The following is a 137,655-nucleotide window of genomic DNA, read 5'->3' as shown; positions in this document are numbered from 1 at the left end:
ATCTGCCACCTGCAAATAGCCATGAAAAATCACCTTTCTGGTGCTTCTGAAGTGGGAGTTAAGGCTGTAGGGCCACACTGGAAGTAAATCAAACCCATACAACTATGTGGAGCACAAGGAACTGTAGTGCAGACAAGACACCAGCATCTCTGGAACTGTGTCTTCTGAAGTTGCTTACAGGCAGGCGAAATCCCTGTCCTCCTTTTTTCATCCAAATCTCTCTCCTGCTGTTACTGGGGGTGAATTGGAGCTTGGCTGCTCCTCACCAGCAGCATCCACTGCTGGTCAGTGTGGAGCAGGATTCTGGCTGGGTGGACATCTGCCTGGTGCAGCACAGTCACACTTAGGGCTCCGTGACTGATGCAGTAAGATGTGCTGTATCGTGGCACAATTGTTTACTGAGTTAAGAGAATCAAATAGGGAAGCCCAAATGAAATGGTTTTGCTTCTTCAGAGCAGAAATTCTCAAAATAATTAAAATCAAGCCTTCTGATACAGAAATGCAGTATCATGGTATGATGACTTTGTTTTCCTAAGGATTTGGTTTGCGGGTTTTTTCTGAGATTATTACATTTTCACAGAACATTTAATTTGCTTTAAGCTGTACTTTCCTGTAGAAAATGATGTCATTAGAAAACATAATTTATCTCTTCTGGAGTTTTGCAATAGTAAAATTGCAATTCAGATTGTCTGTAGCTGTAAATCAAGCACACTTATTTTAATGGCCTGGTCTGCAGAGCTGGAGAGGCCAGCTCTACCCATCCAGTTTGTAATGAATTGATGAACATCCCTGCTCCTCACAGGAGTCTCAGACTGCTCATAACACTCAAGCATTGATGTCTCTATATGAGCAGTTTCTTTAATTACCATTGCCAATTCTGATTTTCCAGGTAAAGGCAGCCACCTTGCTCAAACGTTGGAATCATTTATCACCTGTCATGAAGGAGAGTCTCTTGGCATCCCCCTGTGCAGTAAGATATGCTTTCATCTCAAAGCATTCTATCTACGGCGTAGTAAGACAAAGCACCACCTGCTATGAAGCTTGACAGACTATATAAAATATAATTTATGTACATTACCATCTTGTCTGACATAAAAGAATCACATAAGAGAACAAGAAGCAAAAAGATTGTTGTAACTGTAGTCACAGGCACAAATATCTTTAATTTATGACAGACTTAATAAAATAGGTTTTCTTCCAAATACACAACTCTTTCCAGGAGCTGTGCAGTGACTTCATTTATATGGTCTTAAATGAAAAGAATGCCTGTAGTCAATACAGTGCTACCAAATGAAAAATAAAAAGATCCAGAAGATCTGATAAACCTGTCTGGTCAGTCTCATGTGTACAAAGGACCAGAAATCTAAAGATAAGGGCTAAACCCACGAGTCAACATGTAATTAATTTTCAGATCCTCAGGTGGTAGAACTCCATTAGCAGCAACACCCCAGCAGCCTCCCAGATGCACAGGGATGAGCAGGAGCATTTTCAGGAAAGATGAGCTCCAGTTCCCACTAGTGGACATCACCACATCCAGGTCCCTCAGATGATCCAGAGGTGCCATCCAACTCCCAAAGGGAAACCAAAATCCTTCTGTTCATTAGCAGATTCTAGGTGGGCAGGGGCCACCTTAAAAAATGGGCAGAGGAAAAGGAAGTGTTTGCTGCCAGAGGAATCTGGTGGAATGGGCTTGGGGGCTGCAGTGTCAGGATGGGGCAGCCCCAGCAGCACTGCACAGTCACTGCACTGGGAGGGTCCAGGCACATCCCTTCATGACATGCAAGGCATCAGGATCCTGCACTTCCATTCCTTTATAGACATGGCATGTTTGTAGGGCACTGTCTTTCAGACAGACCAAAGAGGTACTACTGCAATTAATGCAATGTTCACTTCTCATTTAGATTCAAGTACAGTGCCAGAAACTGGTAGCAAGGGTTACTCAACTCTGCAAAGTTGAGTTTTTTTCTTGTTTGCTTTCCAAATGAAAAATATTTTTCAGTTATGTTTTTGATGGGGAAAACCAACACATCTATCACCCCTGCCACATTTTTTATTCCCTCAGTAGTAAACATCTGTCTTAATGCAAGAACTTCAAAGAAAGCCAAAGTGATTTTTTCATGTTATGAATTTGCCCAGACACTAAACATGTTTAAATGTCATCTTCCGTTTTCTGTTATGTCCTTATAAATAAGCTTATCCTGCTTCTGTTCTGCAAATTTGTTTACAGGAAAAAGATTCCAAGCCCCATTTCTTGCTTTCTACTAAAGTTTGAAGTTTGTTCTTAAAACTTCCTGGAACCAGAACAAAAATGGTTCAGACTGTCACTTGGATGGAAAGAAAAGTGCTTGGTTGGAAAAGAACAGGGAGATACTAAGAGCGAACAAGGCTAAATAATAGTCTTGTACTTACTGAATCTTTAATTTTTGAGTGTCCAACCTACAACTGCTGCTGCCAGCCAAGCCTGACATTTTTACATTTTCTTTTGACATTTACAGATTAAGTAAATCATGTTTATGTGCGATAGTACCAGCACACACTTGACTCCAGTCTTTCCCCACCTCTGCAGGACCTGTCGCCAAAGGGATGCTATGGAAACAGCATCAGGTGGAGATGGCCAGGAACACACACCCATGCAGGAGACCACCACAAGTAATTAATCTCCTGATTAAAGGGAGCATTGACAAAATCTCCAGCTCTTCCCTTCTGTGCTGAGCAGGTGCTCTTGGTCTATGTTCATGTGCAAATCTACCTGATAGGCATGTGCTTGTTATCTCTAGATTTGTGTTTATTTACCTCTTCAGTTTTTAGCAAGGATGCAATTCAGGATACCAGTTCTTGGCTGCTGTTTGTTTTATAAAGTAAACATGAAGCAATTGACTGTAAGTATCGAGTCTGTAGTGCTTACCTGAGGTCTGATTAGAAAACCACTAAAATCTCCTTAAAGGCACTCCACTTTCTAAAGGTTTCTCAAAGGTATCTGAGATTGCCTTGCAGAAGCAGAGTATTGAGCTTGCCTTTATTGTCATTTACTTCTGATCCTGCCTCACATGGCTGCAAGTTCATTTCAGCAACTTTTGCTGATGGTGAGAACAGACTTGAGGTCTTTTGCCTGAGGATTCCCATTCTGTGTGGAAAACGAAAACAGTTGAGTCAGACATGGATGAAGAGAGGAGTGGGAGGGGGGAGGAAGGAAAGGTTTCCAGGATGGAAGGATTCCAGGAAGGAAGGAAGGGAGGGAGTAAGAGAAAAGAAAAGAAAAGAAAAGAAAAGAAAAGAAAAGAAAAGAAAAGAAAAGAAAAGAAAAGAAAAGAAAAGAAAAGAAAAGAAAAGAAAAGAAAAGAAAAGAAAAGAAAAGAAAAGAAAAGAAAAGAAAAGAAAAGAAAAGAAAAGAAAAAAAGAAAAGAAAAGAAAAGAAAAGAAAAGAAAAGAAAAGAAAAGAAAAGAAAAGAAAAGAAAAGAGAAAGAAAGAAAGAAAGAAAGAAAGAAAGAAAGAAAGAAAGAAAGAAAGAAAGAAAGAAAGAAAGGCAAAGAAGAGAAATGCAGAAAAGAAAGTGCAAACTGGTTTATAACCTTGATTTAACACTCAGTCTGAGCCAGACCTGTTATACAGAATATGTTTCCTTGGGGGTTTATAATGCAACTACTACAGAGAAACCAGCATGATCTGACACAGCATGAACTATTCAGCAGCCTAGTAAAAATATGAATAGCTCATAATGACAGGAGAATCAAACTGTTGCTGTCTGGAATGTGAGACTGTAAAACGTGAGATGATAAAATATCATGATCCAGATTGAAAATCAATACATTTGTTAAAGTTGCCAGCAAAGGAACATGGACTATTGGAAAACAGCCGGTGCATTCCCTACAGTTGCTACCAGCATTCTTTGGATAAGGCGAGAAGTTGCAAGTTTAAAGTAAAAATAAATTAAAGGGTTGTTATATCAATCCAAAGTATTCAAGAATAGAAAATGAACTGGGAAGCAAGTAGTGAAAATTCAGAGTGGAGGGCTGAACAAGGGCAACTGCAGCACTGATATCTCAAAAACAGCAGGTACGTTACCCTTACCTGGAGGGGTTTTCAGAAGGTGCTTCGCTGTAAGGCAATGCCCTTGCAATTTAAAGGGATTTGCTGTTAGAAACTCTTGGATTAGGAAATTTTACATGCACCAAGTCAAATATCAAAGAGAGAACCAGCCAACCTGTCAGGTTAGTCACTGGGGTTGGTGCAAGTAAGAAATAGCAGTGAAGTGTCCCTGCTCAGGTAAGAACTTAAACAAATGTTTAGACTGTGCATAATGCTCAAGTATTTATTTAAGCAATTTAATACAGCCAGGCCACACTAATGAAATTCAGCTGCTATTCATCCCACCACACAAGGGTGTCCTCCATAGCATAGATTTGAAACCAAATAAGATAAAAGGAAAGGTGAAATAAGAAAAGAGGTGCTACTTACTTGTGCTATACATTTTGTCTTTTTTTTTTTTATGCAGCCATTTGTAACCAATCCTTAGCATGGTTTGTATTAAGTCTGGATCACAAATGACACCTACCATGCAGCTGCTTACATCTGACTCACAGCTGTGTGACTGGTGTTTGCCAGGGGCAGATGGATGCTTTAGAGGGACCTTTCAGTGCAGAGACAGAGAGGAGGAAAGGGTGAGGGTCTTTACTGTTCCCTACCTGGGTTCCCTCCCTATTACGCCTCTTGTTATGATATACAAGTCAGTTTGCATGGAAATACTGATTGGAAAAAGCTCCAGATTTTCCTCTAAAGTAGTGAAAAGTGTAGTAGTGAATACATGAAGGAGTACAGGGCAAGCTGACTGGAAAAAACAATATTGTTTAGCAATCCAGGTAAAGCTTCCAGCAACAGGAACTCAGGGTAAAGCTGTGCTGGGATTGCAGCTGTACTGTATTTTGGCTGTGCTGGGATTGCACAATCCATTGTCATTGTCCTGACTGTGTCCTGCCCCAGGGGACAGAAATGGGTGCATTAGATTAAAAATCTGTCAAATGCTCCCAGATGTCTGGCACTGTGGTTTGTACCTACACCAAGGATCCCTCCACACAGGCATTAAAAACCCCTGTATGATGCAGAGCCCAGTGTTCCTGTTCCCCACAGGCTGAGGGGCCAGCCCTGGTTCTGAAAACCTATTCACCATCATCTTCTCGGAAACTATGTGCTGGGTCTGAGAGAGGGCAAACATAGAGGCTGAGGGGAGACCTTAATGTGCTCTACAACTACCTGAAAGGAGGCATCGAGTTGCACTGGGGGAGGTTTTTGTTAGATGCCATGAAAAATTTCTCCACAGAAAGTGTTGTCAGGCATTGGAACAGGCTGCCCAAGGAACATGGTAGAATCACTGGAAGTGATCCAAACACCTGTGGATGTGGCACTTGAGGACATGGTTTAGTGGTGAACAGGGTGGGGGTTCTAGGTTGACAGCTGGACTTACGATCCTAGAGGTCTTTTTCCAACCTTTGTGATTCTGTGGTTCTCTGCAAACCTGACTGGAGTGCAGGACCTTTGCACACTTGATAATGTGGGGCCTGTGTAACACACGGGCTGCAAGGAGGATAAACCACCGTGTCTTGCCTGTATTCTCCCACCCATCGTAGCCTGAGAAAGTAGAAGGATGTAGGAGGCAGGATGGGGTGGATGAGCAGGAGCTCACCCCTTGCATTACCAGCCTGGCACTTTCAGAGCCAAGAGCATCGGGGCTTTGGCAGGGGAGTTTTGTTGGAGAGGAACAATGCCACAGACACGGGTGTAACAAAGAGATCTTTGTGAACACGATTGGCCTGCAGCACAGGATCAGGACTTCTTTTCAGGCTGGCTGCCTGGAATACTGAAGGAGGACAAACAGCTCCCCAAGTCAGAATAACATGACCGAAAATCCCAGTACATCCCCCGAGCTCCCTGCCTGTGCAGCTCCTCAGCCGTGCAGCAACTTCTTCCTGGGTGGGAGGATCTGAATGGAAAAGAGGGGGAGACGTGGGGGCTCAGGCAGTGGGCAGAGCAGGAGCTCTTTGCATGCATGCACACGTAGCTCTGGAGCCTGGCTGCTGGCAAAGCCTGCCTGGCTGCAGAGTTTGGGAAGCTCTGCAGCGCACAAAGGTTGCACTGAGACAGCAATCCTGAATTCAGTGCTTTTGCTCTCCTGAGCCAAAGAAAAAATCCCCCCCCCCACCCCCAACTTTGGCAAATCAACTGCTTCCAGATTTCCTGATGAATTATCACAAGGAAGAGAAATCATCCTCAGCCCTTTCTCACTCAGAACGCCCAGGATTTTTGGATTTTTGCCCGTGGTCTGTGTAAAATGAAGTACCCCAAATTAGCACCATTCATGCTGCCACAGCTAAGAACTGCCTGTGCAACTACATCCCCAGTAAGAGTCATGCAGCTTCTCTTAAGAATCTACAAAATAAAATGTACCCACAGATTCCCAAATTAAACACACCACCAAACTGACCCACTGCATCTCTGCCTCCGCCAATTTTTTTTCTATAAATTGAGGCCATAGAAACCCAGTTTATCCCAAAAGATTCCAACTTCTTTATAAACCAACTTCACTGAAGATTTTTCTTTTTAAATAACTATGTCACCAAGCCTATGTTTTAACCAACATTCAGAAATCACATGCTCACCAGCTGGATTGGAAGCCTGTATTTTATTTTCAGTTCCCATCACAAATTCAGGCATCAACAACGCCATCAAGCTGTCTCTAAGATATTCTTACACCTCTATCAACTCCAGTGGCACTGTCACTGGTGAAGTGAGACCCTAAATCTTCCATACACAAGCATTCCTGCAGATCAGCACAGATATTGCCACTGAACTTGCAACCAAATATATCCAAAAGATATCACACTGCTGTGCCTTAAAGGAGGCTCTCAGGGACCACTGGTCACTTGGAAGAGAGCAATGATGGCACTTGCTTTGCTGGTGTGAGACTGGGCTTTGCCTTATCAGAAGAACTGCCCTTACCTCACAGTGATTCTTTGTGTCTCCAGCATCCTCATGAGGGATGAGGGGCAGGCACTGATCTCTTCTCTCTGGTGACAGGACTCGAGGAAATGGCATGGATCTGAGTCAGGGGAGGTTAAGGTTAGATATCAGGAAAAAGTTTTTTACCCTGAGCGGGGTTGAGCACTGGAACAAGCTCCCCAGGGCAGTGGTCACAGCACCAGCCTGGCAGAGCTCAAGAAGTTTTTGGACAATGCTGTCAGGTACATGGTGTGACTCCTGGGTGTCCTGTGCTGGGCCAGGAGCTGGATTCAATGATTCTGAGGGGTCTCATCCAACTCAGCTTATTCTATGTGGAACCAGAAGCTTGGTTCAGTGCAGAAATCCAAGCCAACCAACTGCCTCTATCCCTCAGGTTTCACATACTAAACTCTAATGGGATCCAAATGGAAAATCATCAAGTAATTAAAACCAGCAATAGAATGCCATGTGTTTCGAAAGAAATTTCCCCCAGCATGTAACTTTCTAACTTTTAAATAACTGCCACCCTCAACAAACTCATAAACAGAAGTAAAACAAACCAAACCTGCCCTCAAAAAACCGAACAGCAACAAGCAGAAAATATATAGTCTGTAAATTCATTTCTGCAGTCACTGTCACCCTGCCCTCCAAGCAACCCCACTGCTATCCAGGGAGGTTCACATGCTCCCCATGAAACCTGACACACATCACACCTGTACACTAAGGACTGATGGAAACCATGCAGTTGGACAATATCTCTGGAGTGAACTCTGCTGGATAATCAATAAAGGGCCAGAGCACCCAGTGACCATTTAGAGGATATTTTTCACTAACTGTTCCCACTGACGTCTCAAAGGACCATACTGAAAAGTGGCTTCTGAGACAACTCCAAAAAAGCAACACTGGAAAGCAAAATGCTCAAATCTACTAGAGCAGAAAATAGAAAGAAATTATGGACTCAACAAAGGCCATGTACTTAAGGCCTACTTTGATCTTCCTTCTGTCTGGCTGAATGAAGCTCGTTCCACGTGGGCTGCCTGCCAACACATTTCCCCCTGCTTTTCTCTGAAGAAATGAACCTGTTATCAACTTCCTCTTGCTAAAGCCTCATCTGGTCACAGACTGTAACCACCCTTTTTCTCTAAAGTTGGCTGGTCATCTGGCACAACTGTGGTGAACAAAGAGTTATTGTCTCTCACCTGTGTTTTGGCTTCCTGTTTGGAAGATGCTGCTACTGGTTTCTGAGTCATGAGGTGAGAGCTGTGTGTCCACCAATATAACCGTCAGTTCTTTGGGATTTTTTTTTTTTTAATTTCAGCTGGTCTAATGAAAGATTTTAAAATGGTCTTGAGCCCTTCACCCCATTATGAGGTGTCCAGGGAATACCGCTGGGGAAAAACATGTCACATGAGTGCCACACACCTTCTTCCTTAGGCACAAAGAACAGAGTTGAGGTGATTCTTGTGCCCACCGGGCTGTGCTGAGTGAGAAATGAAAGGTACACTCAAATCGGGTAGAAGTTGATAGACATCTTAACAAAAAAATTCAGGATGGAAAGCAAATTGTGACTGAGAGCTGGGACAAACTCCCTGCTCCCATCCCTTGTACCATAGGGAACCTCATCCCTCCTCCAGGAGTTTGGCTGCACTGGCTGTGCCTTGTGGCACCCATGGCAGTGGCTGCTCTTCCCACCATGCCCATTCCCATGTCCATGTTTCCCATGCAGTGAGAGGCCAGCTGCAGTCCTGAGGCTGTGTGCCTCTTTGGCACAGTCTGTGCTGCAGAAACAGCTTCCCTGAAATGCACATGAGACCTGGTGCTCCAGTTACTTTCAGGAATGTGCCCCTACCAAGGATTAAGCAAAATAAATATTATCTGGTTCCATATCTGTTTTCATGTTTGCTTATGCATACCTGCCTCCAGCCCTTTCCAATGCTTAGACCTTCCAACAGCTCCTAGTTATTAGAGAGCACCTCAGATTTACAGGGTCAATTTTCACAAGAGCCTTTTCTCTACAGGACACTTACCTGCTTCTGTTCCCTCCCTAAATCCACAGGTATCAAATATAGAATTACAGTTCCCTACAGAGGCACTGCAGAGACTATCCCTGCATTACAAAGAATTTGTCCTAAAAACAAAACCAAAAAAATAGGTGATATCTGAAGAATACTAACACTTCGCAAGACTTCTTTGGGTGTGCTAGTGAGCTAAGAGTGTCCAAATATTTTTTTCCTGGGGGACTTAGGTGAATTGTCCTCTTAGTTACTTAATTCATACTTTTTTTGGAGCATATTTTCTTCTCATTCATAAAGCACAGTTTCATTAGCTATCACTTTTCTTGCTCAATATTCAAGCTTCTGCTTCACAAAGTGCTCCAGATTTTCCATTAATTCTCACTGATGCTGCCAGTGGCATCTGCAAAGTGCTGCCCCATGGCTCTATCTGCCCAACAGTGCTGATTTTTAGCGGACAATGTTCTTCCTCTTCCTGCACCCAAAATTTGCAGCTATGACAACTCCCAGTTTTCTGGAGATGAGAAAACTCCTGTTGGACTTAAGGAAAAAGACCAACTCTCACTTGGAGAGATGAGGACCTGCAATGTCTCTCTTTGCCATCCCACTTTAGCAAGCTGGAAGGGAAGCACAGGGATTGTGGCTGCAAAATGAGGGGAACAGTCAGCAAAAAACACTGAGCAGGTGGTTTCACGCCCAGCAGGTTCCTCCTTACAGTCAAGAGTGATGACACTTGAAGCTTTAAGCTTCAAGGGGACAACAGCATCCAGCAGAGCAAAGCAGAACTGAACTCTGTCCAACTTATGCTGAGTAAGAGAAAAACAACTGTCCTCAGTGGTCTGAGTCCCTTGATGTGCACGACTAGTTTTGGTTAACCGGGACCTCCACGCTCTCTTGTTTTATGCCAACAGAGAGTTTGGCCCATGGAGTTCACATTGTCACAAAAATCACAGGCAGCTCTTAAAAATGGGTGTAGATAGTTTGTGTACCTTGGGCATTTCTGTGGAGGGTTCAGAGACAGCTCCTCTGCAACCACAGAAAGCTTCAGGGTGGATGTATGGTGCAGGCAAGTGGATAAATTTGCACATCACCGCATGTAGCTACAGGAGAACTCCCCAGATGGGTTTTGCAGACAAGGCAGTCAAGAGCACATGGGGCTGAACGTTGCAGGTGATGCTGAATGGAATTATTGGCTATTGCTTCCTGTGGAAAAAGGAGACAGAGAGAGAAATGACCTCAGTTCCAGGCTGGAGTAGCACCTGCTACTGCCAGACAACTTACTTATGCAAAAAAACCCTAGAATTTTGAACTTTTGAGCATTTATTAGCTTTATGCCAGGATCCAGATGAGTGCTGTGTGTGGAGCCCTGCATTTGTGAAAGCTAATGAGTGTACAAGAACATTTGTTGGCCCCATCACTGAGCCAGGGATTTTGCCAGCAGCCCAAGCAGTGCTTCAGGGCAGAATATTTAAAAAGCTGGTCCCAAACCTTAAAGTTGCACCTGAAACGTGGCACTTCACAAATGAGTTGCAGATGCAAATAAGACCATTTGAGTTCTCTTTACCCATTTTGCATGAAATTCAGCTTTGTGGGGAACACCTCAGGGGTCTTTGTGACGAACCCTCAGGGTGAGAGCAGAGAGTTTGCTCCCCTTTCCTTCCACACCCTCATTTCTGGGTCATCCCTGTAAAACCAGTGCACAGGAGGGGAAAAAACCCTTCCTTGTGAAAAATTTGGTTTAATGAGACATGAATAGAAGATTTGTACCTGCCAGGAGGACTGCAAGGAAGAAAAAAAAAAAAAAAAAGAGAAAAGAAAAAAGAAAAATGTCATCCAGTGTAACTCTGGAGCTGTCACCACAGCAGCAGTGAGTCCCCAGAGCCGTGAGAACCTCGCTGCAGCCCTGCCAGGCAGGGCAGTGCCAGGCCAGGCTGGGCTCACTCACCACTCCTGGGCCATGCCCTCTGCAAAGAAAGGAACCCCTTTTCTGACAAAAAAGCTGTAGGCAGGGTGCCAGCTGCCTGTTTCTGAAGAGGGAAAGGCTGCTCCTTGGAGAAAGGCTGGACCCATGCACTGGAAAGATTTAACTCTTCCAGGGTTGGTTGGTTTTGCAGAATGTCACAGGAGGAGCTGGTGTGCCCAGGGTACCAAAACTCACCAGTGACAAATCCTGTCTAGCACAAGCTGATGAAGATCACTTTTACAGGTGTTGGGCATCAAAAGCCCTTAGCAATATCTCCAGAGCAGACAGGTATCTATTTAATAATTTGCAGCATGGTGCCAATTCAAAGGCATAATAGCAATTGTACTATCCCCAGACATTTAGACAGCATATTTCACATGGTGGTGTTGCAGTCTCCATAACTCTAGGCAGCTGTGTGCCCCAGAGTGTGCAACAGGGTTGCTCAGCATTCCTCTTTCCAAAAAATATGCATCCTCTTGCAAAAAAGAAGTCAAGGACAGCTTGTGTAGTGCTGCCAGTTTGCTTTTCCTCTGCAGCCAAATGCAGCTGATCTTCAGTGCTGTTTCCCCTGCACCCCCACCCCCAGTTTATTTGTTTGTCAGATGTGTAAGGGCATGCTTTGATTTTCTTACATTTTTTTATCCATCCACAGACCACCCATCTGCTGCCTCACAGACCAGCACAACATGTTGTATTCCACAGACTGAAAAGCACTTTCCTTTCCCTTCCAGAGCCTTGGCATTACAAAATGCTGAGCTAAACTACAGCTTTATGTTAAGAAAGAGCAACTATAAAATCCTTAGAAACAATCTAGCAGAACACCTCTAACCTATTATAAAGGTAGCAGCTAAAATACAGAGGGGCTAAAGAATATTGCCTACTTCAGAGAAAATGCAAAAGAAGGTTCTTCTCAAATTCCACACATTTTGTAGTAACTTGTATGAGCTGGAGGGGACTGAAGCAGTCTCAGAAGATTCCACTGGGATTTACTATGGGTTTGGGAGGAAAGGCATAAATTAAAAATGTTACTGGTGTTTGTCAGGTCCTGCTATGGGACATGAGCATCACACAGTTGCTACAGCTATGAAGAAGTAACTTGGATAAGAGTTGCTTGATCCCATGTCACATGCTACAATTGATCTGGTCCCTTCAGGCTTGCCCTGGTTCCTGACCTTTGCCTCTGCTGTTCCCTGATGCCCTCACAGCATCTTTTCACACCACAGAAAGGCTGCTGAGGGGCAGCCCATGCATTATGGATGATACATGCCTTCCTGCACTGTGCCTGAGCGCCTCGGCACTTGCTGCTCAGGAAGGCTCACGACACGACCCCTCGCCCTTCTCTGACTACCCAATAAAGCACTTATCCTCCACATGAAATTATAAACTCATGTGGTTCCAAAAATAGACAGTGTCATCTGGTTTGGAGTTGTGAAGCTTAAATCATTGGCTTAAAGACCAGGGAAAAGCCTGCTCTTCTCCATTAATATGAATAAATAATTTCCAGGATGAAAACCTACACAGAGCAATTTGGCCTTCAAATACCCACATCCCACTTTTCTTTTAAATGCAGGTGATTCTGGTTGGAGTGGTACCAGTGCAGCAAATTGTGGAATAATTAAATACTAATGGGTTGTTTCATCCCCTTTTTTATATGGCTCATAGAACAAAATTTCAAATCACTATAGCAACAGGCTGAAACAATACTCTGGAACTTGTCGATATTTATCCCATGATCTAATAGGGGTTTGTTGACTGTGCTACTCTGCAAAGCAAGGGCATTAAGTCAGAGCTTTATTCTTTTACCATATGGTCCCCAGGAAAGAAATTTTCTCTTGCACTTTGTACTCTGCACTCCACTGAAGTGCACCAACAATAAGATTCATAAAGAAAGCCATTAGTTACCTGTGATTAAATCCCATGGCCCAGGTATGGATTTAAAATTTATGGAAATAAAATGATAAACGTAAAACTGAGGTTGCATAGATCCAGATGAGTGTTAACAAGTGTGAAGGGCTGCGAGAGTAATGTGTTATTTTACTGTTATTGTAACATGTGTTTATTTTTAAAGAAGGTGCCTGTGAAAGGTATTGCACAGGGATTTAAGTCATCTGGGTAGGTGCAAGTAGCACAGGATTAGGTGGCTGGGGGACCAGGCTAAGATTAAGGAAGTTACATCATTCCCAAATTCAGAAAACTCAGGAGTGAATCTCAAAGGAATGGGGAGAACTCCAAGAGAAAATTCTTTAAGATAGAGGTGAATGAGAGGATGCTGCACTTTTTTGGTTAGTGGGTTTTTTGTTGTTGTTTTGTGGGGGGGTTTATGGGTATGGCAGGGGCTTTTTCAGCTGTCTTCCTATGAGACTTTCAAAAAATACAGCAAGGCAGACAGAGATTCTGTTGGTCAGCTCAGGGATCACTCTCAGACCTGTACACAGAGCCCCACCTCTTGTGGGACAAATTCAGTTCACAGAATTACACAGAAGTTTTTGACTTGACTAATTTGCAGTAGCGTTTCTTCCTGTGACATCATTTTTGTAGTGTTTTGGAAAGCAGCAAATTGCTTTTTAGGAACACACAGATCATTCAAAGCTGGCTAGTGAGGGCATGTTGATCTTCTTACAGGACTGGTCCTGTACCCCTTGGGTATTGCCAGCACTCCTGGCAATCCCAGGAAGAGTGCTTCCAAAAAATCAGGTATGAATGAGTTTTGAGATGTGGGATTCTCTAACCGAGGGGAAAAGCACTGTACCTGGCTTTAGAAAAGACGAGAAAATCCACATGGACAATGGTAAAACAGTCAGTGGAAACTCAACACCATGAAAAATACTCAGCTGAATTATTGACAATCAGTCAGTGACTCTGAGAGCATAAAGGGAACGAAAACAGCCAGGGTGGATTTGTGATGAGCAAATTGTGTCAAACCAACTGAATTTCCTTCTCTGGCAGGGTCACAGGTGGGTAAGGGTATGCTGTGGAGGTGGTATATCTTGGCTTCAGAAAGATTTCTAAGAACATGAGGCTGGAGAGGTCTGAGCAGCACTTTCACAGATAAAAATGGAATTCAAAGCAGCCCTGATAAAACAAAATAAAATGGATCTAAAATCAGCAGGGTGAAACTGAGTGAGAGGGCAGCATTTATGAAGGAAAACTCAGGTGCCCAGAAGAAGGCCAAGCTGGGCAGATGGACTGGGCTGCTGCACAAACCAGTCTAGGCACTAGAGAAAAGTGGGGATCGAGCATGAATTGACAATGTGATATTGTTGGGAAAAAGGCAAATGTCATTCTGGGACATGCCAGCAAGTGCTGTAAACAATTACTCCACTCTGCTCTGCTTTGAAGAACCCTGAGGAGCAGCCCTGTGCCCAGACCTTGGCACCAGGCTCTGCAGAGGATTTAGGCAGATGGGAACATATAAGGAAGAGGAGCAAGAGGAGCTGTGAGGGACTGAAATGCATTATTTATGGGGAAAGGATGAAGAAGTAATTTGTTTAGCCTGGGAAAAGGATTCTGCCATACATAATACACAGAACAATATTAAATGAGGAAATTCATGGGGTTTCTGGCATGGGGCAGCTACGCTGGTGATCTGTGAGAGACATCAGGCACAGAAGTGGGGAACTGGTCCAAAATGCCTGGGAATAAACAGGCTGCCAGGGACAAGGCAGATACTCGGGGGCTTGCTGACCTCCCAGGCCACTGCTTCATAGTCCCACTCTCTTCCCAAGATCCAAACCCACCAGAGCTACCACCATCAGTGGAAGCCTGGTCTGAGCTGACACCTCTGATGAAAGGAGCAAAGGGAACCGAGTCCCATGGTGTACCTTTCAATGTACAGCTTCCTTGAAATGCTGAGCCTCTGAGGATGCTGTGATGGGCTTTGGGCATGCAGGGTGGGAAGGACAGGACCCTGCTGTCAGTCTGTCTTCTGCCACATGGTACCCTGGGGTGGCTGGGTAGAAGTGCAGCCAGAGCACTGTCCTGCAAAAAAACAAAACAAAAACAAAAACCAAAACCAACCAACAAATCAACAAATCAACAAACAAAACCAAAATCAAAACCAAAACCAACAACAACAACAACAAATGACTAATGAAACAAAAAAAACTCAAAAAAATCCCAAAACTCCCCAAACCCCTAAAAAGCTGAATCAAGCCAAACCACCACCACCAAAAAACCAACAAAGACAACAGCAAATGATTTCTGAATGTGAAGCAAAGGACATCTACAGGTGGGTTATCTCCACAAAAAGAGTGAACCAGTCAGCTGAGAGGGGTTGAGCTGGAGGTTGTTGCTCTTGTCCAGAACTGTCTTCCTATGAACAGACATCAGTCTGGAGGGTGAGGGCAGGGCATCTTCTCCCAGCAATACAGTCTGGTGTTATCTCTGCCAATTACCATTCATTTTGGGGTGGGAGGGTGAGGGGCAGATCACACGTGTCTCTGGCAGTTGCCAAAATCAGGTTTGCTTGCCTTTGGAAAACGAAAATCTCACTCACCTTTCCTGTGCTTCACATGACAGCCCTCTCTGCCTGGGTCTTTTTTGAAAAATCACAAGGTGACCATGAACTTTGTTTGCTTTGCAGACCATGACAACAAGAGCATGCTGTCATTATTTGGCTGGTGCTGCACTGTACAGACCAACATGTCCAGGGATTTTCTTGCTCACAAAGCTGCACCTTGGCTGCTTTTATGCTGCCTTTCAGACTTTCCTCACCCATACACCTCTCCTGGTGAAAGAAGTTTTGTGATAAATGATTCAAAACCAGTTCTGGAACTGAAGATGACTTTTTTTTTATTGATTTCTGGATTTTTCATCAGCTTGCTGTTTTCAGACTAATTTTCTGAGTAGTTGTCCTCTGTAGTCCAGGATTGGATCACATTACAGAGTTCCACTACCCTCTGACAGTGGTCCAGCCCTCGGCAGGTGTAAACCTTCCCCACCTCCTCAGCAAGCTCATACCAGAATACTCAGGGCTTTCCATGAACCCGCCCCAACCGAGCAGTAAATCTGCAGCACTGTGATCTTACCCAGGGTAGAAATGTCTTTCCCATCAAAGGACATGATTTAATGCTTGTCTGCTAAGTTGTGCAAAGCCTTGTATTTTACTGCTAGCACATCTTCTGGGACTGTGCATCCCTTTGGATTCTCTTGGAGGGGTCCCATTCCAACTTGAAAAAGGGCACGGGGAAGTCGTTTCCTCAGGGAACTGAAAGATACCCTCCCTGCCCTCACCCCCATGACTTCTTCCTCAAGCAGTGTATGCAACCAGACTTTCTGAGAAGCGAAGCATGTGACAGTGCTTTTAATGTCTGCTCTTTTCCCCAGCCCTCCCCTAAGTTTGTTTCCTGGGGTTGTACACAGTCTCCAGCAAAGAAAATATTTTTGAGCAACCCTTTGAAAATCGTCCTCCATGTTGTCCCTTCTAATTAACGCAAATGCTGACTCTCCCAAAGTCCTCATTTCCATGGATGGAGGTGCAGCCTTTGACTCACCAGGAATTGTGAGTCTGGACATCTGCTTTGACAGGCCTGGCAACATCCCACTGTGTTCATGTTCTGGGTTATGAAACTCTGCAGTTGCCGCAGGCTCAGTGGGTTTGCTTTGTTGTATTACATTTTGGACTTCACAGTACACTGCACAGAAGAAACACAAAACAAAAAAATTGCTCAATATTAGGGCCCAATATTCAGAAACCGAGGCTCTGTCCCCCCTGATGTGCATTAATATGTCATAAAGAGTTATGAAGTTGGTAGATATCTTCCTTCTCCATTATATGAGCCCTCTGTTCCCAAACTGGCTCTCAAATGCAAGGCAGCTGTCATGGGTAGGGAAGCTCTGGTTCTTCAACATCCATGGACATGGTCTAAGGAAATGTTGCTGAAGTCAGTGAAGTGTTACCACCAGTCTTTGCACAGAAAATAACTTGGAATATGTGCTGCACATAAAACATTAGCATGTAAAATAATATGCATTTTCAAAAACTTTCTGTGTAACCTCAGGACTGGATGGTAAAATCTGTCATATATAGTATTTTAGATAAGAACCCATTGTGCTGGGAAGATTTCCCAGCATTAAAAAATGCTGGTTGATTACAACATTCAAGAACTTGTTCACTTGAGGTCTATAAACTAAATCATGCCAGGCAGCCCTAGCAAATTCCATGATTTACATAACTGCATGGGTGATGGAGTTCAGGAAAAAACCATCTCCCAAGGAGGTAGCAGAGACCAGCGTCATCTATCTTCTCTTCAGTACAATATTACTGTAGGAGGATGAAAAACTAGGGTTCTGCTGTAAGGCTGAGGATTTATGATCATTTCCAAACAGTTGCATGTCATTGGTGAATCATACTTGTCATACAAATTAGAAGCAGGTAACATCTTGGTTTCTGGCTGGACAGAGGAATGTTGTTTACAGCTATAGTTTATTTCCTGGAAAATGCTGGCACAGACTGACAACAATAAGTTCTAATTTATGCCCAATATTGCCTAGGACTGGTCAAATAAATAAGATTCTAAAAAAGTCTCACAAAGTGAAAAAAATAATTAAATGTTCATATTTTAAGGATGAAATCCTATGCTTTCATGCCTGAAAACACAGTTCCAGTTTCAGTTAAGTACTTGTAATGTTTGATTTCAGGCACAAAAAGTAATTTTTTCCAGTCACAATTTGTTGTTTTGGTTTTTTTTTTTTTCACTCTTTGATTAATCTAAAACACTTTGAATATTCTCATTTTGGGGCAACCTGAAAGAAACAGTGGTTTAATTCTTTCAATGCTGTCAATGAATTGAAAAAAACCCTAATTAGCCAATCTTTATTTGCAGGTCCCATGCTCTGTTTTAATCCTTCAAAGCCTCTCTGCTTTCTAGGAATTTTGGGTGTTTCAGACAGAGCGTGTATGTACATTTATGTATAAAATAAATTCTGGCACAAAACTTTAGGAAGATGGGAAAAGCTTTTGGATTTATGAGCTGCTTTGCTTTGTTTTGCCTCAGTACCTGACTGAAAAGTAAAACTAACTTAAAGAGGACTTGAGAAGGACACTTTATTTGAACCTAGGATTACAGCCTCTTTAGCTAATGATGTCTAAGAAGATTAAAGTCTAAAGATGTGTTTTCTTTCTCTGTCTGAAAAACAAACAAACAAACAAATCAGATCTCATCTTTCTTCTAGAAGTTTTGATGCTATTATGGATTTTCTTTTTCATTTACACATGTCTGTGAAGTGTCAGAGGGTTTGTGTCCTTAATGGTTATTTCCATAAAGAAGTAGTCACTGACTTATGTGAGCACTGATAGAAACCAAAATCAGAACTGTCTGTCGCCAGAACAGGAGACAGATTGAAGTGACACTGAGATATCTCTTCTGCTGGGAAGCATTTCTGGCCCAGTGAAGAGCAAACCATCTGACTGAGCATCGCCTCCCTTTGAGCTGCCCTGTGGTCACTCTGGTTTTTGTAATGCCACCACTTTTCCAGCTGTCCCATGAAGGCAACGCCTTCCAGGAATGCAAGATGAAGGCGATTTTTTGATTTGTCAGCTCCAGAAACCACTGGATGAGAACTGAGGCAGTGCCAAGGCTTTGGGCCCCAAGAAGATAAAAAGCCTCAGGCGAGGGCTTTGCTCTCCCAAGGGTTACACACAGATGAGCTAAAACTTGTCCTTGCATCTATGGCTGAGTGAAGCAGCAGCCCCTGTGTGCCCTGTCCTCCCCTGTCCATGGCACTGCCACCCCAGCTTTGCGCTCTTGCCCACTCGTGTCCAAGCTGATGCTCCCAGGAGCAGAGAAGGAATTGCCCAGCATCAGTGCAGGTGCTGTAAAACTCAGCCATACAGAAAAAATAAATTCTTTATAAACCAGAGCAAGGCTGACATTAAAAGCTGAGGCTTGGAGGGTGGTGTCTGTGAGAGGGGAAGGGTTGAAGAGTAATTAGATATGGTTGTGTCTCACCCAACCCTTGATCTCTCCAGAATATGCACTTTTTGCAGGGTATTTTGTAGGCAAAAAAAAAAAAAAAAGAAGCTGAAAGATAAGCAGTTTTAAAGTGCTGTTGTATGTACAAGATGTCCATCCCACCCAGGAAGGTCTGCTGGGAACATAGATTCATGTACTCATCTCTTTCACTAACAGATAAAAATGAATTCTCAACAACATAATGATATCTCCTGGTGGTGATTCTGACATGAAAAATATGTGATGTGTGTGTCAGGTATTCCCAAACAGCTCACATTCCTGGAAATAGCCAGTAGAAGTAGAGAAGCAGATTAAAATGTGATGGCTGAACAAAAGAAAGAAAAAAAAAAAAAAATCTCTTTTCCTTATCTTTTTACAAAGCTGTATTCATAGAAATTATTTCCCCTAACACCCTGCAAATCATGTTGTTTGTATTAACACATATTGTGGACAAGCATTTTCTTTTCTCTCCATCACTGTTTCAATGACTGTATGGGACACAGAAATGTATTTTTTTTTTTTAATCTACTTCTTCCTCCAATTTGAATCCAAGGTTTACAGAGCTAAAACTGCATTTGCCTTCCACGTACTTCTGCCTTGGCAACATCAGCTGTGGTATGAGAGCATTGGCTCCCCAGTGGAACATGGCTGTGGCTCTGAGTTTACTATCTCTCAGACCAAAAATCCCACTTGGACTACTAGTAAATTCAATGAGAAACGTGTCAGATGTGTTGGATGCAAAATTTGCTATATTAGTGTTAAAAGTGGGTGAGTTTAATCCTGGTTTTATGAAAGTCTGCAGCAAAGCTCTTGCTGTCTTCTGGAGGGCCAAGCTTTCACTCACTGTGGTTTTTCCAATTAATAGACAGACAGTGTTTGTCAAACAGGTTTCTTTCTGTCCTTACTCCTCTCGTAGGAAAAGTCCTACATCCCCAAAATGCCACACAGCTGGCCAGAGATAGGAAATTTATGTTCTATTTCTTCGGACAAGGCAAAAAATAAGAAATCATTTATTTTATTGCCTCCAAATTGTGCCAGCTGCCCCGGGGTGGCAGAAGAAAAAGCCATATTGTTACCCAACTCATCAAGCCCTGCTTTGAAATGATGCAGCAAGACATAGTGGCTTCTTGGAGCAGAACTGCACATTGTCATTTAGCTGGATGAATGCATGACACAGAAAAGTTGTTCTTGATTAAAAACAAATATCCAGCATGGCAAGAAAATGAGTAAGGATAAACAGTGATTAAGTGTGATATGTCTGAAGGCTTCCCACAGTATAAAAGCCATATGTGGGAGGCAAGAACCTAAAATTAAACTCCTAACAGTGTGAGTTAAGGTTTTTGAAAGAGGCACCTGACACAATCCAAGGGGGAAAGTTTGAGTAATTGGCTCATCGACGTGGTTCTCACCACTTTCCCATGATCTTCACCTTCTTTCTCCCCCTGTGCTCATCCAAGCAGGGAAACACTATCCAGGGGTCACCTCAGAGAAGCTGACTTACTCATCCCTCCAGCCCTACCCATCCAGAGGAGTTCCCATGTGAAGCAGAGGAGCAGCTATTGGCAGCCCGGGCTGAGCCATTCAGCGCTAACCCAAGCCCTGGAAGGCTGAAGGTGGTACAAATGTTAAAGTCAAGTCATTCTATGGCAGCCCTACCAGCTAAAGCCCTGCACCACAAGCTCCAGTAAGGGAGAAAGAGCCACAGTTTAATTGCAAAAAGCAATTGCTTGGGACAGAAAGTAATTAGCATAGGTCCTTCCTTGCAAACAATGAGCTGGTGGCTGTCTCTGTGGTGGTATTGTCACCTCATTGCCCTCCCAAGCAGAAAGGCAGAGAGGCCTGGTTTCACTTGAAGCTACCACTCTTTATTCCCTTGGTGGTGCTGCAGTTTTGGATTCCACAAAGAGCCTGTGATCCCAACAGGAATCTCATCTGGCTTTTCTGGCTCCTGCTGGTCTAAAGGACAGGCAGAATTCTCAGGGTCTGGCACCGCTCTCCACCCTCTGCCATGGGACTGAATGCCCTTCCAGAGGTTCCTTCCCTAACAGCAGAGGAGAGGGAGCCTCTGGTTATTGGGAATGTGTCTCCCAAGTGTCTCCCGAGGCTGCATGACAAACTGCTTGCACTGGCACTCACAACGTGTTTTGAGGTAGCTGCACAATCAAGGGCTCATTCTCCCAGACCAAACTCAATAACTGTAAGTTGTTTTAGCTCGTTAGACACTCAGTATTCAGGTGTCTTTCCTAATAATCTTCACTGTAATCAACAACATCTTACCCTTTCTCCACTAAAGAAGAAAGAAACCAGATAGAGTCAGGGTGTATCTGTTAGCAACTGGAAAATCCTGAAGTTTTGGTTTCTCCCTGTAATGCTGAAAGCCTGATTTCTGCTGCCCAACACCTTGTCCCAAGGCCTTTGCAGAGGGAGGCCACAAAGCAGCCTGGAGACTTTTCCCCTCCCTCTGGACATGCTCAAGGAGTGAGACTGAAATCAATTCCTTTGCCCACACAAAGACCTGCTGTGACCCTGGAAGGAATTCCAACTCAGGCAGAGCATATGGAGCCTGCACATAAATATGTGTTGCAAAATAAAGGTCTAAATTTACTCTACAGAGAGAAACAGTGAAGATACAAACGCTGAGGGGGCCACTATGACTCCCAAAGTATGAGCAAAATTTGCCACGTTTTCGTTACTGACCCCTGTAGCAGTTAAATAGCTTTCCTCTCTTTGGGTGGAGAGACTGTGCCTAGTCAGGGTCACACACTCAGCACACCCTTGGCTCTGTTTTGGCAGCCCCAGAGCCCAAGCTGTGGTGCCTGGAAGGATCCTGCACAGCCCTGGGAAAGGCAGGCAGCTCCCTGGTCCACTGCCTCAGGATCAGCCTCTGCAGTCTGCTCCCATAAGGAAATGCAGTGACTGGATTTGTTACTTGAAGTTATCACCCATCCCGTGTCAGGAGTGAAATTAATGAATTTAATAAGGAAAGCCTTCCCTCTTCTCTGCCTGTGGAGGAGCTGTCTTCATCCAACTCTACACTGCTCCAAGATGAAGTAATTTTGGCTTCCTGAGTTTTAGCTATTTGAGATAACAAACTCAAATTCCTTAGCCATCCTAAGGCCAAACTGTCTTTATTTTATGGCTTCATTTTCACTCTGAGCTGTGCTCTTGGATTAGCAGGACACAGAAGGTGCTCCCACATGAGGCAAGTTTCCTGAATGAGATGCTGAGGAAGGGCAAGAGGTGAAGTTCAAGCATTATCAGTAAAATTTCCATGCAGTGCCCACACAACTGTTAACAGGATAACTTAATTATTGTAAAGTACAACCAAATAGATAGAAAAGTGTGCTGGGGTTTGCATTGTTGCTCACAGGCTGCCCTTTCTTAGTCATATATGTTTATTGAGGCTGTACACAGCAAAGGGATTAAGGTAAGGAACTTCCAAGCTCCTAACTGTTACTAGAAACCCAGAGGCCCAGCATGCTCCAAAATCCAAAAGGAGCGTGTCTTTTTTACCATCTAAGTTGCACGTAATTTTTTTTTAGACAGGTGAGTACACCTTTCACTGTGTTACATCACAGATATAGCTGGATAAGAGATATGGTCACTAGAAGCCTGATTTTTTGAGCTGCACTTCCTTAGGCAGAGAGCAGAAGTGTGAAGCACAATGAAACACAAAACCAAGGCATTTTAAGTATCTACTACTCAATGTGGCCTGCTCTTCTCCAAGAGAGTAAGAAATATTTTTGAAAAGTCACCCACAAATAATTGTTGATTAATGAATGGTTTCAAAATAATGAGCTCTTGTGGACATGCATTAAAAAGAAAAAAAAAAGATATGAGATTTATCAGATTAATTTTTGCTGGCAAATTATTAAGACAGCTTTTTCAAGTAGCAACAAAGGACTGTAGGAGCTCCTTTCCTTTAATTGTCCTGTAATTGCCTCTCAGCTTCCCAGTTGTATAGAGAACTTTTTCCTCTTCATTTGAGCTTAAAAGAATCTTGCATCAAAAAGAAAAAAATTGGATTTGAGTTGGCTAGCCTGAGGATGATTCATTTCCATCTACTTCACTCATCTTAGTCACAGTGGTCAGCCAAAATTTGGGATCCAGAAGACTGTCAAATTAAATAGATAATAGATCCAGTTGACTTATTGAAGACACCTGTTTATCTAACAAATTAGGCATGAAGAAAAAGACCACCAAAACTGTAAAGACCCGTTCTCCTCAAGGTAGGGATAATCAACATCAGGAATGGAGCTCTTTGCTGGTACCGCTCACAACGTTTCTGGACAGCAGCTGTTCACAAAGTGCTTGGTAAGAGCTGTGTTACCTTATCATCATCATCATCATCATCATCATCATCATCATCATCATCATCATCATCGTCATCATCATGATGTCTCCTTCCATAGTTGTCTCTCTTTCAAACATCAGTTCTGCCCAAAAAGCCCACCTATCCATAAGGTTTAAATTCTTGGGCAATTGTGACTCCTCTGAGTGTCATAATTGATGCATCTGCTGTCTCCTAAAGAAGTTATATCACCCAAAATGTGCTGTCTGTTCCTCAAAAAAAGTTGCCAGGATTAGCTTTATGGAGATATAGTGAAAGATTAACTCAGACAAATTCAATTTGCTCTGATTTGTGTTGGCCATACAAGTGCGTGCCAAACTCTTTGTGTGTGTGTGTGCACACATATATTTATATATTTATGTATATATACACACAAAACCAATACACATACATATTTTTATGATCACATAGGACATATTTCCCTACAGTAAGACCCATATACCCCAAACAGTTGAGTCTGTCACTGTTTTATCTACTATTTTGCCACCAGACAGAAGCTTGCAGATGTTAAAAATCTTCCATCCCTAGAAGAGAGGAAACTGATGAGTTCTGGGCAGATGGTGAGGAAGCTGAAGGTTTGTGGAGTTGCTGCTGCCAACTCAGTGTGTTTGCAAGACAAGGGGAAGAGATCATACACAAAGGTGCTCCAAAACAAGAACATTAACAAAACCTTAAAGAGAAAATTCTGCTTCTTCTTCAGGGTGAGACCATCTCCTATCATGAGGTTTTTAATTAAAACTATCCTCTGGGAATGATCCTTCTATTTCCCAGTCTCCTGCTATGAGCTAGCTCTAAGATTTTATGACCAGCTAATGTACTCTAGGATGGTAAATGCCCATATTCCTCACTTTCCCATCATTTCTTTTCTCTGTCCTAAGGAATCAGAGCATGGACAAATCCTACTGACACAAATGCTGTGGTGTAGGAAGAATGTTTGCCACCAGGCCATGCTTTGGAATGACAAATATGCAAGAATTAGCATCTATAACTCTCTGTAAACATTGGGGTTAATCTCCAGGGTTTACAAGACTCTTTAAATGTGTTTTAATAGGACAATATGTTTCAGAAAAGACCCATCCAACACTTCACATATCAGCGAAGTTTACAAGAAGGTAAACTGAGCCGGGGTAACAGTTCAGATGTACAGCCAGGGCCCTGATGAGAATGCCAAAGTCAAAGCAATAAATTGATTTGCAAGTCTAATACCTTCCCAAATTGCTGAAGAGCATTCCAAGTCTGACAGGACAGTTGGAAGGGAAGAGCTGTGGGAATTCCATTGTTGTCACTCAAACTCTGAAATGTAAGAGGACCAAATCACATTTTCAGCACACCATGATGAGCTGGCTTAGACCTGCTCTCTGCCCACCTCACCCAGCTTGGGCAGGGCTCTACTCCTGGGACCGTCCTGTTGAGGGGACCAGCAGTGCCCCACAGAGCTTGGGGCTGTTGAGAATAAACAATAATGGTTAATTAAAACTGAAGGCTCTGTGGACACCTGTGTGGGCACCTGTTACAGGAAAGGAAAACTGAGACCCCTGATAAATCTGCCATTCTCCACTGATTACATAAAAGTTTCCTTCCAGCTTCCCAAAACCAGGTGAGATAAATCCTGCCCTGGGTTTATTTGAGCCTTGGGTGCCTACTTGCTTCAGGTAGATTCAGGTGGAATCAAACAAGCCATGAACCCCAAGTGGATTTATTCTAGAAAATGATTCATAAGACAACCAGGCTCAGCCTCACCACTACTATCCATCTTTTGTATGTACAAAATGCAGAATAAACATTTGATAATAGATAACCAGTTTGTTTCAAGTTGTATTATTCTTTCTGTGTTTTTCATCCAACATTGAATATCAACAAGAAATTAAAGTTGAGAATTTTAAGTGATACATTCCCATTAAATCAGCATGAAAACCAGCCAGATAATCCTAATAAATAGGACGGATGAGACACTCTAAAAAGGATGACTTCATGATTCCCGTCTTTAGCCTAATTATTGCAGAACATTGGCCTAACCTAGACTATCTTTCCACATCTTTGTAAAGACCTGAGGGGACTTTTTGGAGGGAGTCAGCCAATATTTTAGCTGCGTTTGCTATTGTTTCTGTTTATCACTTGGGTAGACTTGCAGTAAAAGGATGATTGCTTCATTATAATAATTCAATCTGCACTGAGACAGGCTGTCTCCTGTGTTACGTGAGAAACAGCTAGAAACTTCATTTCATAAGCAAAACCATCACTGCCACTTTAAAATACCAAGAGCAGCTGTCATGACATTGTGGTTTGGCTGGTTCTGTTCTCTGGTGCAGGGGCTGTGGTGGGATGGGGAGCCTGTCTCAGGAAGGGACTGGCCTCCCTGACTCACTGGAGCAGAGGGGTGAGAAGCAAGAGAAGATCCAATCATTCATTTAGAGAGAATTGGGAGTGATTTTTACTCTTTTAGATACACAAGTTTGACCTGGTCACCATGACTGAAATCTGGCAAGAAGATTCCCAGGGCTGGAATGTTTCAATCAATCTTTATTTGGGTATTTCAGGAGGATCAGCTGGACACCATCTGAATCTTCACTGTTGGTGAGAAGGGTTTTGGCCTGTTTCCAGATTTCTAGCAACTTGGGAACAAACATTCTGGAGTGTGTTCTCTGATGTATAGTCCACTGAGAACCTGTACTAAAGACCTAAGTCCAGAGAAGTCACTAATCAAAAATATTGAGTAAATTGGTGGTAATGGCTATGAATTACAGGCTGTAAATTATAGCATCATGGTAAGAGAAGGACAAATGTAGACATCTATGGTCAGCAGGAGTTCTAAAAGTATGTTAGCTGCAAATGGGATCACTATAAAGGTATCAGATTGCTTCAAAATGGACAAAGTCTATTGGCTAAAACCTTCAATAATAAACCCAAAGCAGTAAAAATTATGAGTAAATATTTCCCACTTCTGTTTGGGAAAACGCCAGATAATGCACTGCATCTTATGTAAGAAAAACAAGCCTTTTTTTTTTTATAACAATGCTTTCTAAACTTGGAAATTTTTAATTGGCAGTTCCTGAATAATTTGCATCCAAAAGGGAAAGATATTCACTGAACCCCTGCTGCTGATTTTGAATAAGTCTTGGAACACTAGAGAAGTTACAGATGTGAAGCAAAGATAAAGTTGTGCCAGCATTTAAACACAGTAACTAGGATGATGTGGATAAATATAGACTTGTCATCCTGACACCAATCTGAACAAAATAATAGAATGGTTATTTGGGAACTCTCTGAAGAATTACAGGGGGAAAATAGAATTACATTAAATTATCATGAGCTTATCAAAAACAGACCCTATCAAAATAATTTTATAATGCTGGAACATGAACATGTTTAATCAGTAAAGGTGATAGATCTGATATATATACTGTTGGACTATTTTACCAACTGGACTGTTTTACCTCAGATAAAACTGTCTTTGGAGGATTGTCCAGTTTAATGAGCGTGGTTCTTGGCTCATCACTGTTTAACTGTTCCCTGCAAGTAAGAGAGAGACTGAGGGACTGGTGAATGGCAGAGCCCGTTTGCCACTTAACTGTGGCAGAGCACAATCAGGGAGAGCAAAGCAGGCCAGACTTCCCAAGTAAGTAGATTGGTGATTCTGCAGAGATCTCCAGATCCTCGTAGAAATTCAGACAAACTTCAGCTCAGGGTCTGAAGGGGCCAAGACAGCTTTTGGCTGTGCAAAGCAGGGTCCACCATGGAGCAGGTATCTGCTGTGTTTCACAACGGTGTGATGGCTCTTACAGTTGTTTTGGTATTCAGAAAAAAGAAAAAAAAAACAACAAAAAAGGAGGGGATTTAGACAAAAAACACACTAACTTGATTGAGGATAGGAAAACATGCCTTATTCTGAGAGATTCAAGAGCTCAATTTATGTGACATATCCAAAGGAAGGCTCAGGGATTACATGATGCTAATGAGTTACGGCTGCACAGACAGCAGAACTTGCCCAAAGACAAAATCCTTCACTTCTTGGACAAAGGTTTAACAAATCTCATGGCCTGATGATGGATAGATTCATTCTGATGAAAATAAGACATTGTTCTTCAGAGGGGAGAGGATTAACTGTCAGAAGTACTTACAGTACTTGTTAACTTGTTATTAATCAGTTTCTAATAAAGCCTGGAGTATTCCCTAAATAAAAAAAATAAAAAAAAGAAAAGAGGAAAAAAAAAAGAAAGAAAAAATAAGTAATCTAAGACATGGAGAATTTAAAAATGACTTTGGAGAAATTGATGTAGGTTCCATCGGCTGCATTACAATGAAGATCATTCAAGAAGGCCCTAAGGTCTACTCTAACCCCCCAGAAATCTGAGAAAATAGAGTGGCAGAGTGGCAATAGTGGCACATTCTTTCAGTGGGTCTTTCAACCATCAGACTGTCTCACCACTGAGAGAAGTGGGAAGACCCTGTTCTACACCCTAGAGTGCTCAAACATTCCCAAAGTTACTCTTTGCTTTTACCAGAGAGATCCTCTTACAGACAAACAAAATGAGATGTCTTAGCTAGTGCAACCACCATGTTTACTCAATGTTAAGCTTTTCAGCTGTTGTTCTTTTGATTTTGTCCTGACCACACAGAAATTTCCTCAAGGCAGAGGATTTAACAGGTCTTGCAAATCACTGAACATTTAGCAGCAAGGAAAGTAGAGGTTCAAAACCATTCATCCCATTTCTTCATACTCCTCAGTGCCTTTTGTGGCCTTGTAGGACTTCTTGCCCACTGATTTTAGGAAGAAGCTGGACATGTTTTTGTGCTTAAAACTCATGAACTGATCTGAGAGGAAGTACCTCTGTAAGTAGATCTGCTGCACACGGGGAAGTTTCCATTTACAAGACTTGTTCTTTTATTTCACATGGCCTCGTAGCCTGTCAATTTGACCAAGTCTAAAGTTCTAAATCACAACTCAAGCAAAATCACTGTGGTTTTCCCCTTATTCCCATTAAAAATCTGTGTAACTACCAAATTTCCATGGCTTTTGCCCAAAACCACAACCTGATGCAAATTCATTGAAAAATAATTCCAAACTTAACCCAGATTAATAACGCTTCCAATTAGGATAGCCAAGTTTTGCAGTTAAGCAGATTAAAATTTGTCAGGTTTCATGTCTCTTTGGGAACATTGTGTTCCACTCAAACCACAATCTGACAAGAAATTATTACTGTCAAACTAAAGCTATTAAAAAAAAACACCTTTGCATTTTGTAAGCTCCACACTTTGGAGTTCAGTTCTGCAGTTCAATTTTGTCCTGTTGCATAAATATGGGAGGGTCCTACTTCTAGATCCAGAGGGGTTTCCAAGTCATAGCCCTACCCAGATTGGGGTATTTGGACCCATATGCTCTTATTTGGAGCCTTTGCTAATCTTTTCCTTAAAATGGAGGGTGTGATCAGATCATCTGCAAGTGTTTCAAGCTGACACGTTTTCAGCCATTAGCCTCCCTTCAGCTGAAAATCATTGCTCCTTGACTGAAGGGTGATTCCTAGCCCCAGAATCCCACCAGTGCAATGTGAAACAGGTTTGCCGGTCCACCCCAAGGATGAGAAGGAGATGAGAAGGGTGAACACCGACAGATATGCTAATTCAAGTATTTGTGATCATGTTGGATACCCCATACATTTTTTCCAAGGTTGTTTTTTTTCCCCGGCCTCTGCACTCTTCTCCCTAGGTATGATATTTGGAGACAGAAGCAAAGGCTGATGATGACTAAAACCACACTCCCCTGAACAGGATGGCCCTTGCATTTTCTAGACCAAAGCACTCTCTGGCACTGTGCTGAAAAAAAGATTTATGGTTTTTAATCTCCTCATAAGGTATGACTGAAGGATGCTATAATATATAGGACAGGAATTAATCCTGAATTTATTTATTATTTTTTTCATATTTCATCTGTCAGAAGAATGCCATTTTAATTATTTATTAAGAAAATTATGTTTTTCAAGGTGAATGCATTATTTCATTATCTGCTTTCAATTAGCTGGGAATTCACTATGTTCAGCCAAATGTCCATTCATCAACAAATTCCAGATTCCTGGCAGTCTGAGCAAATTCCCAATTTTCTTCTTTTACGGGTACAATAAGTGAAGATATTCATGCCTCACGCTAAATTATGGCTGGGGTTAGACTACCCTGGAGGGAGGAGAAAACAACTGTGGAAGGTCTTGAAATGTATTAATAGATGTTTTTATTGAAGTAGAGCTACAATATTTCATAATATTTTTTCTTCAGGTGCTTTGTTATTGTTAGCTAGATGCCCTCTTGCCCTTCTTTGTGGGCAACAATGATCTGAGCTGGTCACTCTCCAACCTGTGCACAATGGGCTTATGAGGACACTTCTGGCAGCAGGGACAAAACCCATGGAAAATACATCTTGCACCTCTGCAATTCATGCCCAGTTAGTGAATTCCCATTTTTGGTGCAAGGCTGTGCAAAGACTCTCCAGCAGTGTCACAGGCTGCTCCAGGGCCATGTGGACATCCTGGAGCATCAAGGGAGGAGTGACCAGGGAGAAGGACAGCACCCAACCATGTGCCTGGACAGAATAGGGTCTGCCTTGGAAATATTGCAGTGCTGCTCCTCCTTTGTCCTCCTGCAGAACAGGGCCATGGAGCTGGGTGCCAGCTCACTGCTGGCACAGCCCCATGGCCTGTGGGACCCCCTGCCCAGTTCCTCACCCAGCACATACCACGTTGTGGAGCTGCTTCCATTCCAGCCAGCTCCCTCCCCAGGCAGGTGCTTACAGGGAGGAGAGAGCCCCACTCTCCAGCATGGGAGCTGGGCTTCTGGCAGAGGGGCTCTTCCTCTCACGAAGGGAGCATGAGCACTTTTTAAAATGCAGACCTGCTTTTGAAAATGCTTCATGCTTTTACTACCTGCTTGCAATTGACACTTTACCCTGCACTGGGCCAAAGCCCTTTAGAAAGAGTCTCTTGGGCAAAACAGGAGAAAAGCTCTCTCCCTGCCAGCTGTTGGGAGGGAAGGCAACCAGAAATGTTGCTCCAGCCTCTGTGTATGCCCACAACACTCTGAGCTCAGTTCCTCACCAGGCACTGCTTGGAGTGGCACTTCTGTGTACAGTGGGAGTGTACAACTCATGGGGAGAGCGGAGGAGTTGGGTGATGTCACTGTCCCATCTCCCTCTTTCTGTTGTGGAACTGCTGTCTCCTCTGGCTTCTTCAGCTGTTGTCAAAAATCCTGTGTCCTGTCATCTCCTATGGGACATACAAAGGCACCTTGTTTTTCTGCTGCTTTCTGTTTCCCAGCTCAGCCACCACTGACCCTCTAATTATATTGGCTTGGTCGCCTCCTCTTTCCTCCTTTTCACTCAGAATGGATATTTTCTGCTCCTTTTGTTCTCTCTTTCCAATGATTTGGGGTCAGCAATACTTTGCTTACACTGTGGAGCAGGAGTTTCCAGCCTTTCTCATCATATTCAGGTGTTTGTAGGCCTCTCCCTCTCCATGCATGCTCTGAGACAGGGTTCTCTTGTGCACTGTATTTTTCATCATGTGAATGAAGAAACAGAGCCACTGCTCTGCCTCTCATTCCCCAGGTTGTGCAGAACCATCCTTACGTGGGCTGATGCCTTTCCCACCAGATGTAGGAGAGGCAGGAAGACAGGAGTTTTTCCCTTGTGTGATTTGTGTGCACCTCAGGCATTGCTCACAAGCAGGATTGGGCTGAGTTTTGGGGTTAGAGCTGTGCCATCCTCACTTCTCGGGGATGCAGAGTCCTGAGAGCCACCTCACCACACAGCAGCTCTGCCAACAGTGAGGGCTCTCCCAACAGGCAAAACCATCGCCATCCCATCAACATCTGTCTAATGTCCTATAGCCCAGGCAACTGAACCCATGTGTTTATTTTACTGGTGGAATACACCTGCAACTTAAATACTGTATGATAAGCAGATGTTCACTTCTATAAATTGAACAGCACGCAAAGATTTATGGACCCCAGAGGTTCAGATTTAGTGAGTGGGAGCCAAGGTCACAACTGGACCTTCAGATTTAATAAATCTTGACATTACTGGAGCACTGGGGGAGGGGAGAAATGCATCGTTATAGACTTATAACAATTTTTAAAGTATGCCAGTGATGATCTGCAAAGCAGATGTAAGCCAGGCTGATTTCGATACGTTAAACTGACCCTGCCAGGTAAGAGATGAAATACCTCAGGGTCTGATTTGGAGTCACATATGGAATACAGGAGTGGGAACGATGAAAATAAACCCCTGTTCACTTGGGAAGCAGAGGGGGAAAAATGCTCCATTAAAAAGAACAAATGTTTTGTTTTCATGCTCTAAGAAGGACACTGTTGGTAACATTAGCGGTGAATTTATTCTAATTAATGCATTAAATGACATATCTGTGCTGTGTTTTTCTTTCATGCAGTGCACTAAAGCAAACCACTGGTTTAACTCTGATAAAAATGAAGTCCTGAATGAGCAGAGTAGGTACCTCCTGGTGGACCCCCTGATGGTGTCTCCCAGCCCAGGAGGCAGAGTCAGTGCATTCAGAGGGCTGGCAAAGGGAACAGAAGTTATTCAGACTTTAATGTCACTTCAGACTCTGGGAATTGTGAAAGTTAGGGAGAGTGAGAGGCAACGAGGAAGGGTTTAAATGGGCACCAAAATATCCTGACATTGGTGTGTTATAGACACCTTTCTAGGAGCAGCTCAGAAGCCACTCCCTTGTGATAGTTGCAGAAAAATAGTGCTAAGGGTGTAAATAGAAATGGACAAAGACTGAAACACCGGAGGCAGCCTGAACTGACCCCTGCCAGCCCAGAGCCCAGCCTGGGCTGTGAAGCTCTCCACAGGAGTTGTACAGGTTTGTCTACTCCAGACTACACAGCAGACCCAGTGACTCTTAGGTTAGGACACTCAAAGTTAAATTCCATCAGCCAACATGGAACGTGTCACATGTGACACATGTGACCAACTGCAGATGCAAACAAGAGAAAACAAACACCAAGATGTTTTACTCTTTTTTTTTTTCTCACTGTTGTAGCTGTGCATGTGAAAAACTCCCCCAAATTCAAGTATGTGAAAGCAGAGCTGTCTGAAGCAGAAACAGCCAGGAAGGTGTAGCATATGATGGCTTCTGGGACCACTAAAATGAAAATTTTCTAGCCAAAGTGATGTTAGCACTGATGGCCAGGTGAGTGTGGGATATAACCTGTCTGCCAGCTATCATACAGGTAACTCAGAAAGTATGACAAGCTGAGGCAGCTTAAGATTTTCAAAGTGCTTGCACAAGGATGCTCCAGATGTCCATGAACAGGTTCCATTCATGCCCTCCTGAAGGGAAACCCAGTGTGAAAAGTTGGAGTCAGGCAGGGGAGGTCAGGGTCCAGTGCACTGCCCTTTTTAGCTCTCATTCTGGATCAATCCTCTCACTTCTGGGCACAAGGCTCATTTCAGCTCTCACACCCCTGCATGCCAGATATGGGTGTATTTTGCTTCAGAGGGCGTAGTGAAGCTCATGATATGTACAGGCTTGGAAAAGGCTGCTCTCACAACCTGATGTACAACAAACCTTCTGCCAACTGGCCTTGCATGATCAGTGATGTTTTTTTCTGCACCCAACTCGCAGGTGGTGGGATGGAGGCACAGGGAGTGATTTCCTGCTCCAGTGCCACCCTGCAGTCCCCTGCAGTGATCCCAGTCACCACCTCCCCATGCCTGGGGAATTTTTCCCCATGACCACAATATGCAGGGTCATTAACAAAAGGCATTTCTCGGTGTTTTTCCCACAGCTCCTTGTGAAAGTGTCACACAAGCAGGGCAATCAGGTAGTGTTTACATTATCTGGCCTTCGTTCTTGTGTCTTTAAACACTGATTCCAAAATAATTCTGTTTTCCGTACCAAACAAGCACATTGTGGCCTCTTTGCTAGTGAGACACAGACTGTGGATTCCTCTGCCTTGGAAGTGGCAAAAGACAGGTCTGGTAACTGCAACATCTTTTAAATGAGCCCCTGATGTCCTTAATGAAAAATTCACTTAGGTAGGTCAATACTCAGCTTCATTGTTGTCCTATGTCAGACCAGGCTGCAGGTATGGGTTTAGTGGTTACTGTTTATCCCCAGAGGATTCCTAACCCCATTTCCCACTGCTGAAAAAGGCGTTAAAATAAAAGTAATGTCTCACTGAAAGGAAGACTTTCCCAACAGCTGTATCCTTCAAAGGCTTTGGCCTTTTCTTTCCCCTTACCCTCTCCCTAGGTAGCCCTCTGGGACCCATGGTTATGTGGGATGCCAACTGCTCACTATTCATCACAGCCCTGTTCTCCAAGGGCCCATTGACTCTCAATAATTTATCACTCTATGCTTTGTGTGCTCCTGCAGAAATAAATCAGGACTGGGAGCACCAGATGCTCCCTCATCCCATCACACTGTGTTAATTTATTAAAAAGGGGTTTTCTCAGCCCAGCCGAGGGCTGCAGGGATCTCCTCCACAAGGAGCAGCGAGGACGGGGGTTAAGGTCTGCTGAGCCAAGTGCAAAGAGTGTTGAGAGAGAGAGACTTCAGCGTGGAAGCTGAACTTGGAAACCCTGGCAGGGTGAGCAGGCGGTCGGCTTTCCAAGCTGAGCTCGCTGGGACTGCGCTCCAAGAAAAATACATTTAGTCCTTAAGCGTGTATTTTTCGTTCTGGGCTCACGGTCTCTTTTTGTTTCTTGGACTAGGTCTCGCACCCGGATACAGCAAGTAAATATCAAGCCATAAATCACAAATTCAGTGCTTGCTTTTCTTTCTTCAAGGTTGTATAATATAATGGAAAAGATCAAGCAAATGCAAAGCTATTTTATGCTGCACATGCAGAGTGCAAAAGGCCCTGGGTCTCTTCCAATGACCCCGCAAGAATGATAGGCCTCCTGCTAACACAAAGATCTGGTTTTCTGAGGCATCACACAAATCCTCTCATGGATTGAAGAGTTTCTCCTGTTCTTGTTTACTTTAATGTTCTTGCAATACAGTTAATTTAACTTATAATGACCCTTCATTCAAACCTTCTGCACATATATAATATGGCTGTTTCATCAAATGTGTCTCTGGCAGAACAGGAAACACAAATTGCCTACATTCTCTCCCAGAGTCCTGAATGCATGTCAACAGCTTTTTGGTACTTATCACCTTTGGTCATTTCTCATCTCCCCTTCCGAGGGGGAGGACCATCATGTCTGCTAACACACAATCTTGCCTCTGACACTGGAGAACCAGGCCGACCCCACCTGGAAGATGGAAGAGTGCTGGGACTTCTTGAAGTTCTGGGAGCTTGTCCTTGAAATCCAGGCTTGCCAAGGTTGCACATTCTGTTCCAGCACTCCCTCATGCAGCAGGGCCTGAAATCACGGCACTGTTGCTCTTACAAAGTCACCTTCCAGTCACCTGGAAGAGCCAAACCAAGAACTGAGGTTCATCCTACCCCCCAAAATACTGTTTAGGATAATTCCTCTTCTCTAGCACAGTGCCCACCACCCAGGAATGGTATAATGGGATAGGAGCACTGCCAGTTCTGCTGATGCATTGGCAGCCTCTCTGCTCATCTCTGAGCATGTAAAAATAGGATTTTAGAGGATCATGTTTCTAAAATGACAACTAGTTTTTGTGGTGACAGCAAGAAAACTCTTCCCAGGTTTCAAGTCACTGCCACACCTCAACAGGGACTTCATAACTTTTACAGGAACAAGCTGGCAGGTGGGTTGTAAACCCCCATTTCTGCTTCCTTTTTCTCCTGCTCCTCAGAAGTTTCCATTTGCACTGACATTTTCCCAAACTTCTAAGCTAGGGAAAAATATCCAGTGTACATAATACTAGCCTGAAAAGGTAAAGCTTGCCAATGTTATGAGAAAGCATAAGCAAGAGATTATAATGGGAAATGTTGGGCAATCCTGTCTTTACTGAAGGCAAAATCCCCTCCTGGGCCTGCCACCAAGATTAGTTCCAGATTTCCTTAGGTTCTTGTGACATGCACAGGGCCTGTCCCAGCCCTGCTTAAGTGCTATCAGGTCTAATGCTTTCTTTCAAATCTCTCCTCCCTAGCATCAAGAGCATTATTCTGAGATTTCTCCTGAAATCTTCATGAGACAACATTGGGAAATGCTGGTTAGTCAGTAAGACCATTGTTTATCCTCCTGGTAAAACACAGCTTCCGCTAAACCAGAGCCCTTCTCTCCTTGAAGATAAGCAAATGTTAGAGAAATGACTGTAAATCATGAGATTTCTGGTTAAGGTTGCAGCAAAACTCCATTTGCATCTTAACTCTGTTTTCTCTCATTTACGGTCTTCTTCAAATGTCTTCCTTGGCACTGAAAACATTTGTCTCAACCTAAAAGTGAACTTTGGAGAGGGGGAGTCTGAATAAAACCCCTACAGCTGTTTTTGAGTTATCCAGGAAGACAAAAATGCACATTTCCCAGTATAAACATTGTCTTGGTTTTATTTTGGGGCTTTTTGTTGTTTTGTTTTTTAAGTTCAAGGAGAACATTCCGTTTATTTAGAGTTAGACTGTTTTATTTTATTTTATTTTATTTTATTCAGAAATCAGCACAGCACATCTGTACTTCTTGGTGAGACAGAGGGACACAAGAGCTGCTCTGTGAGGTCAGAACAAGGCTTGGTCCAACCCTGGGTCCTGTTTCTGACCATGGCTGGTAGCAGATGCTCAGAGCACAGCAAAGAGGAAACAGGACCGGTGCCATGGGGCCTTTCCTGGTGTCCCTGTTGTGCTCCCACCACTCCATGATCACCAGGATTCCTGAGCTGGAGCTGCAATGCTGTGTTTGACAGTCACCAACAGGCTGGTCCTCTCTGAGCCTGTCTAATTTGGAGCCTCTCTGCCCTCTTGGCCTTTGCAGAATCTTGTGGTGAGGGCACCGGCACGAGGCAGCTACACTGTGAAATCAGCAAATCCTCACCCTCTTTTTAAACCTGGTCGTGTCCTTGGGAAACTCTTTGTTCTTGCCTTACAAAAAGCACTGAATAGGCTTTTTCCCCCTGAACAGGCCTTTTTCATAAGCTGTTCCATCACCCCTCTCATGCAAGGTCACAGCCTCCTTCTTCTTGTTTCAATTCTCTGTCTCTACCTCTGGCTCCCCCATATCCATTTTAGGGGGGTTGAAGCGTGGCATGGCTTGGGCTTATGATTCATATGACAACTTCCTCCTCTGGTAGTATCCAGCATTTATTTGACTATTTTTTCCTTGCATTCCTGAGTATCAGAACTCTGCTTTCAGAGAATTTTCCACCAATATTCCAAATTATTTTCTAAAAGGCAGCAGGGTGCTGACTGCCAGCTGCTGGCTGAGCAGTGGTCATTTTGTCACTTCTCCTCTGTTTCATCACTTTGCTCTTCCCAGTGCTGGCTTTCTACTGGTATTTGATCTCCCAGTCACTCAGCTGGGAGTGAGTGAGATCCTCCTGCAATTCTTGGCTGTTGGCAGTTCTGAAGAGTTCTGCACCTTCCACAAATGTGATTAATTCACTGCTTATCCCCTCTTACAGACATTTAATTAACCCATTGGAGTATACCACACACATCTACACTGTTTTCTAGACTGAAGAAGCTCCATGAGAGAACTTTAGCCCTTTTTCATCCACACTTTGGCTCCTCAATGTGCCTGGGGCAAAGTGCCATTTTTGGAAAGCTGGATGTGCTTTATCAGTGATGCCTTGCTGAGGCACATCCTCACTGACCTCTGCAAAACCTGCCAACAGATTTGAAAAGCCTGGATGTCCCCAATAAAAGCAACATTTCTTTCTTGCCACCATCTCTGTCATGCACACAGGATCCATCCATGCCTACCAGTTCTAATATGTGATAGAATTTTCAATTCCCTGACTGGTATAGAAGGTCAGCACATTAGTTTGCAGTTCTTAGGTTCATTCTTGAATTATTTCTAGTTATAGTTTTTATATATGGAATAAAATGTTCAGATGTGAGGTTTTATTAATAATTAAAAGGACAACAAATATTCCCTGTAGATAAATTTGGTTATCTGTGCTAATTTTCCTGTTAAAATTGCAGTTTCTTCCACAAACAGGGCCAAAGTATGTCCACAATTAAAATACTTAGACGGTTTTCCTTCTTCCTTGAATAAAGCATTGATTTCCACAAAATGCATGGAAAATTTTCCCCTGTAAACTCCAATTTTGTATTGACAATATTCACTCCTATAATCTCTCATGGGTCAAACACAACGTAAGACACCAACTGAACATCCAGACATTGTCACATTGCTTGGCATCTGCAATTAACGCTATGATCTGAGTTCATAATTAGAGCCCTCCCACACTGGGAAATGCACTAGTGTTGTCTTGCCTCTAAAATTTCAGATATATTGGCAGTGGTTGATGCCCCAAGCCTGTCAGTGTCCAAGGGACGTTTGGTCAATGTCCTTAACAGCATGATTTAACTTTTGGTCAGCCCTGAGGTGGTCAGGCAATTGAACTACAGGATCTTTGTAGGTCCCTTCCAAGTGAAATTATTCCAGACTAGTCTAGTCTAAATCAGATCTTTCCCTGTGCACAGTCAATTCCTGGAATAATTGTGCATCTCTATTGATATTTTAGCATATTTTCCTTCAGCCTGATTATTCCCAGTTTTGCAAACCAGAAATTTGCATACTTTCAAAATGTAGTCAGATGTATAACATTGGGTAAAAACATGAAAGCCTAAATTTGATGTGTCTGTGTGTCCTGTACACCCCAGCACATGTGTGAGTATGCAAAATACTCCGTGAGCATTCATGCAGACATTGGAGAGGATAAATGTACAAACAAATGCATATGTACAGGAGTTGTGATTTGGGGTTTTTTTTTCCTGAAAACTACAAAATAAAACCCAAATATGTAGAAGTTACCTATAGCAGAAAAGGCATCAAGTATTTAATCGTGAACACAGCTACGAATACGAGACCACTGCCTGTGCAATTAATACAGCCTATCAGCTGCCTTAAAAATAGGCTCCCACTTAAATATTTTGCCCACCCAGGGCTTCAGTATCACCATGGTACCACCCAGGCAAATAAAAGCAGATTAATGGAGGAAGTGTATGTGCTTTCCCCTCGCTCCCTCAAAATTGGCAGCACCACTGCACTGTGCAATCCCACAAGATAACACATCAGGGCTGTGCAGCTTTGCCTCTAGCCCTGAGTCAGTTCAGGGCTCTGTTTGTCTCTGGGTAATGTTAAATTTAGGGCCTGTGTTTGAGGACTACTCATCTTCACTGCTCAGCTCTCCCAGCTGCAATATATCACTGGCAGGCCAGTACCCCAGCCCATGGGGGGGTGTCCCATGTGGCACACACTAATTTATAAATGAGAATGAGATCTGAATGCATCACATTTCAGTGAAGAAAAACAAACCTTATGGACTCTTTTAAGGCTATGATAAATTAGAATGTGCATGATACAAATATTTCTCTTGCACCCTTATTACAAGTATTTCCTTTTTGCTGGTTAATTTCATTAAGAGGTGTCCCTTCGGATTAAAACTTTGTAAGATGGGTATATTTTTCTCCAAGCCATAATTCATTTTGAATGAAGAGAGGAAAACTCATAGCTCCTGAACTTATTAATAATAATCTGAATTAAAATACATTCCTGGCTTCCTTGAACACTTACGTATGTTACAGGATAGCTGGGAGGAGAAACAAGAAAGATTGTTTTTGTTTTCCTGAGAAGGACCTGATCCCAGAAACACTGTTGAACACGTATGATGAGGAGTTAGTCACAATGATTTCTTTGGCAAGGGAGAAAGAAGCAGAAACAAAAACAACACTGACCCAACTTTCCATCGAAGCGGGGGTGGGGGATGAGAGAGCTGGTATGGCATCATTCTTCTTCTCCCCCAAAGCCCAGGATCCCACCTCACTCCAAAAAAGCCTCCCTGGGCTTGGCAGGCTGTAGCTGTGCAGGATACCAAGGACAGGAGCAGGAGAAATGGTCAAGCCTGGCAGGAGCAGCTCGTGGCCCACAGTTTGTCACTCTCCTGCATGGCCCTGGGAGATGTGGGGGCCTTCCTTGTGTCCCCTCTCTGCACATCATCACCCAGTGCAGGACACTGGGCCCCAGGGAAGACAAAACCCACAGAAGAGCCCAGCTGGGAAGTCCTGGGGCAGCTGAATACATTACCTGAGCTGTAGACCCAAAAGGAAAGAGGTAAAGATGAAGACACTGGAGAAGGAGCTATTTAGGGCTTCAGAGGGTCAGGATTTTGCCTGGGGTTGCTGTGCTGATCTCAGATGTGCCACTTCAGCTCAGAGCTCGGGACCCCTTCCTGACTTTTGCTGGATGTACTTCCAGGGCAGTACCTGTGGATCACAACCAGACCCCTGCTGTGCCTGTGCAGAGACAACGAGGCTCGGGGAGCAGCTTTGCTCACAAACAGGCATTACAGAGGGGTCATACAAAAGGTGTAGCTGCTTTTGCAAAACCTCTGCTATGCCTCTGCTCACAAAGCAATTCCTAGAACTGTCCATCAGAAAATTAGTCCCCAGCTCAATCCTCACAGAGGGCTGAGTGATTTTGTGCCTGATTATCTCTCTCTCTTCGAGGTAGAGTTCAGACATACAAATGTTTGGGAGATGCACCTATTTTGAGAGGCCTCTTCTTCCACAAAGGTTTGTGTTTAGGACATCCATCACCACCTCTGTGGTATCTGAGGAGGGGTGATTTTAATAACACTCAAAGTAGAATAATTGAAAAAGACTTGTCATTTCCTTTCCTCTAGAGAGGAGAATTTTCTGATCAGTTTTGCGTATTGTGTCAATAAATCTTGTCACATTTCCTTTCATTACAGGGCCCACCAATACACTGTTAGCAGACTCATTAACAAGACAAGAGGCATCACTGTCAGAAGAAAAGGCCACTGAAATGTAAATACAAAGTCTAGCCAGACATCTCACTCTTATAAGCTTGAACTTGACTCGTTGCTGCAGGCATAATTGGAGGGGTTTCTCCACACATTATTCAAATTCATGTTAAAGCTGTTTTGCTTCCCACACCCCTCCAGCACCTGCAGAAACCTCTCTGCTGACCCTGAGACCCTTGGTGAGATTCAAGGCAGATTGTTTGGTCAATGCCAGCTCTTACATCAGTGACTGGCACTCCTTCATGGCTCCCACGTCCCACTTTTAAAAGAATAATTACAGCAATGCTGTGAGTTGAATGACAAAACTCAAAGAAAAATGAACTTGAAGATGTTTCCCTAGCAACTGTGTGCAGCAGTGTTTCCACCAGGCCAACATTACAGCATCACGCTCACAAACTGAAAAAAACTAGACTGAAATCTTTACCACTTGAATGGCAAGTGCAGCCTGGCAGAGACCGAGCCCTCCTTGGTCACACCAGCCAGTGCCCAACTCATAATGTGGCTTTCACCCTATGTTGAAAACTACTCTGGATAAGGAACAGCAACAGCCGCGAACAGAGGTTCAGAGAGCATAGAAACCTCATGAAAATTAAAAAAAATAAAACCTTAATTTCAGTATTGTTAAAATAACTGTTGATTGTCCCTTTCACTTCCCATTCCCGGTCCTCCTCACCACTACATCAGTGCAATTCCAGCACATGCTGTCTAATGAGTCACCTTTGGCCATCTGATTTTCTTGAAACAGTGGCTGTGAGTTCCCAGAGGGTGATCCAAGGCTTACTCACCCAACTGTAATCATCTTTGTGCAGCCAGTCCCTCTTGCTCATCATTCCTAAAACCAACTCTTGGAAACAACACATCCTGCTGCAAACCACCCTGGCTTTCCTGGAGGACTCAGGGGTCCCCATTTTCCCTGCATCACTCACAGCAGATACAGTGAGTGATGCAAGCAGGAGGAGGGAAGAGGCAACAATCCCACTGCTATCCTAATAAACTCACCTCTCTTCTGTTTACCACCATCATTTTAACTGATGTTGCCCAGAGCAAGGCAAACCTTTTACGCTGACTCCTGCATTATCACCCTTTACAGTGACCATTTCGCTCAAGGATGGTTTGAATATTTAGGCACACAGATGACATCATTATTTAAATCTATTGGCAATGGTACATTATTTATTAGTTATACTCCTGAGATAAATGCAACTTTATAGTGTATCATCCTGAAAATTATTTTTGCTCACCTGTGCTGAAAACCTCCTGTTCCACAAACATGGGATCCAGCTTTTGAATCCTAAACATTCTGAAAATGTTCCTCAGAGGTAGAAAACTGATTGCTTTCTTTAGTTGATGCATGGTCAGCATCACTAACGTGTATTAAATTAGCAATACTAAATTAAAAAAAAAATGTCTCTGGCACTATGATTTATAGTTTACCTCCTGCAAGAGGAGAGGCCTTTGGCACACTGAGCCAGAGATGCCTCAAATGCCACCAGTGGTACAATTTTATAAAAAGATTACGAGGGCAGGAAAGTGCTCATCAGCATCCACACATCAGTGGTGCAGCTCTTCCCCCTGCTTGCCCGGTGTTAATGCTCATGCCACTCGTGTTTTCCATAACTCTCCATGTGCCACCAGTGCCATGTGCCAGGAAAAGCTCAGCCTGGGGCTTTGCAGGGCAGAGCTCAACAGGACCAGAGTACCTGAAAGCCTCAGCTGATGGAGCAGGAGGAAGACTGTGCACTCACCTTTACTCCCAAGAAAGGCAGTGCTGCCTCTTATCCAGGGAAAGGGGGAGGTTTGTGCCACTGAGAGGAGCAGCCCAGGAGGGAAAAGAATGATCCAAAAGCTGAGGCCTCTCCTTGGTGAGGAGGCAATCCTACAATTGCTGGGCTTGCTTTGGGAAAACAGTCCCCCATCGGCTCCTGAGCTGCACAGAGGGACCTGAGAGCCAGCAAGAACCACAGTCACCTGCAGACTTCAAAGGACAAGCTTCTAACCCTGCTCCTCCGTGGGTTTTCAGAGGACAGGTTGGAACTGCAGACTCCTCCATTCCTCCTGGCCCAGTTATGGCTCAGGCCTTTACCTCCTTTGGAGCCAGCCACTGGTTTGGTTAAGGGGACCAGTGAATCTGTCACAAACCCCACACCTAATACCTGCAATACTGAATTTTGAGGTGTGATCTGCCAGGATCTGACCCAGTCCTGGGACCTGGCTGTTGCAGCTGAAGCATGTGGGCTATCCCGAGAGAAGCCAGGGATTTTGTGTGCAAGGGTAGGAATGCAGAAAAGCAATCACCCTCTCCCAGAAAGTAAAGCCAAACCCTGTTCCCACAGGAAATCCTGTTCCTCTCTTTCACAGAAATCAATGGTGAAACTCTTGGGGCCTCTGGAGTGACAGCTCAGGTCCTTCATGATTGTTTGCCTTCAAAAAGGAATTTTGCTTCATTAGGATGCCGGGTCTTTCTAATTCACATTCTTGATTTGCTTCGGGTCTTGTGTTGTCTTCATTCCGTGCCTGACAACAGGGAGTCCAAAGGGGCCAAAGGGAGTCAAAGGGGCCAAAGGGAGTCAAAGGGGCATCTCTGAACCTGCTGCGATGCTGTGAAACTTCACTGGGGAGTGTTTAAATGGATTCTCGAGAATTGGCTGGGGGGAGAAAGTTCATGCGATGCTACAAGTGTTATGTGTGGGGTGAGAGGAAGCGGCAGGCACATTCCCGATGGAGTGCCCTCTCTGTTTGATACCATTGTTATGGAAACTTGAAACTTCGGGAAAGCCAGTGAAATGGAAATGCCAGGAAGCCTAAGAGAGACCATTTGCTCACTCCTTACCAGGCCTTGCAGAACAAAATGTTTGAGTTTCTGGGGTCCTGAAAGCTCCTGAAAGCCAAACTCCTCGCAGGCATAAAAGGTCAGGATCCAGCAGCAGCGAGGTGATAGACAGGAATCCCAGCAGTCACTCGAGATGCTTACTCTGGAAACAAACTCTCACAACAAAAGTGGCTGGAACAGGAGACCTGACGCAATGGCAAAACAGATGAAAAACGTGTGTTCCATCCCAGGGTGAGTTACCTACTGGGAGAGGGAGTGCAGGAGCAGTGGCTCTGTGTGTTCCTCCAGCTTTTCACAACCACTTCAACCCAGATGGTGAATGAGAAAAATAAAAACTTCCTGCATTTTGATGAACTTGAGCAATGTGATTTGAACAACACAGAAAGAAATGTCCTTCAGCAGCAAAGCAGGACACCAGATAAAGGTGGTGGTTCCTTGCACAAGGATTTGCTAAGCAGAACAGAGCCTTACATGCTGCAAAATTAAGTTCTTTTGGACAAAGAAATGTGGTCATTTTTTATTGAAAATAGTTAAATTACCCACTACCCCCAACCCCAAATGGAAAAAGGCTTGAGCTACAAAAAGTCTGCTTGTGTTAATGTCAAGGCAAGTAGATGCACTTTCCTAAAATTCATTTAGCTGTCAAAAAAAAAAAAAAAAAAAAAAAAGCCAGCAGCAGAGAGGTTCAAAACCTATAGACTCTAGGCACTTCAGTGAGGATTTTCCTTTAAAACAATAACAAATGTAATAACAATAATAATAGAAAAGTACACTGAAACCCAACTCCAGAGAAGATTTTGTTCCTATTTCTCCCAAGAGAGAGAGGCAGGGTGAAGACACCACCAGCCTTTCAAATGCAATCCCTTCATGTAAACGATTTCCAAAGGGAGCTCCTGCCCTTGCCTGCAGACAAAAGCAGAATGCATCACTGTTGCCAGACCACCTGGGACATGGGGAGGAGAGGAAATTTCCAGATGGGTTTTAAGACAATTCATTTATATTTATATAGCCAAAATAAATGTTGGGGTTTTTTTCTGCAATAGCATTTCCCTTTGCTCTATCCAGACCACCAAGAGAAGAGGGAGGCACAGAATTTCTATTGCATTAATAGTCCTGGTGTTTATAGTTTTGGCTTTTATGAACTTGTGGGAGCTGTTTATTGAGTCATAAACTCTACTAATGGGAATATTATCTCTAAATTAGAAGAGTACTATAGTATTTGGGTTAGTTAAAAGAAAGGTTTAAAACAGTTACACACTTACAGTTTATCTCAATTACCAACATGATCCCATAATGGGAATTTAATTGCTAATTGCTGGCTTATATTGTAGAAGAACTGCAATAACAACACACAATATATAGCCTATAAACATGTCCAGACAGTTCTATATCACCTCCTTTCACTGCTACCTTCTTACATGGTTCGGGGGGGAGGGGGGTTATTACAATGATTTAATTCCTAAATGCCTCAAATTAGGGATTTCTCTTTGTTAGGAAAGCATTTCCAGCAGTGCTTTGTGTGACAGATTTTAGCGAGCTGCCTGCACACACTCGGGTGGCTTTGAACAAACAGGACAGCCTTATGCACACGCTTAAATACTTGGCTAAATTAGATTCTCAGAGAGCTCTAACAAAAGAAATTGTAGTTCCATTTAAGTCAACCCAGATATTCCTGTTTACCCAGCTGGGGTGAAGTAAGACCCACCGGGCAGAGTCAAGCCCAAGCACAGTCAGATCCACCTGATAAACACGGTGCTGAATCTGCTCATCCTGAGCTCCAGAATATCCCAGGAGAGGCATCCTGTGCACGCGGAGCGTGGACTCTTGGTCTCATGGACTTGTGCTCCCCTGGTCTCACAGTCTCATGGACTCTGCCCATTCCACCCCGCTCAGCCTAGGCTATCCACAGCTGGCCCATCCTACACATCCATCAGCCACAACCTGTCCACGGGCAGGGAGCAGCCAAGGTCACCCTGCTTGGCCTCAGAGCTCCTCTCGCGATGCCAGTGGACCCCAAGGGTGGCACTCATCTCCCCCAGCAGCAATGCAAACCTCTATGTTTAGCTGGTTGTTTCCAATCCCTTCAGCTGGTGCAGAGGGATGGGCAGGGCTATCAGGCTTCTTCTGAATATTCCTGTGGGCTGGTCACTGCCTAGAGGTGCTGATTTCCCTTCCATCCGCAGTGAGGGATCCAGAGAGCAAGGGCAGGTGCAGACACCTGCACTGCCGACATTTGAGAGCAGCGGACATGAGCGGCACCCAGAGACATTCTAATTTGGAGGTGGCCTTGTCCCTCCTGCTGCATGGCAGCTCTGCAAAGGATCTTCCTCTTGTCCTTCAAGGCAATGCCATCCTGACAGATTTGCTTTGGAAGTGGGAGTTTTTCAAGTGCTGTCAGGTGATACAGTGAATTTTGTGCTGTTACAGATCATCCCACCATGCTGCTTGCCAGGGATCTGCATCAGATTTCGGGCAGGTTTGTGAATCAGCTCCTTTACTTCTCTTTGTTCATAGTTCTAAATATGAAACAATCCTGATGAAAGGGGAGAGCAGAGAGGACAGATGGCTGGGGTGAAGGGCAGATGAGGATAGCTCATTCATTTGTGTGTAATACATACCAGAAGAAACTTCCAGATGATTCAGAAATGACCAGAGAAATGTGCAGAGGAAGAGTTCATTTAATCAATCCATAACCTTAATATATTATAGCTATATTAACTTGCTAATCTTGGTTATGCTTCCTAGTTTTAAACTTTACATTGGAAACTGGCAGGGATATGGACCTTCTCCACACCTCTCTCTGGCTTCTTTGACCATTGCCCAAATCAGGAGTGCTGCTTTTGACTGGTCTGAGTCACTCCCCCAAACAAACAAGAAGAAATTGATTTAGAGCTAAGAGTAACTTTTAAAAAGTCTTTTTTCAAAATAGTTTTCTTCTAAATGTTATCTATACTGCCCTCTAAAACCTAAAAATAATTTTAAAAATCTGACTGAACTCAGATTGTGATACTTTTTTCCTGCTGATATTGTAAATTCTTCACAAACAAGCCACTATTCTGTCTTTCTCATTGTACTGTAGCTTGATGGTTAAATGGCCTTGAAGAGGAATACTGCAAGTAATCATACAGTAGTTCAGTTACTGAGGGTACAGGACATTATTGCTTAAAGAACTGATGTTCCCTCCATGACACTGAACTACAAAATGTTAAAAACTGGAAAATTCTTCTATCAGTTCCATGTCTCAAACCACAGAAACACTTAGAAGGGCCCAGCAAGCACACACCTGATGAATTACTGCTAATGATACATGGACTGCTGTTCTCTGAATGCAGTCAAGTGACTGAAAACATCCAGTATTTTGGCTATTGTGGAATTAAGATCCCTGCAGCTTTCCCACAGCAAGTTTTCCTTTCAGAGGCAGTGATGTCTCCTGGGCTAAAAGGACAAAACAGAGAGAGCAAACACAGGAGCCAACTTATCCCAATTTTTTTCCATGAAGTAGGATGAACTCACACCAGCATGTGGGAACAAATGCAGGACGATTTTCATCCTTTCATTTATGCAGATGAACATCTGCCTGATGTTGGTGCAAGAACCTCTGCCTGGAAAAATACAGTAGCTGGCTGTATGATGAAGAAAATATTTGCCTGGTGAGGAACATCCATGTTTTGCCCACAGCAGATGCCCATGGCTGCCCATGTCCAAGGGGACCCAACTGCAGCTGACAGCCCAGGCACTCTGAGCCAACCTGTTTGCAGCCATTTCCTTGCCAGCAGCAGCAGCTATTCCGGAGAACTTGGAGCCTCTTCTTCCCAAATGCCAGGCTGAGGAAGCAAACATTAACACTGAGCACACAGGGGAGCGGGGCTGTAACGTGAATCCCTGCGCTCCTGCCGGGCCAGCGCAGATACTTGTGGAAAGGAGATACCCTTGGCTGCCCTGCAGAGATCCAGAGCTGAGATTAACGGCAACTGTGGGGGCTGCCTTCCCCTCTGTGCCAGGCGTGCTTTAAAGCCGTGGCCTCCTGCCATCTGGAAACATAACCCTGTGGTATTGTCTTCATTCAGAGCCCTCATCAGCAATGTGAAAAGGGAGAAGAAGCTGGTGGCAGGATTAGAGGAGAGGTTGAAATATTCTGGGCAGCATATGCTGTAAGTCACATTATACAAAGAGGATTATTGGGCTGCTCCTTGGCCAGGGCTTTCCATTCTGGAAGCACTGCTGCTTGTAAGAGAGAAAACCTGGTGAAAAGTGTTTATAGCATGTCGGACACAGCGTATGACACACTGAGCACAGTGACAAGCAATGAAAATATTTTTCAGGCCCTGTCTGCCCTCTCCTAGGAGATTGTTTTGTGTTTGTCAGGGTTATGCAAGATGCATGGGAAAAAGGGAGAACAAGAAGTGAGACTAATAATTCAGAATGGCATCATAAACCTCCTAAAATTACCATCATCAGATGAACCCATCTCAACCTTAAAACTGAGTACATCAGTCTTGGAAGGCAGTTTGAGACCCGTGTTGTTTTAGAAATGAGAAACCACCTTATGTTGTCCAGGTTTAATTTATTCATGGCAAATTATACCCATTTTTTCCTTAAGACTACCAGTGTTCTTACCTGAACCAGATAATTTTCTTCACCTGACAACAGTGTATTTACAGAGAGAAAGGATGTTCATTCAATCTGAGCTTTCATTTTATGACACTAAATAAATTATGCTCCTTCAGTCATCTTTCTTATCTCCATTCTCTTGGTCATCTCTACAGCTCTTCTCTGCGCTGATTCCAGTTTAGTCTTCTTTCTTGACCATGACCAGACAAGACCAAACCATGACTGAATAGACCTATGAACATGGTTCCACATTAAATTATAAAATATTACGTTTCTTGAACTATTTTTTTCTTTTAAAAATGCTCCTTTTGTCTCATACGCAAAGAGAGAAACAAACTAAAGTGAATTTATCTTCTCTAGAAGCTACTTGAGAGGTTCTCCATGTTCAGAGTCCCCTTTTTTTGGAAACCCTCAGCTGTACAAGATTTCTATAACTGAAACAAATCCTTCTGAAGTCTTGGGAACATTAAAAATTTACAAGAAAAGCTGCATTCATTTAGTATCAATCTCAGTCTTGGTGGCATTTTATAAAAATATCCAGCTTTCACCAAACTGGCTTCAAGCACAAATTGTTGTTTTGGATCCTGACACTGTCCCTGTGGTCAGATATTTCTTGTGATATAAGGAACCATTTTCCTCTTTTGGATTAAAAAGCAATTCATAGTCTTTTCTACAGCTTGGAGAACTTTGGTTTTTTTTGCCTTTTTCATTTTGAGCCTCTGGATACAAACACTCCTGGCCCATTTTATTGCTACCCCTCCTCAGCAGCAGCAACATAATTATGCCTTGTCTCAAGACCTTTTTTGCTGCACAAAAAGGCAAAGAGCTTTCAAAAGCTTTATATTTTGCCATATGGTACAAAAATAATAAGATTTCCATTTACATTATCATGCAAAGGTGTAGGAAGGTATTTCTATATACAATCATAATTGTAAAGGGGGATCTCCAAGTTCCCAAAAAATTACTATTTGTCTCTCCCTCAGTTTGGGGATTTAGATACATTGAATTCTCATCTTTCTAAATCAAAGAATTCCTCCCCAAAACTAATTTCAGATTAAAGAAAAAACAGGGTTCTATGTCTTCCCAGGCACCAGAAGAGGTGCACTGGCTTGCTTCTCTTCCTGTCCCCCTTCCCCAGTGGAATCTCGCTATGAATCAGCTCCACCTTCACCTCAGCTCTTCCATTCTTCAGAGTGGGGTAATTACACCTCTCACAAGAGCACAAAGTAAATCCAGATCTAATCATGGCTTTGAGCTGGTATAGGCTTAAAAAGATACAAAAATGCTAACAGGAACTCCATTAAGCCATGGAGAAAGAGAAGGGCATCAGTGAATTTTCAAAGCACAAGTAAATTTCTGCTGCAAGAATGGTGCACACTGAAATTCCACTGAAATTCCTTCCCTTCAGACATGTCCCACCCAAGTAAAGCTGGGTGGGACTAACCTGAGTCACATCTAAAACAAAAAGCAAGAACTAACAGCTTCTGTGCCGTGCCTGCAAAACATTTGCTTCCACTTTCAAAGGCTATAATTATCTCTGATACCAGAATGGCTTTATAGTGTGCAAAAACCTTGCTGGCATTTCCTCCACAAAATAACCAACTTTGACATGAACAGCACTTGAGCATCACCACGGGGATAGAGCAAAACCACAGATAAGAGTTGCAGAGCAAGGGAGGAAACGTGAACGGAATGGCATTATTGTGCTAACACAGTCAAACCCAATTTTAAGAGGTCATCCAACAAGGTTTGTTCTCAGAACAAAGCAGGGTCAGTCACATTTTGCAGTGTTTGTCTCAAAGATTTCTCAATACTCACAAATTCTCCGTGCAACCAGGCAGAGATTAGAGGATCTAGCTTTAATTATGCTTGTATAAGTGTGACAGAGTGCTGTTGATTTAGAAAGAGTTCCAAAAACATGCAAGTATACATCTCTGTTGGAACAAGAAATTAAATGCAATAAGACCTGTATCTGCTTTTTTCTTATTATACAAGAAATGTTTTTGGTGTCTCTCTAAGTAATCTTCAGAGCTCAAGCACCAATCTTAAATCAGTGCCTTGCACAGATGAGATTATTCCTCCTTGCCAAACAGATCATCCAGAAGAGGAGGGTATCTGATCCCAGTCACGGGAGGGGATCGTGGTAGCTGGTTCCAGATATCTTCCCTCTGAAATTAGTAATCCAGAGAATATCTTAGTATAAAATAATGAAAACAGGAATCATTACAAGCTGGTCAACATAAGATTGAATGAGATGCTTCAATCCCATGGACAAATCTGTGAAAAATTGGGTCTTTATATAGGACATCTTCTTAAAAGATTACAACATGCACATTCTTATGAATGTTGCAAAATATTTTCTTAAAAATATTTTCTATCACTAGCCCTTTTGCAGTCATTTTAAAATTAAATAATGCTATATTTTCTTCATTAAAATGCTTATATTTCAAATTCTTAAAAGTAATCTATGTCTCAACACCAAAAATCATACAAAATAATGAGATAAAGAGAAGGAATAAAAAAGAAAGCAAGCTAAGCAAGCACAACTCTGCTGCTGAAATCTATCTGTCAAATCTATCTGTACTGTAACCTCAAAATACTGCTATTCATTCATGGTAAGTCATGCACAGAATGACAATTGAATTCTAAAGCTGAACAAGATTCAAAGCTTTTCCTGTCTCTGATTTTCTTCCATTTTGTAGTTACCTCTCTTAAAATATTAAATACTTCATTATTGCTTAAGCACAGAATTCATCTGTAAAAACAAAGAATACCCCCTCAACAAAGCCTAATCAACACCATGATCCTCAGGACTGCTGTATAAAACATGTGGAAGTATTTTGATTTTATCTGTACAAGACAGAAAAATTCTTCACAAAGACAAAGCAAAAATAATCAACCATGGAAAGCAGAGCAATCCAACAGCCCTGGGCCCTCATTTGACACCATCAACAGTCTGAGCTGCTACAGAAGTCTTGCTAAGGCAGGCAGGAGTGAGGAGTCAGGAGCACAGTGCCTGAGGAATACTGGTTTAAACTATGGCACAAGTGAACTTGAATTTAAAGGAATGCTGTGCTTCTAAATGGTCTGAACACAATCAAACACATTCTGTACAACACATTGGCTAGGCTAGAAGAGCAAAATGATGTGTTGGCAGAAGTCTTTGGATTTATTTGTTACAAAGTATTTAAAATTCAGCATAATTGCCTTATGGACCTTCTATTTTAAAATGTTCCACTCAGCACAAGATGGCAAGATCAGATTACTCTCTGCAGTTTGTTGATACTGCATTTTTGTTACCCTAAGTAGCAGGCTGAAGATGTACAAAGTTGATCCATCAGCTCTTCTCTCTGTACATGCCTACCAGAGATGTGGTGTGCTATGTACAGGTTTCTGAAGAGTTATACAAAATGCAGAGCTATTTTCTGCATATGTGTCAATGCAGCTTAAAGTATTTTCTGTCTACCTCAGCAAGTGAACAGATCATTTGACATGAGACAATGATATTTGTGGGGGAAGGAGTACTCATACCCATTGTCCATGGATAAATACATCTGCTTCCCCTTCTCTTTTTTTCTTCTATAAAATGTCCCAAAGATGTGATACCTACTAGGCACCTCCTCATCCCTGTTTGACTTCTCTGCTTCATCCTAAAGCTCCCTATTAAATCTATTTAAAAATAATTACTTAAAGAAAACAGGCACAAATACACAAATAGGAAAAAATATTGTAGTGTGTGTTGGCTAAGGCAGTCATGTTAAAGTTGGAGAAATTATATTGAGACACTGGTTTTACCTTGGGTGGCTCCTTTTCCTCCACAAAAGCATGGACTTGATTCTCTCTCCAGTTCAGTGCATGAACAAACTTTCTATATTCTACTTGCTTTTGGTTATCTTCAAACCTGAGCAGAATATCCATAAGATAACTTGAGGTTAAAGGAAATTTTTAACAAAGTTATGTCATGTTATCTACAGCATACTAATCATTGCCTTTGGGATAATAATTTTTATGCTACTTTATTCCCAAACACTGGCAGGAGTGAAAATAAAGTACATAATGTCAGGAACACCTATATGATGCATTCTTTTCCATATTCTTACACCTTATTATTGTTTCTTATAGTAGAATTCATCTTTTCCAAGTTTTACTTCATTTCAACTATTTTCATTTTAATTTTGAAGCACTGCCCAACCTTTTCCAACACTGGTCTCACAGCTTTTGACAAACATAGAGTTGGGATGATCAGTGTATGATTCCTTTGTAGAAAAGAAACTGAATTACACAGCAGATCTGTGCTGTAACACAGCTGACCTGCTCTATTATGATTTCTACAATCACCTCCTGAAAATAAGTAATCCTTCAAAAATTCTGCGTGCACACACCTTGGGACCAATTTGCAATTGACAAAGACAGCTCACAAACATAAAATAATAGCCAGATCTTAAAATCATTTGGTAACAGGTTTATGGCATTGTTCTTTATTTCTATGGATAAATAGATACATTTGTATCAGTTGTGGCTGTCCCCTAAATGCATATAGATGCTGCCACCAGATATATATGCCAGAAGATACATATGCTGCCAGCTAAGGTCTACAGGTACATGTGGAAAATACCATTTCCCTCCCTCAGATTTCTAAAATCCTTACCCTGCACTACTAAGCCACATGGGAACAGATTTATAAGTCACTTCATCCTTCTGCCATTGATTTGGATGAAGCAGTTCAGAAATAAGTTCTCAATTCAGCAGAACACTGAGGTGATTCAGGCCTTGGGAATCACTGTTCTTTCAGTGTCACCAGCCAAATGTTGAAAGATCCCTTTTGGGCTGAAGCTTGAAAAGAACAGCTGGAATGCTCTGCTATAAATACAGCACTGGCAGCTTCTGAAGGACCCCTGTCTCATCCAACACCACCCACCTACAAAAGGGACCCAGTCTGGGCACAAACACATAGCCTGGAAGTGTCTGTGCTTCACTGGGGTCCATGGAGAAACACAGACACTCAGCAAGACTCAATACCTCTTACCTGGTGGAAGACACCAGGTTAAACAGTTCTGCCCTGCCATCTGGTGAGACAAAAACTACTGCACAGGAAACAAGTATTTCAGCAAATCACTTTGCCTTGTCCTCAGTGAAATAGCAGTGCACAAAACACAGGCCTCAAAACCCTTCAATCATTGCACAGGGTTCTAACAAAAATTAAGCATGAAGGCACATTAAGGGAGAATTTACAGCACAAACTTGGAAAACAATATCAGAGGAGAAATAGATCTGGTAACAAATATAAACTGCAATAAACTGCAACTCATCCTTTCCTTCTCTCCCCTCCCACACCTTTCATTTAATAGTCAGCAGGAAAGATAATAATAAAATATACTGAGAGCCATAAACAGAGATGGCAGCGATAAACTGGAATGTTAAGTACAGTGAGTTATGCTGAAGATGAAAGCAAAGTCAGAAAAGAATGCTACTGCTACCAGAATTAAATGGATCCTGAAACACTGCCATGAGAAACCCTCCTATCACAGCCTGCCTCTTCACCATAGTTCACACACAAGTTTACATTTCCATAAAGCCTTACTTTTGGGGAATATATCCAATACACAGGAAAATTACCATTCTCACTTCCAGTGGGTTCTTAGTTTCAGGGGTTTTTTTGGGTGTTTTTTTCTTTTTTTTCAGGGGTTTTTTGTTGTTGTTGTTGTTTGTTGTTGTTGTGTTTTTTTAGGTGGCAATAGGGAAGACAGGTTTTGCATGAGATGTAATAAGACATTCAAAAAGCTTATACCTCTTGCAAAAATAATGGCAGACAGATTAGAATTTCAGAACAATCAGGATGAATTATTTTTCCTTCTACTATTATGTAGTTACCTTTTGCTCATTGTGAAAAGTCAAAAGATTAATTCTACCACCAAGATGCTGAGCTGTATAAGCAGGATTTTTGAACAAAGAACAAGTGAAGGTGTGTAACTACTCAAACTTTCTGTTGAGGCACCAAAGTTGAGGAAAGCATTGCTTCTGCTTTTGACAAACATTTACAAGGAGAAAAGTAATTTGGTGTGACAGCACTAGTGAGCTGAGATGACAATATGGGTTTGAAATGATCTATAACCAAGAATTTTAACATGGGCAGAGGAAATGGGATTCCTAAATCCTATAATTAAATAGCTAAAGAAAGCATCTTAAAATACTACTCCAGAATAACCCAGAAAGAAAAAAAATCTACTCTTTAGATGGTTTTACTGCCGTGAGTTATTGTATCAACTAAAAGCACACACTAGAGATTTGGCACAGAGCATTCAGATGGACTAAGGAGATGTTATCAATTTGTGCATTATTAGGACAGAGATGTCATACATTTCAGTGGCTGGAGTTAATAATGCTGAGACAGTGCTCTTCAGAAAAGGAAATTAGATTTGTCTTATCAAGAAGATGCACCAAAGATAGCTTTAAACCACCCTTCTCTTCAGTTTTTCCCCGTTACTTCACCAATGCATGGGATTTTAGACTATGAAAGTCACTCCTCCATCTCTGTCACAGTTTGCAGAGCTTTTTATTTTCTTTGTCATTACAGAAATAATCACACATTTCTGCTTATAAAAATACGTTCATAATTAAATACTCCAGAGAGGTGAAAAATCTGGTCAAATCACAGTATGATAATTCCTGACGATGCTTTGGTGAGTAAAGGTTACTTACTAATAAGTTTTTCTTTCCCATCAAGAAATCTATACCCCAAAGATTTATGTGAAATTTTAATGTACATGCAGAGTTTTTTTTTTAATTTCGTCATTTCAAACAACATTTTTTAACAAGTTATTCTGATAATAACAGAACAGAAGCATCTGCTGCTTTAACCTTAGAGAAAATGTTGGGATTTTTCAGCCTGTTTGATACTCTCTGTTCAACACAGTTCTAAAGGGACTAGATTGCCACAGGTGTACAACTAAATTGTCATAAACTGCTCATATTAAAGGACTTAAACTAGCAAGCAGAACAAGTCACTATTAAATAATAATGGCTACCATCCCCTTTTTTAAATTTATATTTATACTACATTTACTCATGTCTTGAACAACCATGAATTGAACCACCAGCTCCTCAGCAAACTGAGTAACAGGAATAATTTGTCTTAAGAGATTAAAATATGAATTCTAGAGATCCTTTTAATCACAAATGGCACAGGGAGTCACAGGCACCAAAGGTAACAAGAAGGAAGCAGGAGAAAGATCTCATTATCATTTCCACTGCCACTGGACACTTGCTGTAGCAGAAAAAGAGGGTTTCTTCCTGAAAGAAAAAGGTCAGCCCTAAAAAAAACCCATTACAGGTAGGAAACCAGGTAAAAAACTATTAGCCAGCCACAATCCTGGGAAAAACTGAGCAGGCAGGAGTGGCCTGGCCCAGCCTGTAAGTGAATTGAGAACTGGGATCACCATGTGAGAGGCCCTGTGTCATCAGGCACTGCTACCTGACTGGAGATTCACCTTTTCAAAACAACAAGCACCTTTCAAACAGCCCAACCCCAGCAGTGCAGAGAGGTGAAAAACTACTCAGCTACTTTTAATAGAAATTAAAAACCATAATTTAAAAACCTAGTGACCTACAATTAACAGCTGAATTAATACAGAATAATCAACATGTAATGCTTGTAAACTTGTCATCCATTCTTCCTCCTCTCAATTTTTCCCTTCCTTAGCTACCAGCTGTTTATAAATCCTTCAGGGAAAGACTGCTTCTTTTTAAGTCCTTGTTAACATCAATTTAACATTGCAGAAAATAAAAATAACAGAAAAACCCCCTGAACTCATTACTTAAGCACTTCACAAAATTTATTTATTAAACAAATTGTAGTTGTTCATTATGCCTGCATAAATTTAAAGACATGTTTATAATGACTACTGTAGTTTTCTGGCAGAAACAACTGTGTACTGTCTGCATTGCTTACAACAATGTGATTAAATTCTGTATTGTTCTGTGATTAAAAAAGTAAGAGAGAAAATGCTGATGGAGAAAGCAAATACTTTTTAATATGCCAGCTCAGGTAAATTGGAAAAATGTTCACATTGTTGGGTATCTAAGTCCTACTATTTCAACATCCCACAATTAAAAATATAAATTTACACTAGATGGACAATATGAAAAGGTCTTATGAAACCCCAAATTTTTTTGCTAAGTCTCCCTTCACTCCATGGCAACTGAGTGCTCTTTGGGTACAGTAAACAAAGTCTTGGGTCATTTGGAGGTGACCACAAAATTAGACAGTAATTTCTAGTCTCATCCCATGCTTGTAATAAGTGACAGATAATTGCAGTATAATTTACAAATGTAAATAATAAATACTTTAAGAGTACTACCTTTCAAAATGGAAAAATAGAGTCATTAAGTCCTGGAGGAAGTCTTTGCCACCTAATCTCAGATAGCAAAGCTGAATAAACACAGAGCTTCAGCCTTCAACCATTATCTGATCACATTGTCCAGCATCATTTTATAGCTGAATGGGGTCCAGCTAGTGCATTAGCTATATATACTGATTCTGTGGGAATCAGTCCAGCAACTTTTATTGTACCACTTTCTTCCTTCATAAATAAAGATTCCCAGAGTAGGACCACCACCACCACTTGTTTTAGAAATATCAGTGGACACAAAACTACATGGTTCCTCGTTAAAAAAAAAAAAAAAAACCAAAACAAAAAAAATACTGGAATACTGTTGACAAACTCGGCCCACACTGAATTGCAAACTCCCCAGGAATGGGACTGTTCTTCATTAATAATAAACCTGCCTATTTCATGATTCTTCAGTGTTGAAAAAACTACAGAAAGCAGAAATAAAGGAAAAGAAGAGTTTAAATCTCATTAAGGTGACTCAACTCTTTGATTCACACACTACTGGAAATTAGGTGCTATTAAATGAAGTTCAAAAAAATATTTCCCTGGCTCTGCACCCTCATAAAACAAGAAACTTCCCAAGCAGTGCCAAGTGCACACATGAAGAAGAATGTGACAGTTCCTCATTACCTGCAGTGCAGCGACACCACCTAAACTGCCACCTTTGAAGCAGCTGATGCTGTAACTCAGAAGTGCCTTACACAAGGCTCTGTCAAACGAAGCCCTTCCCACACTGATTTCTGAGGCCCAGCTTCACACCATTCTCATTTACCTTCCTCATACAGAAATCTGTAACACAGGCTGACCTCAGCCCCTTCAGAAACTAAGGGAAATGGATGGGAATTTAGAATTGCAGCTCTGATGCAGACTGAGGAGATAACTCTCTCCTCCACCACCTACAGAAAGATCCTACAGCAGCTGAAACCTCATCCAGCTGTCACGGGTACCTTGCTAAAGTTGGGTGAAATCCAGCCCTTGATCTCCTCCCTGTATTCTAAGCTTATCTCTAATTTTTTTTATAGTGTACTGGGCTTTTTCTTTTTAACTGCCTACACCCACTCCTTAGGAAGTAGAGGTTCAGGGCACAGAAGCTTTCCCTGGTATAAATTCACAAACAATAAACATGTCCCTAGAGCCCAGGATGTGTCAGGCTTGTCTGCTTCTTATCAGAACTGAGTTAGTACATAAAGGAAAAATTCCAGTGCCTTGTGCATCTATTCAAGTTCAGCCCTTAAGAAATGGAATCTGTAAGATCCCCTTGTCTAACACAGGATGTCAATTGTCCTTCAACAATTGTGTTGGGCAGCTTGGTGGGAGTTCTGAAATGTCAGTTGTAGATTACTGTTAAAATTCAGACATTTCTGAAGACTAATGCTTATAACTCAGTGTCAGAAGAGATGAACAGCAGCACAAAGAAGCTCTATCAAAATGAATTCCACATTTCTGCCTGACAAGAGTCTCTTCATTATTTACTAAACACAGATATTTACATTTATAGTTATATTTGTATTTATATTTATATTATTTATATTTATATTTATATTTATATTATTTATAGTTATGGTTATGTGTATATTTATAGTTAATTTGCGACTCCTCCTGAAATCAAGAAGAATATTTACCTGAAAGAATCTAAACATGACAGAAGACAAGACCTGTTCCTGTTTTTAACAGACAATGAAAGCACAGACAAAACATGTGATTTAAGGATTTCCCTCAAGGGAAAGAACATCAAGTATGCATTTAAACCTACTACCAGAAGATCTGGGCAGGAAAACCAAACTCAACAAGACATGAGTGTTCAGAACACCACAGCTTACTCTGAACTCTAATCTTTAATACAAGTGCACTAAATAGTAGTTCTTTTCACTTCTATTCCCATTAATACAGCTAGCAAAGCCATTTGTCTCAAAAAAGCTAAATGTGCTATGGAAAAGTACCAAAGCCATGCCAACACTCCTTTTCCTTTTTAAAAATTACAATAAAATATGTCTCAGGTGAGATTAATAGGAGTAGCAAACCAATTGTGTCTACTACTGATGCTGTCAACTTGATAAAGACAGTTCATTGTATTCATGTTAGTGTGTTCCTTGGAACTCACACAATGTGCTTTCATAAGATTATTGTTTTTACCTCACATCTGTACACAGGAACAACTACAGCAAAAAAGTGAATCTTATTGAAAATGATAAGTATCAGTAACTGACTCTGGAAATATTAATTCCATAGAATACTGCCAAAGCCCAGATAATTTACTATGCCAGGCAAAATGAAGAGAAGTTGCTATGATGGATGCATCTCAGTTGATTATAAATATTCTATAAATAGGAAAGTCTGTACGTGTAGGGAGAAAATCTGCATCATGAAATGATTCATACTAGATAAATGATAAATTCTGAAGATTTGTGTCTGCAGTAGATATTTAGTATTGATTTGCACCCATGCATGCAGGTCACCCTACCTGCCCCTAAGTTACCTGGCCAGTAAAGTTTCTAGAAGATCATCAGGAAGCGGCAACTTAAAGGATTTGAAAATAGTCCTGCAGGTCTCATAGGGCAACAATCCACACCTGCACATAAAAAAGAGAGGGGTAGAAATATACATTAGGTATTTTCCAGTCTTACTTCAAGTAAATGTTTCTGTGCGTAGGAAAATGTGTAAGGAATATCAGGATAGAGAAAAAGACAACAAAGTTTTACTAAATTTTGCTATTACAAAGCTAAGAAACTTGAAGGCCACATTGTAGCCTTTCTCATACTGAGATCCTCAGTGATTCTTCTGTGATTCTTTATCTGCAACATCAGAGAACAAAAAGAGCAAATGAGTCACATAAAGAATCCAAATTCTTTCCTTTATTTTCCCCCTTAAATCACTATTTCTCCTCTTTGATTTAAAATCCTGTGTTTTGCCCATGAGCTGGTATCTGATGTCACAGAATGTTCACTACAGCATGTACAATAAAAAAGCCCACATACAAAATGTAAAATAGAGAAAAAGGCTGTCCTCTTCTTGTCTATTGTCAAGTGCTGAGAGAGGCTTAACATTACCCATAATATTCTTTGGCCACAACATACCACTTGCTCAGCAACAAACAGAAAGTAGGTGGGTTTACAAGAAGAACTTCTCAAATAACAGTTTGGGATAAAGAGAGGAAACTTACTTTTCTCGGTCATTGTACAAAAACACTGTAATCAGTTGTTCAAAATATTCAAAGGTATTTTTCTTTAGTTTGTCTTGAGCCACTGAAAGAAGGAAAAGTAGGTCTGTTTGGCTGTCATCTCTGATGCCATAATGACGCCCAAGAGTCATAATTTCATGTTCTGAAAATCCTCCACTAGCGACACTGACTATCCAATTTCTGTGCACAAAAACAACAACCTACATTAGTTTTAAGTAAATAAGTTAAAACCAGTTAATAACCACTAATTTTGGGGGAGGATGTCCAAATTTCCTCGGTAGCTGTCTATACATACAAAAATACATCCTACCCATGACTGAAGTGTTTTACCAGAGATGTCATACAGAGAATTACACCAAATCACAAGTTCCCCTGGCAAGAATGCAAGACAGGAGGCAGGAGCAAAAGCAGCTTACACTTGGATGCTGTAAGTGGAAAATCAGATCCCATGCAAGGATGTGCCTGGGATGTGCTCTCCCAAGCCTGTGTGTGCCGCTCAGACAAATCAGTCCAGCCCATGGAAGAAGAAATTTTCCTGAAATCCATCTGATGGGACAGTGTCAGCTCCCTCAGCTGTTACAAGGCCTCTTGTCAAATCTGGATTAGTGTAACTACATTGGCTCTATGATCCCAAACATTTGTCTCTGGTGCACTCACATTCAACCAGGCTTTTTAACAAGCAAGCATCAGCATAGGCCTATGTGTTTAGTCAAAATTAGATTAATGATATATAATACTTCTGAATAAACTGCACTAAGAATAAACTTCACTGTAATTGCTGGTGCAATTAGTGCTGTACCTTGTGATACCCATGAGGACATTGAATCACTGTGATTAAACTCCAATCCTTGAAAACAAATGGAAGAAATTAGTAGTGATGCACAAAGTTCTGACACAAGAGCTAAATGGCTGCCTGGAGAACACTTGAATTGTTGAATTAATCTGATGAGGGATCTCTTTAATATCCACATGTGAACTGAAAGCACAGAAATTTAGGACCCTTCCAAATTTCCAGAATTTTAACAAGAAACATAGTTCTTCATTTGCTTCCTCTCAGAGGCTTGTGTGGTCCTGTTCAAAGGAAAGGATCACTTCATGTAATATGATAGCACTTACACAACTATTAAAGAAAGGTTAAATACTGTAGAGTGTCTACTTTGATTCAACTGCTTCTTTTGCCATAATAAATAAATCAGAGTGATCTTTTATTTGCAGTGGCAGGAAATAAATACAAGGGAGTGACAAGTTGTTGACAGTAGCAAACCTTATTTGAGATTACACAAACCTAATGACCAAGACCTGGTCCATCTACTAATATTATCATTATCTTGTCAGTATTATTTTTCCACTTACTGGATATTATAATTTATACTGCAGCAGCATTCAGAGATCCAGTCAAAGCTGGAGCCTGCATCCAGCAGCCTTCAATAAACACCACTGCACACACAAAGAGGACAATGCTGCCTGATAAGCCTGGCACTCCAGTGCTAGGGCTGGCAGAGCTGGGGGCTGCAGATAACATCAGCTATTTCCACAGGCTGGATTTCCATACATGGCACAGATTTTTCCACTGTCAGGATTTAAAAAGTCTTTTATTTTCTCAATCCAGTCAGTGACAATCAAATCACCAAAATCCGTAGATAAAATTATTTCACTTGGGAATTAAAGAATATTTTAGTGATTGTGAGGGACTAATGAATAAGACCCAAGACTCACAAACAGAATGACATCTAAACTCCCCCTGACCAAAAAAAAAAAAAAAACAAGCTTCAATAATTGTTGCCACAGCTTAGCTATCTCTTGTTTTACTTCTTGTTTTGTTCTAGAGGAATAAGACAGATTGCAATCTGAATTTATTACAGAGAGAAGAAGTCATAATTAACTGCTCAAGAGAGCTGCTTCTCAGCAGCTCCAATCTGATGAATTGAAGATAGGAATCTTTGTCAGACCCACATGGTTCTTTGTCTCTAACAGCAAACAGTCTTGCCAGTAGCTTATGAGAAAAATCAGCCTGGACAGGGCTGTGTGATGAACAGGCATCTAAGTTTTAAGTATTTTTTAATTCTCTTTTTAACAAAGATTTCAATAGTTCTAATGATAACTTAGGGAATAGCTTCAGTGTACATTACACATTTATTTCCTGGATGAAGTGCTGAAGATTTGGGTTCTGAAAGCAATTAATTATATAATCACAATTCTCTTCATTACATCATACTTACAGATGTAGTTTTACATGCAGATTATATAAAATTACATAGGTAGAAAGAAAGAAATATTAACAGCCAAATTCAGAGCTGAGTAAAACCTCAGCTTTATTTAAGATAAGGAAAGAGGATTGTCATTGAAGCTCTCATACAGATAATTGCCTGCACTAAAAATAATCATTTGTTGCTAGTTATAGTAATCAAATGTCATGGCAGATTAAAAATAATCAGAGATGTACACAATAAGAAAATGAAAGAAAAAATATTCTATTCACATTGAAGCATCTTGGAATTTTTTTAGATGCCAAGAAGTGCTCTTGTTTTTGTCATTAAAAATGCTCCTTTCGTTCTAAAATAAGATTCACAGATAATAATAATGAGGACTTTTAGATTACTGGATGTAATACAAACTAATAGAAGCAAAACCTACTATGGCTATAGAGCACAAATGTTCAAGATTCCTTAGAGGCAAATTCTTCCTCTGGCAGTGTGAACATCCCCTGTTAGACCCCAGGCCTTCCTCCATAGCAGGGATGAGGACCATTAAAGGCTGTTGAGACTGGCCCAGAGGAGCACTGAGGCCCAGAAAACCCTGATTATTTGGGTTCCCCAGATTTCCTGCTCATGGAGACGGCTCCTGCATTTTTTGTGGCTGAAACCAAGTCCTTCCATTCCACGTGACCAGACATATCTCTCTCCATGTCACAGAATAGCACCACCCTAAATTAAACAGTTGAGCTGTTCACAGCTGCACAGATTATGTCTATGATTAAATTTACACCCAACTGAGCCTCTTCTGGATAAAATAAAAACCTTTCTCTGCCATTTAAAAGCACAATCATCCCTTCTGAAAGTTTGCTTCCCTAATTCCATCATACAAATGTTCCAAACCTTTGAGCTGCTCTTAGTGCATGCACAAAGTTTTACAGGAGATTATTTCATAATTTGAACTAAACCAATTTTTTTTTTAATTTTAAGTAGTTACCTTGTACATAAACTAAAAACCTTTTCCAAGTGCCAGGAACTTTCTCCCATTAAACATGAACTTTCAATTTTCTCTCTTATTCAAGTACTTAATGCAATTAGCAATTCAAAATCTCACTTCTGCTGAGTAAAATATCTGAGTTCAGAAATATTTTGACCAAAAGCTGCCAAAACCTGTGGCCTCTTTTAGTTTAAATCCTACCGAGAAATCACTTATTTTTCATTTCTGAATACCAGCTTGTTTTAATTTCTCACTACTTTCACTCTGAATTGCTGAAAGAACCTTCTGTTGATCCATTTCTCTTCTGACATATTTCAGAAGCAATTCCTGCCTTGGTTAGCATTCCTATGGAGATGACATTCTATGCAATATTCATCTACTTACATGCCTTAGTTATTATGACAGTTCCTAAATATACAGTGTATTACTTCTGTGAAAACCAAATGCTTCTAAGCAAAGTTTTCTCCTCTGCTTCACATCATTAACCTTTCCAGAATTGTGCCCAACACACTTCATGAACTCAAGTATTCTGGCTGTGGGATAAACTGAAATCAGTTTGTATTTGAACATGATTTTCTCTTTCAAGTATCTCTACATTTGCCCATTGCCATGTCTGGATCATTGCCAGAATCCAGATTTCTGCTCCCTTTATCTATGCTTAAATTACTATCCAAGTATTAATAATGGTTCTCACCACTGCTTTCCAATCTTTTTTAAACATGCTTAGCACTGCCTTCTATAATTTCAACACACCTTAGTTCTTAGTAAACACTGTCTTCTTTACCAATGGTTCAAAACCCAAACACCATTTTCAGAAGGCAACTTGAACGTTCCTACTTGAATTTCCAAACTACTGTTTGACTCGCAGGATGGACTTTTCTTTATCATTCAGCATATATTTTACTGCTGACTTGCGCCCTTCTTTACAACACTGTGTCAGCTCCATAAAAAGTAGACAGATTTCTTTTGTGCTTTTCAACTTACTTGAAACTATCACTTTTTTTCTTCTGGAACATGGATTTACATTATTTTTTACACATACTCTCCAAGTAAATGCAAAACAAATCTATGCCACTTGTCAGCTACTGGGCAGAAAGCATCAAAACCCAGTCATGCTTTATGCATTTTGGGGGAATGTGCCTTTATTAAATATTAAAACCCCAAACTTTCTTACCTGAAAGTGTCATACCCAATCACATTGGTATGCTCAGGGTCAGTAGTATCAAATGTCTTTCTGATTTCTTTGCCACGAGATTCTGTCATGCTCTTCAGTTTGTTGAGGATGACACAAATGTCAGCCATGGGGAACTTAAAAGAGGAAAGTAAGACAGAGATTATAAAGACCTGAAGGATAGGCTACCATCCAGAGGGACCTGTCCAGGCTGGAAAATGGACCCATGGGAATCTCAGTAAGACTATTAAGAATAGAAACAATTAAACAAAAACCATCAGATCATGCATTTTCAGAAAATTTAGTGCAGCTACTTAAAAGAACATCCACTTTTGTTTGAAACATTGCATTTCTAAAGCAGAAGTAGAAACATTTAAAGTACAGTTATAATAACTTGGTCCTCCTTTTATATTGGTGCACCTCACTGAATTCTCAAGTCATAAATTTCACAATGTTAAAGTTAATTTTTCACCATTGGCTCCAGAAACATTCCAAGAAATAGTCTTATTCATTTTGGACTTCATTGTCTTACATACTCAGAAATAGCACACTGGAAATTTTTTAGGAACCAATTTTACCTGTTGTGTATAAAAATACTTGAATGTTTATTTTTTCCTAAATAGACAATTAAAATAAATTTGAACTCAGATTAAACAGAACTGAAGCACAAAAGCTTTCAATCTATATTCAGATTGTTGTGTTAGTGCTCTACCAAAGATGTATTTGCTGTACTCATTTTTAATAGAAAACATAGAAGTATTTAGTCAATAAATTGGGGGTGACGTCAAGTATGATTATCTGCTATGTCCTTATACCTGTCATGCTCTATCTAGCTTAAAAAGCACAATGAACTGCCTGAAAATACTTTTCTCCCATTTCTTCCAATAGCAATTATTTGAAATTTGGTATAACTACTATTAAGTATCAGGACATAAAAATCAGGCCTCAGCCCCAACTGTGCTGAAGTGTGTCTACAGCTTTGTATCAGTTCAAAGTGATCTAGAAAAGGGTATTTAAAGTTTCTGTGGCACTGGCAGAGCAGTACAAATTGATCCAAGTTTAATCAATACATCAGCTCTTGCAGGTTTTTCTCAGAATTGGAGAAGACAATTTCTGCCTCTGACAAAACCCAAAGGTGCAGCCCTGGCAGGTAATGCCCTGCAAGGCAGTGGTTTGGAGCAGCTGGACCAGCAATCAAAGAGTTTTAGAGGCAGCAGCTTTTCCAGGCCCCTCTCCAAGATATTACTGTTGGGGCATAATCACACAGCCTTCTGCTGCTCAAGCAAGGAACAGGGAGAAAAGACTGAGCAGAAGGGTTCAGAGAGCAGAGTATTTCAGCATGGACAAAGTGTTCTGAATATTTAGGAGCCTGTCTTCTCTACATTATCAAAACAGCTATTTTTACACCTTTTTTTCTAAATTACATATTCCAAACATCTACATAGGTATTGAGTGTCCGAGCAGCATGGCAATAATTTCAGCAGCTTTCCCCCTTCTCATGGAACTCCTGACGTGTTTCTAGCCACAATCTAGTTTGGTTAGATTGCCTTGCTTAACTCAGAGATTATTATGCTAAATTCAATGGAAGTAAAATCCTTTTCCATGTTTGTGCTGCAGCACATAGCAAAGTTAGAACAATTGACACAGTTCAGAAATGCTGAATTCCCTTCCAGTGATGCCTTGTTTGAAACAGTCCTCCCCAAAACTGGATAATACCAGTAGGAATGTACACAACACACCTGCTCTGTTGCAAGCAAATTTACACTTTCTAAATAAATATTTTTTCCCTCAAATTGAAAAAGAAACCTGAAGTGATGAAAAGTTTTAACTAGGTCCTTGAAGTTACTTTCAGTAAAGCTGGCAATCAAAATGACAAGACTCTGTTTTTTCTCTCCCTTTAACAGGAAAACAATACAACAAGTATAATTTTGAAACAGAAAATTAAAGCTTTCCAACTATATTAGATGGTGTCAAAAAATTTTCAATATTCACCTGCATTATGATTACCAATCAAAATTTCATCTAAATCACCATATGCTTATAGAACTGTGGTAAAAATGGCAATTTCCATGAAAAAACATTTCATACAGATTTCTTTTACCAGTTTTAAAAAACATACTGATGTGTTCTCCTGGAAGGAAATTTCTTGTCTATTCAGAAGGAAAATAATTTGTTTTCTATTTTTAGAAACAACTAACAAATAGCCATATTTACATTGTTTCCCCTTTTTCTAAACAATCTTCCAGCTCTGATCTTCTCTAGTAATTGCTGAAGTTGTTGTGATTTGAGAATGTGATCTCCTGATGAACTGAGGCAAACTTCTGGAGCTCTAGTCAAAGGATGTGAGGGAAGCACCTACTTCTAGGACAATCAACCTTTTTTTCCTACCAGCTGCATTAAAACCTTAATTGTGCAAAGAACCTTTCAAAGGTTCACTTTCTTTCAAAATTCACTTTAATGACATATTTTTAATGTTGCCTCTTCCCATTTTGCAGATTTTATTTTGATACTATACAATCATTCAGTCTGGAGAACTAAAGTCTCATCCATTTGATCCAGGACAATCAATGCAAACAACATTCCAAACATGTACAATCTAAAGATGAGGTCTGAATTTTGGAGAAAAGGTTTGGTTTTGATTCTGCCAGGAGGAGAAACCATGCAGCAGGATGGAAACACACTGGATTGCATTTTTGAGGTTTCAGCTTTGTATGTTACTGCTTTAAGCACTTAGCAGCCTTAGCATTTTACATCCACAAGCATTTTGCAGATCTTCCTCATTGTTCCAGGGAAGGCAGATGGTGCTAGTCCACATTAAATTACAAAAAAATTGCACCATTCTGCTAAAATATAAAGCAGCAGAAGCACCCCGGCTCACAATTTATTGCTCTGCCCTCTGAAGGCAACAAGAAAAGACAGTAAAACTCAATAAACACTGTAAGCTTCAATTCTTGACTGGGATATGAATTTCTAATGTTACAAGGGAAATGTTTTGGTAGAAAAATGTGTATGAAGCCAAAAAATCAAATTAGGAAATAAAATAGCCTCATCAGTAAGACTAAATTGAATGTGTCCATGTCTTGAGTACTGAACACTGTTCCAGTCTCCACATCTCACAGTTACTTTGCAAGGACAGACCAAAAAGGGTGAGACTGTTACCTGCACAGGATTAGACTGAGGGGGAAGAATGTCTTAGATTCACAAAAGTATAAAGGTGGTGGATAAGGTGAATAGCATCTTCCCCAAACCTCAGAACAGTATAACTGGCCTTGAAACTAGTGGGAGGCTGGTTTAAAACAGATAATTAAAACAGATATTTCTTTTATCAGATATTTGTTTTTCATAGAAGGCAGTGAACTTTTCAACCTACTGCCACAGAAAGTTGTGGAAGCTGACAGTATCTGTAGGTTCAGCAAGGGCTAGATCAACTCAGGGACAAGAGGTTCCTGAACAGCCTCAAGAAAGAATAGGCAGGGATATCCCTCATCACAAGCCCTGATGCAGACTGAGTGGATTCTGAGAAAGAAAAGGGGAATGGACAGTAAAGATTGGCCAGACTTGCCTGCACTCCCAGCTGGCATCCCCCTAATCCATTGCTAGAGAGAGAGCACTGGGCTGTGAGCCTTGGGCAAGGAAACAGGATAAGTAATTCTGAAAAATATATGGAGAAACCACAGTCCTGAGAGATAACAGAAATTAACAAGAGCCTGCTTCACCTCATTTGCATTCTTCTCCATGTAGTTGAACGTGTATTCATCAGCATCCACCAAAAGAAAGTTGTGACCATGGAAACAAACTCTGGCTCCAACAAAGAGATCCTGAGCCTTGTAGTATTCAGATGGCTCACTCTTAAAGAGTTCCTGCCCAGGCTTCTTAATGCGACTTCTTTCCAGGAACTTCCCACCAGCTATCCCTATGGGAATAGAATTAACAATAATTAATTATGGCTTTACTTGGAAAAAAAAAAAAAACACACGCACACAAAAAACCTCCATGTCATCAGCAAAAAGACACCCCAAACCAGATTATTTGTATTTCAATACCACATTTTGTGCTCCAGTTTCCTGTCTCAGAACACTCTCTTCACCTCCCTCTCACTGCTAAAAGGACTGTCTCTGCCAGTGCCCACAGCAGCAGTGACATTGGGCACATTCTGTGACACGTCTCATCTGAATGCCTGCCAGACACCTTCCCTGCTTTGCTTTGCTTTTCTTTACAACAGGACAGAAATGTGCCTCTTCAAATCATTCCCATAACCCTGTTGCCAGCCTTGGAACTGGCCCTTGAGAAACCTAAGATCCAAACACTAAGATGCAGGCAATTATCCTTAAACTGTTAAAAGCAGAAAAAGGAAAATAAAAATCACACTTAAGAGAGCGCTGTCCTACGAAGATTGTGAATTCTGATGTACTTTAATTCTAACTTCCTTTAAAGGGCTTTTAAAAATTTTTAAAGACGTAGGAGTGACATGATACTGTCTTCCACACATTGTTCTGCCAATGCAATTTAACTGTGATCTGCTCTTTGCTTTGTGAGGTGGGTATGTCACATGGTTCCTTTTCACAGTATAATGATTTTATTTGTGTCACTAGAAACTGTACAAGGTACTCAAGGGTGGGTAAGATGCTAAAAGGAACATTTCTCTTTCCTGTTTTAACATCTGGTGTACCACAGGACTGCACTGCATGTACTAAGCTTTCTGGAAAATCTTCTGTCATGTGTTTAGTTTCACTGGGATATGTGCCCTACAACAACTCTGGGGTTTGCTTCCTGTTGATATTTCAGCTTCCAAGCCAAAAGCCAAAATCTTCCTTTAGTAACATTTAATGACACCTTAATATCAGGTACTGATGCAAGTCCAGGAAAAAAAGGCTGATGAACAGTGTAATCAAATGCCTTTTATAGTCAAAATTATAAATGAATGTGAAACCCAAACTACTTCTTAAACCAAAGTTTGGAGCAGAGGTCTGTCTTAATTGCTTTATTAGCACCATAAAAGACAAAAAAAAACCCCTTCCACTATGGTAATAATCAGATCTTGCTTGAATCAAGAAACAATTCAAATCATTAATGTGACTCTAATGTTAACACATTCCTTTTCACCCAGCTATAAAAACAAATAAGAAATGTTTAGGTTATATAATCCTAGCAACTGTTTTGAATATTTAATAGGTCTCTCTTGCCCCTCTATTTCCCTGCAATTGTGCACTTATATTGCAAACCTACTTCTGTCCCATAACAGTTTTTTAAATGTTACACGTTAATGCATTACAAGTGGTAAAAAGAAAAATGACTGAAAATATCTCATTAAGTTAGAGATTTTACACTGAAACCCGATAAGGAGTTTTGATGGAAATCTACAAAAGCCAGGCTTAAAGCACAAAATAAACACCACCATGAAAACCCTCTTCCATTAAGATCAGATCAGAGTTTGCAGGTGTTTGTACAGCTGTTGGCTGGGCCTTACACTGAGAAAAAAAGGGGTTGTGATCTTCTTCATGGGGAGCCAAAGTTCTCAGGCTTTGATCCCCATCTCAAGAAGTGCTTCAAGATGTCCAGCCCTGTGAATTTCATAGAGTTTCAGTGTTACTAATATTAGAGTGAAGTACTTCTCTGAAACCTTCAGGTTGCTGAAACGAGAAAACTAAGAGCAACTTACTACTTCCCTTTTAGGACTGGGATTTGAAGCATTGGGATTTGAAGCATTACTTACCAATTTGTACCAGTTCATGTAAATAAAAAGGTAACATTTCAGCCCTCTGAACCTGTGCATAAAAGTGATGGCCAAATTGTTATTTTGGATGTCTTACTCCTTTTCCTTAGCCACTATTACCTGACCTCTACAAAGCCTTCTCATTCTGAAGAAACTCATTCACTTTTCCTTCAGACATGACTAAAATGAGGGAGGGATAGTGAGAGAAAAGAAGTAGAAAGAAAAGGAAGGTGGGAACAAACAAACTTGTGCAGACCCAGGCCTTTTCCCAACTGCTGCTCTACCTCCTCCATCCCGTTCCTTGCCTCTTCAATGCTGCTCTCACTAAACTCTCCAGTGGCCAGATCTCAACCACATCCTTTCATTTCACCTTTCTACCACCTCTAAAAGTCACCTACTCCATCCATTTTAACAACCCATGGAATTTAAAAGTCCACTTACAGACACATGCCTTTTACATGTGCCTTGAAGCATTTGTTACTATTAGTGGGCAAATTTGCCCATTTGTTCTTTCACATTTTATTTGAGCAGCAGTGTTCAGTGGACTTCCAGGTGAAATCCCAGCACATATCTCATTCCAAAACAAAAGGAAGGCAGACAGCAGTCTCTGGTCTGGCACTCATGCTGCTGATGGCTTGACCAGCTGACCACATCTGCTCTGCAGTGCATGGTTTGACTCTTCTCTGGGTGCTGCAGGATAAATCTGGAGTCTCAGGTCACAGTTATTATTACTGTGTGTTCAAGGCTCTCTGGGGCCTTGTCTAGTTGAAATGGTGCAAAGGAGAACTAGAAGTGACTGAACAGGCAGTACACATGCTTGGGGTCCAAGATTCAAACTGTTCCCTGGACTTCTTCAATTTAACAGTGCAGCTGTAGCTTTAGCACCCTTGATGTCTCTGGACATAAAAAATGCCAATCAAACATGTCATTCAGTGGTGGAGAACTGAGCTGCTCTCAAGCCTCATAGCCACATTACATATTAAATAGATACATAAGTGTGTGTGTGTATGTGTATTTAGCTGGAACAAAAGAAGTTGCATAAATTTCAGGCCGTTGGATCCCAGGAAGTGAGTAAAGTATTGATAAGAAGACACTGCTGCCATAAAAGTGATAAATCTTGATACTGTAGTGGAGCAGAATTAACTGGGAATGCTCATCAAAGTCCTAAGTAGGTACTCTACACCTTAACAAAACACTTCTCAAAGAATTGCTTGTATTTTAGTTGGGGTTGAGGTCCCTATTTATGCACTCATAATGAATGTTAACTGCTCTGAAACTGTTGCTGAAGATGTTTAGTGGGCTTCACAGAAAGACACTTATCACTCCACCAGGGTCATGCTTAGCCAAAGTTCCCCCATCTCTCTGAACTACAGAATGACTTCCCAACATCCTTTCCACTGCTGTGTCCTTCCATCCATCCAGCCACAAGATACATCAGGAAAACAAAAAGATGCTTGAAAATCACAAACTTTTTGTATCCTCAGCTGGAGGCTGAGCCCAAAACAGACAACAGAGGGCAAAAGAATTTAAACGTGACAACATCTGGCGACCATGCTCCAGCAATAAGATAAATGTGGTCAAGGAACTGAGAAGTAACAAAGCATTTATTTGTCACTTCAATACTGTCAGTTTGGCTCTTGGAATACAGTTCAGTATTGTACACAAACACACATCCAGACTCTAGCACAAGGCACTCTTCCCTCTTCAAATGCTCAGCACTCCATGATTAATGGTAAACTATGTTAGAAAGTGTCACAGCTGTTTGGCTTTCATGAGCTGCTTCTATACAATGGATACTGTATATGTTTCATAACACAGTTTTGCAAAACAAAGGATTTAGTCTTTCATTCTTGATGTCTTGTATTTCCTATCCCTATTTATCATCAGTTACAACACTATTCCTGTATGTTATCCACAACAAAAGCAAATGTTTAAAGGTCAGATTTTCAAATTAAAATGTAATAAAAGTTCTAAGGTATTACACTTGCAGCTCCCAAAGGATATTGTGAAGTACTGCCATGCAATGAACAATGTAATCCTGAGTGAGGAAGATCATGTGTTACTATGACATCCAGCTATGCAAGATAATGCAGCAGGCTGCTGATGTAATTCCCATTGCATTTAAAAATCCATATCCCTGCTTCTGCTACTGCTGAGTCTGGCCACAATGTTTACTGCAAAGTCTAACCAAATGAGCAGGGGAGCTGGGGCTGATTAGAGACATTGCTACATCTGACCTGAGTTTCTCTCTGCATACTCAAAAATGGAAATGGTGTCATCACTCAGGAAGAAGGAAATAATGAATTTGCGATCCTTGTCCACGGTGCTGTCCGTGATGAGTTTCGCCCCGTAGCGCAGTATGTTGCTGTCCATGCCATATCTAAAAAAGCAAAGGAACAGGTAAGAAATCAAAAACAGAGTGTGAGAAAAAATTTCACCCCTAAGAGATGCCTTCTCCTGAGTTTTGTAACATACATTAATTGTGTTATTACTGCACCATGAAGGAAAACGGCCTAAGATTCACTACTTTGTCAAAAACCATTTTCAGCTTAAATTAACAGAACCAGATAGAGTCGGTCAGACAGAAAGGAATAATTTTCAGGGGAAAATTACTTCTCTGCCACAGGTCTGGAATTAATTTTTATTCAAGTTGAGTTGCAAATCAAGCCCAAAGTTTCTTTCCAGAAAATTTGTAAAGGAAGAACACATTTAGGTATGTATATTTTCAAACCAAATTCTGAATAGTAATTCATACAAGAATTATCTCCCACAAATTCAGGTCCACCAGATGACCTTACTAGCTAGATATTTATTAAGTGATTGTGTTTTAAATAATTTGCAGTGTCTGTATACAAACTATCAATACATTCCCAAGCCTTTTCTAACTGCTTTCCTTTTTTACAAAGATTCTCCAGGTGAATCTTTAACAGGAGACTTTGCTTTTTGGCTTTGGCTTCAACAACTGCTGCTTAATAAACCATTTCATAATGGAAATTAAAATGTAAAAGCTTTAGTAGTGCTACAGTAAACTGCATAAAATTCAGCAGACAAAAAAAAAAAAGTAAGTATCAGAAAGTCAAACAAAAACAAATCTGTGTTGGTCTGCTGGATCATCCAAAATTCCTGACTAATGCCTGCACTAAGATTTCTGTCAAACTCCCACTGAAGACAGCAGAGGGAAGGAGGTAGAGGATGGAAGGGTGATAATATTTGCCTTCTCCAAAGAGAAATTTTGTAGAGTTTGCAGAAAATTGGAGTACCATGTCACTGACCCAGGCCTCATGCACCTGTCCCTTAAAAGTCTGATGAGCTGCATATTTTGCTGAAAAAAAAAATGACGCCCCCACATAACATTTCTCTCCTTCACAAAAATACATAATTTTAAAAACTGAAATTATTTTTCACACAAAATACCTGTCTTTCACCAGGAATTGCCTGTAATCCTTGTGGGCAGGCTTGATAACCACACCCTTACAGGAGCTCAAAGAATCTTCTTCTGACCCAAATCCATTATAAGGAGGAGGAATTTTTTCTGGTTTTGCAGGTGGTGGCGTCTTATACTGAATTGGGGTGAAATCCACTGCAGCAAAGAGAGCAAGACTTATTTGTTACTGCTGTGATGAAGGCATTTTACCAAGGATTTATACTTCCAATATCAACAGTTATTAGCCTACTTCTGTAACAGACCACAGATCAAAGTCAAACCAGGATCCCTCCTACAGTTACAGGGTAGAAAAAATTCCATAGAGCCAACAGCAAAATTATTTCTTCAAGGGTTTCAGGATTTTATCTATACTCTTAAAATGTTTGAAAAATATTATTAAAATACAGAGGCAAAAGTAAAGACAAATACAGTTTCAAAATGAGATAAAATAGTAAATTAAAAATTCTAAATTATTTTTTCAGTTTCATTCTTTGAGACAACATGATTAAGTAAGCAACTGTCTTATGAGTTTCTTGCCCTGTACTTTTGGTCAGAGGAAAAAATACATAAATAAAATTTTATTCACTACTTAAAACATGCATATATTAAAAGAGTCCTTGGTACACTAAGGCAAATAACTTCAGCCCACAACTCACTATATCCAGAGTTTTGGGAAGCTTTGTTTTTTCCTCATTTTCCCCAGACTCAAGTCTTGTCTTGCAGTGATCAGTGGTCCTGACTATCCCAGGGACACAGCGGGAGCTGTCCTGACTGAGCAGAGGCACATCTGGTCAGGGACCTGCACTCAATTCCCACAGAGGTAGCTCCCAAAAGTGCTGCTTCCCTGATTCTCATTACTCCTCTCTTGGTGAAACCCTTGTCCCATTTGGCCCCTTGTTGCACCCCTGCACTGCCCTTCTGCTGCAGGACAGCTTCCAGTGTGTTCACATAAAACTTACCAGAGGAGATCAGTCTGCTTAAATGAGGCAGAAGAGATCTGCTGCTTAAATGAGGCTCATGGAAAATGGAAAGGGAGAGAGGAAAATAAGGAGCGCGTATATTGGAGAAAGCAAATGGGCAGATCTGCGGTAAAAGAAGACAAGAGCCACAGGAGCACAGGATAACTCAGGTTGGACAGGACCTCGGGAGGTCTGCTCAGCACAGCGTCTGCCTCAGGTCAGAGGAATATCAGAGATAGGAAAACAGTGTATAAAAGTGGATCCCATTAAATAAAGGGTTTTTGCCTTTAAACTTAACTTTTCTATCCAGAACTGAAGAGAGATGGATAACCTAAACTTGTAGCATGGGTTTCAGTGCAAAGAGAGGAGGGTGACAAAACTGCTGTCACTTTGAACACTGAACTGGTTTGTGATTAAAATGTTTTAAACATGGCTATATCAGAAGATCAAAGCACAACACTCCTAAAATCTGACTTGCCTAACAGCAGTGTGAGTTGAAAAATAAAGCAAGCATTCAGGTGTCAGAGTTTTTCTTCAGCCTAAAAACAATGAGTTCTCCTTTAGCCTTTACCTCTCAGAAGAATATGGTCTGACTAAAAAAACTGATACTTTCACCTGAATCAGTCAAAAAGGGTTTTGCAAAACCACACCAACATTCTTCTCCATAAAAACTACATGTGCCCTTTCTGGGACTCAGAAGCAAAAAGGCCAAGCCCAAAGAAAGACCATTCAGAAATCCTCAAAGTAATTTTTACCATGAAAGTGTATGTATGTGTACACATGCACTAAAATCACAGACTCATAGGATCATAGAAGGGTTTGGTCTGGAAGGGACCTTAAAGATCACCTCATTTCAACCCCCCTGTCATGGGCAGGGATACCTTCCACTAGACCAAGTTGCTCAGAGCTCCATCCAGCCTGCCCTTGAATAACTCCAGGAATCACAGAATCAATTAGATCATCTGAGAACATCAAGTCCAACCTATGACCAAACACCTTGTCAATCAGACCATGGCACTGAATGCCATGTCCCGACTTTCCTTAAAAAGTTGGTGGTGACTCCACTGCCTCCCTGGGCAGCTTATTCCCATATGTAATCAACCTTTCTGTGAAGAATGTCTTCCTAAAGTCCAACCTAAACCTCCCCTGGAGCAGCTTAAACTGTGTCCTCTCAACCTGGCACTGGTTGCCTGGGAGAAGAGCCCGAGCCCCACCTGGCTCCAACCTCCTTTCAGGGAATTGTAGGGAGTGATAAGATCACCCCAGAGCCTCCAGGCTGAACACCCCCATCTCCCTCAGTCACTCCTCATAGGATTGTGCTCCAGACCCTTCCCCAGCTCTGCTGCCCTTCTCTGGACCTGCTCTGGATGCGGCACCTGAGATTTCTGAGGACAATCTGTTCCAGTGCCTCACCAACCTCACAGCACAGAACTTCCTCTTAATACCTTAGCACACTCTTTCAGCGTGAAGCCGTTCCCCTTGTCCTGTCACTCCAGGCCCTTGTATAGCCTCTCTCTATTTTTCTTGTCTGTTCTCTTCAGGTACTGGAAGGCCACATTTAGGTCATCCCAAAGCGTTCTGAACTGTCTAATTCTCCAAGCCATTGCCCATAGGAGAGGTGCCAATCAGCTTGGTGCCTCCTCTAGACTCTCTCCAACAGGTCCATGTCCTGGGACCCCAGGGCTGCATTCAGCACTGCAGGTAGGGTCTCAGAAAGTGGAGCGGAGAGGCAGAATCCTCCCTTCACCTGCCGCCCAGTGCTTTGGATACAGCCCAGCACACCCCTGACCTCTTTGCTGAGAGGGCACATGGCCAGGGCATGTCCAGCCCCTCATCCCCCAGCACTCCCAAGTCCTTCTCTGCCTGGATACTCTGGATCTGCCCATCCTGCAGCCTGGATTGGTACTAGGGACTGCCTTAGCCCAGGTGCAGCACCTTGAACTTGCTCTGATTAAATCTCATGAGATACCTGTTAAACTCCATGTGATCCCCTATTTTCTAAGCACTGTTTGTGACCAAAACACCACATTTGCACAGCTCCACAGCGTGTGCTAGATACAGGCAATTCCTGGTACCTTAAACAGGGAGCCTGTAAATCTGCATAGACGGAGCGGGGAAGAAAACCCCGATGCCTACAGGTGCTGATCACCGCAGGTAGCACACAGGATCCCCCGGCGAGATTCCCGGTGTATTCTCCGCTGGATTCCTGGCTGGATTCCCATTGAATTCCCGACTGGATTCCCGCTGGATTCCCCGCTGGATTCCCATTGAATTCCCGCTGGATTCCCCGCTGGATTCCTGGCTGGATTCCCATTGAATTCCCGCTGGATTCCCCGCTGGATTCCTGGCTGGATTCCCATTGAATTCCCGCTGGATTCCCCGCTGGATTCCCATTGAATTCCCGCTGGATTCCCCGCTGGATTCCCATTGAATTCCCGCTGGATTCCCCGCTGGATTCCCGAGTCCCGCACCGGGAGCGGCGCCGGGAGCGGCGGCTCCGCGCTCCCACAGCGCCACCCGGTGGCGGCGCGGCGGAGGCGGCGGGGGCTGATGCTGCTCCTCCTGCTCCTCCAGCCGAGCGCTCCTTTTCAATCAGGATCGTGGAACAGCGGATTTTGGCAGACACAAGCCCCGCCTCTCTGCTCAGGTGTCACAGGTCCTGCCAGAAGCGCTCGGGGCACCTGCGTGGGACCCTGGCCCCAGAGGACAAGAAGCTCCGTGTTTACATGCGGGTCACAGTCTGCACATTCACACCCACGCATAAGGCATTCATTAAGAGAAGCTAAAGCATTTCCCCTTTTGTGAACTTTAGCACATGTGGATGAAAATTAGATTTATAAGCTAGAAGGAAATTGTAAATTAAGAGGAATAATGTTTTATCCCTGGAGGATACGTTGAATACCTCTCAAGTGAAGCTTGGAATAAGTGAAATCCAAAGGGAAGTTCAGCCCTTTGATTCCCATCCCTGAAGTAAAACAAACTTGTGTCAGAGAATCATAGAATCACTAATTTTAGAAAAGACCTCTGAGATCATCAATTCCAAACATTAACCCAGCACCATCAGGTCTACAACTAAGCCATGTCCCCAAGTGCCACATCCACACATTTTTTGAACACTTCCAGAGATGGTGACTCCACTCCACTACTTCCCTGGACAGTCTGCTCTACCTTGACAACCCTTTCAGTCATTAAATGGTTCCTAATATCCAGTATTAACCCCCTCTGAGGTTGTTTCATCTTGTCTTGTTACCTGAGACAAGAGACTGACCCTCACCTGTCTAGATTCACTAAAAAGAAAAATATAACCATCCAGCCTTGGTTCACCTATATTTTCCAGGATTTTAAAGGATTGTATATTCATATTCTCTCCTGTGAATGAGGAAATTCAGAAAGAAATTGCCATGGAGAAATACAGGTTACAAAACTAATCAAAAACTCATTTCGGGAACTTGTGAAGAGCCAGCTACCCAAGCTCAAAACTCATTTCATCTTTACTCTGCCACACAGCATTAGAGCAGAATCAGACAGCTGGCTGATACAAAATGCACTCTTCTCAAGGTGATCATTGGTGTTTTAGAAAATTACCTCTGTCCAGTCTAGAAAAGGAATCAATTCCCACTTCTTCCAGGCTGTAACATTTTCAGTGTAAATTTACAGTGGGTAAAGTGAAAGTCTGGGATTACAAGTTTCTACTTCCAGAAAGAATAGCACAGGTATTTTTGGCATGTATTTTTTCATCCCTTGTTACTGCAGTACCTTGGGGGGTTATTTCACCCCGTTTATCAAACATGGACCACATACTTGTAGATTTCTCAGGACTTCAAAACCTGAGCAAGATTGGAACAAGCACCAGGAACACCAAGAAACAGAACAGCTCCAGCCACATCTTTAGCATATAAACAATTTGAAGACATCAAAGCCTTCTTAGTAAGAAAAACTAAATTCCTCACAAATAATTTTTTGATAGAGAGGCAGCATTAAACCAGCTTGAATGAGCTTGTCAGCTTTCAATTTCAATATACATTCTAAGATTTTGACATAGAGTGTGAGATTACCTTCTGCCCTCATTGAAGAACTGCAGGAAAACTCTCATGTGCTAGATAAGACCATATTTCAAGGAAGAGCCAAGTTCTACATACTTTGGATTAGAATGATAACTATACTGAATATCTGGGTTTAGAAACAGGAAAGAAATTCTACCTTCAGAGGAAGAGGACAGGCACCTCTGAGCATTAAATCCAGGAACAGGAAGGAGAAATCCCACTAGACTTGGACAATATAAAGAGGTGGCGATAACCTGGGGAGAGGGCAGTTAGCATAGCGTTCTCTATACATCAGAGAAAATGTATGACAAACAGCTGAGACCTTCTAGTGATAGTCTGCTTCACAACTGAGGTAAGAAGTAAAATAAGAAGGCAAAAAAAAAGCATGTCCACGACTTTACATGCAGGAATAAAGAAAACCTAGTGATCACAGAACTGTCCATGCAGCTGAAACATGACAGTGTTTACCTTGATTCAAAGAAAATTTCCATTTACAGTCTTACTTCTTAATGATTATTACAGTTACCTGGGCAAAAAAAGGAATCTATATATGCACAAGTAAATGTAGAAGCTGCTGCTCAGTCTCCACCACGTGTAGTGGAGAGGTTAAACACCAGAGACACTGACCTCTGAGGAGCCTAGTGAAAATTGGCAGCAGGCTTTAGTGCCCCGCTGAGGGGAAAGCAAGGAGTCAGCTGTTATCCCCATTATCCAGGAGCAGCTGCCTGGCCAACAGCACACAGCCCTGCCCCGGCAGCAGGTCAAGGCTGGAGCCTGAGAAATGAGGGGGTGGGAGGGGTGGAGAGCCGGCACAGCGCAGGGATTGCAGGGTGCTCTGAAAAGCCTCAGCAGCCAGGCTTGGGAGGTGCTGGGACAGGGAAGAAAACGCTGTAGGAAACCAGATTTTCCCGGTTTTGTTCCATCTTGAGTAATCTGTTATTTAAGAAAGAATACTTTATGCTCTGTGCTAAGATACTGTATTAAGTGAGAAGTACAAGTATCAGCTTCCCCCCACTGCACATCAGCCTGTTTCCCATTTCAGCAGGGTGACCACAACACTTACATGGCCACAGAGTCTTTTTCTCCTCCTCTGAGGCTGCACTAGCAAGTCTGGACAGGTAACTTCACACATTAATGCATTTTCTCTTGCATTCATAGTACTTCTAGGTAACAGTAATGCCAAGAGCTTCCTACTGAAGAGCATTAGCTACATTCATCAATGGAGAAACTCTGCTTTTCACAAACATATTAAAATAGGCAAACCCCACATTAGAAACATATCATGTTCTTCAAGAGAAATCTAAACTACTCTTCATTCTCCTAAAAGGCAAGTTCTGTGGGCAAGCGACTTGTGCTGAAACTGCAGACTCAAAAATAAATGTCATCTTCTTTAATGGCTCTGGCAGAAGAGTATAAATTGAAGGGGAGTAATATAAAAGCACAATAACAAAACAGCTGGATTGGTGCCATGAGGTGCTGAGTACTGTGCCTTGATGTAAGAACTAATTTATCCACTTGCTTACTCTTGCTCAAGTAAATGGTCTCCCTGGACTGGAACTGCAATTAAGTCCGTTCCAGTTTTAATTGGATGGGAGGGAGTGGAATTCTGAGCACTTTGTGGGACTGAGTCCACTGAGAGTACCTTGTACATCCACAGACACACACAAATGTGTAAATCACTAAGAGTAAAAGGTGAACATTCACTAGTTCTCTCTAAAAGTCTGCTTTTAAGCCAAAAGCTACCCTGGTCTACTGATTCTGCTCCTGGTGCCTTCCAGTTAAAAAGTCATACCTACATTTTTTTTAATCCTTGTGGGGAAAGCAGGAAAGAATTTTACAGCCAAATATGTGAATCCCTTAGCTCTAAGAAAGTATTGTCTGTGAACAAGACAGGTTGCATCAAGATGGATGGTTTTCCATATCAGCCAGAGTCTTTGCCATCATATATCCTTAAAAGTACGTGTAAAACAATTCCCAGTTTCCCAAAGGTCTCAGCTAGAGCACATCTTTGTGTGTTTGGTGTCAATGAGGCAGAGAAACTGGAGAGAGCACTGAGAAAAATTATCACAGATATAAAAGAATGGACTAGGGAGAAAGACTGAAATGTTTTCCCTTAGCAGCAAATGGCCTGGGATGGGGGCAGAGGAGTAAGGTTTTGTATTGGAATAATGTTCAGATGTGTACGAGGTTATTAAAAGAGAATACTGAGCAGTTGTTCCCCAAGTCCAACAGAGATAAGAGAAAAAATTTACTCTCTCAGTTTACACAAACCAGCTTCAGATTAGTTTTTAAGCAGCATTTTTAACAATGAGGTTAGGACAAGATACTTCAGGAGGTAAAGAAATCTTTACTGCAGAACAGGAACAGACTAGACCACCTACAGTTTTCTAGAATTCTGCACATCAGCAACTTCTAAATTCCCCTAACTTGCAAACCACCTAATTTTTAGCATCCAGAGACATAAGCAGTAATTACTGAACCTGCATTAGAGGAGGGGAAGGGCCTTTGCATTTGTGTGTCACTTGGTTGCTTGATCCAGGATGGTCAACTGCATTTCATTTATTGCCTGCCCTGAATAAGAAATCCCCATTCTCTGCTCGGGATAATTTGCTCAGACAGAGGATATTGCTGCCAAAAAACAGCAGTGGTTTTGGCCGAAGAAATTTCCAGAGCAGAACCCCCTATTTTGCATCTCTAGAGTTAAATTTGCTATTATTACAGGTAATACCATGGTTATTGAATATGGCTTCCTCACACACTGGCAAGATCAGGTTTACTTTGGTACAGACATGCCAAGGTATTATTGAAAAAGTCCTAATGAGAAATAATATGCCAAATAATAAATCTAGTGTTTGAATGGCAATGCTACACCATTTAATTCCCCCAGTGCAGCACACAAGCTCTGATACACACACATCTATCTGATCACAAGGTAACAGAAATAGCCTGCTCAGGTGTTTTATTTCACAGTGGCAGGGAAAGGCCATAGTAGGATTCTTCCAACCATCTCTGAATAGCCAGATGCTCAGCTATATTTATTGAATTAATAAACTGACAGAAAATAACTAAGTCATTTTTGCGGGAAGATGTCCATGATGAAACCATTAGCAAGTTTGACTGGGGACATTCAAAGACAGATAAATGAAAACCCCTATTGTTATCCATTTCCAAAATGCTTTTCCATAATGGACATAGTTGCTAAATCTTTCCAGAATTTAGTACTGAAACTTCACAAGATACACATTCTAATAGTCCAGAATACACAAAACTGCATTTTAAAAACCAGTGATGTGATAGACTAAAACTGTCGTGTCAGAAAATCTTACTATGTGAGGATTCTGACATCCATATAAAATGAAATATAAGGGGGAATAATTTAGCTCATTCTACTTACCCACTTCCTACATGCTCTTTATTATTTTCTGACTGCAAACACAGCTATTGGAAGGGGAGGAGGAAGAACGAGAAATGCCAGTCTATCCGTATTTTGCCACTGTAGTTTTCAAATAGAGGCATTAGGAGCAGAACACATACGTTATATGCTAATTTTCAAGGGAGCAATGTATAAGAAAGCCCTTCTGGATTACCTGCAAAATTACTGCTTTGCTGCTAACAGCCTACAACAGATTGTTATTGCTAAAGGTTTTTAATGAACATGTTTTGTCAGTAATAAAATTTGAAGACAGCTCTGCTAAATTCGGAAGTATAAAAATGCTCATAAGGAAAGGATAATGATCACTACTTACCAATTCCATACTTTTTCCTGTAATGTTCTTTAGTGAATTCATCACAATCACAGAGTAATATTTGCCTTCCCCAAACATTAATTACTGCCCCTATTTTCAAGTCACTGTCTTTGTAAAATTCCCGATGCACTGCTCCTGTCTAACAAAAGAAGGAACATTTATACACCAATTCCATAAATCTCAGAATCACACAACCTTTGTTAAAACCCAGGTCATTTAGTGTGTGTGATTTAACACATAACCTTCGAAGTCCATTGGCAAGTATATTTCACCCCATGTTAAACTCCTTCACTTTTACAAATGTGGGATTTACATACAGTAAATCTCAGTAGTTCTCATTTGAGCTACTCTCCAGTGGCAACACCGCTTCATAAATAACTCTCTTTGTAGCAGAGGATAACAACCACAGAAATTACAAAAAACTATGATAAAGATATTCAACAGCTGGAGGCACTCAATAATTTCTGACCTGCAGAACATCCCGAATGTAATAGCCTTTGTTTCTTTCTGACTTTCCCAACACATTGAGCAGAGTGTAATTGGTGATGGTGCCTGGATGATATGGAGCAGCAGGAGCATTCTGCAAGGAAAGAGACCAACTCTTCAGAAATATGGGTGACAGTGAAGAAAGAGAACTCTGCTACCTAAGAACCAGCAGGTTTGTTATGCACTGGCTGTTATTGTAGTATTTTCTGGGAGGATTTTTAGCAAATTCTAAGATTCTAGTACTAAACCTAAAAGCCTAAAGTCATATTCCAAAAGCCAGAATGTACATATGCCAGAAGCAGCATTCAGAATCTCACTCTCTCCTGTAAGAAAACAGAAAGCAAAGGTCAGCATACCCAACATACCACATAGTTGTCAACATCTGCTCTAAAGAATATTATTTTGATTGGTAATAATTATAAAAACATGCAAAGAACAATCAGAATTGGTCCTATCCGCTACACAAACACAGGGGATTCAAGTCAGCATGATTCTGTCAGCAAAGATGTGGTTTTGTTTCTATTGTTAGTTTTAAAATAACAGAAGTAATTTATCCCGGTAATATCAAACTTAATATATATTTATGTCACATTTTTTTAAGTTATGAATAAACTGCTGATGCAAGGTAATTAAAACTGGTTACTTTGTCTTACCACCTCTCCTAACCCCTCAACTTTTGATTCCTCTGCTGCCATTATCAAAATTTCCAGGAAAAGGCCAGTCCTTAAAATTGCAACATGCACCTCAGTGATCCAAGGGGTCTGATATCATAGAGTCACTGCTAAACCAGCATCTCAGAACACAAGACTTACAAGGTGAGAAAAGTGTAATATTTTGCTGGTAGGTTTTTATTACAAAATCTCATGTACATCTATGGTATCACAAATAGATTATCAGTGTTAGAAAAAAAGGAGGAAAAGACTCCCAGTATTTTATTCCATCTGTTGGCTGACGTTATTCTATCATCAGGATCTGTCAGGAGTGATACAGAAGTGTATCCAGATCAGTAATTTTATAATCATAACAGGTTACAGAGGATACAAACCCTTTGAAGATTTCTCTAAGTGGAGCCTTTCTCAAGATCAATGCCCAGGAAAGCTTATTGATGGATTCCTATTGATTTTAATTGGCTTTGCTTAATGTCCCAAACCCAGAAACTCCATTTTAAGAAATCACACCAGATTTGTTATGAAGAGGTAATGTTACAGAATACTAAAACTGACTTTTGCAAAGGCTGCAAATGTAAGTCATAGATCAAATCTGAATTCACCTCAGTTTTACATCAGCTTATCAATATTAATTTTCTTGTCTTCCGTTATTGCAGAGTTTTGTTAATACAGTTAACTTAATACATTAATATAGGAGAAAGAAAATCATAAGACATGTCTGTGACTAAATGCTCCTTTTAGTTTAAGCATGACAAGCCTAAAGATATTTTTCCATCACTTATTAATTTACTTCACAAGTATGTGTGCAAAACCTAAATCATGCAATTATGATTAATACTCTGAAAACACTTTCTAAACATCATTACAATCCTAATACAGGATTTTTAAATCAAGGCATTCAATATTTCTTAATTAGTGGAAGAATGTGAAATTTTCATTGCTCACCTTTGGAAGCTTATCTCTTTTGAGGAAATATGGAACTATGTCCCGGCCTGAGTTTAATGGTAAAATTTCTCTTATATCAATAGTATCATCAGACAAATAATAACGAAGAACAAGTTCCCGTGGGTCAGAAAGCTGTGATTCTGGGTCATTCCACACACAAGAAAACCCCAAAACTTGTCCATCAAACTCCAGAAATTGTTTCAAAGTGTCAAAGTGCTCATAAGGGCGCAAAGGATTCGTGCCCGCCAGATGTCTCTAGTAAAGGAGAAATTAAGAGAAATGGGTTTTTAATTATTTACTCCTAAAAACAGGATCACATCTGCTTGGTGCTGTCTAACCTTAGAACATGGGTTTAGGATTTTCAAATGACACCACACCATTATAATACATGAAATACGATTTATGCCATTATCAGAGAAGTATTTACAGGGTTGCTGTGCCCTCAGAAAAAAACATGAAAACTATTTTGGATTGGTTTTAGTCCTTGTTTTTCTTGCAACAAGGTCCTCTAGATCAGAGAATTGTTAAATTATTTACAGTACAGCTCATATTTTCAAGAAACTGCCTGTGGTAATCAGATGACTAGAACGCCAAATAGCATCACTCTTCCTGATTTACTTCCTTAAAAATGATTTCTTACAGATAATGTGGGGTAAAGAATCAATTTATTCTTTTCCCTTTGGCATTTTCTGTCGTTCAACTTTAAAACATAAATTTTTAACTTTTGATTCATGTTACACAGTTGGCAGACATTGGGTATGTTTGTTCTCCTCTCAAAACACACCCATGGGTCTGATAAGGAACAGCAAATGTTCAACTAAAGATGCTTTCCAGCTCATGTGACAAGGTGCTTCCTGCAGTCATGGTTGCTGCAAAACCAGTAGCAGTGGGTTAAACTGGGTCCCAGGACGATGATCCAGTCCAAAGACTGCATTTCTATACTGTTAATTCACATATAAATAGTGACCTGAACAGAGTGTTTTTCATAAGTCAAAATCCACATGACCAAAGTGCATTAAAAGGGACAAGATAATCCTTCTCATCTACAAAATTGCTTCCAAAGAAGAATGGTGACAGACATTGATGAGACAATGTGAGCTGAACTGTCTGAAAAGAAAAAAGTTGACTGTGGACAATTTATATTGTTGTCTAAATTTCTCTTTATTCACTAACACACCTTCTGGCCTTAAAAATCTGAGAAGGAAAAGGCCCTTCAGAGCATCAAATCTTAAAATAAGGAGAGCAGAACCAAGTTATTTACCTTCCCAATGCTTTCCTCCTTCCTCACCCTTGAAGATGCAATTGGCAACAAAACACAGCCACAGAACCAGGTAACACCATCGTCATGCATGGAATACCACCTCCAAAAATACAGGAGGAATTTCTTCATGGAAAGGGTTCTTAAGCATTGGAAGGAGATGCCCAAGGAAGTGGTGGAGGCCCCATCCCTGGAGATGTTCAAGGAACACCTGGATGTGATACTCAGTGCTCTGGTCTCGGTGACAAGGTGGGGATTGGTCACAGGTTGGACTTGATGATCTCAGAGGTCTTTTCTAACCTAAATGGTTCTGTAATTCTGTGAAATATGCATCTAAATGGTTTACTGCACTTTCCACTGGCCTCATTTTCTATCCCATCTCGTTCCTTACCTTCCTTCATACCTTCATTTTCTGACCATGTACTAGAAGTCAAGTGAAAAACAATTTAATTTTGCTCAAACTAGCCCAGAGCAATAAAAAAAATTACCTTCCACAAATTAGGTGATAATTTTTTCACAGAAAAGTGAAAGCATCCAGAATCTGCTAAATTACTTTTCTGGAGTTTCTCAACAACTGACAACATGAAGACATAGATTTTAGTAATTTTTGTCTTCTGAAACTCATTTTTCTCAAATCTTTTTCCCCTCTCCATTCTCTTTAGGGATTGCTATGCCCAATTCTTGAATGTTTTGCTTGTTGTTAAAAAAATTTAAAACATAAGTGGGTTATGCAGTACCATACATAATGTTGACACAGTCTGACAGTATCAAGACAACTCAGCATGTGTTTATATACACAGCTGTTACCTACAGGGGCTGAGTAAGGGAAAAGAAGCCCATGGCCAGGCTGAGTCACCACAACACAGAACCAGATGTATTACAAATGCTGCTTTTCACTGGGGGACTGCACAAACCTGGCAGCATGAATAAAGAGAAACCAACTTGTTGGCCTGAGAGTGCCTCAGAGACATGGAAATTGTCCTACACATCTCAGGCACAGGCACCTTCCATTACTGCTGCTGAGACCAACAGCAGTTTTCTCACTGAGAGCACTGAGGATGCCACAGACACAGGGAGTACTTGCTGCTTTCAGAGGACCAGGCTGGATCTGTCACAACAGGCTGCATATGGTGGGCCAGCAGTCCCAAGAGTCAGGTCAAGTGCCATTTGCACTCATATTAATCAAGAAAAACAGAACTGAAAGAAACTTGTCATTATTCACAACAGAAAACATCACTCCCATTATTATTCCCAGAGGGGGAAAAAAAAATAAAAACAACCAACCAATCCCGCAAAGCGGAATCCACATCGAATCTAGGAGTTGTGAGTGAGACTTCTGGAGGTGTGTGTTTGTGTAGATGTGATCCCATACACTGACAAAAGAGGGAGGCAAATAAAATCTCACAAGTTTTAAAACTGCAGAACACTGGGTTCTGTATGGCAGAAGAATTTGCATTACACACGTAAAGAGCTGCTAAGACATGCTGGAGTAGAGATGAAAGATAACATATGAATAGAAGAAAAGAGTCTGCAGGAAGCCATGGGTGGGTTGGAACTACAATTCCAATTAGATCTTCCTTTAAACACTTTAAAAGTCTTCATTATCATTAGATTAGCTCAAGCAAAATCATAAGTAGAACATGTAAATTACAGTAGAACATGTAATAGGTACACCTTTTTTTCTTTTCAGTTCAATACTGAAAGGCTTATATTATTTTTCCTAATTAATTTGATTCTGTTTTAAAAAGTGTGCGAACACATCAAGAGAAAATTATTTATATAGTACAATGAGCCACATACCAAAATTTTTAAATCCAAGTTTTCTCTTGGCATTTACTATGTTGAAATAGCTACTTTCTATTTGATATTAAAGAAATAATGTATGTAATACATATAACTAATATGCATTCAAATCAAGTTTTATTCGAATCAAGTTTTCACCATTGCTGCCTCTCCTGACCTTTTGCCGCTCTGTGGTGTATGGGTCATCTGGAGGGCTTGCAGGAGGATTTAATCTGATTCCTATCTTCCTCAGGAAATTTTTTGTGTACAGGTCACAGTCTATAATCTTGTATTTTCGGCCATAAAAGGTTACTTCTGTGTTGATATTGAAATGATACATAGTATAGAACTGATCCTCATGAGGAGGTGGAAGTGGAATCTGCTGCCGTCGAACAATAGTTCCTGTAAAACAGAGTAAATTCATTAAGTGAACAATATTTGCTCTAAGGATCCTGACAGAACTAGGTTTAGAGAAGAAAAACCTGCCTTCGCAGGGAAAAAAGTATGACTTATCAAGGGACATTGAACTGAGCTTCCTTAAGGAGCACATGGAAAGTAGAGCCAAGAGAGGTGAGTTGGGTTGATTGCTGGTCTAAAGCAAAGAATCCATCTCAAAAATGCAGAGCCACAACCTCACAACCCACAGTCTCACAGGAACATTATCCAAAAGAGAAAGAAAGGAGAGGAGAGAGAAGAAAAAAAATAGATATTTTAACTTTGACAAAGGAATCAAATACTTAAATTTTCCTATTCATAGTCTTTAAATGAAAGGACAGTTATCCTGGCAGCATCGACTTTTATTACCTTTTGAAGAGTAAAAGACATTAAAAGACAAGGAAACTGCTATTGGCCTATCAGCTGAAAACTCTCAAATACATTGATGAATTGGGTGATGCTTCAAAAGTACTCACTGCCTGTGAGCAAGAGACTGGAGCATCTTTTAAATGAGGAAAGGTTGAGAGAGATGGGTCTGTTCAGTCTGGAACAGAGATGACTCGAGGTGGGGAAAATGTATCAAAGTTTACAGATACCGTATGGGAGGGAATGAAAAAGATGGAGCCAGGCTCTTCTCCATGGTGCCCATTGGCAGGATGACAGCAAATTAAAAGATACAAAATTCTAGCAGAGCACACAAACCCACCTTTTTACTGTGAGGATGATCAAATACTGGAACAGGCTCTCTAAAAGGGTTGCAAAGTCTCCATACTCAGAGAAACCCAAAAGGACATGGCCCTGGGCATCTGTCTAAAGCTGATTCTGCTTGGAGCAGGGGCATGAACTAGAAAATTTTAAGGTATCTCTTCCAACCTCAGTGATTTAGGGATGCCACAAATATTTCAGAAATAACTTTCAGGAATTTTAGAACCAACTTAAGGGGTCTTGGGGAGAGAGGGGATAAAGGGAGGAAGAGCAGAAGGGAGAAGGATACCTTTCTCCCTTTGGTGTTTGAAGGGCCTGTGTGCTTTGGTGTTTCAAGGGTTTTGTTCCTAGGTTAGTCCATGGAAATTCTTTATTGTTCACTTTATTTCCCTATAGACTAATTTGTATGAAATACCTCTCTTTACTACATTATCAGAGTTGTTTGTTAAGTTCTCATTTGTACAATGAAAACATATCCTTAATTTTTCAGGGGAATAAAGCAACAAAGCAGATTTACTTTATGTTCCCATTTAAATAATTATTTAAGACCCATTCATCATTCTGATGTTTCACATGTACTAAATCCAACATTCTGGTTACTGACCTTTGACTGTAAAATAAACTTGAACCTCTATCTGCTTAAGCATATTATCTACCTATTTAGCATGTATCTCCATGAAAGGTGTTAGAAAATGTGGGATGTAGCACATTTTAATGGGATGTAAAACTGCATTGCATTAGCTTTAACAAAACCATATATTTTAAAATACTTTACCTGATTTTGGCTAATTCTTAGGTCAATCAACAGATAATGGGGTAAGTCAGAGCATGCAAATCTTGTTGAATCATCACTCTAACTAAAATATAATGGTTGATGATTTTCCAATATGAGGTGTTTTCAGAGATTATATTCACTTCAGGTTTGGTGAATCAGCCTCAGCTTGTTTTTCATATCACTTTTAAAGGTGAAACACACATACCCATTCTGTTCTGAGGGAGAAGAATTTCTTTCCTGATGGAAAATGTCTTGTAACGATATTATCTGTAGCAATCCTTTGCTTTTATTAGGTATCACTGTACCTGATGTACACATGTAGAGGGTACATTTCATAATGTTGAATTTGAAATTTAATAAAACCTGATCAGTTGGGGTTAGGTCTCATCATTTTAAAATTGTTCTTGCTTCTAGAAAATAATATATTTTGTCTAGAAATTTGTTGCAAGGTGTTAAAGGATCATCTGATTGTGCAGTTTTCAGGTTGCTCAGGATGGATTGTTATTCCTGATGGTTCTTTGGTTGTCAGCTTATTGAGCAGGACATTCTACTGCACCACTGAGTGTTGATTTAAATATTTGCATCTGGTCAGACTAAGGCTCTGCTCTACTGTGCTCTTGGAAAGGGATTTGAGGGGTACTGCTTTTCTCTGACAGTGGTGGTGGCACTGAGCTCCCACACCATAATTTGTGGCATATCTTCTTTGCTCTTGGAGTTTTGGATCTCCCAGCAGCTGTTTAAGGAGATCTCACTAGTAGTGAAGGCCTTTTGACAACAAAGCTGGGCAGAAAATGATTTGGTGTCTGCTGCTTCTCTTCTCTGCAGAAGATATTAAATGATATCCAGAGTTTCCTCAGCACAGCTCTCTGACTCTGCACAAGCTCAAGAGTGCATTAGAGAGAGGAGAGGAATGAGTAATACCTGGAGTTTGTACATGCTTTGCTTGCACAGAAAGGAGGAGAAGCCACTGCTATTATTCTTGCAACACAAAGAACTAATCCAAATAAACAAGAAGACTTCTTACATTCACTTATTCACCTTTTGAGAACATAGCAAGGTCATGATTTGGCCACCATCAAATATGGCAAAATCACAATTAATTCAAGGCCTTGGGGGAAGCTTAAACTCTTAGATAATCTGTTATATTGGAGGAGCTGATGCAACTTCACTTTCCCACTTGTACTTTCCTCTTCAGCCAGCCAGCCTTGGGAACCCAGCCAGGAGGCAGCTCCACTGTCTTTCTCAGCTGGCTGACCTTGGGGAAACCAGCCAGCTGCTCCACTCTGCTCTGGCTTGCAGGGTCTGGATTGCACTGGAAGCTTCAGTCAACCCCACAGGAACAGAAATGACCTTTTAATAAGACAGTATCAGTCAGCCACAGTCCTGTTAACTGGGAATTATATGTACAAAACACTTGCAACTTCTATATGTAGCCTGGCTGTCTATGGGAGAGGTTTTTTTATACTGAAAGAGTAATTATCATTCTGGCTTTGGAAGAAGCATTTGGAGTTTGTTATGTGCTCAAGTTTACTGTCCTTCTCTCCTTATCTTGACTTGGGCCTTGTGCACTATTATTGTCCTGCTGTTTCTTGCTTTGATTCTGGTTTCTCAAGTTCAAGGTCTCTGCATTCCCTCCTCAGTAAAGATTTCTTCTAATGTTTCTAATATTTGCCAAATAGCAAGGCAGTATCCAAGATTAAATGAAGTTTAAATTTCAGCTATTTAGTAGCAACCTTGTAAGTCCAAATTCATGTCCAAGTACAACAGCCAATTTCATAAAGCAGTTTTTAAAGTCACTGAAACATTTCCCACAGATCATTTACTTCATTACTTTGAGATTTTGATCAATGGTAAAAACACATTTTCATGCTTTTTTTCTCTGAAGCCAATTTGTTTTAGTTTTGTAAAATCATAATTCAATTTAGAAATTCTTCTAACTTCTTTGACCACTGTTCCTTCACCAGATCTTCCTGCAGCCTGTAAGCCTGTCCAAATTTCTTTCCACAAGCAATACAAGAGTACAGTGGGCAACCACTGCATTCCGCCAGTCCCACCATTCCCGGACACCCATTCAGACCACCAAAATCTCATTTGTGGGTTATGGCACAAGCCTTGGTAATCCCATGGCCTTAAGGCACTAACCAGCCAAGATAAGATCTACCCTTGATCTACACTGTCACAGCTCTACCTTCTCTCCAAGAAGCCTCCTGAAAACAGCCATGCCAGCTGTCTGGTTTACATCTTTTTTGACAGAGCAAATATGCAAGTTAAAGTGACCTTCTGCCTTCAACAGTTCAATTCTACTTTATCCATCACTGGTTTTTGCTGTTCCTCCTTTACATAATCCCTTTCCTGGCACTGCAACTCTCCAATCCTTCACACAGACTGAGCCCATCCTGCTCCTGATGTCCTCACACATTCTTCTTCATGCACCTGTGCTCTTTTGTCCAGTGCAGTTTCCCTTTTAGCAACCCAAGCTCTCCTACAGCTGAACTCGCCTCTACAAATCTCTGGAATTTTAATTAACTGAAAAGTTGTATTTCAGCAGATGTGCAGAGAGCAGCATAATGGTCAAGATCCTGAACTTCAGTTCAGTTCAGCTCCTCACCCTGTTTTGACCTTTTCTGTATGATCATGGGTAAGATGTTCATTCCTTTGTGCTTCAGTTTACCAGCTCCACAATGAAGACAGTTACACTCCTGTTGTTCTTGGACTTAAAAATTCCCAGTCAGGATGAAAAAATTTGGACAATGTAAAATAGATAGACACACAGAATTATATTAAAAGAGGAAATGGGACAATTCTTTATTGAAAATTGTAAGATTAGCAGTTAATGATTTAGTATATATTTTTAAGAAATATTGCTTTTGCATGTATTCGACAACAAATATTTAGAGCCTCTAACATGACAACTTTGTCATTGGTCTTCAGTTATGGAGCATGAAGTCAAACTCCAAGTGCATATGAGTAGAGAATCCTTTGATAGGCATCTCCATCATCTCTTTCATTTTACATCATATTAATTTCTAGGACAACAAGAATATTTATGTAGATGTTTATGATAAAATATAGGCCCTGTATCTATGCATCAAGTGTGAAGCCCAAACACATTCTAAATAGTCCTTGGGCCTTTCAATCTACAGTTTTTCTTCCTTCCTAAACACAACCAATACACTGAGCTTCCTTACCAGCCCAGGTACCAGTGACAAATAAATTAAGTGCACTTTGGAGATCCTGGAACATTTATTTTTAATCCATCAGGTAAATATGTTGCATATATATATTTATCCCACATAAAGTACTCAGAAAATCTCACAGAGACTTTCAAAACATCCTTGCATGGAAGACTGAGAAATTTCTTGTTTTCTTCTAGTACTATTCCGTTAATTTTAGGTCCAGTATCAAAGGTGACTCCAACGATCACTAACACAAGATACAACCAAGGAAACATGAGGAAACTGTAGCCTTCCTGTCACCAAAAGAACAGGACTAGACTGCCAGGAACATTATGGCTGAAGAGGCAGCCTGCACAACCCATAGTACAAAGACAATGAAAATAACTCCTTCAAAGGAATCAGCTTTGAATATGCTTTATCCTGCTTTAAAGAATCTGGCTTCCACCTTCTCTCTCAAAGGCATCAGCTCTGACTCTCTGTACTTCCTTTGTCAGTGGACATTTCCTCTAAGCCACAAACCCCAGAAGTAGCTGCTCCCACTCTTGGGGCACACAAGTCAAGGAAAACCTAAACCCGATGATGTCTCCCACATCTTACATATGGGAGCAGGGTGGGGGTAAGGGAAAAAGCCCCAACATGCTTTTCTTCACATGAAAAAGCACTTGCCCAGGTAGGAGTAGGACAAGATTTCATTGCATTCAAAATCAGTCCCTGTTGATGAGCCTACAAAACTTCTGGCACTAACTACTCAACACAGGAACAGCAGCACCTGAAATACTGTTTTTAGAGATTCACAGGCAATTTTATCCCACTCCTAACAGTAATAATGCACATGACACCTTTAAATATTATCTTACTATGTAGACAGAGAAATTGATAACATCTGCTGATCCGGGAAAAGAATAGGGTAGTTAAATGGTTAACTTATTTTTGAAAATTGCTGTGCAAGAATGTATAAAATGTACAAAATATCTTTGGGGACTGGGAGGTGCAGTCATCCCAAGACATCCTGCTTCTCTGGATTACGTCCCTTGAAAACTTTTAATTCTGGCAGTGACCCATGAACACCAAGAAGCAGCAGCTGTGTTCCCCCTCTGCTACAGGATGTTGACCGCTAGATCACATTTTCTTAATATAAACCAAGTCCAATAATACCCCAGTAAATCAGCACAGTAAACCCTCCTCCTGAAGTCCTCAGGCTGGTCCCAGAGCAGGGATGTGACACTGGGGCAAGGCAGCTCCTCAACGTAAAAGGCATCATGGAAGAATTACTGTGCCAAGGGCACTTTAATCATAAAAGAACCAAAAGCCAGAGGCACAGAAGACTCTAGTCTTCAATAAAGGCAGAGACACTGCAGTAGCTCATGAACAATTACAGAGCTGCTGCCAGAGAACTCCCTGTCAGTGCCAAGATGGGAGAAGCCAGGCTCAGGAATGGAGATCTAGAACACAAACTGTCTTTGCAGGACTGACATAACACTGACAAAGATCTTACCATCATACGATTTCAAACTACTATATTAGAGAAAAAATTGTATGTTTGAGTAGGGGAGAGGATTCTGCCTTAGAAAACCCACATCTTGAGAAACTAAGACAACAAAAAAGTTCACATCATGACATGTAACAAGAAAAGACAATTATACCTGTGCATTTACACCCCATTTTAGCTATAAGAACTCACATTATATATCCTTTGGAATGGACCAAGACTGTATTGAAGAGAGATATAAAGGGGAGGAAAAAATGTGCCAATAAAAACAGATACCTTGATTTATGCCACTGTTTTTCACTACAGGCTCAGTCACTTGAATTGTATCATCTTCAGGGTAAAAATATATTTTACAGTGTCTGATTCTATACAGCTCTTGATTTTTGTCAGGCACTTCTTCTTCAAAATAGGCTTCAAAATTCAACACCTATTAAAAACAATAAATAAATATAAAGCAGCAAAATCTCCCAGTGCTTTTGCAAAATATGTCAAATAAACTAGTATAGGTGCTAAGTAACTAAATGTATGGATTTCAGGAGGTAGATTTATTTCTCAGAAATGTAAGAACAGAAATTCACATTAAAGCACATAAATTTAAAATTCTTTGCTTGGCATTTTTATTATCACAACATCTAAGCAGAGATGGAACTCTAAAGTAAAGAAATAAATCAAATACAAAACTATCAGCAGGTTGCTTGGAAAGTCTTCCAAACAAAGCGTTTCTGATAGCACAATGAGCTGCCTAGGTACTGAAGCAAATTTTAGACTGCTATTCTAGGAATTGCTAGAAAATACAGCTCATGATGACAGCAATGGCTTTACCATCAAGGTAAGAGGAAAGAGTTATTTTTAAACAGATCCTACAAGTGTTCAAATGAATGGTACTGAAGACTATCAGAGACAAATTGCATTTTTCAGGAGGCATTTACAGCTGTGTGATATTGGCATTTCAATACTTCCCTGGTTCTGCAGTTCAGTGAGTGGGGAAATCTCAGAGAGCGTACCAACTTCTCTTCATGGTCTCTTGCAACAGCAATAATGCAAAAAAAAAAACCCACCTTCACATGGAGATCCCAGCTCAAACTCAGACACCATTACACAAATTTTGCACTTCTTAGTATCAGTTTTTAACCACCAACACCAATGTTAAGGGAACATGAGAGGTGTATCTACTTCCCAGGGCATTATCTAGCAGGATGCTTGCTTAGTTAAGTATGTGCAGGAAGGCATTAATTAAAACAGGTTTCCATCATGTCCCCCCAGCACATTTGGGTCAAATGACTGTTAATTTATACTTAATTTTCCACACTGGTTATATTTAATAAATGCCATTACCTTTACTCTTGATTCATCAGACAACCTGAAGCATTAAAAAAAATACAGTTTAGCCATTCCCTATGTTTCAACAAGAATCTAGCAGACCATGAGTTGGAAATGATTGAAATCTAGTAAGCTGGCTGAGCTCCCTGCATGACAGAACACACTGGTTAATAGTCTGCACTCATTTTGCATGTGCCTTTGGGAATCTCAAAGTACCTCCATGAGTACTCATGGAGTACTCATGAGTACTCTGTCATCCAGAGATTTTATAACACTTCATGGACAAGAACAACCTCCTTTTCTACATCTGGGAAGAGAGAAGTAGCAGCCTGCCCAGGAGCACACAACAACAGCCACCCTGTGTCTTGCTCAGACTTCTCAATCACATTCCCTTCTCTCAGGCAGGTTAAGTGCAAGATGAGAATAATTCTGTTCCCAGAAATTATTTCAAAGGCTCAGATCTCACTGATTTCAGCAACCATTGAACAGTATGATAGACGCATTTTTGGCATCAACTCTCCTGCACTGTGACCCTCCACTGCTAGAGAAATAAAATTTAAATTATAATCAAATGACATAAACATTACCTGTTAAACCTGATGGCATTAGATCTTCACACAAAAGAATCTAGAAAACTCAGTTACAGTTTGTTTTAACAGTACAACATGCAAGTTTCTGAACAACGTACAGACTTGAAAATAAATTTAAAAATTAATACTTGTCCACATTTTTTAACAGTGGATTTCACTGTTTCATGTATCAAACACAAAACACTGGACAAAACATCTGACATACAACAGAGGCAACACAAACTATCAATGTGCAACATCTCTTCCTCTTTCCATTTGTCTAAACACTGGTGCAGAGTGCCGTTTTTGGTGACCAAATGATCCTTCCTGGCCTCCAGCTACTGTTCTGGAATGACCAGGAGCCCTGTATAAATCTCTTGAACACTCCAGGGGACATAAAAGGTGCTATGGTAGAACCACTGAATTCCAGTCTGACCATCCTGGGCTTCAGCTGACAAGGATCAGAATTTCATTCCTCACCCAGCTGCTGATAACCCATGAAATCCCTGGAAACATGGAACCTTCTGGACCCTCTTGTCCCTATTCTGCCAGTCCCACTACAATAGGGACATTTGATGAACATACTCTTCAAGAGCTCTGCTTCATCGCTAATTGTTCTTAATTTTGTCAGTGATCTCTTCTGAGAACAGCTGTCTCATGAGACACCAGCCAGGCACAGCAGTCTGTTTGCACAGAACTTCAAGCCCCATCACATCCTTAATACACTGGGTTTATTTCTTTCTCTGAGCACACACCTATGCCCTGGTTTATCCCATTTGGGGAGCTTGTGCAGGCTCTTTTGCACTCACACTTCATTCTCTTTATACCCTTATCAACATGCTAGTGTGTGACTGAAATATATGCAGCAACCAACTGAAATTTTGCAGATCAAAGCAGATGATTCAGGAAGTGTGAGAAGGGGAAGGAACAGAAATGAAGATGACTTACTTTTCATTTTGGACCAAAGTTAGTCTTAAAAATATTCAAAATGTAACACTTCTTAACTGGAGTCTCATCTGCAGTACAGAACTACAAAGTTCCCATCCCACTCCTTAAAAAATTAAATATTATCTATGAAAACTAAAAATAACAAATACTGAATAAACTCTGTAGCACTTTGCAAAGTGCCACAAAACTTCACTGACACCTGTGGTAGTCAAATTATAAACATCATTCCAAGCCCAGGAAGCCTTGTGTGTGTACTTAATCATAGAAGAAATTAAATTTACACCTGCTTCCTATTAGGCAAGTGAAACTACAAAGACTACTTCTCAGCTTACTTAATAATGAAGTTTTATGCCTGTCCTTCTTCCAGTTGCTATGGTACTATTGAAAGTTAACAGCCAAAGCGGTAAGAAAGCAGCTTACATTTCAAAAGATAAACACCTACTCAAACCTTTTTTCATTAAGTGCATTCTGCTGAGTCCCAAACTGCAGCACTGGAGGACAGAGCTGCAGTCCAGGCTCTTAACTGGGGAAGCTAAATCACTTGGATAGTGAGTACCCTGTAACAAACTGCCATTAATACAAACACATGAGCCCTCCAGAGGCCAATTCTGAACCTGCAAACTCCTGTCCTGGACTGCCCTGCGGATGCACACATGGATTAGATCAGGAGTGGCCAAAGGCCAGCAAGCTCCTCCCACCAGCCAAGGCCAGGACTTGATGCTCACTGGAAGATCTCTCTGCCTCCTACTGAACCCCTGAATTCCATAGACTTGGATCCAAGGCCTGAGGAGGCGATACATCCTCCTTGTTCCAAGAAGGGTGTAGGAAGAGCAAGTCCAGGTCTGGCTGAAGCCTCAACACCTGGGCACACTGGACCAGGCCATACCCAAGCAGGTTGCTCTGTGAGCAATACCAGGGATCTCAGAGGCAAAGCCAACCAAAAGCACGTGAGCTGTTCAAACCTAACATTTTCTTGTTGTAGTTCTGCTCTGCCAAAAATGAATGTGTAATTGTACTCCAATTACCTGCATGGCTTCTCTTTTAAAGCAAAAATTATGACATTTGTCTTTCTTCTCAATATTTAAATACCATAATCATTTAGTCATGCAACATTTCTGCGATCTGCTGAATTATTCCTTTTTCTGGATCATTTTCCTTCCCCGATTATAGACTTTTTGCTTTAGAATGAAATATCTCTAAGTAGAATTTAAAGTGAATTTAAACATAGCAAGCAAAAACAACGTGCTACAAAATCCCTGTCATCACAGGTTAGAGTTATTTGATAACTCTCTAACTTAAAAGGTGTCACTAAATTCTTGCCAAAAAAACCAAACAAAACCAAAAAACCAAAAAACCAAAACCAAGCAAACAAAAACAAACAAACAAAAAACCAAATCCTAATTTTAAATTTCTGTGTCTGATACAGACATACTCAATTACACCATAACAAATCATACAGAAGTCCAGAAGTCAACAGGACTTTGAGCATACAAGAATGATGGCATGAGTGAATCCCAAGCATGTAGCACTCCACTGAGTTTAATGATTCCCAAGTGCCCAGACACACTTTCTCCTGGACTGGGTTTTACCTTACATTCATTCTTACCAGCTGCCAAATACTTCCCTTACTGTCATCATTTTCACTATAAAGGAATATGTTTCCCACTCTTTTATTTTTGTTAAATCCTGTAGGAGATGTATCCCAATACAGAAACATTTTGATATATTGCTGTATGGCATGACATATGTTTATATTAATTGTCCAATACATTAATATAATAAAAAAAAAATACCCACTACCACCACTCTTTTTGCCTATCTTGGAGCTTTTATTGCATGCACAAAATAATTTTCTGAAATATCTGACTAAGGACATTTCATCATTATACTCTGTCATATTTCAGCCATTCATAAAAAAAAAAAAAAAAAAAATTTCTACATACCTGCTTGTCAAATGCTATCCAAGAAGGAGGACTACTTCCTATTGCTGCAGGAAACACACTGTTGTTAAGTTTCAGGGTCTGACCAGGTAACAGTTCACCTCCTATTCCACGTTTATCTTCAAAAAGCCTAGGAACATTATTGCTGTAACCACAGATCTGTGATCTGTGGAACTTTTCTCCCCCAGTCTGTCAAAAGTTCAAGAGAAAGAAAAGAGCAAAAAATGTCAGTGTTTTTTGATTTTAAGTCTATGATAGCTGACCATCCAGGCAAGGAGAATTAATCATACAAAAGTTTCTTTATATTTACTTTTAATACAGACTCTAAAAACCTTTAACAACTGGAATGCTGCAAGTGAAGTGACATTTTCCAGTGGCCAATTTGCCAGTCTTATAGACAAAAATGGAATAATATTCCAGTAATTTATCTAGGCTGAGAGACTGGATAGAACCAGATGTTTAAACCCCACACTCCTTCCCTGCAATAAGAATTGAGGTATGGGGTAGGGAAAGAATCAAAACACCTCCAAAAACTGTTGTAAAAGGTAGAGGGGAAAGGCCTTTCCTACAGCTCTCCAGAGGACAAACGGAAACAATTCAGCAGCAGTCACAGAACAGCCTGCTCTCCTTATTCATGTCAAATATCTTATTTACACTTGCATCCCAGAGTGCAAAATAAATTCCTCTGTACTAGTGAATACACTTGAATTTTGGGAGGCTGGCCCTGAATCAAAAGGCAGACATTCATTTCATCTGGGAGTATTTCAAAAGAAGGTCTCTGTAGTGATCCCTTGGTATTATTACTAATTTTTCAGGCAATTAAAGATGAGGTGCTTAAAAATATAGGAACAGCCAAGAGCAAAGAAAACCATCTTGCCCACTCAAATTTCTTGGCTGGGGCTGGAGCTAGCCTTCAAGTGACACAGAAAAGCTTCTGGGCTCACATAAATATCACTCCTGTCTCTGGGAATGTCCCTCCTAATAAGCTGCCTGCTTTGCTGGCCAGAGGCAGCTGGGGTGAGCTGGGCTTGGGCAGCAATCCCCTAATGACCCCACACATCAGTCTCGTAGAAGAGGACAGGGAAATAGGAAATTCCAATGGAAAACTCAACTTCCTTCCATGAGCACCAATCCTGACTTGTTAGCTCCTCTCACTCTGCTATTCTTCCCTTTCTTGCTCTCTCAAATCCTCCAAATACTTTATCTGGGAAAGCAGAAAGGGGCCACTGCACCCTGGAATGCCCACCAAGAGAGAGGCCATTGGAGCTGTGCCCTCCCTTGCCCTGGGGCTGGGGCAATGTGAGGGAAGGTGAGGCTGAAGTGGGAACTGATGTTATGAGTGAGAAAAGTAAAGGCAGAGCAAAAGGCTGGACAGCAAAACTTTTCACAGCATCACCAGAGCAGCATGTCAGTAAAGTAGCAGGGGGACAAAATTGCCTCCCAGTCCATTTGGAAGACTGGGCATCACTGATTATCACATGCATATGTGTAAACCACTATTCCCCTAAAAGGTGCAGACAGTTCTAAATTAGTATCATAAATCAAAAAATTGTACAAATAATCCTTTTTCATGATGGCAACATTCAAGTGCTCCAAGATAACACAACACACACCCAGCAGAGCAGTTCTGGGAACAAGTGCAAGCAGTGAAGCTACAAAACCTGAAAGTATTCAAGTAGTTATTTCATTCTGCCAGTATGAAAGAGTCAGGAATCTGAAAGGCAGGGAACCAGCCTCATGCACAGAATTATCAACACCAGTCTGTAGGAACTCCTGCACACTGGGGTCACAGCCTCCAGGTGCTCCAAATCCAATGGCACAAGACAGAGAGCTGCTGACATGAACAGCCCGATCACTGCTTTAGCTTAACCTTGCTTAAAATCATTTTGCACATCACTTTTGCAAGGACATCAGTATGAAAAAGAATACTTACTATTTTTACAAATCATTATTTTTAATACCATGAAAATCAATGGCTATATCCTTGCTTAGGTTAAAAAAAAGCTGAGCTAGCCAGTACCCTTTGAAACAGTTATTGCAAAGGAATAAGGTTCACATACTGGGGTCAGAAACAATCAGAGCTATGAAAGCACATCCCCAAAGAAGATACTTTAGAGGTAAGCAGTGTTCTGAACAAAGGTGGATAAAAGAGCATGCAGAAAATATCATAATTTAAAGAATAATACAAAGGAAACAGAAAATTTCTCCTCAAGATATAACTCAAGAAAAAGAGCTACTGAATAAAAGAGAAAATCAATAAAAGGAAATGCTTGTATGCAGCCTAGGAGCTCATGGGTCCCCCTACCAGAGAGCATTGCTCAAGCCAGGAATTTAACCAGTCACATTTGCAGGAATGATGCTCAATTTTTTTTTTTTTTATATCAGCACAGCTTTTTGAGCTGTGATATAAAATGCCATGCTTCAGGGTGAGCACTGACACTTAGGCATCAGGAGCAGAACTTCCTGTGGTCACCCCACGTCTCCCACAAGAAGTGAGGACAGGTGCTCTCCTGGAATCTGGAACAGCCAGGCACTGACAGGGGCTGGCAGCTGCTTTGTAACACATTTGCACTTGGGATGGTTTCTTCTCTCTCCTTTGGGTGCTACTGAACTTCCCTTTCTTCTTTTGTTTCTTTTCTAAATAATTTTGTTCCTCTGTAAGCTGAGAAAGAGCTGGGGAGAAGTCAGAAAGGAAGGGAGCTTTCTGCATTTATCAGTTTAAATGCACAATAACTACAGTCAAGCTGAATTTTAAAAGGGGATTTTCTAGGCAGAAGCATCTGATTTATACTGAAGGTGCTGCAGAACAGATCCACTTTCTGGCACAGCAAGTATTTAATTATTTTTCCCTATTACCAAAGCATCTGTTTAGGAGAAAGGCACAGTTAGCAAAGCACAGTGAGGGTGGCAGTTTTCCTGAACAAAGGAAAGCTTTTCATGACCTCAAAACTTCTTCTAGAAGCATTTGCTGTTCATATGTTTTGGGGGTTTAGCAACAAAAGTATGGTAAAGTGTTCATCAAAGTAATCCAGGAATAACCCTGCTGGAATTTCCAGAATTTAGGGCTAAAATCACAACATCCTTAAAATGTGAAATGAAAAATACATGACAAAACAGCTTCAATTCTGTTAAGAATCTTTTGTGTCATTCCTGTAACTTTTTAGGGTTTGACAAAAAGACTATTTTAGATTCCTAATCACATAATTACTTATTCCCTTCTTCCTAAAAGCACCTAGATGCATAGACAAAACAATCTCTTCTCAAAATCTGTACAGTTATTCCTTAAAAAAAAAAATTAAGAAACAGATTAGTTATAATTGAGGATCACAAAAGGGAAAAATCACACTTGGGAAACTTCAGCTAATGAACTCAGACCATATCCGGCCTAAAATAGTGACAGAACATCATGCTGCCTCCACATGGAATGACTTCTAACAGAAAGCTTTCAGAGAGCAGGCAAAGAGCTTGGATGTGTCTGCTGTGCTAATGCAGCTCAACTGAACAGGCTGTGGATCTGCTGAACAAAACTGGACATTTTCTGTGCAGCAAGCCTGAAAAATATTGAGGATCCATTCAATAGTGACTAATACAAAGGTCAGGGTTCTCTAACTGCAGCTCTTGGCTTTGCAAACTCAGCCCCTGCAGTCCTTGGGGAACGCTGCCTCACGCTCACTCCATCTTGCTCTGGAATACAGAGTCACAGCAAAATCCCCAGGGTGCTGCACATTCCAGCTGAACCAAGCACAGCTGGAAATCTTCCAGCACAGCAGCTGGAGTGATGGGAGAGCCCTCACTGAGCTTTCAGAAGCCACATTTTTAATTCAGTCCCACAGGGAGCTATGGCAGGAGTGGCAGCACAGTTCTGTACCCAGTATCCATCTGGAATTCCCACCTTGAGAACAGCAGCTGCACCCTGGATGTCCTGCTCAAACCCTGTATCAGGATGAAGTGTGGCACTTCTGAACTATTCTAGGCTACTGAAAAAGTCTCCTGGCTGCTTCAGCTAAATGATAGAAATAAATGCAAATGCTACACACTGTGCCAGTCAAATTCATGTGACTGATTTCCAATTCTTTTATCACCCCCTGCTTGCTGCAGAGGTCTCAGGATGTTCAGGGGTTAAGTGGTACTGGCAAAGGAGGAACATCCTAAGACATTGTTGCCAGCAACTCTGGTGCCACTCTAAAAACATCACAAAACAAGCTGCATCAACACCAATAGTGTGGAGCAGTACAGGAAAGGCATGGATCTATTGCAGCAGGTCCAGAGGAGCTCCATAAAAATCAGAAGGGACTGGAGCACCTCTCCTATAAGGACAGGCTGAGAAAGTTGGGGTTATTCAGCCCAGAGAAGAGAAGCATCCAGGGAGACCTTATTGTGGCCTTTCTTTAAGGGGGAGTATAAGAATAAAATGCACAGGCTTTTTTAGCAGAGCCTGTTGCAACAGGACAAGGGGTTATAGCTGTAAGTGAAAAGAGAGCTGATGGTATAAGCTAGGTATAAGGAGGACATTTTTAACAACGAGGGTGGTGAAACACTGGGACAGGTTGCCCAGTGAGGTGGTGGATGCCCTATTCCTGGAAACATTCAAGGTCAGGTTGCCCTGAGTAACCTGATCCAGCAGAAGGTGTTCTGCTCATGGACTTGATGACTTTTAAAGGTCTCTTCCATCCCAAACCATTCTGTGATTCTGGCCTGCTCCTAGTGCCTGGGAGAAGACAACAGATGGATAAAGGAAAGGGCCCAAAATGCAGCCACAAGGGGCAGCTACAGGAAGATTCAGGTTTGGGGGTCGTGAACAGACAGATCTGGGGGAGCAGGGCTGAGGGGCAGCAGGTATTGGAAGGGGTGCAGGCAAAGAAGAAAAGACAGCAGACACAATTACTTATAAAAGAGGTTGGGAAATGTTCTTGGTCAAGAAAAACTAATGTCCTGTTTTGTGGGTTACAGAGCAGCAGAAAATATTTCAGACAGGAAACACTGAGCCACAGTAGCATAGTTGAGGGCAATTCCAAGCTTCTGCAATGAACAAGGAAGATGTGGAATTTCTGCTATGCCACTAAAGTTTGCAATAGATTTTTTTGCAGTTTTTCAAGGATGTAGTTTCCCGTGGGATCTATAAGCTTATTGTCCGATTCTCTAAGAAATGCCATGGAGAATTGTTGCACAAAATTTTCTCTCTGAGAGGGATTTCAAACATCAGGCAAGAAAATACACTGGTCAGCCAGCACTTGGCAAATCTGACCCATATGAATACATGTTTGTCACTCTCCTCCTCAGCTGCTGACATCGGCAAGGACATCAACCCAGTATCAGAAGGAGCAGCTGCCTTTCAGAACAGGAGGCAGACGAGGAACACTAAGAAAGGGAGTACTTGTGTTGTAACCAGTGCCATCCCCAACACAGTCCAGCCTCCAAATGCACAAACTTTTTCTTGCAGTAATAAAGCAAACCTTTTATATGCTGTTTCCACCACGTGTTCAAAATACCTGTATTGTTAGATTTCCTCATCACCCACAAACAAAAATCACAGGCATTGCTGATGAGAAGCTGATCCTTGGACTTCTGTTTTAGAAGAGGTGGAGGGGTTTTCTGATGAATGGACTTCTGTGTACACAAACTACTGTAATCTTGATTTTGAACACTATCTTAAAGCTCTGATTTTCTGGAAGTAGCCCAGCCACCTTATTAAACACATCCAAGGTAGACAGAACACAAATGTACTCCCCTTCCATGCCTTTTGTGGGTCTACAGATGAGACAGATGGGAGCATTAGTAGCAGAGACAAGAGAATTTCACTAGGAGCTCGAATTGCAATGAGTGGAATTAATACCCATAATTATAAACCAAGGGCTGATAGGAACAATCCCCTGTCCCCTGTGCATCCTTCTTCAGGGAATGCTTTGCCACTGTTGTTTCTGTGCAATAAGATGCATTGATGGTGATGCTCGCAGTCCTGACTGGTGGAAACACTTTCTTCCTTTTCAATTTATCTATAGCAGTGGAACCTTTTTTCTCCTTTAAATATGTTATTTTCAGTCTCTCATTTGTGGAGGAGAGTTGTCATTATTAACTCCAGTGTCTCAAGGATTGACAAAAAGAGCAATCTGGAGCCCTAACAAGGGTCTAACCATGTTTTTATAATGTTGTCTCGTGGTACTTTGTGACAGCTTTGACACCTTTAGTTCTCATAAAATACTCACTGTATGCACTTCAGCATGGGGTGTTCAACACTGTTAGTAACTCTTCCCGAGCATGTGAAGTTAAATTAAATCTATTAAGTTAAATTGAACTCTGGAGAACAATAAAGCCACAGATATCCCTGAGCTGAGCTGTTCTGCTTCCAGCCAGCAGGTACCAATGGCACACACCTTTCCAGTGCTGCTGACACACCCACTCAGCAGCCACCTCACGTGTTCTACACACAACCAATCCTTAACAAAACAAATCTCAATTCAGCAAGAAAATGAGTATTGACCACCTGATCATTTTTTATACCCCTTCCAAAACAACAGCATCCAGCTGTTTCCAGGGAAGAAGATGCCTGAAAGATCTTCACAGTCTCTGGGCTGGGCTTGCAAGAGGTCCAGTGTTTGCACATACCTGTGCAGTGCTGACACACAGTGAGGCCGGGAGTCCACATATTTCTACACAATTTCATGCTCCCTGTACCTGGGCAGCTTTGTGTCTACCTGTCTTGTGTCTCTCACAGAATCACAGAATGGCCTGTGTTGTAAGAGACCTTAGAGATCATTCAGCTCCAACCCCCTTTTCACGGGTAGGGACACCTTCCTCAGAGCTGCACCCAACCTGGCCTTGAACGCTTCCAGCAATGGGGTATTGACATGCTGTATGGGCAGCCTTGACCACAACATGTTTATAGTGTGAAAACGACAGATTCCCTTCCAGCTACTTTAACATTATTAAGAACGCTAAAATACACTGTTTCATTTCCCTCCTGAAGGCACTAGCTAAAGTGCTGGGCACGAATTCTGCCTTACCCCTGCACGGCTTCACATTAGAGCGTGTTCAGTGAATTCCTAGCTATCCTTGATGAAAAATTGTGAAGTAGTGATGGCAACCTTCTCTTTTGTTTGCTGTGATAAAATAACCATCTTGTCTATTTAGCCTGTATTAATAGTATTGGCAACCCTGAAACAGCACATCAGCTTTGCTGTCACTGCCCCCTCTGGAAAAGCCTTTTTGGTTACTTACGGAGGAGGAATCTGTCTCTCCCTGTTTTGTTCTGTAGGAGCTGCACCAGAGCTCAAACTGCCCCAAAGCAGAACACAGAATCAGTGAGGCTGGAAAACATCTCTGAGATCATCGAGTCCAACCTGTGACTGATCACCACCGTGTCACCCAGCCCAGGACACTGAGTGCCACATCCAGGATCACCACCGTGTCACCCAGACCAGGGCACTGAGTGCCACATCCAGGATCACCACCGTGTCACCCAGCCCATGGCCCTGAGTGACTCGTCCAGCCTTTCCTTAAACACCTCCAGGGACGGTGACTGCACCGCCTCCCTGGGCAACCCACCCCGATGTCTAATCAGCCTTTCTGTGAAGAAACTCCTCCTGGTGTCCAGCCTAAACCTGCCCTGGCGCGGCTTTGGCCTCAGCTCCTCCCGTCCTGCCGCACAGAGCCCTCACCGCCGCTGGGGCCGGGCGGGCCCAGCGCACCCAGGGGCGCCCCGCCTGCACCTGCGGGGCCGGCAGGAACGGCCCCGCCGCGCCGGGACCGCCTCGGGCACGGCCCCCGCAGCCCCGGGGCAGGGCAGGAGGGCGGGACGGGGCGGGACGGGGCGGCCCGGCGGTCACTCACGTTGCGGCGGCGGCAGAAGCCGGGCAGCAGCGGCAGCGCCATGGCCGCCCCGCAGCCGCTGCCGCTGCGCGGACACCGCGCGGCCGTGACGTCATGCGACCGTGACGTCATGGGGAGGGGACAGGCACGGGAGGACCGCGGGGGCTCATCCCGAACTGATCATCCCGAACTGATCATCCCGAACGATCATCCCGAACCCTCATCCCGACCCCTCATCCCGAACTGATCATCCCGAACCCTCATCCAGAACTGATCATCCCGAACCCTCATCCCGAACTGATCATCCCAAACCCTCATCCAGAACTGATCATCCCGAACTGATCATCCCGAACTGATCATCCCAAACCCTCATCCCGAACCCTCATCCCGAACTGATCATCCCGAACCCTCATCCCGAACTGATCATCCCGAACTGATCATCCCGAACTGATCATCCCAAACCCTCATCCCGAACTGATCATCCCGAACCCTCATCCCGAACTGATCATCCCGAACTGATCATCCCGAACTGATCATCCCGAACGATCATCCCAAACCCTCATCCCGAACTGATCATCCCGAACTGATCATCCCAAACCCTCATCCAGAACTGATCATCCCGAACTGATCATCCCAAACCCTCATCCAGAACTGATCATCCCGAACTGATCATCCCGAACTGATCATCCCGAACCCTCATCCAGAACCCTCATCCCGAACTGATCATCCCGAACCCTTATCCCGACCCCTCATCCCGAACTGATCATCCCGAACCCTCATCCCGAACTGATCATCCCGAACTGATCATCCCGAACCCTTATCCCGAACCCTCATCCCGAACTGATCATCCCGAACTGATCATCCCGAACGATCATCCCGAACCCTCATCCCGACCCCTCATCCCGAACTGATCATCCCGAACCCTCATCCCGACCCCTCATCCCGAACTGATCATCCCGAACTGATCATCCCGAACCCTCATCCCGAACTGATCATCCCGAACCCTCATCCCGAACCCTCATCCAGAACTGATCATCCCGAACCCTCATCCCGAACCCTCATCCCGAACTGATCATCCCGAACTGATCATCCCGAACTGATCATCCCGAACTGATCATCCCGAACCCTCATCCAGAACTGATCATCCCGAACTGATCATCCCGAACTGATCATCCTAAACCCTCATCCCGCACTGATCATCCTGAACCCTCATCCCTAACCGCTCCATCCTGAACCCTCATCCCAAACCCTCATCCAGAACCTCTCCATCCTGAACCCTCATCCTGAACCCTCATCCCAAACCCTCATCCAGAACCTCTCCATCCTGAATCCTCATCCTGAATCCTCATCCCGAACTGATCATCCCGAACTGATCATCCTGAACCCTCATCCCTAACCCTCATCCAGAACCTCTCCATCCTGAACCCTCATCCTGAATCCTCATCCCGAACTGATTACCCCGAACCCTGATCCCGAACAGTTCATCCCGAACCCTCACCCCGAACCCTCATCCTGAATGGCTCCATACCAAACCCTCATCCCGAACCCTCACCCCAAACCCTCATCCCGAATGGCTCCATACCAAACCCTCATCCTGAACCCTCACCCCGCATGGCTCCATCTCAAACCCTCATCCCAAACCCTCATTCCGAATGGCTCCATCCCAAGCCCTCATCCCGAACGGTTCATCCCAAACCCTCATTCCGAATGGCTCCATCCCAATCCCTCATCCCGAGCCCTCATCCCGAACCCTCATCCCGAATGGCTCCATCCCAAGCCCTCATCCCGAAACCTCATCCCAGGACATGGCCCGGGGGGATGCAGGCAGGTCCTGGCTCTCCTCTGCCGGAGCCCTGGCCCCACCAAGTGCCAGTGTTCGTGTTTTTAGATATATAATTAATTAATATGTAAAATTATATAAATAGATCTAAATATTATATGTATATATAATTTATATCCTTTTTATTATAATATAAAACACATCATATATAAATTTATCCTAATATATAAATATATATAACATATATTTATATAATATTTCTTGCACATCATTATTTACTGAATGCTAAATACATATTAAATCCAACACTAGCACACACTGAATAAATTTCTTCAGTTTTTCATGATTCATGGCCATTTTCATCACGAGAAATTTAGAGGAAAGGGTGACCTTATGGCTCCTACAACTTCCCGACAGGAGGTTGTGGCCAGGTGGGGGTCAGGCTCTTCTCCCAGGGAACAAGTGACAGGAGGAGAGAACATGGTCTAAAGCAGTGCCAGGAAGGTTTAGGTTGGACATCAGAAGGATTTTTTTTCATGGAAAGGGTGATAAGACATCAGAATGGGCTGCCCAGGGAGGTGGCAGAGGCACTGTCCCTGGAGGTGTGTAAGGAAAGGCTGGACATGGCATCGGGGCCGTGGGCTGGGTGACACCAGGGTGATCCTGGACGTGGCACTCAGGGCTGTGGGCTGGGTGACACCAGGGTGATCCTGGATGTGGCACTCCGTGCCATGGTCTGGGTGACACCCGGGTGATCCTGGATGTGGCACTCAGGGCCATGGGCTGGGTGACACCGGGGTGATCCTGGATGTGGCACTCCGTGCCATGGTCTGGGTGACACCAGGGTGATCCTGGATGTGGCACTCAGGGCCATGGGCTGGGTGACACCGGGGTGATCCTGGATGTGGCACTCAGTGCCATGGTCTGGGTGACACCGGGGTGATCCTGGACGTGGCACTCAGGGCCGTGGGCTGGGTGACGCCGGGGTGATTTTGGATATGGCACTCAGGGCCATGGTCTGGGTGACACCCGGGTGATCCTGGACGTGGCACTCAGGGCCATGGGCTGGGTGACACCAGGTTGATCCTGGACGTGGCACACAGGGCCGTGGCCTGGGTGACACCGGGGTGATCCTGGACGTGGCACTCAGGGCCATGGGCTGGGTGACACCAGGGTGATCCTGGACGTGGCACTCAGGGCCGTGGGCTGGGTGACACCGGGGTGATCCTGGATGTGGCACTCAGGGCCATGGGCTGGGTGACACCAGGTTGATCCTGGACGTGGCACTCAGGGCCATGGGCTGGGTGACACGGTGGTGATCCTGGACGTGGCACTCGGTGCCATGGGCTGGGTGACACCAGGGTGATCCTGGACGTGGCACTCAGGGCCGTGGGCTGGGTGACACAGGGGTGTTTGGTCAGAAGTCAGACTCGATCTCAGAGGTGTTTTCCAACCTAAAGGATTCTGTGAAAATTTACCTCTCCTGGTGAGGAGCAGTGAGTTTTCTGGACATGGTGCCCCCAAATACCTCTGGATCTGGGGTCACAGATGGGACAAATCCCACCGCATTTGCCATTTTCTGCACCAATGAGTTTTTAATGTTTTTCATTTTGTGACTTTTACACAGCACATTTTACTCTGGGGCCCTGTCCGGCTAGGGGGAGGGGGAGGTGGGATTTTTTGCATTTTAGTCCACCGGGATGGGGAAACTGGGTCAGTGGGTTTCCACCTTCTGGTTTCCCAGCCCTGTACCATGCATCTGCATTTGCATTTAGTGTGGAAAGGTAAACATTTAAAATAGATTTTAATTGAAAATTAGAGAAACCATCATTTTAATCACATTCATTTCATACAGTGGGCGGTATTACGCAAAAATTTAAATTTCAAACAGAAAATACAGCGAGAGTTTCTCACGGATGGCTGGTGGGGGAGAAGGGTTGTTTTTCTTTAATGGAAGTAACATTTTCCTTGTTAATAAGGGAAGATGCATTCCAGATCACTTCCAAAGCCAGTTCCAGAGAACAGCAACCGTGCTATGTTCCTCCATTTTATATAAAGCTGTTCATTAATATGTTTTTTTTTTAATTAGACTGCTTTTTACAGAAAAATTAGTTTATGGGTAAAATAGCTTAAACTGAAGTATTCCAGTTCTGATCTGCCATCACCCTGTCTCAGAGGAGCTGTACTAAAGCTGCTGAATGTCCTTATTCTCATGGATGGAGTGGATCTCCCCTGCCATATTTCATACTCTATGATGCATCAGACCATGAAATTCCCATAATGTGTCATCCCTCCTCCCCCAAACAGAGGCTCCTGGAACAGCATGGGAGATGTGCTCAGTCTGAGCAAGCCTGGGAGAGACTCCCTATCCAGTCCCCAGGGAGTATTTGTGCAGAATTCACTCTCTGAACTGGAATTTCACAAAAAATGTTCCAATTTCCAAAACTGTCATTTATGGGAAAATTATTTTGGAAGTTGAAGAAGGGAAGGGAAGGGAAGGGAAGGGAAGGGAAGGGAAGGGAAGGGAAGGGAAGGGAAGGGAAGGGAAGGGAAGGGAAGGGAAGGGAAGGGAAGGGAAGGGAAGGGAAGGGAAGGGAAGGGAAGGGAAGGGAAGGGAAGGGAAGGGAAGGGAAGGGAAGGGAAGGGAAGGGAAGGGAAGGGAGGAATTGGTATCTCCAGTTTTGTGGCTCATTGTGTAACAGGGTGGTTGAAATGTCTTAATATCCCCTCTGATATCAACAATAAACTGCTGCTCCAAGTTTGCAGGCAGTACAGGCAGAGGCTGCATGTGAAAAACATGCAAAGGAAATAGCAGCCCTGCTGGGGAAAGCTCAGTGAAATGCAGATTATCAGTAGAGTCCGGTGCATTTCCAGCAGAAAATCCTGTGAATTGCGCCTAAACCCTCAGGTCAAATCTTTCTGCACCTCTGCCTCCCCCACAAAGAAGCCACAGGGGCTGTGGAGAAGGGGAGCATCTTCCTTGTGCAACAAACCAGCACTGCAATTTGATGTTTTCTACCAGTCTTCAATCATTTTGTTTTCTTTCAAATAAAAATAAAAATAAAAATAAATAAATAAATTTTTAAAAACCCACAAAAACACATCAAACTATAGAACACAATTGCTTCTTTCTACATTACCTTCTCTTTGGTTACATTACCCCTCTTTGGGGTTTCTCTCACATGTTTATCTTTTTTGTTCCTTGCTGTATTCACTCAGTAGTACAGACTGAGTGAAAACAAATTAATTTTAATGCCTTTTCTAGGAAAAATGAAAGTACTTCAGGAAAACCAATTTTGATAAAAGCTTTTTATTAAATGAAGATTGTTAATGACAACAGTAAGCAGTTGGCAGCAGTAAATTAACCATGTGTTCTGACTACTCTGCAGATGATGGTGGATGTACATAGGGCTCCATTAGTTGTACAGTTCAAAGGAGAGAGAAAGCAGGAGGGAAGCTGAAGCTGGGGAAAACATGGAAAATGCTGTCTTTGTGATAAAAATACAGCTATTATATTCTCTTTGTGTTGGGATTGAGTTTTACTGGCAAACTTGCAATTAGTAAGAGAGTACAAATTGTAAATTGAGCCACCCAAAACTTTCCAAAGAGGCTTAATTAAAAATAAAATACATTGGCTTTCACTCTGACCAAATGCTGCAGGCTCCAGGCTCAGTCCATTTGTCTGTGTGGAAAGCCAGGTCTGACCAAGTTTTGTCAGTCAGAGTAGGAAAATTTAGAAATAAGAGGAAACCAGGAAGGTTTGACTAAAATCAGCATAATTTAGTGTCTGTGAAAACATGTCTCTGCTTCTGTCATATGTGTGACTTATCATTTTCCTGGGACTGGTTTCACAGGCCATGTAAAGTCTGGGTTGCCCAAAATCAGATTGTTCCCAGGCTTCCCAGTTTAAAGTGAATTATGACCCTATGTGGATCATCATACAGCACACTAAAACCTGAACCAAAATTGAACTGTGGCATACACTTAAGTAAGTACCAGAAATTAAGAATGGAAAATTACTACCTATTAATACCTTCTTCCTTAGACCTGTCTTAGAAAAATACTGAATGCTGTAAGAGGCATTGCAGAAGTCAGAGGGGATTGCAGAGGGGATTGGGTTAGGGGAATCAAACACAGCCCTGCCTGTTGCCAGCTCGTGCTGGGGGAAGGAGGGCAAACCCCAGTGTGGCTGTTTATTGTGGTGCACTGTGGGTCAGCTGCTACCTTCAGTGAACAGTCCTAGAAATATTGATTCTTTGTTTTCCTGTGTCTTTGTTTCCTATTGCCTCATTCATTTTGTTTTTACCAGTCAATGAACATGTAGCCTATGAAGATAATTCTTCATGGCCAGAAAAACTGCTGAGATCACAGTATTAGGCTGTAGCTGTGGAGTACTCCAGACAACCCACGCAGGGAAAATCTGGCACCTTTGTGGCCATGGATCTGTGCTGGCCACAGGGATACTTGGTGCATCATTCCTGCAGCTGCCTCCTGCCCCAGGAAGGCAAAGTGAAAAGGATGAATTTCCACATCTCATGGCCTGGAACCTTTTCCTCCTGGCAATGCCATGGGGGAGAGGAAAACAGAAAAACAGTTACAGCCATTTGGGTCTTACTGGAAGGTTTCCTTAGCTGGAATGACCTTTCCATGGGCAGTTGCTCCAATTCAGCCTGCTCCACTGAGGCACATTTGCACATGAGCCACTCAATGAGATGTGCCATGGCCCTTGGGGACAGAGGTATTGGGCAGGGATGAGGGATGCAGGCACAGTATCCCCACAGGTGCTGCCTGCCTGGCACAGCCTGGGTGTGAGGGGCCCTGCACAGGCTGGTTTTCCTGTCCTTGTGCCCCCACCCCATCCCACAAACTCCTCAGCCTCTGGAAACTTGACGGAAGAAGCGCTCTGTCTCACAGAACAAGCTGGGTGGGCAAGTTCCACTTTGCTGTGCCTGTTTGAAGTGTTTTGAAGTTCCTGCTCATCTGATACCCAGCTCCTTTACATAAGGTGTGAGCTTCTCAGGGGATATTTGCAATCAGCCTGACTTCCGTGTCATGGAAGGGGCCACTTCCCTAAGTCCCCCACACTTCTGAAAGTACAGGAAAAGAGAAATATTCTGGGCCTGGTAGATACCTTTGAGTTGCCCCCGCTGCATATATTCAGTGAGATCTGCATCAGGGAGTAGCTGTTCAGTTCCTCTTCACCCTCCTTATGTGGGCTGATTTGAGATGCAGGCACACTGGTAAAATGAACCTGACAGAAAAGCCTCTAATTTAATTCAGAGCAGAATGCAGATTTTTTTCCCTCTCTCTCAGTTAAGCTATAGACATGTATTTAATACAGCATGCAGTATTAAATGGGATGAGTTGGAAAAACTTGTAAGTAAGACACCTTACAGTGATGGGAACGAAGTATGAACATGGAGCTTGGCAGCAATGTAACCACACATCAAAGTGCAGCTGAGGCCTCCCAGTTGTGTGTCACCTCTGAAGAGCCAAGCAGCCTTCCTCCCTCCAGATAACATCACTTCCAGGGTGAGGACAAATCACTTGGGAACACAAAGCCCCCGAGGGAGGGAGGCACAGTGACTCTCACAGCCCAGACAGTCCCATGGAAGTCAGGGAAGTGCTGCTGTCACTCAAGTGCAGCACCCCGACCGCTGTCAGACACTGCGGAATGAATGGGGAGCTGCTCTCATGGGGACAATAAAGGAGGGAGGCAGCTATTACCCTCCTGACTGGACTTATTTTCCTCCCTTCACTCCTGACCTGTTTGGGATGTTAATGGGATTGAACTTACGCAGGTCAAACATTTCCTGACTTTCCTCTCACGCTGCTTTTCTGAAAAAAAAAGAGGGGTTTGGTCCAGCAGAAGTGTTAATACACCTTCCCTCCTTTCCACCAGGGTGTAACTTGGCGGTAGCCTGACTCTCCATTATCAAAGCTCTCTCATCCAGCTAAGGAGGCTCTTCAAGCCCCTAAGATACCCCAGCCCTGGCTCTGTTCAGCAAGACTTACCAGTCTGCTTTCTTCTGCCTAGGAAAATTCTGTCAGCATTTCCCCAAGTCTTGCAAGTTGCCTTGAGGATATGCCATCAGCTGAGGCTGCATCACTGATCAATTCCTCCCTCTTCTCCCATCCTTCATTTTCAAGCTTCATCTTTGTAGCTGATGGATAAAACAACAAAAAAAAAACCCACCAGCCATATTTAAAATTCCCATGGCAATAAATAGATAGATAGATAGATTACAGTCAATTACCAGAAACTGCTATTGATCAAGGCTGGTTTAGAATTATACTTGCTTTCACGATCAAGCTTAGAGTACAATTTGCCCTGCATTCATCATCTGTTTCAATCAAAATGAGAGGGGAGGAAATGACACTTATTTTAAATAAAAAGCTTTCAAGCTATTCTTGCAAGCTGCTTTGAGGATCTAGGACAGATCAAAGCTGCTTTGAGAATTCATCCATTCTCCTTCAAATATGATAGCTCATTGTCCATAGGAAAAAAAATTGAAGCAGTAAAAGTTATCAAAGCAGCAAGTGGATTTTGGTTTTCCAAGAAGTGGTCTCAAAATTGGTGAAGCCTGCCAGGATAATAGCAGAACAGGAGTGACAGTAATCCCCTCTGTCACAGGGACCAAGATATTGGCAATTGCAGGCACTACACCAGAAATCGTTTCTTAATCAAGCTTTGTCTCAATGGTAGCTGGGTCATCTGTATGGATCAAAAGCCTTGGTCAATACCAGCTTCCCAAGAGTGGCTGACATCAGTCAATTATGAATGGGTTAGGAATTGAGGTTTACCCCAAACCTAATTCCTTTGCTGATTAGGACTTTATTCTAACTTCCAGCCTAAGGGCACTCTTGGGAAACAGATCCTTTTGATCCTTGTTTTGGCATTGTCCTTTGAATAATGTATCTCTTTTTTTGCCATCCAATGCCTTCTCCTTACATAATGGTAGATAGCAATCACATCTCCCTTCAGCTTTCCGCCAAGTTTAGTGAACCAGACTTTTTGGCACACTGCCTGTGTGATAGTTCACGTTTCTCCTGAGCTCCCAGCTCTGCTTTTTTCTCTGCCTGTTCCAGTCCGAGTTTGTCTTCCTTGAATAAAAAGCAGCAACGCACAATAACGTAAAAGAACTCTCTCTTGCCAATGTGCTGCACTGTTCCAGTTACTCACATCTCTGCTTTCCTCCGCTATGTCTTCTCAATATTTCTTTTCAATATTTCTTTCACTTGCCTTCCTGCTTTCTTAGGTTTCTGCTTCCTCCTGGCCCTTCTCATTCCCACTTGTTCTGCTTCTTTTCTTCACTACTGCTTTTCTCATAGAAGGCCAAAATAAGTGAGAAAAGTGTCGGGTCCTCCTTTCCAAACCTGTTGATTGAACGTGCTGAAGAATAAATGATCTGCAGGGAATAGGATTTATTGGGCTGTTAGCTTGAATGGAGACGTCTGGCTCAGCCTGCAGAGTCTCTGAGCACAGTTTCTCTCTGCACAGCTCCACTGCTGCTCTTCCTGTCTCTAAATGCACTTTGAAGGGCTTTGCTTTTCTATCAGTGTGTGAGGAGTATGGGTAAGACCTAATTTCAGGCATGGGAGAAGCAGACTTCACTATATATCAGAGGTGGTTTCATGCCCTTATAATACATTTTTCAAGGCAACTGATCCTAATGCTTCCTGGCTAACTTGGCTTCCATCCACTGAAATCAGAGCTGCTGTCCTGGTGGGGTTTTGTCTCTTTGCTTGGAGGCAACCTGTGATAGCACAGAAAGAAATGTCTTCACCTGGAGTTCATTTTGAGTTTGTGATTAATATCAGTTCTTTTTATGAACCAGGTACCTTGCTATGGTATTTTGCAATGTTTCTACCTTGGTTGAATGGGGCAAACTCCAGATCCTGTCAGTGAAAGGATAAAGGAGAGGAAACCCTTCTGCCATGCCAGACATTTGCTGGTCACTAGCACATTCCACACCACAGCAAGACCATATTTATTTTTGTGTGCTAACTGCTGTAGCAAGGTTAGTCCACAAATAAGTAAATGAGTAGAGGTTCAATATTTAAGGGAATTTCAACTGGAACAAAAACTACCGTGAAAGTTGAGATTGTAACAGCCTTGACAGTGTCCCTTTAAATTACACTTAATAAATACCAGGGAGCTGAAGTGTTCTGTGGTTGTGCATATATTTGTAACAAATGGTTGCACAAATATTTGGCTCCTAACGATGAACTAACTGGTATGACATTTGCCAGGGAAAATTAATTACTTTAACGTGTGTTGTATAAAATATGAGATAATCATGTAATGTATGTGTGTGCTGTAGAGTGTTGCTGAGTGACTAAGTTATTACCAAAGGAAATTTATGAGAAACAAACAAGAAACACTCAGAGATGCTGTAAATGTCATGCTATGCTCAAGGGCCTTTTGCGGCTGAATAATTTTTATGTGGATGAGGAGGACAGGATCATGCTGTGAAAAATCAAGTTAGAATGAGTTAATCTTTGTATTTGCACATAATTTTATTGGTATTTAATGTAGCTGTGATGTTTCTGTTTCAAATTGTAGGGACAGTTCATCGTGAAGATGACAAGATCGAATCAGACTGAACTGAGTGATCTCAGCATCACATTTTGAGCGGTCTATGTTCAAGAGGAAAAGCTGCCTATTAAAGAAATGGGAAATGAAGTGGTCCTGATAGTCAAGTCATGGCTGCTGGTTTGGGCAAAATTTTACTGCCTAATTTAGGTGACTTTTTGGAAGGGTGAAGTAATCTCCCTTTGAGGTCTTGCCTGTGAAGAGGCACTCACTGCTCTGTGCAGCTCTAAAGCAGGGAAGGGTCAGGGACTGCCAGGGCTCTGCCCTCCCCTCCCACCAGCATGCTCTGCAGGGTCTGCATGAGGCTGTGGGCAGCAGGGAGAAATGGAAAGCAGTGAACTGAACTGGAGAAATAGGAACTGGCGAGGGAAAAGCAGATACACACACCCCTTCTCAGGCAGAAAGTGCATGATAAACCTGATCTCTAAATGGCAGCAAGAAATAATGCAGTAAAAATCACATCCATTACATTCTGCCTCTTACCCCTAACTAAGGAATTCAGAGAGGGGAGACTCACCCTTGAGCAGATAGCAGAGTCATTTGAAAAAAAAAAATACTCAACAAAGAAACACAGCTAAAGAAACAGAGCTAATTGGTTTGAGGGGGTCTTTACCCATCCTCCTGGTTCTGAGGGACGTGATAAAGTAGGGCACAGCCCTTGGTGGGTGTCACCAGCATTTCGCCAGGCAGCAGTACAGAAAGCAGCTTCCCAGGTGGAGTCCTGGTGCTCCTACCACGGGAGAGGAATAACTTGGGAATGTGAAGGACAATGTCAGTGAGAGTCACAGGATTTGTAAGCCTCAGGGAATGCAGGGACGGTAACATCGACCTCAAGGCAAAGGGCTTGAAGGCAGCAGACTTAATACAGAGGATAAATTCCTGTGGGAATCAAATCCATGGAAGAAAGGAGTTCCAGAATGAGTTGATGGTTCATTAAAAATAAATAAATAAATAAAGACTGTAGCAGCAGAATCACAAAATCTCCCAGTGTGTAAAAAGGATAGGAAATGCAGTAGAAGATATCTGTGAAATCACAAGCTCTTCTATGATCTCAAGTGCAAGAAGGGAGAGTAGAGAACATAGAAACTAGGTCAAATATCTAAAAATGAATGTTAAAAAAAAGCTCAGCATGAGCATACAGAGACAAAATCAGAAAGTCTAAGGCACAAAATAAAATACTTTTCCTATTCTTTGCTTATACTAATAAGGCACTTTCAGGGTATTTTTTTTAGTAACAAAAAGGGAAAACAAGGGAAGAATTACTCCATGGGTAGGAAAATCAGCAGATGATGCTGAGAAGCTCAGAAGGCTTAGTGCCTTTTTTAAAGAAGACTAGAAGGGGACAAATCTAGTGCTTCTGTTAAAAGAGGCAGGGAATTGTGAAGCCAGGGAATTAGAAACAATAAGGTCAGTAGGATGTTGTAAATGAGTGTGTGCGTTGTTTTTCACCCAGGATATCTTGGTGTGTCTCTGCAGTTATAGCCTGGCAGGAGCCTGGAAAGGTGAGGGGATGGATGGTCTTTCACTCATGGCAATCTGGCTCATCATTTGCTCCAAGGTGCACATTCAGTCTTGTCCTTGTGTCCCCTTTTCCTTCTGTACAGCTGGCAACTGTGTTCTCACTCAGAGCTGGCTGAGGAGATCACAGGGACGGATCCAGAGGGTGGGATATTTTGTCTCTGGAAGTAGCTGGGCCAGACATGGTGGGAAGAAACACAGAATCGGTGTGAGGAGGTACCCAGGGATTAAACTGCTTGTTGGTGAAAGAAGGGTAAATGAGGGAGTCCAGCTTCAACATTCAGTGAAGCTGTGATCTGATGTGCAGCAACTCAAGCCCTGGGGCTGCTTCAACCCTTAGAGCACAGCTGCTGGTTGTCCCATCAGTTGAGGAGAGGGTGATATTTTCTTTAATCCTGCAAGGCTGTCAAGGCAGTGAAGCTTCATCTCCTCTTTGTGTGGAACAGCCTTCCTCTCTTCTCATCCCCTGCCTCTGTGTCACTGGGGGTTTTGCTGTCTTCTATTAAAAAGTCAGAAGTGCCAGGTCTGCCTGCTCTTGGTTTTCTTAGCTTGTACAGTTCTGATTGCTCCCCATGTAAATCAGCTTCCTCAGTTTTCATTTTTTTCCCAACTTCTCTCACAATTTTCATGAATTATGCCTTACATTTCTGTGTCTTGATAGAGAAAGGGCTGCCCCTGTTTTAAGGGAGAAAACCTGGTTGTTCTGAAGGGTGCTAGAGAACAGTCACTTACCATGAGATCCTTGAAATGTCTCCTAGGACAGAGCCAGAGCCCATTCCTGTCTGCAGAGAGATCTGAGTAAGCTCCTTAAGCTAAATCAGCTCTTCTGAGCAGGTCTCTGCTGAGCATTAGGCTGACCAGAACCAGATCCACTATTCCAGGGGAATCACTAAACCTTAATGGCACGGAAATGTCATAATGTTGGACCCGTTTCCTATTCCATTCCAAATATCCCCCAACATCCTGTCTGTGATTTGACCACTGGTTTACACTGAGCTTCCAGTTGAATTTCCCAGTCTTTCCCTGACTTTGCTGTCTGTGATTTAGGACCAAGCACTGTGCGGAGGGCTTCAGGTCACTCCATCTGCTGGACATGATTTTGCATAGATGAGAACCAACACAGCTTTATTGTCCCACTGCCTTCATGCTCAGACTGGACAAAAGTCCTGGGAAGTCTTTTCTCTCCATTGGCTCAGCCTAACCTAGATAACTTTGTGTCACCTTCAATATTGCTTCCCCACCTCTTTTCTAGATCACAGCGAGACACTGCAAATGACACTCATTGTTTTATACAATTCATTGGCATACTAATACAGGATCAAAGGGAAAAAAAAAAGACTGAAAAAAACATTCCAGTTACAAATATAGCAAATACCAGGATTAAAGGTTCTTATGTCATTCTGATTTAGTGATTTAAATCCCTCTGTGCAACAATACAGATTTTAGCCAAGGGTATATAAGGGCATTCCTGGGTTATGTCTTCCAGTGCTGCGTGATTCCCATCGTTAGGAAGTTTTCTGTGTTCACTGTCCTAAATCTTCTTTACTTCAAATCTGATTTGTTCTTGTTCTTGTTTTGATGGACACGATGAGCAAGTGATGATAATCCTCTTTATAACAACCTACTGGAACACTGGGAGACATTTTCTGAGAACCTGATTTCAGCTTTAAAATAACTCTTCCAAATTATTTTGCTTTTGTACCACTTGGCCACAAAATGGGCAGTTTTCATAAAAGAAAGAGACAGGAATGACCATTTGAAAACCATCTCTATCCCTCTGCAGCACGGATTTAGTCCTTTGGGAGGTGATCTGTCAGACATGAAATTGATACTCTTATTTACCAGTGTCGGGTGCAATCTGTAAATTCTTGTAGTGAGATAAAGTTTTGCAATTTTGTTCCAACAAAAATGTTGGGAGACTTTAACTGACTAATGCCTCTGATCTCCTACTGAACTTGCAGAAGCCTCAGTCACTGATTGCTGAGCCAAGGAAAGTTACATTAGGTAATCTGAGTAATAACACCATAGACTTCCTACTTCTTACAATGCTGGAAATTAGGAAAAGCAGTGCAGATAAACAACAAAACCAAAATACACTGGTTTTGGAAATCACTCAGGAGCGTTTCCTCATTGGGGTGGGACTGAAGCTGCCACTTCAGCTGTGTGTGTGTCTGGCTCTGGTGTGTCTTCTCTCTTCAGAAAGAAACTTCTTGCACAAAACACCTTTTGCCTTCTCTGAAGAATGGAGCCTGCTTTTCAAGGAACAGGAGCCCCTCTGACATCTAGAATCAGTCAGCACTGCTGCTCATCCATGAAAAGGGTTGACAAGGCTTTGAAAAAGGCTTTGAAAAGCCATGCAACACCTGTGGATGCCTCACACCACCATTCCAGTTTAGATAATCGCTCCGGGGAGATCAAATCCATCAATGCTCATTGTCCTGAAGGGGATCAAAGAAGAAGCAAGGAGAAAACAAGACTGTTTGTGTCTCCTGATGCTGAGCAGGCTGGAAGAAACCCAGCCCCAAAATTGAGAATAGTACATGCACAGGAAGGGTATCACTTTTAGCAATTTGAAGAAATACTTGTGCTCAAATTTCACTCAGCAAACACCAGTTTTGCATGTCATATAGCTCCTCAGGAGCAGCAAAAATGATGGGTAACAGCTGTGGGCATTGCCTTGTCACCCCCAAGTCAATAAGAATCGGGGCAGTGCCCACCTGAGGAGCAAACCATGGTTTTACAGGCTTGGTTGACTTTCCCGAAATGCCCACACCATAACACAGGCGGTGCAGTGCTGCTCTCCCAGTCTCTGTAGCCTCCCCAGGGAGCTCAGCTGCCTGTGCACAAGGCAAGGACCCAAAGCCCAGCTCTGGCACAGCACAGCTGTGTAACCTCGAGTCAGGCTCTGAAAAAGCCCCCAGAAAATCCCTGCACAGATCAGAGAGGTACAGTTACAGCCAGAGGTGGGAAAGCTGAGAACAGTTTGGGGTAGAGCTCAAGAATTCAAGAGGGAAAACACCTGCAGGGAAACGTATTGAATCCTTTAAAATAACAACAGCAGAAAAAAGGTGAGGCAGTCTGGGGACTGGTCAGAAATTAGGGATGGTCAGGTCGTGGTTTTGGTGCTACCTCCCATTGCACGGGCATAACTACCTTTTTTGGGATGCCTGTCATGCCTTGAGGTAAATCTGCTCTGAGCTCCTGATGTCCCTGCCAGCCTCAGGGGTTCTGTCCCACACAAGGAGAGAAGCTGCTGCAAAACACCGGGGGTATGGCTGTGCCTTGTCCATGTTCCATGGTGTGGAAAAGCAGGAATTAACCTTGACACCTCGAGGTGAAGCAAGGACTCAGGTGGATCACAGAGCACAAGCCCCAGGGGATGGTGCCTGCTTGGACACACACACGGCCACTCTCTGGCTCCCTACCAGATTTCTGGCCCTCAGCAAGTCAATTCCAGCTGGACTCAACCATGCCTTTAATTTTCCTGAGTGCTGAAACTCAACCAAAGATGAGCTTGGACATCCAAACTGGCACAGCAGGTGCCGAGCAGAGGGGGTGTTGGAGGATGAGCTGGTGTCCATGGGGAGCTGGGGAGGAGGGGAGCTCCTCCTCAGATGGCAGCAGGGCAGGGCCTGCCCAAGGTCCCAGCTCCAGGTCCTGTCGAGGTTGGCCTTGGCAGCTCTGTGGCCTCTGCAGTGCAGCTGCGCTTTGGTCCCATCATGTCCCCCAGCCTAGGGAACCACACGTGTCGGAACCCAGAACGTCCCTTGGACACTCTTGGATGTTCCGGGCCCAGGTCAGAAGCATTTGAGACCCTGGAATGCAGCCGCAGACCCCTGTGGCTTTGAACCTGATCCATGAACAATTTACCAACCTTGCAGGAAGAATAAGAAATCACAAAAGTTTAGATATTATAGTAGAAGTAGTCACAGAGTAAAAGGAAGAATTTTTGAGTGCTGTACAGGGGGGTTTAGGCCTTGTACAGAGGGGTCTGAGTTTTGTACTTGGGGGTCAGAAGGTCTAAGATGGAGGGATTTGGGTGGGCCCTGTTCTCTTTCTTTCTTCTTCCTAACCTCCATGTTCTTGGTGATGTTGGCACTCACAGATTGGTTTAGAGTAGAAAGTCACTGTTCAATATAGGTGATGGGCATTGGGGAAAAACCATAAACATTTAACACGTAATGTATGATATAAAAGAAGGCACCAGCCCCCTGGGCATCGGAGTGTGCCTTTGTCTGACTGCTGAACGGACCGCAGCAGCTCAGGGGGAAATCTTTTAGGTAACACACAATAAATTACCTGAGACCGGATGGCTGAAGGCTACTGAGTCTTTCTTTGGAGGCACGGGTTGGAGGAGAGACTTTTCCACCTTTCTGGGCCACCCCAACCAGGGAGTGAGACCCGACAACAACCCCACACACACGAGGATCGCAGGATCTCTGAGGGTCTGACAGCCACCCTCAGGGATGGTGGTGTCCCACTGACACCTGGCTGGGACCTGGGCCTGCACAAGCCCTGGAGGAGAAGCCCCTCAGGCAGGTGCTGTGTCAGTGCACTGGGCAGGGTGGATGCTGTGGATGAGGTGACCTTTGTGTCCCTGAACGCTGCTCTCATTTTCCCAGTGGTGATTTTTCTGCACAGGCTGTTGCTCCCACAGCTCCTGCCTCACTGATTTCCTCTGGCCAGCCCAGTCAGGGGTGTGCTGCTGGTGCTGGGCACTGTGGAAGCACTCTGGGAAGCATCTTGTCCACCCTTTTGTTGGAATCTTCCGGCAGCTGATTCCTCCTGCCAGCTGGAGAGGGACTGGTTTATCCAAACGCTTTTTGCAGAGGCTGCTCCACTCAAACACTTCTGATTTTTCCATCCCATTTCCTTATTTATTTTCCCCTTGAACAGAGGTCCCTGTGGTGCTCCCCAAGGAAGGAACTGAATGCAGCTGTAGGGGAAAGCAAATGAAACACCCTCTGCAGCGAGTGACCTTCCTCCTGCCTGGTCTTATTCCTTCAACCCTTTTTCATCTGAGGCTGCTCCAGGCGGGGAGTAGGATGAGCCTGGGCTGTCATTCCATGCCCTGTCACCCCCACCACAGGCAGCCCCCAGAGCTCCAGTCCCTGGGATGGATGAAGATAACAAGATCTTGCTCCTCTGGGCAACACAGGGCTCAACCAGCCCACAACATCAAGCAGAGAAGTTTGCCTGTTGCTTTTATTTTATTTTTAATGGCAGCAGTTAAACCATATTATAAAGGATTTGTGTTTCTTTCTAAAATGCATCAAGCAATACAAAGATGTGGAGACCAAAAGAAGGTGTGGGTAGGTATAGCATATGAAGGATTTGTATCCCTCTCCCTTCTTATTCAACCTGTGGATGAGAAAATGCATCCTTCACATATTTACAGAGCTTTGCAAAAGGTTACCAGTTACTTCCTCTCTAATATCCCTAATGTAGGGAAAACCACCATTTGTAATTGTAGAAATGTCAGAAACCCTTTGCAAAAGTAAATCATAAGCATACCATTGCTCTTCTATTGTCGAGAAAGGATTTGCACTGAGAAATCCTATTAATAGAGATTATTTGCATAAATCTTTTGTGCAGCAGACTTCAAATAATTTGTATTATATACTTCTCCCGTGGCATGTGTGTTAAAATGGTGTATTTTTAATAATAAATTCATGTTGCCACTTACAAATCTACACAGCCATGACTCACCAGTGTCTAGTTTCTCCTGAGGTCAAGTGCAGTCAAGCTTAGAGATCTGTAAATGCCCAAACTTCATTAAACACTCACCAGTCCTCAGTAATTCCCATTCCAGTAAGTCATCACAACTGTCCCACAAAAGCTTTCCAGCATCTCCCACTCCCTTTACAATCCTAGGATATGATTTATTACTCCAGTCTGGGTGTTCTGAGAACTTTTTAATAGTACTAATTGCCTTATTATCCACTCCAGTGCAAGAGTAAAACCTTTTGACATTTTCCTTCCTTCCCTGAGGAAAACAAATCCCAGTTCCTGGGATATTGCCTTCTGCTCCCTTTGTGATTACTGGGGCGAGGAATTCCTTTAGGCCCTTTGCCTTATCAGCCTCATCTGTCACCAACTTTCCATTCCCATCTCTCTTGGTGCTCCCTAATCACTTTGCATCTTCCATTATTCTGTGTTATTTTTTTCCCTCTCCTTTTTTTTAACTTACAGTGTCAATCTTCATCACATATTCTATTCCTTATTTTCTATCAATGTATTTTTTTCACATCAGGCTCTGTGATACTTACCTTGCCCCAGTTTACTATTTTTAAATTAGTGTAGGAGTGCCTACTGAAAAAAAAAGAAAGAAATACATTTTTTTCTGGCTGTTCCATATTTAAGAATTTGCTGCAACAGCTCCAAGCAAACCACACACATACATGAATTCCTGTGTGTCAGCTACCAGAGGATCTTAATTTTCTAAAAGCAAAACTTATATCACCAAAAAATAAACCCTGGCAGGTCTCTAACTTTTCCAATGCTGAGAAAATAAATAAATAAAAATTGCTTTTTTCTTTTAAGTGAAAACCTGGAATTAATTGTGGTGCCACATTCCCTCAGCATCTATTTTTCCTGCTCTGTGTGAACAGTAAGAAGAGAGGTGTTGGTGGGAAGGAGCACAAGGCTAAAGACAGGAGAAGGATGGAGGGGCCAAGTGGGATAAAAACACCTGATGTTCCCAGGAGGGGAACTGGAGCTGGAGCTCTCTGCTCACAGCAGGATGATTGGGCAGCAGCCAGGGCTGTGTCAGGTCAGCTTTGTTCAGCCAAATCCTGTAAATTCCTGAGGAGGGAGCACCCAAAGCCTCCCTGGGTGAGCTGTCCCGCTGCTGCACCACCCTCCTGCTGGCAGATCTTTTCCTCATGTCCAGTGTGACCTTCCCAAGCCACAGCTCTTGTGGCTGCTGCCCCTGTTGGGAAGGGTTTGGCTCCATCACCTTTGTGACTCCCCTTCAGGTGGCTGTAGCTGCCTCAGATTCACCCTCAGCCTTCCCCAGGCTGACCAACCTCAGCTCCCCTGGTAGCCCTGATGCTTTAGACTCCTCAGCAGCTTAGGTGTTTTTCTCTGGATCCTTTCTTCTTTCTCAGCACCTCCCTTGAACTGGAGGACCCAAAAGCAGTCATGGTATTCCAGGTGAGATCCCCCAGGGCCGAGTACAGACAGGCAGATAACAAATTTCCATAACTGCTGACCACGCTCCTCCTGAGGCACCTCAGCCTGTGTTTTCTGCCATATGCAGTGACTCCAGGGTTCCTTCAAATTCCAGGTCCACCATAACCTCCAGGCCTTCCCCAGCAGAGCTGCTACTCCTGCAACCTCTGCCTATGAGGTTCAAAAGGCCAAGGAAAAACTGGGATTGTTCAGCTTGGAAAAGAGAAGGCTTTGGGGTGACCTAATTGTGGCCTCCCAGTACCTGAAGGAGGCCAGTGGAAAAGTCTGAGGCTGTTTGCAGGGGCATGGCGTGGCAGGACAAGGGGGAATGGCTTCAAACAGGTCTAGATCAGATGTTAGGAGGATTCTTCCCTGTGAGGGTGATGAGGCCCTGGCACAGGTTGCCCAGAGAAGCTGTGGATGCCTCATCCCTGGAAGTGTCCCAGGCCAGGCTGGGTGGAGCTCTGAGCAGTCTGGTCTGGTGGAAGATGTCCCTGCCCAGGGCAGGAGGTTGGAACAAGATGATCTTTAAGGTTCCTTCCAGCCCAAACCATCCTGTGATTCTGTGATTCCCAGTAAGGCAGATTTGCCCCAGAACATGGACATAAGCAGGATACAGGGCAACCAGCTTAACACCCACGTTCTGACAGACAAATTCCTCTTCTTGTGCCTTACCCTTAACTCCCTCACCGTGAGCACTGCCTGGTTTCCTGATTCTGCGCAGACTACCCAAGGGTCTCAAAGCCAAACCAGAGATTCCTGTAACAATATCAAAAGAGGAAAGAGCTGTGCATCCCTTCCCTGGTTTGTTCTACCTTGGCTTTCACGTACAAACTGGTGAGTCACTGAAGCACCTGCCTGACTGTACTTGAGCATGCAGCCTCAAAACAAATCTAAAGAAGCCAGCATGCAACTCAGCTTTTAAGTTTGAAAACCAGATCTCATATGTCATATGATATATTTATATTCCATATAAATAGAAAAATAGAAAAAACAAATCTAAAGAAGCCAGCATGCAACTCAGCTTTTAAGTCTGAAAACCAGATCTCATATATCATATGATATATTTATATTCCATATAAATAGAAAAATATTATTATGTTGTAGAAAGGTATTTTCTTAATGTTTTTAACAGTCATACACTGTTATAAGAACATTAAGAATATAGACTCCCTGATTGCTGTTAATTTTCCTTCCTCCTCTTTATTGGCCCAAGTGGATTTTGAAATAATATTTGGCAACTCTTGATTTTCAAACATTCTTTTCACACATCTGTAGGGCTTTTTACATTTACAGATTAATTCAGATGTATTTTGGCTTAGATTTCTGTCACAGCAACATGTAGGCTATCAAGGCATTTGATTGCCTCACTGGAGAGGATTTGAAATCTGTAAACAAAAATCTGAAATTTGGCTGCAATATGAGGTCGGTGTCTGTTAAGCACACAAGAAAACAGAATAACCTCTACTTCATCATTAATACTTCAAGAAAATAAGATGTAAAATTACAAATCATGCTAGATATATTGGTCCTAATTTTCCAAGTCTCATGAATGTGTATGGCAAGTGTTTGAGTGCCTCTTTTTGTGACAAAAAATCAAATTATCTATATTAAATGGGAATCATATAGTTCAAAACTCAATTCTCTTTGTGGATTAACATTTTCTATTAAGTATTTTTAAAAAATTTATAGTCCACATGTGCAGAAACGGGTTTTATAACAGATTAGGGCTACGAGGACTTGATTTTGTGTGGTTTGATGGTGAAATCAAAAAGGCCTAATCAAGGACTGAATATATAAAAATATATTCCAGTTCCTTGGTAAGCATCCTACCAAATGGGCAGCCAAATGTCCTGGGTGTAACCTGCTTTCCTTTCGTCCTGTCAGAGCATTCCCACCTCAAGCAGCTCATTCAACTGTTTACAAATGACTTCAGGTAAACTTTGAGATGACCAGACCCAAGTTCCTGTCCATGCTCCATGAACACTGAGATACATCCACACCCCAGAATGTGCCTGCAGCAGAGACCAAGGTTATCTCACAAAACACCTTATGGTTTGGAAGGTAGAGCACTGGTCTAGGAAGAAGGAAAGGTTTCCCAGGGAAAGGTAATGGAATGTAGCCTCCAGCTTCCCTGAGCTAAACCAGTGGCATTACTTACTGTTGGGAAGTCCCATAGCTGAGCTGGCTTGTGGGATTTTATCCCAACTTCCCCTCATTTTGAAGCACTGAATTTCCTCTTTTTCACAGTTCAGTGTATGAACTGGTGCTCTGTTCCTGGGAGCTGTGGAAAAAACAGAAGGCAGGCAAAACTACAACAGAGAGGCAGGAACACAGACTGCTCTGAGGAACTGTGAAAAGGAGAGGGTGAGGGAGGCGGAAAACCTCTGAGTGCAGAATCCGTGAACTATGCAAATTTGTACCACTGCACTGGTTTACCCAAGCTATGAGTTGGAGTCAGCCTAGGTCCAGCAAGACTTCCTAGTCCAAGCCTGGCACCAGTTGTGCTGGAGTTTGCTGCGCTGAGTCCAGCCCAGGCTGCGAGCACAAAATCCCACATGACACCTCTGTGCCACGTCCCACAGCACTCCAAGATTTAGATGCCTCCAAGCTTGAATGTGGGACCACACATAACCAAGGGTTTGGGCTGTGCTGTATTGGCATCAGATGTTTTGTGCACACTCACCCCACAATTATCTTAATTAAAATTGGCTTCTGGTCTTACAGGTCCTGATGAATGGCAGCTGACTCACTTCCCAAACTGCCCCAAGATAAGAAACACCAGCTCTCCCACATGTCCCAGTACTGGGATGCCACCACACTGCATCAGACCCGCTTCCCAACCCAACAAGGGAGGATGGCACCTCCTTCCCCTGCTAGATTTGACTCTTGTTCTCCCCCACCATCCACCCAGCCCATGCACAGTCCTAGGCTGAATTAAACTTTTTTCTTTTTTCTTTTTTTTTTTGTGCCCAATCTCCCTTCCAAAATGTCATGTTCTTCTAGTTTGGGTGAACATTATCTTTTTCCACTATAACCTACAGGCCCCAGGGAGGTACATACATAAAAAATTGATTTTTAAAGTAATTCTTTGAGATTTCCAACAATTTTCAAAAGGTTAGGGGGAGGTATTACTAAAGCTTTTTCATATTACTGAATTCACTGTAATTTATGGAGTCTGCATAGGCAGAATTACTGAATTACAGTCCTGACTCCTGCATTTTACTGCTTGCCTCTCCCCCTCTTAAGCCCTCATGACAAATGCACTTGAATCTGGGAGACAGCTCTATCTTTTAACTACAACATTCTAATTTTCAGTCTGGCTGCTGAAGCAGAAACAGCCTTCAAAGTTTTAGCCATATTCTGGCCTCTTAAAATTCAGTAATAAGATCACACTGGCATCTCACCTTAAATTAAAATTTACTGCCCAATGCTTCTTTAACTAAAAACAAATTATTTCAGGAAATAGATTATCCCATTAAGATAACAGAAAACAAATATTAGCAATCTCTCCCCAAATGCACTATTTAATAAACTTTCAAAAGCTGTTCACTAGAGGGATATATGCCATGCCTTCCTCAATCATTATCTTAACATTCAACTTTGAAAAATGGCTGCTAACAACTACTTGAGGGGAAAAATTCGCACAAGTCTGTAGAGGGAAAAGGAAGGATCAGCTAGAATTTTATCATGAACTGTACCAAATACTATTAACTATGGCCAGAGAAATCTAAAGTGGTTTTTCTCCCACCTTTAGATATAAATGAGACTCTTGCGATGTTGCCCCATCTCTCCCTGAATGAAGGGCTCTTCCTTGATCTCAGTAGCACACAACAGAAATTAATTCCAAAGACCCACTGGGCATTATGGAAAGCTGTTTCCCACTGCTTCCCATTTCCCAGGTCCATGTTTTCCACTTATAAGTTCTTCAGCTATACAATAAAAACTATAGCAATGCTGGGTCAGCCTTTCATTAATTTAAGTATTTCTAACACTTTCTTTCTTAATCAGCTTTCTAAAACTGATTTCCCTCCCCACACAAAAAAATGGTCTTCAGAAATTTTTATTACATGTTTTTCCTTTAGAATCATGAAACCATAGAATGGTTTAGGCTGGAAGAGACCCTAAAGATCATCCAGTTCCAACCCCCCTGCCTTGAGCAGGGACACCTTCCACTATCCCAGGCTGCTCCAAGCTCCATCCCACCTGGCCTTGCACACTTCCAGGGATCCAGGAGCAGCCACAGCTTCTCTGGGCAACCTGTGCCAGGGCCCCACCAGCCTTGCTCCTCTGAATCTTCTTAGCCTTTTGTCAGAGAGGGCAACAGTAACTCTGAAATCATCCCAGAGAAGACTTTACCCCCAGAAACCCAATATTCCTGTTACACTCCATTCCCAACCCCATCAGCATTCATTTTTTGACTGTACCTTTACAGAGCATCCCCTCACACAGGTGAGACTGGTCTGAGCTGGCACATTAAAAAATCTCAGGTATTTGCAAGGAGAGCTGCAAGGAGAGCTGCAAGGAGAGCTTGGTCCTTTACCACAGCTGCCACTCCATCACCACCTCACCCTGCCAGCTGTACCTGGAGCTGCTGGCACATCCCCTCTGCCTCACCAGCCCAAGGAACTGCATCAGCAAGTCCTGCTGTGCCAGCAGCCATTCTCCTTTTCCAGTCAGGACTCCAGGACATGAAGCCAATCCTAGCACAAATCACCAGTGTTCACCTTTTCAGTAACACCATTTCTCCTTGCCTTTTTAGTCACTCAGACAGTTTTACATGTACAACATTATGTCTCTTATTCCAAAGGCTTAAAAAATGAAATCTAACTCAAAAAATAAAACTACAGAAGCCTCAAATGTATTTCAATCAATTCTTGATCTATTGACTGAAAATCTCAGATAATGTCAACAGAACAGCAGAACAACTTTTTTCTGCAGAAATCACTCTTGCATCCTACTATTACTTCTGGTTTTCATTCTACTTCTAACAATGAAGTATATTCCTTGGTCATATGAGCAGCCTTTTTAACAAGCTCACTAAAGGATGCTCCTTTGTAATCCTCTCACAAAGTACACCAAAAATGCACATTTACACGTTCATGGTACTGAGATGGTCACTAGATCCCCAAAGCCCTTCAGAATACCCAGTTCATTCCAGTCAGGGTGGATGACTCATGTCAGTTGGCTTCAGTGCCCTTTGGATGTGCCAAAAACCCATGAGCTTCATCAGCAGAAAAAAGCTGACTGGTTGGTTACCTTCCCATTATTCCTTGGGCTGAACATCACAGCAAAAGCTTTCATATTTTAACAGTTTCATCTTTCTTTGTTTTACTCTAAATCCCAGATAACCCAGCAGACGCATTCTTCCTTGGGCTTCCCATTTCCAATAAAATGCAACTGTGCTTATATAACTTCAGAGAGTCAATTTAAAACAAAATATTTAGGATTCATGGCCACTCATGTACCTTGGGTTTGGGGGTGTGTGTGCTAAGATTTATTTTCCAAAGACTTAACCAGGCTTGATGAAACCCTTAAAGCTCAGAGGTATGCAGGACATGCTTCATACCTTACTCACTTTGGCCACAAGCACACAACAAACATGAGGTCAACATGTAATACAAACCTCTGGAGCTCAGGGATGCACAAATCTAAATATTTAGCAGGTTAATAAGTCCAACATTCCATGTCCTGTGTATCCAGGCTCACACTCATCAATCCATCTGATGCTACTGAACCACTATTGCTGCTCAGAGAAGTGAACAGCAACCCAACAGAACCCTGGTGAGAGAGATTCCAGTTCACATTCATCTGCTGCTACAGTAAAAACCAGAGAAATCTGGGCACGGCAAACTCTTCCTTGGGTAGAAACTTCTGAAAGGTTCAACTCTGAAATGCATCAAAATGCACTGAGTGTTTGTTTGGATTATGAGCTTCTTTAGAATAACTCGGTAACAAGTCACTAAAACTACCTTAAAAACCTGTCTGGGCAAACACTGGCACCAGGTCCCTGCAGGCTAAAATTGAAAGACTTTCTTATTTTTTATGTACACAAAGGCCAAAGTTAATTTTCACCTTTAATAAGCTCATGATTCTTTGTTATTTAATACTCTGTAAAAAGGTATTACAGATTATTGCAGTGACTTCCAAAGAAGATGGACAGCCAGGAGGCTGAAAACACAATATCATATACAGTATGTAGTCATTGATACTACCTACTACAGCATGAAGAAAAATACTTTTTAAATAAACAGTATTTAACTGAAAACATAGAAATGGAGTTTTCATTCTTATAGTATGGTTACATAGCTATATTCCAAGAATAACATTTTAAAAAATGCTAGATCTTGAAAGGCCATAGATAAAAAGAGACATGATGAGGATGAACCAGTTTTGCCCAGAAAAGCTATAATGAGCACACTGCACAGTTTTTCAGCAAATCCTAGTTTTACCAAGCTTCAAGAGGCAAAAGCCTGAAATGTAAAAGCTCCCAAGTTGTCTAGCTAGTCCTCTTGTCTTGCTCTGGCAGGCCCAGTGACCCACACTCCTTGCAGAGAGAGTGTCACAACTGATCTTGGCCGACACGGATCCCATCTGGAAGAGACGTTCGGGTCCTTACGACGCCAGCCCCAATAAAAAGCCTCCAACAAAGCCACTGGACACCACGATGTTCTGTTTGATAAATTCTGTTGACTGAGAAGAAAAGTGATATTCATAAAGTTAATTGTGTCTGACATTATTATTTTATACATATCACAACTTCCTGGAAACAAAAACACTAAACTTGTGGAGAAGGGTGCAGTGGGAAGAGATGTGTCTAAAGCCATATAAAAATAGGTGGCACCAACGTAATGCAAACTGACTCTCAGCTGTCTTTAAGAATATTTTTAAAATACAGTGAACCTTAAAAAAGTCAAAACACAGAGGAATTATTACAGCATTTTCATGCCAATACCACTCTTGTTTTGATTAAAACAAGACATGTTTTACAAACTACCATGTCAAAAAAAGCACGAGCACCACCATGACTTCAATTGTGATCACGTGATAATTCTTTAAAAGAAAAAATACTGCTTTTTGGTAGATCATTGGAAAAGAAATACACTCCATTATGAGCCAGCTTCCTAACAACTTAATCCTAGAAATAAAACCCACTTATGTATGATGACATGGGTGTAGAGTATTTCATGAAGCAGCAGCACAGAGTATAACACCTTTTATCAAATGTGACATTTCATAAATCACCTGCTTCAAACACTCCAGATTGGCAACTAACACAAAGTTACAAGAAAGTCATGTAATCTGAGAGGAAAAAAGAAAACAAAGGAAAACAAAAAACCCCATCCTATTCCACCCATTTCTACAGGGCAGTAGTGAAGGAGAGGTTAAGCTATTTGAGGCACAGAAGCAGCAAGAAAACCCTCAATCTTGAACTTTCAGTTCATATTCACATTAAAATTTAAGGTAATTTTTTATCAATCGATATGCAACTCCATACAGGTTAAACCTGAGATGTCAAAACTCATTAATTACAGAAGAGCAGTGTGGCTGCTTTTTCACTGTCTGCAGCACATTCCCAGTCAGGATTCTCAGTTATTCAGAATGAAACTTAGATTGCATGTACGGAACGTGAAAAAAATGTAAAAACAGGCACTAAAAACCCCCAAACAACCACAAAATTGATTACATGGAAGTCTTCAAATGACAGGGTGAAACAGCCCCAGTGACACTGATCAGTATCACAACTACCTCTTCTCAACATAGCAGGCAACTGGCAGATTCTGCAGACAGATATTCTCCAAAATGTATAAAAGTGAGATAAAATCACAACTCCTGTTACAAAGTAGCTACAGCTTTTCTGCAAAAAAGTCATTCTTGTCCAGACAAGCAATTCTACTATCAGCAGTCTAAAAAGATTTGGGTTTTGTCTTTGTAGTTACCATGTTTTACCCACACCATCCTGAACTTTTAGCATGTCATGACCTTACTGGCTTTGTCACCTGCCAAGAACAAATTTGTGTGCCATTTTTAACAGTGACCAAACCAGAAAGCTGACTGAATAAAAGACAGCACAATCTGATAACTTTAAATTATAAAGCCAAACTATTTTTGATGTGTTCCAGGTTTGCATCTACATTTCCAACTCATTATCACCTGCAGTGGAAGGTAAGAAAACCTGATGGGTAAAAAAGAGTTTATCACCTTTAACTCACCTCTTCAATTAGAGTGTTGATTTCAGGAGCTGCCTTATTTGCACGCTTTTTTAACTGTTTTTTTGCTTTGTTTACATCTTTTTCAACTCTCTTCCAGTCAACTTGTACATATCCACTATGACTAGCAATCTAGGGAAATAAAAGCAGTTAGTACAGCTGCAATTCACATTTCATGAGTCAAAATACATTGTCTTGGTGCCTATAAAATTGTTTTTATTTTTACTTATTACAGATACAGGAAAAGACATTCTTCCAATTTCAGCAGGTTCTCTGCCTCCAACCTCTTCCTCAGTGACAGCAGCTCAAATTAGAACAAGCAGTGGCAAAGTTCAGTAGACGCTTGTTAATTTTACCAGTTCTCTGTTTTTTAGTTATAAAAGCTGTGCAATGTTTTTCCTTCAGCATTTACTGTAACTTTACTTGTAAGAAAAATACATTCATAGGAGAACAATGAAGAAACTCTTTTGTTTCAGCTTCTTTCAGAATTGTAGAATTCTGATTTGTGAGGGTATCTGGGGCTAATCAAAATGATCATTAGAAACACTGAAAACTCTTTGTTTTATCCTACCCAATTTAAACTGTCCAACAAAAAAAAAAAAAAAGTATTCATTACAAGAGAATTCTCACCCTTCTTACAAAACAAAACCATTAAGTAGAAAAATAACACAGCCTGAGAACAGCACAAGTTCTGTAAAATCAGAAAAATTAATACGTTTGAGGAGACTGGTTCATACCAATTTACACACAAACTTCCAAATTTTTTAGCATGTCTAACCATCTTCCCAAACCTTTGTCTTATTTCTGTTACTAATATTTGAGTGGTGCATGTTCTAGAAAACAGTTAAACAACCCATCATTTGGGGGAAAAAAAGAGAAAAAATCAAAACTAAGGATTACTGGTTATTTTAACTGTTAAGACAAATAGCTATAAACCACTAAACTTTCATACAAATGACTGTTATACAAAAACTCTTTGTAAAGTGTGAGATTTCTCAGGTACTTCTTAAGGTCACATGTGGGTGGGAAATCCATCCAATTTACCTACCAGCCTTCTATGCAAACTGTCCAGTTGGTAAACATAAGTCACAGATAATGAACTTCTGTGGAATAGGTATTTAAATATACAATTTATTACGTTCAGCCTAAATACACAATTTGTTATGTTTAGTTTCATATCACTTACAGGCTCTGAAGTTTGACTTTCACATGGATCTTTCCACCAAATAACTGAAATTAGACCATCTAGCTTGTACTACAACTGCCACAGTATCTAAGCAACCTATTTCACCACAAACTGAGGATTTCATAATCTAGAAAAAAGATAAAATTAAACAAGTGTCAGACAGATTTTGTCTGAATTCAAAACAAAACTTCTAGAAGCTCACCTCTGCAACAAAGTCAACTTCAGTTTCCACCTTTGCGTAATTAAATAAAACAATTCACTGGACAAATTCAAAATGAAATTACTATATTTTAAACTCTCTTTTACTTCATGCCTCTGAATGTAATTAATAACAAATTAATTGACTTTGCCTGTCTACTGTAAAACCATTTATTCACATGGGCACTAGTGCCAGGCAGGGACAGCTCATTAAGGGCTGTCTGTACAGTATGAAAGCAGGAAACCTGTTTGAAAACTGTACTGGTTGCACATCCAGTCAGTGGATGACATATCAGGAAAAGAAAAACAGCTGCACATTGTGGCAATTGTTATTTTACGAATTTAACATGACCACAAGAATTTAAAAAAGGCCCCGGCATTGAATTGGTGCCTTTTCACTCATACAACTGAAAATTAAATGTGACTGATCTACTCAGTCCAACACAATGTAAGAAATGCTAATGTATCTGCTTGCTTGTAAAATGCAAATGGCTCTTGGAAGAAACATTTCATTAAGACAACTTTAATTAGCTCAGTTATCCAGAGAGCACAAAGATGAGGCAGAAGTTTTTAATTAAGATCTGTTTGTAACTACTGCAGAGCTTACACTTGTATCAAAACCAGACATCCTTTCTCCCTGAACTTTGTAGCCCTGAAATAAGAGATCCCAAATTCTTCTTATTGAGTGTTTATGAAATAAGCAAGAGAGGGTAATGTTTTGAATATAAATTTTTTTAACTGAGAAGAAAAAAACCCTGTACTTTGGCAGTGACAGAACCTGTGTCATATCTACTTTGGCTGCAACCCCACTAATTACATAATTTCATATATAAGTGCAGAAATAATACCCCTGAACTCAAATGCTGAAAAAACAGACTTCAATTTTTAGACTCCAATGTACCATAAAAATATACTTGCTTATAACAGTAAATTTACAGAAATGCAAATTCTGAAAGTTTACTGTTTTTTTAAACTCATGCCCTACAAAAACCAAGTAAAATAACAAGTAATATAAGTAATAAATCCATACTTGGATATATTAAGGAGTCATATAGGTCTATATATATTAATTGCACATATTATTAAAGAGACCTATGGGGGAGTGGATTTTAGGTTATACAGCAATCTCTCTATATCTGATAATGGAATAGCACATATGTTATATACTTATCTATATATCTCATAGCTCATTATTTGCTCAAGACCTTCCAAAAGTGTTGAAAAAATAACAGATTTTTTTCAAAAAGGCAGTTGAAGAAATACATCAGTGAAGGAACACTACGAATGTGTTACCTTTCTTGACATTAATCAAGGAAAACTGAGAATCTTCAAGAGCAGACCTCATTTTGGGGGTGATACTGGAGAGGCATGTAGGTACTTTGTTATTGTGAAACATTAACATGAATAATGAGCAGAAAAATGTTTTGGAGCAAAAAATCTGTACAGCAAGATAGGACAAAAGAGTTTTAATTTCCTTAAGGCAAAATGTCTCACACTAAAAGAGCCCCAGCAATGCCAAAGGCACAGGTGAGCTCAGCTGCAGGGCACAGAACCCACAGGCACTTTGAGGTATTATCTGCTGTTTAGGAAGGGACAACCCCCAGTTTCCACAACAGATCTGACAAGTCTCTAAGCTCAACACACACTGACAAGGAGGGACTGAGAAGTGACACAAGACTTTGTGTAAGAGTTGAACTGCAGAGGTTGTACCCTCAGCCACCACCTGCAGGCACGGCTCCACTGTCCCCACTGCCAGCACTGCAGGCTACAGAGGCACAGACGCTCTGTCCCTCCATGTCAGAACCTGCCACAAACTTGGCACTTCTCTATCAGGCCAACTCCCAGCTCCCATTTGCTTTGGCTGTTCCACTGAATATTCCCTCTAAGTGTGCACACATCAACTGTGGGATATTCAACACAAAATTGAATCCAACATCTCCTCACTAAACCCCCAGCCCCAGAAGCAGGTTGGTCTCTCCCTGGGAATGTCACTGGATGCCACACTGGGTTGGAATGCCATGGTCCTTAAGGTCCCTTCCAACCCAACCCATGCTATGATTCCTTGATCATCATGGTGCACTAGCAACAAACCCCTGTACAAGATAAAGCCAAGGACATCTCAGAGTTTATTTTGTTTCTTGTGTTGTTTTCACATATTTACCTTTCCTAAATTAGAACATAATTTAATGAAGAATTCAATTTAATTCATCAATGGCATATTAATGGGATGAGGAAAAATGTGTAAGTGAAAGCACAAATAACTGAATAAGAATCTAATTTCATTATTAAGTAATAGACAACACAGAAAAGAAAAAGCTGTCATTTGTATGCTCACTGCAGAACAAAAGACAATGAAACTGCTCTTGAGGATACAGGATTTCAAAAATAAAGAGCTATTAGGTGCTTATTAAGAACAATTGTTTTTAACCAATTCATTACGGTAGAACCGAGAGTACATGAGTTCGAACTTCCCTGCTCTTCAGGATTTTAGCAAACTGTGCTGCATAAATGAGAACTTACACAAGGAAAATCCCTTACTTGTTAAGAGAAATGCATTATATATTCCTTAATATAGTGCCTACATATTGCTCTTATACCAGCATACTTGAAGAACTACATCTATTTCACAAAAAAAAGCATAGTTAATAATACAATAAGAATTAATCAAATTAAGGTGTGGAAATATTCACCATAAAGATGTGATAACAGATCCATGATTTTGAAAAACTGTGCAAATTTAATGTAATTTTTATTCTTTTTCTCTAACTACTTTTCGATAATCTGTATTAAGACTGAAGTTCTATATCACTTACAAAAACATGAAAAATCTTTTGCTTCCTGTAAAAACTGACACTGAAGAATGTATTGCTTTTAGTTTCCTTCGACATTTCTTGAGATGAAGTCATCACCCACTGAAGAAAAAAATTTATTTTTTAAATTTTAAGACTGAAATGTTTCACTGAATAGGCTTTAGCCAAGAATCTTGCCTTCTGTAGTTATTATTCTTGTTCTAGCATGTAATTATAATGTCAATATTGCAATCAGCAGTTGAAATGAAATCTGCAACTTCAGAGAAATTTACAGATAAAAAGGAACTTTCTAGTAATGTGCTGAAATACTCTTCTGCCCACTCAGGGGAAGCACTGAACATGTATTCATAGAATCAAGATGTGTGATCTTTAAATGAAAAAATTAAAGACTACAGAAATGCAATTACACCATAGAATTTATGACTCAGCCTTAAAATGCAAAATGTTTTGAA

General features: G+C 41.9%; 2 protein-coding genes across 2 annotated transcripts in view; both read right to left on the bottom strand.

Moving 5' to 3' along the window:
• Positions 1-49,461: 49,461 nt before the first annotated feature.
• On the bottom strand, positions 49,462-105,815 carry EFHC2 (EF-hand domain containing 2). The gene is made up of 15 exons (XM_068179703.1): positions 105,754-105,815; positions 97,930-98,115; positions 93,426-93,576; positions 86,748-86,971; positions 83,530-83,784; positions 81,900-82,010; positions 81,431-81,569; positions 72,673-72,838; positions 71,496-71,638; positions 67,262-67,458; positions 63,549-63,682; positions 59,168-59,365; positions 58,484-58,576; positions 51,413-51,518; positions 49,462-49,785 (listed from the first exon to the last, which is right to left on the bottom strand). The coding sequence occupies exons 1-15, from the start codon at positions 105,793-105,795 to the stop codon at positions 49,690-49,692; spliced, it is 2,241 nt and encodes a 746-aa protein (XP_068035804.1). The 5' UTR covers positions 105,796-105,815; the 3' UTR covers positions 49,462-49,689.
• Positions 105,816-130,858: 25,043 nt separating this feature from the next.
• The window catches only part of FUNDC1 (FUN14 domain containing 1), a 12,140-nt gene continuing 5,343 nt past the window's right edge, over positions 130,859-137,655 (bottom strand). The window contains exons 4-5 of the mRNA XM_068179702.1: positions 133,013-133,141; positions 130,859-131,492 (exon numbers count right to left, since the gene is read on the bottom strand). Of these exons, the coding sequence (XP_068035803.1) occupies positions 131,415-131,492; positions 133,013-133,141 (207 nt within the window). The 3' untranslated portion in view covers positions 130,859-131,414. The remainder of the gene's footprint in view (positions 131,493-133,012; positions 133,142-137,655) is intronic.

The sequence above is a fragment of the Anomalospiza imberbis genome, chromosome 2 (genome assembly GCF_031753505.1).
Source record: "Anomalospiza imberbis isolate Cuckoo-Finch-1a 21T00152 chromosome 2, ASM3175350v1, whole genome shotgun sequence".
NCBI lineage: Eukaryota > Metazoa > Chordata > Aves > Passeriformes > Viduidae > Anomalospiza > Anomalospiza imberbis.
Note: the sequence above shows the minus strand (reverse complement) of the source record. Positions and strands in the feature narration are given on the sequence as shown.

Excerpts from the sequence above, each read along its gene's own strand:
- EFHC2 (XM_068179703.1), bottom strand. The coding sequence starts at position 105,795 with ATGGCGCTGCCGCTGCTGCCCGGCTTCTGCCGCCGCCGCAAC. Across the intron at positions 86,972-93,425 it reads AAACAGTGGCATAAATCAAG|GAACTATTGTTCGACGGCAG; the intron begins GTATCTGTTTTT and ends TCTGTTTTACAG. Across the intron at positions 72,839-81,430 it reads CAGGAAAAAGTATGGAATTG|TGGATTTCACCCCAATTCAG; the intron begins GTAAGTAGTGAT and ends TCTTTGCTGCAG.